The sequence below is a fragment of the Schistocerca cancellata genome, chromosome 2, assembly GCF_023864275.1.
Source record: "Schistocerca cancellata isolate TAMUIC-IGC-003103 chromosome 2, iqSchCanc2.1, whole genome shotgun sequence".
Lineage (NCBI taxonomy): Eukaryota > Metazoa > Arthropoda > Insecta > Orthoptera > Acrididae > Schistocerca > Schistocerca cancellata.
The window spans coordinates 579,770,705-579,914,883 of NC_064627.1; the positions used below are offsets into that span (position 1 = coordinate 579,770,705).

Genomic DNA, 144,179 nt, shown 5'->3' on the forward strand with positions numbered 1-144,179 from the left:
AGTATCTCCAGGGTTCTTCCAAGTATACAACCTTCTTTTATGATTCTTGAACCAGGTGTTAGCTATGATTAAGTTATGCTCTATGCAAAATTCTAACAGACGGCTTCCTCTTTCATTTCTTAGCCCCAATCCATATTCACCTACTATGTTTCCTTCTCTCCCTTTTCCTACTGTCGAATTCCAGTCACCCACGACTATTAAATTTTCGTCTCCCTTCACTACCTGAATAATTTCTTTTATCTCATCATACATTTCTTCAATTTCTTCGTCATCTGCAGAGCTAGTTGGCATATAAACTTGTACTACTGTAGTACGCATGGGCTTCGTGTCTATCTTGGCCACAATAATACGTTCACTATGCTGTTTGTAGTAGCTTACCCGCACTCCTATTTTTTTTATTCATTATTAGAGAAGATAACGGGCCGAAAGCAGAGGCAGTTGCTTTCTACGACGAGGATATTGGAAAGTTGATACAACACTACGACAAAACTCGAAACTGGAGCGGTGACTATGTAGAGAAGTAGGTGGAAAGTGTACCTAACTGTTGCAAATAAAACATTTCTGGTTTTCACTGTGGTTTCCATTTCGCGACCGATCGGAACTTACTTTCTAGACAACCCTCGTATCAGTATAAACGCAGTTTCAAGCTTTAATGTTTGAGTCATTGTATTAATCCTTTACCATAATGAACAGATGAAACAAATAGCTGGCAATTGGCAATCGGGAACTTCAATTACTGGCGGGTGTGAGATTTTGTTCTTTTGTTTCAAACAAAAATGATGGTGGCTAGAGAAAAATGCTCACTACAAGGAAAGCAAGGTTTACAAACTAGTGCAACAATTAGCCAGACTGGTATATTGTTCCATCACAATGACTTGAAAATTTAAAAAAAGATACACTGCTACCGTTCACTGAACAAAAGGATGCTTACTGCGCCGGCCAGTGTGGCCGAGCTATTCTAGGCGCTACAGTCTGGAATCGCGCGACCGCTACGGTCGCAGGTTCGAATCATCCTGCCTCGGGCATGGATGTGTGTGATGTCCTTAGGTTAGTTAGGTTGAATTAGTTCGAAGTTCTAGGCGACTGATGGCCTCAGAAGTTAAGTCGCATAGTGCCCAGAGCCATTTGAACCATTTTACTGCGTTGTACTAGCGTCTTGTCACGGTCCGCGTCAGCCCCCGACGGTGGTTCGAGTCTTCCTTCGGGCATGGGTGTGTGTGTCCTCCTTAGTGTAAGTTAGTTTAAGTTACATTAAGTAGTGTGTAAGCTTAGGGACCGATGACCTTAGCAGTTTGGTCCCATAAGACCTTACCACAAGTTTACAAAAAAAATTCCGTTGTACTGATGCCTGGGACTCATGTACCAAAAACAAAACGTTCCTAAATTTTGCATTAGCGGTTGTCCCTACGGAAATCAATGTAGTCATTCATATAATCGTCACACTTGGCCGTAGATGAAGAAAACTGCTTCCGTAGTTGAGGTCGCCGACGCTCGCCTGTCGAGTAGCGCTCCACCCCGAATCAAGCCGGTTCGAATCCTGGTGGTGGGTGAAATTTTATCAACCAGTATTTGGCCGGTATGGGGAAGAGATGTAGTGGTGGTGTAACGTTCCTGATCGACAGTCTTTGCACCAATGTCCTGGATTATATTCCAAACCTCCACGCAGTGTCTCACGAAGTGAGGGCATGTGACACATCCGTCGGGTGGGGACATTAAGCATGGCGGCGCCTTTGGTGTTGCTCGAGAGGAGTAGGTTATCTGCCGGCACCGAGTTCCACTTTCTCTCCTCCCTCCATCAGTACCAACACAAACTCGTCACTACACTGTACAAGCACACATCGCAGTCATCCACACGACACAGAAACGCGCTTGGCAATTCGTAACGGGTCGGAGGAAGGCAACAACAAACTACCTTCACAAGGACGTTGCCTGGAACGTCGGTGTAGTTTCCCACCTTCACAAAGGTCGAAATTTCTTGAATTCTTGAAAAGAGGAAAGGTAAACCTAACAAGGATCAGAATATGCATGGAGACCGAACTCCGTTATCAGTCCGTTGACTGGCTTGGCGGCGAAGTCGCGAATGTAGACGCCACCATTCTTCGAGTTGTGGTGACTTCAGCGGCAACTAACAAATTCGCGGCGCGGTGGTTAACATTGAAGTTCCCAAACCAGCGGCTGAATGCTTACAGGAATGCATGGTTTCCTGTGTTAGGCAACAGTTGTTACACATACGCACTGGTCTATGCAGCGAATAGATCAAGATGTACGCCCTGAACTAAAAGTTACTCTACTACTCGTGGGTGACGACTCGCCGCCACCGCGGTCAGTCTCGCACTGAGTGCACACAAAGGTTTACACCGAGGCGAAGTAAACTAGCAGCTTCTTCCTCTCGATCTCCGAAAACCGGTTCAAATGGTTCAAATGGCTCTGAGCACTATGGGACTTAACATCTGAGGTCATCAGTCCCCTAGAACTTAGAACTACTTAAACCTAACTAACCTAAGGACATCACGCACATCCATGGCCGAAGCAGGATTCGAACCTGCGACCGTAGCGGTCGTGCGGTTCCAGACTGAAGCGCCTAGGACCGCTGGGCCACATCGGCCGGCTCCGAAAACCGGAAGACTGCTGAAGTCTACACATTACCAATCCTACAACGCCAATGGCGCTCACTCCTCCAGCTACACAGTGGACCAAGGAGGGACATTTGTAGCTACCTCCCGTTGGCACTACTGTGAATGAGGAAAAGAACTCGTAATGAAGTAGTCACGTTTAAAGTGGCAAATTTTGTTTCTAATTAAGCTCCAACTTGCGGATACTGGTTAATTAATCAACGAACAGCAGCGCGGACAGCAACTTTGGGTTCAGCGACTCCGTACCTGGGGAAGTTACCGACAGTTCTCCTCGCTCAGTCTAACAATATTAAACAGGTGTAATTTGGTTGTAGACTTTAGTTGCATGTAAACTAATTACCCGCCTCTGTAGCGGAGGTCGCTAATGTACGCACTCGACTCGGAAGCAAGCTGGTTCGACTCGTGGTGGTTGATGAAACTTTCACTGCCAGTATTTGGCCAGTAATGGGAGCAGAGGTGGTGGCGTAAAGTTCCTGACCACCTGTCTCTGCGCCAATGTCCTGTATTCAGTTCCAGATCTCTCCGCAGTGTTCAAATGGCTCCAAGCACTATGGGGCTGAACATCTGAGGTCATCAGACCCCTAGACTTAGAACTACTTAAACCTAAGTAACCTTAAAACATCACACACATCCATGCCCGAGGCAGGATTCGAAGCTGCGACAGTAGCAGCCGCGTGGTTTCGGACTGAAGCGCCTAGAACCACTCTACCACAGCGGCCGGTTTCTCTGCAGTGTCTCATGAAGCGAATGCATGTGGCTGTTGATGGATATCCATCGGATACGGACGTTAAGCTCGGCGGCCCTCTCGGTGTAATTCGAGGGAACTGCCGATACCAAATTTCACATTCTCCCTTCTCTCATCATCATCGTCATACACGCAACAATTCACTCTTCAACACTCCTCAAATACGTATACGACACAACTCTCACATAACCACAAAGGAAGGGCCCAATGTGCGCGCAGGAAGGACACCCTTTCCTCTAGGCAGCTGAACCGACACCGTTGGATATCCCAGCTAACAAGGCATAAGACATTTACTTCCTAATTTAAATTAGATCCCTAAATTCCTTAATTTTTCTCAGCTAGCGGGTACTATTATTAGTAGATTTAATTCTAATATTTTTGAAGGAAGCTCTCCATACTTGAAGTGCTACAAAATGACTGATGATAGCGATTCTTTACTGAAATATGTATGGGATGATGATGAAGTCTGGTTTGTCGGGCGCTCAACTGTGAGGTTATCAGAGGCCGTACAAAGTCCCAATTTTTACAAGTCCATTTTTTTTCACAATCCAATCTAGCCACTGTCACGAATAATGATGACGATGATGAAATGATGAAGGCAATGCAAACACCCAGTCCCTGGGCAGATAAAATACCCAACCCGACCGGAAATCGAACCCGGGACCCCGTGATCCAGAGGCAGCAACGCTAGCCACTAGACAACGAGCTGCGGACGAAATACGAGGGGCGTCTGAAAAGTCCGTTCAAAGTCCGAGAGATGGCACCACCGGCGCGTATCGAGGTCATGTTCGGTTAGTAGCATCTTTGGAAAGAACGCACACCAAGTGTCAGTTCGTGTGAATCAAGGAGGTCGAGTGATTTTCGAAAAATGGACAAAAAAGAATTTCGTGTAGTGATTAAACAACACTTTATGAAAGGAAAAAACGCCTCAGGAGACTACAGAGAAGCTTGATAAATATTGCGATGGCTCTGCACCTTCGATAAGAACAGTTTATAAGTGGTTTCAAAATTTTTGGAGTGGCCATATGGGCACAAGTGATGCTGCACGTTCTAGACGCCCTGTGGAGATTACGTTCTGGACACCCTGTGGTGGTTACGACTCCAGAAATCATTGATAAAATCCATGATATGGTGATGGATGACAGAAGAGTTAAGGTGCATGAGATGGCTAGTGCTGTGGGCATCTCGATTGAATGAGTTCAAAATGGCTCTGAGCACTATGGGACTTAACATCTAAGATCATCAGTCCCCTATAGATTAGAACTACTTAAACCTAGCTAACCTAAGGACATCACAAACATCCATTCCCGAGGCAGGAAGCGAACCTGCGACCGTAGCAGTCGCGCGGTTCTGGACTGAAGAGCCTAGAACCGCTTGGTCACCGCGGCCGGCGAATGAAAGGGTACATAATATTTTGCATAAACGTTTGGACATAAGAAAGCTATCCGCAAGATGGGTTCCGCGAATGCACGCGCTTGACCAAAAACGGAATCATGTGAAGTGTTGCGAGGGTGGTTTGCAGCTGTTCTGGAAGAATCGACAGGACTTTAAGAGTCGTTTCGTCACTGTGGATGAAACATGGATACATTACTATACTCCTGAGACCAAAGAACAATCTAAACAATGGGTTACCAAGGGAGAATCTGCACCAAAAAAGGCGATGACCATTCATTCGGGGGGGAAAGATTATGGCGACTGGCTTTTGCGATTCGCAAGGGATAATCCTCATCGACTACCTGGAAAAGGGTAAAACTATTACTGGTGCATAATATTCGTCGTTATTGGACCGTTTGAAAACCGAGCTGCAAGAAAAACGCCGGCGATTGGACCGCAAAAAAGTCCTTTTCCATCACGACAATGTATCAGCTCACACCTGAGCAGCTGCGGTCGCAAAATTTATGGAAATAGGATTCCATCTCGTTTCACACCCTCCCTATTCTCCAGACTTGCTCCCTCGGACTACTGTTTGTTCCCCAATTTGAATAAATGGCTTGCGGGACAAAGATTTTATTCAAACGAGGAGGTGATTGCAGCAACTAATAGCTATTTTGCAGACTTGGACAATTCCTATTATTCGGAAGGGTTCAACAAATTAGAACAGCTTTGGACGAAGCTTATAAGTCTAAAAGGAGACTACGTCGAAAAATAAAAAAAGTTTATCCCAAACACGTAAGTAATTTTTATTTTTGCACGGACTTTTCAAACGCCCCTCGTATGTATGGGTATAAAAGGAACAGGATTGTGTTTGCTCAAGGCATAATCCGTCTCCAAGAGATGTTTAATTTACGTCAGATATAGAAGGTGTAGATAACGTTAATCCGTTGGAGAAACAGCGTTTTGAAGTACATCCCGGAACAAAGGAAAGATTACCTTAGCTGTGGCTGTGAAAACGAGGGGAGTGCGGCGTGCTGCCGCGTATCAGGTATGTCCAATACTTTCGTTCCTACAGCGACAGCCACCTCCTATTGTCACATTGCAGTCCATACGGAGTCGTAATGGTTGTGCTGTACTCCTGAAACTGTTTCACTTCTTCCGGAACAAAATTCGACTGAACGGTAGTTAATGTTCTTCCGTCCGAACAGACCTTGGAAGGCCCAACGGTACCGACCGGCCGCCGTGTCATCCTGAGCCCACCGGAGTTAATGTTCTTACATAAGTAAAATTAATGTCCTTGCGTAAGCAATAAGAAATGACTGGAACCATCGACTTTCGTGATGGTAGAACTCTCATTTTCCCATAACAGGTTCTAAGTCGCCTAGCGACTCATCAACAGGTGGTATGGTTGTTAGTAGTAGTTCATAGCACTGTGCAGGTCGTTGTGTAGCTATGGCAACAACAGATAAAAGTTCGAATGTTTTTTCTTACAGGCAGCAGTTAAAAGATTAATCCAGCTCATTACTGAGAAGAGTTATCGAAAAGTCAAAAAGCTTGCTTGCCATGTCGGAAAATAGCAATTATGAAAATAATATAAATACAATGGAAGGTGAATTGGTGAGGTCTATCAAGAAATATGATGAGGGATCAGTTACAGAAATCGACCAAATGGCTCGTGACTACATGACTACATACGTAGCGAGCTATTTGCAAGAACTCTTCCAAAACGTAACATTGAAACTCCCTGCGCTTAAAAAAAAAAAAATGCCCCAAACAGTCTCTCCTTTCGGTGTTAAGGGGCCACGTTCATGAAATTGACCGAAAATGTCAATCTTCAGACTCACGGACAACAAGTTCCCAAAGTTTCACTGATGAAATCGCATCCCAAGCCCCTAACAAAAATTAAGTGTGTGACGCGACCTTCCTGCCACACCCACTTTATGAAGGAACACTTCAGCACCTACTGGATCCAAGACCAACACTCACAAGGAAAAACTTACAAATTGTATCCTAGAAGTCGTCAAACACACTTACAGATTTCTAGCGGATCATGAACTCCTAAGAAAAGTGTGCTCATAGCAAAACTCAGAATCCCAATGAGGCCCTGTACTCACTCGAATGAAAACGAGGCCCTAAAACCACATTTCCATCTGCTACAATTGTCAAAATTGCAACTTATGATCCAGTATTTGTATTTAATGATGGGAACGTAGTGAGGATGAAGGTCTTAGAGAGAATGGGCTTTAAGATAGGAAACTTCACGCAAGACATCTTCAGAAAACTAGATTTAAAGCGCCTCTCTGCAGGTAAAAAGTCAGTTGAAGACATGGTTAAGGAAAGAGGGCAGAAAACGAGAAACTAGAAGAGAAGTCTTGAAGGGAAGGAAGACTCTGAGTACAAATCTGGGGCCTCCTGAAGAGGTGACATTTAAGAAAAACGTTAGGTTGAACTTTAAATTGCATTTCAAAGTATGTGCCTCTTTTTCTCAGAATATGTGATGACCACAGATATTAAATTTTGTGCATTTATTTCTGTAAACCCAGTAAATGATGCCTCAATAGTAAATTTTGAAATTCTGGGTGCAAACTGGGATATGGGGCAAAGTCCTTGGAATTTTGCGTGACTTTCATATTATACTTACAGAATCATTGAAGTTTCCCTATTCGGTATATTAAAAAAAAACCTCATGAGAGAACTTGCTATATGGCAAGAGATTCAACAGATAACATTTTGAAACACTTTCTTCAATAGTTTCTGAGGAAAAGGTACGTATATTAGTTTTTGTAATCAAAATTTTTAAATTCCATAAAAATGTTAAATATATATAATCTAAGGAACTTAACAATAAATATGTTAACTAAATGTAAAACATGATACAAAATTTCACTTGTATAGCTTCAAGATTGTGTATTTTGTGCATTTTTAAATAGTGTGTGTTTTTCATGAACATGCCCCCTTAATCCATCTTCCTTTTCCAGGGTAACCAAGGAACTAATTAACCCTCTTGAAAGTAAAATTTCTCATGGGTTTGATAAGATGTCAATCAAACTATTAAAAAAATGTTCTCTTCATACAGCTATTGTACTCAGTTCTGTAAGGCATCATCTTCAGAATGAATTGTTGTCACAGCTACATTATAGAAAGGTGTTAGGTTATTAAGTGGTAATGAATTCGTATATTGTATCAAGAAATAGGAAATTCTGTTCATATGAAACAGCGTCCAGTGGTGCAATGGTTAAGAGAGTGAACTCACCTTCGATAGGAACGTGATTCAGATCACTGTCCATTGTGATTTCCATAAATCTCTCTAAAGATACAGCTCTAGAATGGTTGTTTTAAAAAGCACATTGTCGATTTCGTTCTCCAACCTCGTGCAATCTCAATATTGTTGTATTCTCTTCGTCAGAAGGTTGGTTCGTTGATTCGGTGGAAGGGACCAAACATCGAGGTCATCGGTCCCATCGGATTAGGGAAGGATGGGGAAGGAAATCAGCCGTGCCATTTCAAAGGAACCATCCCGGCATATGCCTGGAGCGATTTAGGGAAATCACGGAAAACCTAAATCAGGATGACCGGACGCGGGTTTGAATCGTCGTCCTCCTAAATGCGAGTCCAGTGTGCTGACCCCTGCCCCACCTACCTCGGTTCAGAAAGAATGAGGTAATTGTCTACAGTTTGTTCTCCATTTCGACATCTTGAATATCAGTGAAAACACAAATATGTCCAGTACTGTTTTAAGTTTTCTGTAGTTAATTTGTTGCTTCCGTATTATTATTACTATCATCATTTCAGAGACTAATTAAAAGGGTGTTTATTATTGCATTTCGCTTCTTCTTATTTACGAAGCGTCCTCAGCGGTGATTTTTTGAGAGCTTATTTTCACAAATGCGTCGCGCTGTTATTTTACCGCACTCTCCAGCGAACACCAGAATGTCCGATTTTAGGAATTTGTATACACACATATCTAACACGCGTATTTGAAAATCACACAGTGAAAGTGAAGTAATTAAGTCAAATCTGTTCCCAAACGCCGAAAATAGAACATTCTGATGTACGTGAAAAACGAGGTACAATTCCTTTGCTACTCATATGTGGTGACAAGACCTCAGAAAATGAATAAAACGTTCTCGGTTTTCAAGCCGCGTCAATTCGAGTAAAATCCTCGAGCTCTGGATGACCATCTCCGCGATGAGTTCACTGACTGCAGAGACTGCTACAGTTTCTCGCTTATATAGGCATGATGACCTCATCAGCAGCCAATCAGTTTGACGCAATGTGGAGCGCGCGCCTAAGTCGACCCGGGCAGCTGGCGGAGCTATTGCCCGTGGCAGCACCGGTGACGTCGGGTGGCGCCAGGGGCAGGCGTCACGTTTGAAACTGCCGCTCCCGCGTCGAGCATCCGTCTTTGCTTTCTTTCGATGTCCAACGCCCGCCCCCATGCCCTGTTGAGTGTGTACCCCTGGTCTCTGTTGAAATTGTTGTTGTTTAAATGAATCTCGGCCGCTTCCTTTATAACGGAGTGCCAATATGTAGATGCATGGGCCAACACTTTTGTATTTTCGATCTGTATTTTATGTCCGTTTTCTATATAAGAGAGAAACCGTAGCAGCCCCGGCCGTCAGTGAACTCCTGACAACGATGGCGGAGATGGTCATCGAAAGTTCGAGGATTTTATTCGAATTGACGCGGCTTGAAAATCGAGAATGTTTTATCCATGTATGCCGTCGCGAAAGACTCCGAGGACACCTCAGAAAATCACCAATCTCTGACACTCAGGATGCTTCCTAAATAAGACGGCGCGAAACTATCATAAAAACAAACAGTCTTTAATTTTAGATGAATAGACGGGCCTCGTCTCCAAGAAGATAACAGCAAACGTAGAGTAATAATAACAACAGCCTGATAAAGCTTGTGTGTGGGGGTTAAGGGCAGCACCGTCGGGTGATTTACTTAAGAAGGAAATAGATGAACGTGATTGTCCCAAAAAATTGAAAAGTAAGCTGAAGATTCATGTTTTAACGTCCAGCAAACGACTATGAGTATAGAGACGAGCACATACTCGGAACTGAGACGTAAGTATGAAAGAAATCGCCCTTGTCCTTTCCAAAGGAACCAGCCTTGTATTCACGTTAATCTATTTATTAAAACCACGGAAAATGTTGACCGGACGGGAATTTTAATGCCGCTTTTATCGAATGTGACTCCAGTGACCACTTTACTCGGTAAATCGAAACTGAAACACAAAGTAAAAACCGGTACAGCCCTCTAGTGTTCTCTTTAGAAATGAATTCAAAGCGTTTCCGGGCTACTTTGTAGGCAACATGCAGTTTCTATGGCCTCTGTAAACGTACCTCAAGGATGTTCCAGATGTCCTGAGGAGACATACGAGGGGGTACCCAAATTAAACCAAGCTTATTTTTTTAAACTTATTTATTCACATTTTAAGCACAAATCTTCAGTTCCCTTCAAAGTGTTCTCCACTTCCACCAATACACTTATCTAATCTTTTATTCCATGTTTCAAAACATTGTTGAAATTCAACTTTTGTGATGCTTGACAGTGCCTACGTCTTTTTTTCTTCACCTCAGCACTATTAATAAAACACTTTCCTTTCATGTCTTTCTTTCCGTCCAGAACAAAAAGTCAAACGGGGAAAGGTCGGGTGAGTATGAGGGGTGAGGAGCTTGGGTAATACCATTTTTGGTCAAGAACTGTCGTACAGACAGGGCTGTGACTAGGGGCATTGTCATGATGAAAAAACCAGTCACCCGACCGTCACAAATCAGCTTGACTCCGCTGCACATTGTTGGCAATCTTTTCAAAACTTCAAAGTTGAAAGCCTGGTTTACGGTCTGACCTCTCATATCGAAAAAACATATCAGCATTGTTTTGACGTTTGAATTCACCTGACGAACTTCCTTGGGGCGAGGCGAATTTGAATAATTCCATTGGCTTGATTGTTTCTTTGATTCAGTTCGTAAGTATAGATCCAAGTTTCGTCACCAGTTTTGAAAAAAAGTTTGGATCATTTCGAGACTTTTTTCAAAGCACAGCAAGCCTCCACATGACCTTGTTTTTGTTCACTAGTCAGCAGTCGTGGCACGAATTTGGCAGCCACTCTCTTCACTCCCAAATCTTCTGTCACAATTCACTGCACTGAACTCCAAGTCACTCCCTACAGCTCCGCAATTTCTTCAGTGGCCCGTCGTTGATCTTCGTTGATGATTGCGCGAATGTTTTTAGCTTTTTCATGTATTCGGACCGTGGAAGGACGACCAGAACGCTGTATGTCGTCGATAGACATTTCACCAGTTTTGAAATGGAAAACTACTCAGGCACTTGAATTTTCCCCATAACATCGTCCTTGTACTCTGTTTTCAACATTTCAAGAGTTTCTGTTCCACTTTTTCCGAGCAAATCAGTCACTGCAAAAAAGACAATCATACAGAACAGTGCCAAAACAAGACGTGACCGTCTTCAGCCACGGCATTCGGCTGACTGACTTTGGAACATTCGCTGTATGCGCTCCTAACGGGAAAACGCAGTACTACAGAAACTCTAACTAAAAGCTAAACTCCACCCGAACAGACCGTGAGGGCCTCACGATACCGACCGGTCGTGTCATCCTCAGCCCAGAGGCGCCGCTAGATGCGAAGATGGACGAGCATGTGGTCAGCACACCGCTCTCTCGGCAGTATGTCAGCTTACGAGACCGGAACCGCTGCTTCTCTATCAAGTAGCTCATCTGTTTACCTCAGAACAGCTAAGTGCACCCCGCTTGCTAACAGTACTCCGTAGAGCGAACGATCACTCATCCAAGTGCTAGCCCAGCCCGACAGCGCCTAACTTCGGTTACCTGACGGGAACCGGTGTTACCATTGCACTACAGAAGCTCTGCCCATCTGAACGTCACCTCGGTTTCTTTTGTGCACCCTTTCGTACGCCCAGTGAGTGCAGCCAATTAGTTAAAACACATTTTCTCTATTAATTTTACTTATACAGGGTGTTACAAAAAGGTACGGCCAAACTTTCAGGAAACATTCCTCACACACAAATAAAGAAAAGATGTTATGTGGACATGTGTCCGGAAACGCTTAATTTTCGTGTTAGAGCTCATTTTAGTTTCGTCAGTATGTACTGTACTTCCTCGATTCACCGCCAGTTGGCCCAATTGAAGGAAGGTTCAAATGGTTCAAATGGCTCTGAGCACTATGGGACTTAACATCTGTGGTCATCAGTCCCCTAGTACTTAGAACTACTTAAACCTAACTAACCTAACGACATCACACACATCCATGCCCGAGGCAGGATTGGAACCTGCGACCGTAGCAGTCGCGCAGTTCCGGACTGAGCGCCTAGAACCGCGAGACCACCGCGGCCGGCTTGTGTGATTGGATTGAGGAGTTCCTAGATAACAGGACGCAGCATGTTATTCTCAATGGAGAGAAGTCTTCCGAAGTAAGAGTAATTTCAGGTGTGCCGCAGGGGAGTGTCATAGGACCGTTGCTATTCACAATATACATAAATGACCTGGTGGATGACATCGGAAGTTCACCGAGGCTTTTTGCAGATGATGCTGTGGTGTATCGAGAGGTTGTAACAATGGAAAATTGTACTGAAATGCAGGAGGATCTGCAGCGAATTGACGCATGGTGCAGGGAATGGCAACTGAATCTCAATGTAGACAAGTGTAATGTGCTGCGAATACACAGAAAGATAGATCCTTTATCATTTAACTACAAAATAGCAGGTCAGCAACTGGAAGCAGTTAATACCATAAATTATCTGGGAGTACGCATTAGGAGTGATTTAAAATGGAATGATCATATAATGTTGATTGTCGGTAAAGCAGATGCCAGACTGAGATTCATTGGAAGAATCCTAAGGAAATGCAATCCGAAAACATAGGAAGTAGGTTACACTACGCTTGTTCGCCCACTGCTTGAATACTGCTCAGCAGTGTGGGATCCGTACCAGATAGGGTTGATACAAGACATAGAGAAGATCCAACGGAGAGCAGCGCGCTTCGTTACAGGGTCATTTAGTAATCGCGAAAGCGTTACGGAGATGACAGATAAACTCCAGTGGAAGACTCTGCAGGAGAGACGCTCAGTAGCTCGGTACGGGCTTTTGTCAAAGTTTCGAGAACATACCTTCACCGAAGAGTCAAGCAGTATATTGCTCCCTCCTACGTATATCTCGCGAAGAGACCATGAGGATAAAATCAGAGAGATTAGAGCCCACACCGAGGCATACCGACAATCCTTCTTTCCACGAACAATACGAGACTGGAATAGAAGGGAGAACCGATAGAGGTACTGAAGGTACCCTCCGCCACACACCGTCAGGTGGCTTGCGGAGTATGGATGTAGATGTAGATGTAGATGTAGAAGGAAGGTAATGTTGACTTCGGTGCTTGTGTTGACATGCGACCTATTGCTCTACAGTACTAGCATCAAGCACACCACTACGTAGCATCAACACGTTAGTGTTCATCACGAACGTGGTTTTGCAGTCAGTGCAATGTTTACAAATGCGGAGTTAGCAGATGCCCATTTGATGTGTGGATTTGCACGGGGCAATAGCCGTGGGGCGGTACGTTTGTATCGAGACAGATTTCCAGAACGAAGGTGTCGCGACAGGAAGACGTTCGAAGCAATTGATCGGCGTCTTAGGGAGCACGGAACATTCCAGCCTATGACTCGCGACTGGGGAAGACCTAGAACGACGACACCTGCAATGGACGAGGCAATTCTTCCTGCAGTTGACGATAACCCTAACGTCAGCGTCAGAGAAGTTGCTGCTGTTCAAGGTAAGGTTGACCACGTCACTGTATGGAGAGTGCTGCGGGAGAACCAGTTGTTTCCGTACCATGTACAGCGTGTGCAGGCACTATCAGCAGCTGATTGGCCCCCACAGGTACACTTCTGCGAATGGTTCATCCAACAATGTGTCAATCCTCATTTCAGTGCAAATGTTCTCTTTACGGATGAGCCTTCATTCCAACGTGATCAAATTGTAAATTTTCACAATCAGCATGTGTGGGCTGACGAGAATCCGCACGCAATTGTGCAATCACGTCATCAACACAGATTTTCTGTGAACGTTTGGGCAGCCATTGTTGGTTATGTCTTGATTGGGCCCCATGTTCTTCCACCTACGCTCAATGGAGCACGTTATCATGATTTCATACGGGATACTCTACCTGTGCTGTTAGAACATGTGCCTTTACAAGTACGACACAACATGTTGTTCAAGCACGATGGAGCTCCTGCTCATTTCAGTCCAAGTGTTCGTACGCTTCTCAACAACAGATTCGGTGACCGATGGTTTGTAGAGGCGGACCAAGTCCATGGCCTCCACGCTCTCCTGACCTCAACCCTCTTGACTTCCATTTATGGGGGCATTTGAAAGCTCCTGTCTACGCAACCCCGGTACCAAATGTAGAGACTCTTTGTTGTGGCGTTGCAAGACAGCCACGCCACTCGGAAGTAGCCGAAATGCACGCGTTAACTCACGCCGGCTTGCGTGAGGTCTGAAACAGGATACGTTATGAATGCTATAAAGATAAGTACGTAGCTTCTTTAATACTTAACTTTAATTCATCCTTGTGGTACATCGCTCTTGATAATACAAGTGAGACTCTCAGATGTGGTTAATGGCGCCTTGCTAGGTCGTAGCCATGGACTTAGCTGAAGGCTATTCTAACTATCTCTCGGCAAATGAGAGAAAGGCTTCGTCAGTGTAGTCGCTAGCGAAGTCGTCGTACAACTGGGGCGAGTGCTAGTACGTCTCTCTCGACCTGCCGTGTGGTGGCGCTCGGTCTGCAATTACTGACAGTGGCGACACGCGGGTCCGACATGTACTAATGGACCGCGGCCGATTTAAAGCTACCACCTAGCAAGTGTGGTGTCTGGCGGTGACACCACACTGTTCGTGCTCGTATTGTGGACGGCTGTGATACAATACGCCATTCTCCAGGGCTGCATCAGCGCATCAGGGATTCCATGCGACGGAGGGTGGATGCATGTATCCTCGCTAATGGAGAACATTTTGAACATTTCCTGTAGCAAAGTGTTTGAAGTCACGCTGGTACGTTCTGTTGCTTTGTGTTTCCATTCCATGATTAATGTGATTTGAAGAGAAGTAATAAAATGAGCTCTAACATGGAAAGTAAGCGTTTCCGGACGCATGTCCACATAACATATTTTCTTTCTTTGTATGTGAGGAATGTTTCCTGAAAGTTTGGCCGTACCTTTTTGTAACACCCTGTATTTTACGTTTGATTCTCCCAGAAGAACAGAAATTGTTAAAGGAGTAGTGTGTTTTTAATGGGCCATTTTACGTAATCAAATAATGATGAAAATAGTGTGCGACAGCTAGGGAACACAATAGTAGACAAACTTTGCAGGTAGCAGTGGGTTACTGTGGAAGCAGCTTTGAGAGTTGAGCATTGCTGCTAGGAGGTCACAGAGAATGAATCAGCCTTTGCACAACTGCACGACCTATTGAACTAGCAATCTCACGCATAGACCTACAATCTGAAAGATATCCCACGTGGTGCCCCGAATTAGTGAGGGAGATAATCAGCAAGGGAGTGGGAAGGGGAAGGGATAAGCTGCAGCAGGCTGGCGACAGTGGCGCCACTCTACCGGCGGCCTTATAAAGCACAGGCCGATCGTAGCTGCCGGCAGTCAGCTGACTACTTTGTATTGTTTGGCGCATGCGCAGCTCGCTGAGCGTTACACTTCTGGTAAGGATTTCGCAGCGCCGGCAGAAGGACATTCACGTATTACAAACTTTTCACGCGTTCCACACTGATTATGTCCCGTCTAGTTGGTTTGTTAAGGAGAATGTCACTGTATTCGGTTTATGAATGTGAGGAACTACTCTGAACTTAACAGCGATTTCCTCTAGTTTCTGTGGCAGCATTCAGTTCCATCCACGGACAGTATGGTTTCTTCCCAACAATGTACATTCACCACTTTCATAATCTGGTTACTTATTTTTATCCTCCACTGGGAGAGGGGGGACTCTCAAATTTATTTAAGTGGGTGTCTTTCGGATTTTACACTGAAATTAGTAGTCAGGTTACGTATTTTCCCTTCTGTATGAGAAATATTTTATCTGAGAAAAAAGCTTATATAAACGCTTAAATGTATTTTAGAGAAGCAAAGCACAAAGTTTATCAATCATATGAGGCGAATAATAAATAATTATTCCATTTTCTGCCACTTTTCATATTTTATGTCCATCACACCATGTTTTTTGTATACCTTTTCGTTGCACTGTACACACATTGTTCTGTTCTATTGTTTTTATGCTTACACATGTGTAATAAATTCCAGGTTTTTTTAAGTTCCTCCGTCTGCGATTCTTCGCACCTTTACCTCGTCAAGAAGCCATGAATTTCCTCGGGGTCATGTTTCACGTAACACTCGTCGTTTCAAGCGTTCTTCCATTCAAACAAGAGCGAGGCGTTTCAGAAAATCCGTGTCATTATCAGAGTTGTTAAGTTGCAAAATGCTGACTGTTTAATGTTACTTTTATGGTTTTCTGTTTCGACAATTTCATTTTCCGTCTCGGTATCAGAAGAATCTGATTCATTTTTTTTTTTTTCTAAATATCGCCTTATTTCTTACTCAATGTCTTCAGGACACAAACTTGTCCAGCAAGTTATGCTTCGCCATAGCACACAAATTATTCGATCTTGATTAAAATAGCCGGAAAAATTAAACTATAGTTATGTCTAAATAAACAGAGCACCCATTGTAGTGCTACAGACAGAACTAGTGAAGTGCACCAGAACAGATTCGAATCCACGTGCTGAATTGATAATTGTTGCCTGGTACTCCTGCCAACTCGAGTGCTGTATAGACCAGAGGTTATCAAATGTTTTGCACCTACCGACCCTTAAATGTAATGGAAAGTCATCACGATTCATTGCTGTTTATGTAGATGCTTTTATTAGCTTTGCATATAGGCAAGTGTGCCTTTCCTGTCCAGTAATTTATTTGATTGTTAAGTCCACTTCCTATTAATTGATTATGTTGGCAGTACAAACCCATACCAGATACATTTAAGACGGCTGTTCCAAAGTAAAGGAAGAACGTTAATTTTCCTATTGATGTATCCAGTTTCATACGATTTCATTCAAAGTAGATGTCTAAATGTTATGGTGTTATAGCAAATATCTGAGCATTTCAAAATATACGTTTGTTTCATAGGAAAAAAAGAAAAGTTTAATGAAATGGAGTATCATGCTCGAAATGGCTACTCTTCTTTCAAAATAGTCTACTTGTATATCGCAAAACCTGTCCAGATAATGTTGCCAGGGATCAACTGTTGTTACGTTCAAATGTTCCTTTAAAAAAAAAAATAGTTTTTATGAGCGCAGAAAGGAGAATTGTAATTCTGAATTACATTAATTTCGCCGCCTTCACTACCTCCTGCAAAAGATCTTGCCACAGCCTCTATAGTTTGAGACCTAAGAACTTTCCGCAATTACTATAGGATAGGGTCTCACGCTTCCCAAGTACACAATACGTCACCAGTACAAAGTCGAAAAGATTACACGACGCACTGAATTCCTTACCCCAAAGGTTTAGATTAAAGCAACGCTAGCGACAGTGAGGCCGTACGGCAGCAAAACTTAATGTCTAATACACAATGAACGGACGTACAGATTGCGTTACAGCTGAAATAACAGCCGTAACGACACCAAACATCTGCATGAACTGTTGACAAGAATTTACGTTCACATTCACAAGGGAAGATCCCCAATTAGAACGGTTAAAACCTCATACAATCCATGCTGAAGTCCTCATACGCTTCTGTTCTGCTCCTCGTTAAGGACCTTTATCTACAAAACTCTACGTTTGTGTTCAGTCGACGCTTGACGGCTAACGAATCCAACGACTACAAGTCGCGTAAAGAACGTAACACACAATTAGGATCAATATATCAGCAAGTGCCATAAACGAATTATTTTTCATGACAGTTGCGTTACCTTCAGTCAATAAACTGTCCACGTTGTTGGGTTGGATTACTGTGGAGTCTTTGGTATCAGATACGGACGTACAAGATCCATCTTGTGTAAAATACCAATACCCATCCACCATACGATATTACATAAATTACGTGCTACACAATCAGAATCGCTAATGAAAGAAGTTCGTGGACCGGTTAGGTAATAATGAAAGTTGTTGCTAATGTCTTTTGTCAGACCTGCGCTCTCGTAAAATTGGAAACAATGAGATAATATTTTCGTCCGTATCAAACCCAGTATCAACATCATGGTCTCCCATCGTGAGTTCTGTGAACGAATTATTGCTGGAGTTCCAGGTCAGTGCATTTCATAGCATTGCACCACATCAGATTTCTTTAAGAATCATTCATGCTAAGGTTTCCCTGTGATCCTCAACTTTTTCCTTGCAGATGATTTTCATAAGCTTGTGCAACGTATCCACACCACTGACATTAAGAACTGGTCGATACGAAGTCACAGGACGTTTATCACATAGGGCAGAGGCATTGCACTCATCACTGTTGATAGGACCGCGCCAGTTATAACCTGTTAGAAGGCGGAATTAACATTATCATGCCTACTGAACAAAGAGTTATATTTTAGCTTTCTTTAGTTACAAATTAAGTCTTACAAAGAAAAACCACTAATAATAACGCTATTTATGAAAAACATATTTATTCTCAGCCAGCTGTTGTCGTTTAAACTGACATTTAGCTTATGCTCCACGTGCGAAGTTGGCTGCTTTTCGCTAAGGCGAAAGCTCCTTGTCTGTTTTTAGAAGAGTTTACTTGGATTTTTACACAGCCACAGTCCCATAATACCAATTTTCGCCAACATAAAACATGCTCTGTTAGCAGTGTTTCTTTTGATTAAATGGAGTGTTGTAGTTCTTAAAGATCTTCACATACAAGCTATATGTGAAAACAACCATAATAATCGGTGATAAATTTTAACTATTTACTTTTTCAAACACTTTTTCCTCTCTACATCCTCTACTACTCCAAATTAGCTGTTACTGTGAGCTTCAGCGTTCTAACTCATTTTGGCGTTCGCAAACATAAATGGTTCAAATGGCTCCGAGCACTATGGGACTTACCTTCTGTGGTCATCAGTCCCCTAGAACTTAGAACTACTTAAACATAACCAATCTAAGGACATCACACACATCCATGCCCGAGGCGGGACTCGAACCTGCGACCGTAGCAGTCGCGCGGTTCCGTACTGAGCGCCTAGAACCGCTCAGCCACCGCGCAAACATAAATAAATAAAAAAATTTGAGGCTAGCAATGGTTAAAAAAATTACATTCATGAGAGATAATCTTAACAAAAGTGATACAGATAATTGTAAACTCTGTATCGCTTCGTTACTTTCAAGGATGTGTAATCAAACGTCGAGCGTGTTCGACATATAAGCGTATAATACGAAGACAGAGCAATGGCCGGAAGCGTGTCGTCCACTCGGACGTCTAAGCCACAAGAAATGAAGACATACGTCAAAAAATCTGCACACCAGTGAAGTAAAACATCTGAGAATCGAAAGTTATGCAATAATAAGTTAAACTCTGTGTCCCGCCTCTCAACTTCTAAGACCCCTCCCTGAACAAACATCGTATCCTTGTTGCTGTGGTCTTCAGCCGGAAAACTGCTTTGATACAGTTCTACACGCTGCTCTATCCTGTACAAACCTCTTCATCTTCGGATAACAACTGTAACCCACATCCTTTTGAACCTACTTGTTGTATTCACCTCTTGATCTTCCTCTACGATTTTTACCCCCAACTTTTCTCCAATACTAAACTGGTGACCCCTTCAGAACGTGTCTAGTTTAGCCAAGTGAAGTTACGCCACAATTTTCTTTTCTCTACCCACTGCTCCTCATTGGTTACATGACATACCCATCTAATACTCAGCATTTTATCCAGCACCACGTTTCAAAAGCTTCTATTCTCTTCTTGCCTGAACTGCTTATTGTCCACGTTTCACTGCCATACACTCTAATCAAATACCTTCAGGAAATACTTCCTAACACTTACATCTATATTCGATGTTAATAAACTTCTCTCCTTCAGAAAGAAGCCTGCACTTTATATCCTCTCTGCTTCAGCCATCATCTGTTATTTTACGGTCCAAATAGTAAAACTCATGTACTACTGTCAGCACCTCGTTTCCTAGTCTGGCCGCGCGGGGTAGCTCCTCGGTATGAGGCGCCTTGCCGCAGTTCGTGTGGCTTCCCCCCGTCGGAGGTTCGAGTCCTGTCTCGGGCATGGGTGTGTTGTCCTTAGCATAAGTTAGTTTAAATTAGATTAAGTAGTGTGTAAGCCTAGGAACCGATGACCTCAGCGGTTTGGTCCCATAGGAACTTACCACAAATTTTCAATTTTCGTAATTCCCTCAGCGTCGCCTGATGTAATTCGACTACATTGCATTACCCTTGTTTTTTTATGTTAATCTTGTATCCTCCATTCAAGACACTGTCCGTTCAACTGCTCTTCCAAGTTCTCTGCTGTCTCTGACATTGCCATCGGCAAACCTCAAAGTTTTTGTATATTCTCCCTGAACTTCAATTCCTACTCCAACTTTTTTCTTTTGTTTCCTTTACTGCTTACTCAGTTTATAGATTGAATAACACCAGCGATAGGCTACAACCCTGTCTCACTCCCTTCTCGGCCACTGTTTCCCTTTCACTCACCTCAACTCTTTTAACGGCCATGTGGTTTCTGTCCAAGTTGTATATAATCAATGCTCCCTGCATTTCAGAATTACAGAACGTGTATTCCAGTCAACATTGACAAGAGCTTTCTCCAAATCTACAAATGCTATAAACATAGGTTTGCCTTTCCTTATCTTATCTTCTACGATAAGTTATAGCGTCAATATAGCCTTGCCAATTCCCACATTTCTCTGGAATCCTAACTGATATCCATCGAGGTCGGCTTCTACAGGTGTTTCAGTTCTTCTGTAAAGAATTCGTGCTAGTATTTTGTCACCATGACGTATTAAACTAATAATTTGTTAGTTTTCACACTTGTCAGCAACTGAATTCTTTGGAACTGGAATTATTACATTCTTCTTGAAGTCGGAGGGTATTTCGTCTCTCTCATACACCTTGCATACCAGGTGGAAGAGTTTTGTCACGGCTGGCTCTCCCAAGGCTATCAGTAGCTCTGACGGAATGTCGTCTACTGCTCGGCCCTTGTTTCGACTTAGGTCTTTCGGTGCTCTGTCAGATTCTTTTCGCAGTATCATATCTCCCACCTCATCTTCATCTACGCCTCTTTCATTTATATAATATTGCCTTCAGGTTCATCCCTCTTGTATAGATCCTCTATATACTCCGTCCACATTCTACCTTTCCCTTCTTCGCTTAAGACTAATTTCCCATATAAGCTCTTGATATTCATTCAAGTGCTTCTCTTTTCGACAATGGCCTCAATTATATGCTGGATGTATTTCAATCTCTGTCTTCCTCTACAGTTTTTGCCCTCTACTGCTTCCTCTTGTACCATGAAAGTCAGTCCCTGATGTCTTAACAGATATCCTATCATCCTGTCCCTTCTCCTTGTCACTTTTTTCCACATATTCCTTTCCTCTTCGATTCTGCACAAAACCTCCTCATTCCTTATCTTAGCAGTCCACCTAATTTTCAGCATTCGTCTGTAGCACCACATCTCAAATGCTTCGATTCTCTTCTGTTCCAGTTTTCCCGCAGTCCATGTTTCACTACCATACAATGCTGTGCTCCAAATGTATATTCTCAGAAATTTCTAATCATATTAAGGCCTATGTTTGATACTAGTAGACTTCTCTTGACTAGGAAATCCCTTTTTGCCAGTGCTGCTCTGCTTTTTATGTCCTCCTTGTTCCGTCCGTCATTGGTTATTTTGCTGCCTATATAGCATGATTCCTTGACTTCATCTACTCCGTGACCATCAATTCTCTCTGTTCTCATTTCTGCTGCTTCTCACTACTTTCGTCTTTCTTCGATTTACTCTCAGTCCACATTCTGTACTGATTACTTACACTCAGGATAGCAATGTCATCAGCGAATTGTATCATTGAATTTTAATTCGACTCCTGATCCTTCCTTTTATTTCCATCATTACTTCTTCAATGTACAGGTTGAACAGTAGGGGCTAAAGACTACATCCTTGTCTTACACCCTTTTTAATCTGAGCATTTCGTTCTTGGTCTTCCACTCTTGGTTCTCGTACATATTGCGTATTACCCGTCTCTCCCTATAGCTTACCCCTATTTTTCTCAGAATTTCGAACATCTTGCACCATTTTACATTGTCGAACGCTTTTTCTATGTCGACAAATCCTATGAACGTATCTTCATTTTTTTTAGTCGTGCTTCCAATATCAGCCGCAACGTCAGAATTGCCTCTCTGGTGCCTTTATCTTTCCTAAAGCCAAACTGATCATCTAACACATCCTCAATTTTCTTTTCCGTTCGTCTGCATATTATTCTTGTCAGTAACTAGGATGCATGAGCTGGTAGGCTGATTATGCGATAATTCACGCACTTCTCAGCTTTTGCAGTCCTCGGAATTGTGAGGAAAATTTGTTCCAGAAAGTCAGACGATGTATCAGCAGACTCATATATTCTACACACTAACGTGAATAGTCGTTTTGTTGCCACTTCTCCTAATGATCGTAGAAATGCTGATAGAATGTTATCGATCCCTTCTGCCTTATTTGATCTGAAGTCCTCCAAAGCTCTTTTAAACTCTGATTCTAATACTGGATCCGCTTCTTCTTCTATCTCATCAGACAAATCTTCCCCCTCATGGAGCCCTTCAATGTACTCCCACATATCCGATCTCTCCTCTGCATTTAGCAATGTAATTCCTGCTGCACTCTTTTTGTCACCACCCTTGCTTTTAATTTCACTGAAGGCTCTTTTGGCTTTTCTGTATGATAAGTCAGTCCTTCCGACGATCATTTCTTTTTCGATATTTTCGCATTTTTCATGCAGCCATTTAATCTTCGCTTCCATTTACTTCCTATTTATTTCATTCCTCAGCGAGTCCTGTATTTTTCTGAACATTTTTGTACTTCCTTCTTTCACCGATGAGCTGAAGTATTTCTTCTATTACCTATGGTTTCATTGCAGTTACCTTCTTTGTACCTATGTTTTCCTTTCCAGCTTCTGTGATTGTCCTTTTTAGAGATGTCCATTCCTCTTCAACTGTAATGCCTGCAGGACTATTCTTTATTGCTGTATCTACAGCTTTAGAGAACTTCAAGTGTATCGCGTCATTCCTTAGTACTTCTGTATCCCACTTCTTTGCACATATATTCTTCCTGACTAATCTTTTAAAGTTCAGCCTACTCTTCATCACTTCTACATTATGATCCGAGTTTGTATCTGCTCCTGGGTACGCCTTACAATCCAGAATCTGACTTCGGAATCTCTGTCTGACCCTGATGTAACCTAACTGTAATCTTCCCGTATCACCCGGCATTTTCCAAGTATACCTCCACCTCTTGTGATTCTTGAACAAAGTATTCGCTATTATTAGCTGACATTTACTACAGAACTCTATTATTCTTTCTCCTCTCTCTCATTCCTTTGTCCCAAGTCCATATTCTCCTGTACCCTTTACTTCTGCTCCTTCCCCTACAACTGCATTCCCCCATGACTATTAGATTTTCATTTCACTTTACGTATTGTATTATCTTTTCAATATCCTCATATGCTATCTCTATCTCTTCATCTTCAGCTTTCGACGTCGACATGTATACCTGAACTATCGTTGTCGGTGTTGGTTTGCTGAAGATTCTGATAAGAATGGCCCTATCACTGAACTGTTCACAGTAACACACTCTCTGCCCTACCTTCCCATTCATAACGATTTCTACTCCCATTACACCATTCTCTGCTGTTGTTCATATTACCGTGTACTCATCTGACCAGAAATCCTTGTCATCTTTCCATTTCCCTTCAGTGACCACTACTATATCTAGATCAAGCCTTTGCATTTCCTTTTTTACATTTTCCAGCTTCCCTACCACATTGAAGCTTCTGACATTCCACGGTGCGATTCGTAGAAGGTTATCCTTTCGTTGATTATTCAATCTTTTTCTCATGGTCATCTCTCCCTTAGTATTCCCGACCGGGTTGGGGAATTTCTCTGCCCGGCGACTGAGTGTTTGTGTTGTCCTCATCATTTCATCATCGTCATTTGTCAAAGTGGCTGAAATTGGACTGTGTAAAGATTAGGACTTTGTATGGGCGCTGATGACCGTGTAGTTGAGCGCCCCACAAACCAACCATCATCATTATCATCATCATTCTACTTGGCAGTCCCCTCCCGGAGATCCGAATAGGGGACTATTCCGGAACCTTTTGCCAATGGAGAGATCATCATGACACTTTATCAATTGCAGGTCACATGCCCTGTGGATACACGTTACGTGTCTTTAATGCAGAGGTTTCCATTGCCTTCTGCATCCTCTTGCCGATGGTCGTTGCTGATTTTTCTGCCTTTAGGGCAGTTTCACACACCAAGGGCAAGAGAGTGCCTTAAATCTCTGTCCGCTCCTCCGCCATGTTTGATAAGGCCGTTGGCAGAACGAGGGTGACTTCTTACGCCGGATGTCTTCGGCGGCCAATGCTGATTATTAATCAAAGTTGAAGCAGTGTCGGGTTTCGAACCGGAACCGAGGATGTTTTGATTATGAAATCACAGCTACTAACCATAGCCCACGAGCACAACCTGCAACTTAGTACTTGTTTGGATTCTTTTTTCTTACAATCAATTTGGATCTACAATAATCACATTCATAGAATTTCAAAGATAACCCGTGAAGTGTGTACCATATAACTTCATATAACTTCACGGACTTGTACGCATTGTTGCTAAGGTTTTAGTTTCGCCACTAGTTATTTTTTTTTATGTGAATATACTTCAGAACGTAAATTAAAATTCTTGATATTAAACCACATAAAAGGTGAGTTAGTAAACAAAATTCTTATTTATTCCATATATATTCTTTTTTATTTACTTCCTTTTTACTAATTCATATTGTATGTAGCTCGATGTAAAGGACTTTAATTTTATGTTGAAGTCTACCACCCACTTAGAATATTTATGAAGTAGTGGCAGAATAACGTCCTTAAGAAGAGGAAATTGCTGCAGCAATTGTCCACATTTTCACCGCTCGGTTCTGAACCGATTCAGTATGCACAGGTATCGTCGGGGTAGATGTAAACCTGAAAACCTGCTGGTCGCTTCTAGGAAGTTTCAAATATTTGGTGATGCTTTAGGAAGTTTTCTGCTGACGTTGATTGTTCCAGTCATCTTCCATGTTGAAATGACGGTTTTGCTGATTAACTGCTGTGCGCCACAGTGGTTTTCTAGACCTCTGTCGCTGGGTTCTGAAAACAACATTCTGAATGATTTGGTAATCCTGGGGTGTTTTTCTTTTTTTTTTTTTTTGTTCTTGTTCATTAGTGCAGAAGCGACTCTATTCTTCTTACGTATGGTGGTGAAAGACCTACGCCGGCCGGTGTGACCGAGCGGTTCTAGGCGCTTCAGTCTGGAACCGCGCGACCGCTACGGTCGGAGGTTCGAAACCTGCCTCGGGCATGGATGTGTGTGATGTCCTTAGGTTAGTTAGATTTAAGTGGTTCTAAGTTCTAGGGGACTTTTTTTTTTTTTTTTTTTTTTTTTTTTTTGCGACTTAGTCAGAGCGTGTTTGAGGGTCATATAGACCCTGTGATGCGCATTGCTTTATTGAACTGTTGAACTGTGAGCCAATTATATATTTTAGTGTGAGCACTGCTTATCCCGGTGGACCAGCAGCATTCTGCGATTGAGTATGGAAGAGCTAAAAAAATGGCTCTTAGCACTATGCGACTTAACTGCTGAGGTCATCAGTCGCCTAGAACTTAGAACTAATTAAACCTAACTAACCTAAGGACATCACACACATCCATGCCCGAGGCAGGATTCGAACCTGCGACCTTAGCGGTCGCTCGTCTCCTGACTGTAGCGCCTAGAACCGCACGGCCACTCCGGCCGGTATGGAAGAGCTAAGCCTGATGATTTGAGCACTGTTGCAGTGGCACCCTAGGAGGTTCCTTTTTAACTTCTGGAGTATATTTTAGCTGCTACATTCCGGAAATCGATTTTTTAGGTCAATAACCTGTCCAGGGCCACACGGAATGTTGCAGTATTGGGGAATCTGACATCAAAGTGTGATGTTAGGTTTGTAGTTCGTTTGTTTATTCCGTGGATCGAAAGTTGATACAACAGTCTTTTGAGGACTGGGTAAGAGAGAATTACGTCTGAAGTATTCATCCAACATCTTCAGGTGTTAGTGTTGCTTCAGTTTCTATAAAACATTGATCCTGAGCGATGATGCAGTATCACCAGCGTAAATAAATTTCCTGATCTTTGTTTCTGGAAGATAGTATGTACAAAAATTAAAGAGGAGTAAGGCCAAATCAGTACCATTTGGGATACCGTCACCTGTTTTGTGAAGTGTCTAGGGTTTTCAGGGAGTACCTGGAAGTATTTGTTGTTCAGCAACTTTCCAGTTAGAGAGGACAGATCCCGACAATAATGAATTTGAGAGAAAGTTTGCCACACCAGACGGTATAAGAGGCTGCAATTAGGTCCACTGTGTATATCTTCTGCTTCTCACAGCCGCTTTGGATATAAGCTGCAGTTGTTAGCACTTGATCCTCACATCCTCTTCCGCTTTAGCGCAGCGTTTGTTGATGACCAAGCTGATTCTTTCAAAAAACTTCCGGGAATTCAGCAATGTTTGGCAATAGCAGATTTACTTGGGTGCTGTAATCGTGTGTGCCGTTTATGCTCAGTACATCGGTCCTCCACGGTCCTGATAGTTTGACCAATATATGCCATGCCACAGCTGCAAGGAATACGATATACAACCGCATTGCACAGTCCAAGATTGCTTGGATACTAGTCACCCCATGTTATATAATAACGCCGAATATTGGCACGTCCAGCTATTGGGACAGTGTTACTAGGGAAGCAGTTGAGATTAAATTAGCGAGCAACCTCGTTAACAGGGATTTAAACTCTGTTTGGAATCCGGCTCTCTCCCTTTTCAAAAAACAGAGGGACAGAGTCAATGCTGCGAATTCATAGTCTCACTATCGATAACTCTGACTCTGGTCATCTTTGGTGGCACTAGTGTTCAGTGTGTGTGTTATCTTTCCTGCTTCAGTCCGAGAACCGAGGTTTTAAATTTGCATGTACGCCGCCTGTCCGTTCCAGTTTGCCTTGAAAATGGCGGGGTGTTCTCCCGCTGATATATCGGCGGTCGTTGAAAGTGTTACCTGGTTGAATTCCCGGAAGTTATTTGAAAGTTGTATACGCCAGGAGAAACTCAGGTCTCAAGCTGATTCTGTTATTACTGAGTCTCTCCAAGGACTTGAACGAGCACATTCTCCAGGTGTCGAAAACCATCACGAATAAAATACATACAGACTGGGAGTTTGCCGAGGTCAGTGTTCGTTTCGGACAGATCGACTAACATCAGATGATTAATCTTCTATCAGGATAACGAGGAGATGTTTCGAATTTTACACTGAACATAATAAGCACTGTTCACAACTCTATTCTCCCGCTCTCCGCCCCTCCCTCCCCAACAACCGAATTCGACGGATTAAAACATCTACCAACGTACGGTGACTTGCAGCTAGCATCTGGCACAGCGATTCATTGGCCTCGACCATGGTAGTGCTGTAGTGATACCAAACGTAGTCCAAATATATCCTCAACAGCTGTGTGTTGCTGGCGGATGTAAACACGAGAGCTTGTGATCCCATACAATCACTGATAACAGACACCATCCTGTCACTGAATAATATTTTGCAACATTTTATGTCACCGACCCAGAAATGGTTACTCGTTGCCTCCCCATCCCAGCGCGCCTTCCCATAATATCGCTCCCTGCCGATATGGCTCACTGGCGTGATGCAACGCAGCAGCGAGCTTGCGTGGCCGGCGGCTGGACAGAGCGCGTGCAGAGACGACAGCGGCCTTCGTGCCGATGCAGGCTGATCAGCGACCAGCTGCGTATCTATCGTACACAGCGCTCCACGAGAGGCCCTCTCCATCACGGACAACTTGCAACACTCTCAACGAACATCGCGATAGATACCGTTCGGCTGCACCACGTTTATGACTCTTAATATTAGCAGATAACAAGTTCCGCTCTTTCAAACTCTGAAGGTGGCAGGGGTCAAATACAGGGACCGAAAGGCTATTTACAATTTGTACAGAAACCAGATGGCAGTTATAAGAGTCAAGGGACATGAAAAGGAACCAGTGGTTGCGAAGTGAGTGAGACAGGGTTGTAGCTTTTCCCCGATGTTATTCAATCTTTATATTGAGCAAGCAGTGAAGGAAACAAAAGAAAAATTCGGAGTAGGTATTAAAATCCATGGAGAAGTAATAAAAACTTTGAGGTTTGCCAATGACATTGTAATTCTGTCAGAGACAGCAAAGGACTTGGAAGAGCAGTTGAACGGAATGGACAGTGTCTTGAAAGAAGGATATAAGATGAACATCAACAAAAGCAAAACGAGAATAATGGGATGTAGTCGAATTAAGTCGGGTGATGCTGAGGGAATTAGATTAGGAAATGAGACACTTAAAGTAGTAAAGGAGTTTTTCTATTTGGGGAGCAAAATAACTGATGATGGTCGAAGTAGAGAGGATATAAAATGTAGACTGGCAACGGCAAGGAAAGCGTTTCTGAAGAAGAGAAATTTGTTAACATCGAATATAGATTTAAGTGTCAGGAAGTCATTTCTGAAAGTATTTGTATGGAGTGTAGCCATGTATGGAAGTGAAACATGGACGATAAATAGTTTGGACAAGATGAGAATAGAAGCTTTCGAAATGTGGTGCTACAGAAGAATGCTGAAGATTAGATGGATAGATCACACAACTAATGAGGAGGTATTGAATAGGATTGGGGAGAAGAGAAGTTTGTGGCACAACTTGACTAGAAGAAGGGATCGGTTCGTAGGACATGTTCTGAGGCATCAAGGGATTACCAATTTAGTATTGGAGGGCAAAGTGGAGGGTAAAAATCGTAGAGGGAGAGCAAGAGATGAATACACTAAGCAGATTCAGAAGGATGTAGGTTGTAGTAGGTACTGGGAGATGAAGAAACTTGCACAGGATAGAGTAGCATGGAGAGCTGCATCAAATCGGTCTCAGGACTGAAGACCACAACAACAACAAGTTCCTACGTTACATCATGTTTAACGTACGTCAGTGGCTTGGAATATTCGGCGATTTTCTTAGTCATTCATTGTGTCTGATCACTGCTGTTTTCAGTATTGAGAAGAAGTAATAAATTATTCACAAGCACTTGAAACAGTATGAAACATTAAGAATAATAATTTGAAAATGCAACATATTGAAGTAGTTTCTGATTAGGTCTTGCATCTTCTTCTTTCTCAGCGCTTGTCCCTCCAGGTCTTTAATCATCGACTTTCAACGACAACCAGTGTTCGAATCCATTTACTTGGTCCGCATCCCTCTCCCTCATAAACGATAGTTGTCACTCCGTTCCGTCTTCATATTTCATCAATTTTTTAAGTCAGTGAGGCGGATATCCACGGAATCATTTTGGTTTCCCTAACTGCAGACGTTTACTTCTTTTATTGCGGCCCAATGTCCTGCACCGAACAATGTTACTGGGCTGATTGCAGAGCAATATATTTTCGACATGAGACGTCCGTGATCTTGTTACCACAAAGTGCGCCAGTCACCGTCCACCGTTTAAGCTCTATATTTGCAATGCTGTGTGTCATCTGGAGAGCGGGTGAGCCGTCGGTAGCTGTTTTTGAGCCAAAGTACGACCTGTCGGCAGCGTTTTTTGAGAAAATGTACTTCAAAGTATCTCTGGTAGACCTATACCTTCTCGAATGGCTGATTTAAATCACAGAAGTGGCACGGGAAACGGGCGACAGACTTAGAGCTTAATTCTATCCAAATAGCAATCCATACATATTATAAAAATGTGTTTTGAAAAAAAAAAAAACAGTGTACGTCATTTCAAAGCTGTACGTAACTACTTCTCGCTGTCTACGCCCACAATATCATGAAAGAAAAGAAATTTATCTCTTACTAAATTTCGGCTGTTCATGTAGTGAAACTGCCACATGAAGTATAACGCTTTAATTTATTATTTCTATTTCTTTACTACTAACTCAATTCGCAACATATTTTGCTGCCAGTATCCACAAATATCACTCAACGTACCTACAAAAATATGTCATTGTAAGACACATAGTTCAGGAAATATGACGTCAAATACTGAGATGCATGAAAACTGCCGCATCATGCACGACGTTTCAATTATTATTTCTTTATCAACAACCCTATCTGCAACAAATTTCGCAGAAGTATCCACATACGTCGCTGTATATACCTAAAAAAATAAAAATTGTAGACCACATAGTCCAGGGTATATGACGTCATAAACACTGAGATGAATGAAAAACTGCTGCCTCATGCAATTCGTATTAATTTCTTACTTCTCTACTACAAACTGTACTCATAATGCATTTAGCAGACAGTAGACAAATATACCACTGCATGTAGGTGCAAAATTATGTCAAAAAAAGATACGCAGTTCAGGATATACGACGCTATTAACATGGAGTTGCGTGAAAATGGAATTGCAGAGTGAAATTCGCCAGAGATCCAGGTGAAATGTGTGTACAAATGTGTGAAATATTTAAAACACACAGGGTGTTAAAAAGAGTGTCGAATACTTTGAGACGTGGTAGTACTCATCGAGAGAAGAAAAATAAGTTCAAGAAACATGAGTCCGGAAATGCATATTTTCTGAGATAAGCCCAATAAATACAGGTCCGGAAATGCATACTTTCTGCGATAAACACGTGTTTACAGGAGGTGTTCAACGTGGCTTCCATTCATGACAATGCACCCATCTGCCCTGCCACGTAAGGAATGACGCACCCTTTGAAGTATACGCGGTTTTTGTTGTACCTGCTGGCACGCACTGAAGACGCGACACTGTAGTGCCCGCACATCGTTGATTGGCGTGGCGTAGACCAATTCCTTCAACTGTTCCCATAACTAAAAGTCTAGTGGATTGAGGTATGCGGGACGAGTAGGCCAAACCCAGCGGCCTGAAGTGTCTGCGTCAGATGTTCGCGCACATTTTGACGAAAGTGTGCTAGCGCGCCTCATGCATGAACCACATTTGTTTTCGTTGCTGCCGGCCGTTGTGGCCGAGCGGTTCTAGGCTCTTCAGTCTGGAACCGCGCTGCTGCTATGGTCGCAGGTTCGAATCCTGCCTCGGGCACGGATGCGTGTGAAGTCCTTAGGTTAGTTAGGTTTAAGTAGTTTCTAAGTCTAGGGGACTGATGACCTCAGATGTTAAGTCCCATAGTGCTTAGAGCCATTTGATTTGTGTTCGTTGCTGCAATGGAACATCCTCCAACAAGATGGGTAATCATTAATGAGAAAGTCCAGATAATGCACCCCAGTTAACCTACGTGGTGGCAAGTATGGCCTATTAATCCATCGCCAAGTACGCCATCACATACATTGATTGAGAATCGGTGTTGATGCCCTCTTTCCGGAACTGCTTGGGGATCTGCATTTGCCCATACACGCTGGCTATGGAAGTTCACAACACCGTCTCTTGTGAACCCTGCCTCATCGGTAAACGAAATCTTGGATGTGAAAATGTTCAAATGTTCAAATTTGTGTGAAATCTTATGGGACTTAACTGCTAAGGTCATCAGCCCCTAAGCTTACTCACCATTTAACCTAAATTATCCTAAGGACAAACACACACACCCATGCCCGAGGGAGGACTCGAACCTCCGCCGGGACCAGCCGCACAGTCCATGACTGAAGCGCCCTAGACCGCTCGGCTAATCTCGCGCGGCTCTTGGATGTGAATAGTGGATCTGCGGCACACTTGTGGAACACCGTTGACAGAACCGCCGTCCGCATGATGGTCCTGTGGCCTCAGGGCCTGAATGAGCTGTAGATGATATGGGTACAGCAACTGTTCATGAAGTACCCCCCCTCCCTCTACGTAATAAAATAGAATGAGACACGCCTTCTGCTGCTGCTAGTTCTCGCACGCTGGTCCCAGGGGTTTCTTCCACTGAACGTGGCACACGCTCTTCCATGTCAGGCGTGTGGACTGTGCGGGGCCTTCCACTGCCAGTCTTCCGAGGTGCGGGGGTACCCGTGTCCCTCAGACGCTGGGAACGTCTGCTGAACAGCTTATCAGAGGGCACTCTACGCTGTGGATATTTCTCAGAGTACAGGGCACAGGCTCGCAAGTTACGTCCATTTGCCAAATCATAGCAGAATATCGTGTTCGATATTTCACTTGTCGATAGTGGGCTTCCATTGCTAAAAATTGGCGAAAGAGAGGAAGTGTAAATGTACTGCACCATTTGTACGTACAAACAGCGCAATAACAGTAAACACATGACTAAATTCGCTTTTGAAAGAGGGTAAAACAGCATGCGACGTATACATGTTTGACAGTAATGTACAATAACACAGCCGGCCGGTGTGGCCAAGCGGTTAAAGGCGCTACAGTCTGGAACCGCGTGACCGCTACGGTCGCAGGTTCGAATCCTGCCTCGGGCATGGATGTGTGTGATGTCCTTAGGTTAGTTAGATTTAAGTAGTACTAAGTTCTAGGGGACTGATGACCTTAGAAGTTAAGTCCCATAGTGCTCAGAACCATTTACAATAATACACAAACATGGCGAAAACAACGAAGCCTACAACACGTCTCGAACTACACAACTGAATGAAGACCACCTAATGGTAGGTAGAGTACTGTGAGTAAGACATCATAATACCTTGCCGACACATTTGAACGAGTGCCAATGAAACGACTGAGCTAATATCCGCAACCTAGCGTCGCGCACCCCTTCCTGTATAAGTTTTTATCTCGGAAATTATGCGTTTCCGGACACATGCTTATCGGACTTATTTTTCTTGTTTCGATGAGTACTACCATCTCTCAAAGTGTTCGACACTCTATTTGAACACCATGTATATGAAATATATTTGACATGTGCATACGTGGCCGAATCGACGGGTAGAAAGCCTCTGAAAGTATTTCAGTGAAATTTCTTTCTAAATTGGACACGAGTTTGTAATCACTGTAATAACATCAGCCGGTAAAGTTTCATTTTGTTTCCTTCTCCTCCTCTGCGTGCCTCAGTTTTTTGTCAGGCAGTGTGCTTCGAATTCTTATGTGTTCATTTTCGTAAGCTGACCCTCGTGTGACGGACTAACTTTGAATAATTTTCCCGATACTGTTGTTTGAAATTTGGAAGATCATAGACTGTTCACAACTGCAATGTGAGATAACTGAGAGAGACCACTCAAAATGTATCCAGAGCGAGTAAAGATATCGAAATGTGCTTTTGAGTTACCGGTAATCCCAAGTAATACTGATCCACTCTAGGTCCCTGGGATGTCATGAGAGAGGATAAGAGTGGTGGCTTGATCGAGGTGGTTTCCTGATTTGTTGGCTATATAATGTTTGTCTGAAAAGCGTCTGGCTCCATTTAGATCTCGTCTTGCGTCATTCCGTTGTGGAAGGATCGGATTCGCGCGGAGCTGAGGTCGAGCTCTTAAAATGACAGCGAGTGCTCACAATATGGAAGGAGGGCTATGTTTTGAGATAGTCTGCTCTGAGAGAATCTTTGTCCGACAGGGCCTCATACTTTTCTTTAAGTTGCCCTAACCTGTATTGCTCCAATCCTCAAAATGGTTTTCGTAACGTACCGTACACAAATATCAGAGAAAAAATTTATTTTAAGTGAACTAGCACTTGTAACGACAGAAAGCCATACTGATACAAAGGTGATGGCTATCTGTCTGAAATTCGATACCTACATACTAGGGTATCTAGTGGTAGGCCTATCATTAATAACTCTCGCGAACGTGTTCCTGGTAAACCTGTTCTTTTACATGTCCCCAGGACCAAAAGTCACATGGATTCAGAACAGGTGACCTTGTAGGTCATGCATCTACAAAAACTCTGGAGATAACACGTTCGTGGAAGGCGACATTAAGCAGAACATTCAACTGGGCAAGCAACATGCGGTGTTCCCCTATCTTGCATGAAAACAGTGGTTTCTACACACTTGCGCTTTTCCTAAGCGGGAATCACATGCTGTACAAGGAGATTTCGATAACGTACAGACGTCACGGTGCACATAATAGGCCTTTGGGATTTATTTCCTTCGAAGAAGAAATGACGAGAATTGTAGGGTGAAATGTGCCTCTTCGCTCCATAGAATATTGCCCAGTCACAAAAAAATCAGCATGGGTTTCGAAAAAGACGGTCATGTGAAACCCAGCTCGCGCTATTCGTCCACGAGACTCAGAGGGCCATAGACACGGGTTCACAGGTAGATGCCGTGTTTCTTGACTTCCGCAAGGCGTTCGATACAGTTCCCCACAGTCGTTTATTGAACAAAGTAAGAGCATATGGACTATCAGACCAATTGTGTGATTGGATTGAGGAGTTCCTAGATAACAGGACGCAGCATGTTATTCTCAATGGAGAGAAGTCTTCCGAAGTAAGAGTAATTTCAGGTGTGCCGCAGGGGAGTGTCATAGGACCGTTGCTATTCACAATATACATAAATGACCTGGTGGATGACATCGGAAGTTCACTGAGGCTTTTTGCAGATGATGCTGTGGTGTATCGAGAGGTTGTAACAATGGAAAATTGTACTGAAATGCAGGAGGATCTGCAGCGAATTGACGCATGGTGCAGGGAATGGCAACTGAATCTCAATGTAGACAAGTGTAATGTGCTGCGAATACACAGAAAGATAGATCCTTTATCATTTAGCTACAAAATAGCAGGTCAGCAACTGGAAGCAGTTAATACCATAAATTATCTGGGAGTACGCATTAGGAGTGATTTAAAATGGAATGATCATATAATGTTGATTGTCGGTAAAGCAGATGCCAGACTGAGATTCATTGGAAGAATCCTAAGGAAATGCAATCCGAAAACAAAGGAAGTAGGTTACACTACGCTTGTTCGCCCACTGCTTGAATACTGCTCAGCAGTGTGGGATCCGTACCAGATAGGGTTGATACAAGACATAGAGAAGATCCAACGGAGAGCAGCGCGCTTCGTTACAGGATCATTTAGTAATCGCCAAAGCGTTACGGAGATGATAGATAAACTCCAGTGGAAGACTCTGCAGGAGAGACGCTCAGTAGCTCGGTACGGGCTTTTGTCAAAGTTTCGAGAACATACCTTCACCGAAGAGTCAAGCAGTATATTGCTCCCTCCTACGTATATCTCGCGAAGAGACCATGAGGATAAAATCAGAGAGATTGGAGCCCACACAGAGGCATACCGACAATCCTTCTTTCCACGAACAATACGAGACTGGAATAGAAGGGAGAACCGATAGAGGTACGCAAGGTACCCTCCGCCACACACCGTCAGGTGGCTTGCGGAGTATGGATGTAGAGTAGATGTAGATGTAGATGTCATCAGCTTTTATCCGCCTCTGAAACCTAGGAGCAAATTTAGAACGTTGTTGCCGATCATGAGGTTTCAATTGCTGCAATGTCTGGATCTTTTGCGAGTACCAGAGTGAATTAGAGCGTGCTGTTGTCCATGGGACGGAAGATTCTCGTGGCACTGCACGAACACTAGCGCGACCAGCGTTACGTGCTGCATGGTCAGTTACAGTAACAGCGACCTCGTCAACAACTGCCTCTGGTATAGGACGCCTTCTTCTTACAGGTCCCGCACCAGGCTCACCCGTGTTTTCGAATTCGTCTCGAATTAAGCCATTTTAATGACATCGGATCACTCCTCAGAGCTTTCAGTTGGCGATACTCTCTCAGCGTAGCACTGTAATTGCTGCCGTTTACATACAACGGTTTCACCAGCAGTGCACAATATCTATGCTCGACAGCCGCATCGTTCACTTATTTTGTGGCTTGTCAAATGACAATATGCATGTCATACCGCCATACAACCAGTGTTCAGATTTGCACATGGTGGTCAAAATTGAAACAAATTTATTTTCAGCGTAAATCGATTTCGCATCAACGCGTTAGAATATCTACCACGTTCGCTGCAGTGCGATCATTACAGCCCACACTGGACCAGCGAGAGTAGCTGTACTCTAAATATAATCACCCGGTATTAACTCGACGTCTCTAAAAAATCTGTGTCCTATCCCCGTTTCCTTTCGAACTTTGAAGCTCATTTTATCCGGTAAAGTATCATACTCTTTGCAGCAGTTCCAAACATACGTGTTTACGATCAAAGACAAAAAGAAGGAAAAACGACTGTGCTCGATTTCCAGAGAGTCTGAAAATACCAAACCTGCTTTAATTTCAGTTGGGCTTTTGCTGAACTGAAACAAAGGTAATCTCCGGTTAGATGTGACTAATAAGCCAATGTACACTGAAGAGCCAAAGAAACTGGTACATCTGCATAATATCGTGTAGGGTCCCCGAGAGCACAAAGAAGTGCTGCAATACGACGTGGCAAGAACTCGAGTAATGTCTGACGTACTGCTGGATGGAATTGACACCATGAATCCTGCACGACTGTCCATAAATCCGTAAGGGTGCGGGGAGGTGGAGATCTCTTTCTGAACAGCACGTTGCAAGGCATCCCAGATATGCTCAACAATGTTCCTGTCTGGGGAGTTTGGTGGCTATCGGATGTGTTTAAACTCAGAAGAGTGTTTATGGAGCCACTCTGTGGCAATTCTGAACGTGTGGGGTGTTGCATTGTCGTGCTCGAATTTCCCAAGTCCGTCGGAATGCACAATGGACATGAATGGACGCAGGTGATCAGACAGGATACTTAAGTAGTGTCACCTGTCAGAATCGTCTCTAGATGTATCAGGGGTTCATCACACCAACTGCACACGCTCCACAACATTACAGAGCCTTCACCAGCTTGAACAGTCCCCTGCTGACATGGGGGTTCGTGACTTCATACGGTTGCCTCCATACCCGTAAAAGTCCATCCGCCCGATACAATTTGAAACGAGACTCGTCTGCCCAGTCAACATTTTTCCAGTCATCAACAGTTGAATGTCGGTGGTGACGGGGCCAGGCGAAGCGTAAAGCTTTGTGCCATGCTGTCAACAAGGGTACACGAGTGGGCCTTCGGCTCCGAAAGCCCATATGGATGATGTTTTGTTGAATGGTTCGCACACTGACGCTTGTTGATGGCCCATCACTGGAACCTGCAGCAATTTGCGGGAGGGTTGCTCTTCTGACACGCTGAACGATTCTCTTCAGTGGTCGTTGGTCCCGTTCTTGCAGGATCTTTTTCCGGCCGCAGCGATGTCTGAGATTTGATGTTTTACTGGATTCATGATATTCACGGTACATGGTGAAATGGTCGTACGGGAAAATCCCCACTTCATCGCTACCTCGGAGATGCTGCGTCCCATCGCTCTTGCGCCGACTATAACATCTCGGTCAAACTCACTGAAATTGTGATAATCTGCCATTTTAGCAGCAGTAACCGATCTAACAAAAGCACCAGACACTTGTTGTCTTATATAGGCGTTTCCGACAGCAGCGCTGTGTTATGTCTGTTTACATATCTCTGTATTTGAATACGCGTGCCTCTACCAGTTTCTTTGGCACTTCAGTGCAATATTAGCGGCGGAGAGCAGGCTGACCTGTGCTGAACACACATTAATAGCACGAAGCACGCTCGAGTGTATTGTAAACACCGGGGTGGCTGATTGTTTCTACTGCGAGCTGGTGGCGGTAGCTGTTCTCACGGTCGTGGGCTGTAGCCAGCTTCAAGCAGCAGTTTCTCACTATGCTCGTGTTTCGTCTTCTGTGCACAATGGTCTACTTCTGCACACTTGGGATCCGTACATCCGCACACTGTAGACAGGACACACTGAAACTGTACAAAATTATCAGAGCTGCTGAAAACATCAGCGGCTAACTAATGCAGGAGAAGGCGGACATGTTAGCTTCAACAGTAGCTAGTTTTAATCAAACTTGACGAGGAACCGGTCTACAGAGTTCATCATTGTCATGTACGTTTTCGGGTTAGAAATTCTTATCTTTTCCGAAATCAAGCAGTTTAAAGCTGATCACACAGTGTCCTTCGAGGTCATCCTATCCTTTTACCGTTTGGTCTGTAGACATAGGTTTTTCTAGACATCCGGCTTTGATCCATACATACGAGTAGTAGATTGACATGCCATTCGTTTCTACATTGTTGTATCTTTTCTAACATTATTGGAACCTACAGTTCCTGTGTATTCTTATTGTTTCTCTTATAATCTAAATTGTATCCTGTCTAAGATCTCAGAAGTCTCATTTCTGCAGCTTCAGTTCTGTGTTACTGTTTGAACGTTAAAGCATTAAACGTACAGTCATGGAATTATAGAATTTAAGTATTGCCTATTACCTGGTTTTGTTCAGTAGTGTTTACTTAATCGTACGTAAAAACTTTTGTAGTTTCATTTCAGTATCATTATTGTGATCATAAGAGATATTACAACCCAGGCACTTGAAAATATGAACTTCTTCCAATACGTTTTTCTCTATTATGATTTTAGCTATAAGATGTTATTTTCCACAAAAGGTCTCAACTTGAGTTTCCTTTGTGAATATCGTTAAATTGCATTGCTTTGCTATTGTATGTAAGGACCGTACAGCTCAATGTATGTTGTCTTCCCTGTTTGCTAGTATGGCCACCTGCAAAAAGGAGACAGTTAAATACTGTACATCTTGGTGGGCAGGGATCTTCCATTTCGTTTTGCCATTTGTTGACCAAACATTCAGTTTCCGGACGAACGAGATCCATACTCACGTTTCTCAGAGTAATGAACCGTGTTACTCCATGAGTAAGTTTTGCGGATGATAGACCTGCCATGACAGTTTTGCATAGAAAATATGCACACAATAACATCCTCATATGAAACTATACGGTTCCAGAAACCTTTTCAGGTCTCGAACATCTATGATTTACATATGCAGACTGCTGTGATTTACATATGCAGACTGAAGCGACAAATGAAAATATGTACCAAGGATGCGATTAGAACTCGGATCTTCTGCTTACTAGGCAGAAGCGCTTATCACTACGCCACCCTCGCACATTGGCTTCGCACACCTGCGACTGCTCCATTGTTGCCTGTCATAGCTAGTATTTGTCTCTACCGCTCGTCGCAACCGTATAATGGCTTCCTTGACAACGCTTCGTAACTTTTATTTTAACTGATACTCAGCCACATGTGAAACCTGAGATTATCAATGCTCTCTTTCACTCTGATTGCTTAATATTATTTTTTTGTCTGTAAATCTTACATGCAAAATACATTTCAACTGATAAGCCAGATACGGGTGCTTCCCTTTGTTGTTGTTGTTGTTTTTGTGGGAGGGCCATTCCCCTTCACCTGAGTTCCCACGATAAGCTTTGACTGAGCGGTGTTCAAACGGACAGTTTGATTCATGCCTGTACGTGGGATCGAGACAGAGGCTTCCGAGGCCACTCAATCGAGTGTCACCTTCTCTGGTTTCTCCTTGTTAAAGGAAGTGTGGGGGAGGCGGGCGAGGAGTACCACCACACATTCTCCTCACTGTGGAAACTACATTGTCAGTCGCTTTTCGCGTTTATTTCGAACATGTGCTTAGAAACACCTACCACAGTGGGAAACTCACTCACCCATAATCCAGCATAGCAGTCCCTGAAGACACCCAATTTAGAAGGGTTATAGAAAGACCAGACACAGGCCTCTTACCCAGATAACAACTCTGGTGTCCACAGTAGACAAACGGATCAGTTCCCCTGGGTGCACAAAGGAATGATTTGTTACAAAGTCATTTCAGAGGAAGCAAATGTCGTACCATCTTCAATAAGATCACGCCTAGTAAACCACTGTGGTGTTGAAATCAACCTTCAGGTTGAGGACAGCTTTAGCTTATGCTGGCAATAGAGGGACCACCAGCAGTGAAACGTAACTTGTATTCCCTTTTGGTTACGTTTGATTTTGCAGATAAGCCACGGTAGTTATTGTGATTGATGTCACACGGTGTTTGGCTGTTTGCAGTGTAAACTACCGGAGCGGAGATGTCTTGTAAGGGCAGCAGCTGCCGGTGCCGCGTGAAAGTGGTGGACGGCGGGTTCGCGACTCAGCTGTCGCAGCACGTGGACGAGCCAGTGGACGGAAACCCTCTGTGGAGCGCGCGCTTTCTTGCCACGCACCCTGAAGCCATCGTGCAGACGCACCTCGACTTCCTGCGTGGTGAGTTTGCTACTGTCTCGCCCACTGTATTCATTTTAAAAGAGTCGCACCCTTATCTGTACATCTTTAGTGGCGTTAACAGCGTTGTAGAAGTCTTATGAAGAGCATATATATATATATATATATATATATATATATATATATATATATATATATATATATATATAGCACAGGTTCCTTAGATCAAAACAAGACAAAAATGTCCAGGAAACATCGGCTCTGAAATATTCAATGGGAGAGATACATTTCACACTAGCAAAGATCACCAAGGGTACATAGCTCTTATGTATGCTTTTTAGAGTTTATGTTCACTGGATAATTCTTCCTTGTTTTGTTCCATACTACCTCCTCCCAAAGTATGGAAAGCAAAGAGCTTACAGAAGAAGAAATATGTTTCACAGTATCGAATAAGCCCTTAACGTATGCATTCTAGAATCCATGTTTACTAGATACTTTTGGCACATCTTTGAATTTGCAACACCACAGCTATTCTGCAGGGCACATATTTGACAAGTTTTTGTAGGTTTCTGGAGATCATTTCTTTCTGATCATGCAAGGAATACCATATGTCTACTCGCTAGTCACACAAATGCCATAAAATACTGACTGACACCATAAAATACTGACTGTGTCCCATAAGGTTCAGGATCAGTCGAGTTTGGTAGCCAAGATATCAAAATAAGTTAATTATCATGTTCCTCAAACCAAGAAAATGCGATTCTGGCCATATGAGATGGACCGCTACGATGCTGAAAGATGTTACCCCGTTGGAGACGACATCAAGCATGAAATAATCCAAGTGATCTGCAGTTGTCATGGTGTTTTCCATTGCTACTACAGGTCTCATGGAAGCCTGGATGAATGTCCCCATAGCATAATAATGCAAAAACCGGCCAGCGTTCGTGGCGCAGTGCATGATCGGAGGTCTGATGTAACAAAAATCATGATTCATAAAACCAGATGACTCATTTCCATAGATTCACAGTCAAGTCGCGATGACACAATGTTCTGACTTGCCTTTCGATTTTTCACGTTTCTTGGATACTTTTGTCTAAAGTATGAACGCTAAAATTAATATGCATTATTGTCAGTAGCGGAGTAACATTCATTTTACACCACTTTGTTAGTGGAGATTGCATACATTCAGGGGCCAACTTGATTGATTTATGACAACCCCCTTCACCTATCGTTCTGCTAAGTGATAGATGACCCCTGAGGATTTATTTATGATCCCCTCAGGATAAAACATCCTACTGAGAAAGCCCCCACCACCCCAAATCCTCTCCCCAACCCAAAAATTGGCAGGAAGAGCACTCAGTCTGTGCTGGAGAGCAATGATCTCAATATACGTAATTGTAGCTAATGTCAGTTACATAGCAAAGGATATACTTTTTATTTACAAAGTTCAATTCACGGGTGGGGGGGGGGGGGGGGTGTGGATCCCTCTTGCTCATCATTCCCTGATGTTTCAGAAGATGCAGGTCTTGTAAAATACTTTGAAAAGTAGTAATTAAATGGATCACTTTTTTTCTGATTGTGCAAGGAATACTGCCAAGAAACATTCACCACACGTAATTACACTGTCATAGGTCACACTAAACATATCTGGGGAAAAAACTCCCAATCACATCACTAACTGCTCTATCAAAAACACCACACCAAGTGTGCCATCAGTCATGACCTGGTGGGGAACCACACTAATCCTCCACAAACAAAGCATCAGGTAGTGGCATCCCTTTGAAATCTGATACCAGACTAACCTCCTGCCTGTCTCCCTCCGTCTCTCTCCGTCCCTCTCTGTCTCAAGTTTTTAGTTCCTGTTTTTGTGAACCAGTGTAAGCAAACACATACAGACCAAGATGTTCCCACCTCTCATCCTCCCTTCCATCCTCCTCCACTACCCTCATCACTACCTCGGTACATCCCTTTGTTCTCACGCTTCCACTGCTATGGAACACAGATCTTCGAGAAGATGTAGGGAGTGTCTGTCATGTGCCACACTATCTCCTACTTTGTCCTAAACAATGTGGTGGATACCAGGTAAACCCCCAGCTATGGATGTCTAGGAAATGTTCTCTCACTCGGTCAGATTGATTGACTAATTAATTAAATCAATACCCTTTGTGTGCAGCCAGTTTTTCTCTTGGATACTACTGGTGGATAGTAGGACTGCTATATTTGGTGGGATTTGATCCTGCAACTGCACAGTTTCCAAACCACACTCTTCCCCCTTCCGTATTTTTTTTCTGTTGCTCCCTATTGGTGGATACTGGGACAGTTAGGTCATCTGGGAGGAAGTTCATTATGTTATAGTTTTAGCTCAATTGCATCCTATGATCTTATACAAACTGTGGAGGGGTTGGATTGGTGTGTGTGCTCACAAAACTACTATCGGAAACATTAAATTTATCAGTCGGAAATTTTAGATTGCGATTGGGTTTTCAAGGCACTACATAATTCCTAAGTTGGCCCTCTCAGCTACACCAGGACAAAGAAGGAAGAGGAAGGGCCTACTGTGTGATAGGACAGTAACAACAACACATACCACTGCAAGACAGAGTTCTCTGCGATGTACTGAGAAACATGAAACATGACACACTTAACCACGATTCAATCCATTGCAGTAGTTGTCATGGTTAGATGTAGGAGTTTGCTGAAACACTCAGACATCCCACTCGCTCATACCTCGATGTCCACACACAGCGTCTCAGGCCAGAGAGTCGTGCAGCCCTAGTTGCTGCCAAGTACATGCGTCTCAATGGTCTTGCCCTGGCAGCTGCTGGACTCAGCCCACTGAAGAGGACTGCCTGGCGATAGAGGGCGTCCGGGAACGTTTGGAGTGGTAGCAATCAGATGTTATCAATACCTCCAGCGTCATCGCTTTTCAGTGATCGATATTGAATCTTCTCAAATATCCATGTAAAAATCGGAGAATAAGCGCAACATACGCGTTCACAGAGGCTGCCCAACACATACTGACTATTAGTTCGCTATTCACCCTCCTAAACTGTGACACAGTTGTACCCCACCTGACCACTTTGTGGGGCTTGCACCTTGAGCCAGATATGTCAGTCCATTCTGGTCACCATCTATTTCTGCCACGTGCACCGCACGCCAAACGGTGTCGTTGCAGGAAACCAGCCACAGATTTATCAATGTAATTCTAATTAAATATTACGATTGGAGCCACAATCTGGTGACATTCGCCAATGAGCAAAGTGTCGGAAATACCTCCTCCTGACGGCTGTGCCTCTGGGACGAATGTCATTTTGAAATATCAATTTCTATATCCTCCGTATGACTGCACAAAATTTTCCACAAAAAATCTTTCATGCTCCTCATGGCTATTGATGCATGAAAATCTCAGTTTTCCATGTCAAATCTATACCTCCTGTAAGACCCTACATAGTCATTTTCTGTGCACATGTTGGAACACTGACCACAGTAGCTTTAAAGCCCAAACATTATTGAACGAAAATCCGCGTTAGATGGAAATGGTTCCTTTGTTTTTCTTGCGAGTGGTACTTTCATATCTTACGAATAGAGAGGTAATCATCTCATAAGCACGGCTACGAAAAACGTGATCGCAACGACCATGTTATTGTGATTCTGCATAAAAAGCGGTCTTGGTTTGACAGGCAAACACAAGTATCTTAAAATACTAAACGCTCTTTATAAATTGCTTCTGAGTGAAGTGGTCTTCCACACAAATACCGCAACATTGAATATAGACAGTGATCACAAGGTGTGTATTAACAGACCGAAAGTGTGGGTGCACATCGTCAATGGTGCAAGCTCATAATAAAATCACCCTTCTTATCGAATTTGGAAAGTGATTCGGCTAAGGAACGTTGTATTAAGCCGATCTTTGCAACTCCCTCATGCCACTACCAGATATTTCCCAGGCTAACAAATAGTATTTGTAACACATTCTATCTCGATACCATGTAGACAGAGAGAGTCTTCGTTATATCTACGGTGTTATAGGTGAGGGAGGATGATCGTTAACTGAGAATGATCACTCACAGTAGATGATGTGCTGTGTGAGGAATCACTTAAAAAATGCAACGCTAGATTGGAGTCGTGAGAAATGTACAAAATCCTTGACTGATACACTGGCTTTTCAGATCTATAACGTTACACTTTCTGGTAGAAATTCTGTCTGTGATTTGGAATCAAGTCTTCCATTCAACCCCACACTTGCATTGGATCCTATGGACATATCTTTAAATAATTACAGCTACTGGTGAATCATATTCGGGGATCTCTCATATCTCGAAACAAGTCACTTTTTTCGAACCTATCTGCGAAGGATCCCAAACAGGAAAACTCCAGCACTGTTTTAAACAGTCTCTCTGCATTTCCTAACTATTTCTCAGTCTCTGCCCCGCCCTCCCTACAGATTTGTCCATGTGATCATTCCAGTTTAAGTCAGAACTGAGCGCAAGGTCAAGAGCACTATATCTACCTCCTTCTGCTTCCCGTGGGGAGACAGAGTGAGCTGAGTTAATGCGACAGGACCGTGGTTTGACCACTCGGTGGAAATGGGAACATGTCATAGCTCCGCCAATGTGGTACAGTGTGTGAGGCCAGCGCCAAATGAAACTTTCTCTTGCAACATGAAGTAGTAGAAAACAGTACAAGCAGTTATGGTGTTTCTTATAGGGAAACTTATGAAGACTTCGCATCATACAGCAACTGGAAGAAGGACGAGTATTTTTCTACTGCATTGCGGTGCATTTCCAAATTACAGACAGGTGCCACAGTCCAAAAGAGATCTGCATCTCTCAGGGTGCACTCATGTATGTCACCCAAACATTCTCACCTTACTCATTGTTTTGAACCATGAGACAGAGAAAAACTATGAACTATAAATCTTCACTATTGCTACCAAATATAGAACTTGATAAGATATTGCGGCATCCCACTCTTCCGATACATCGAAAAGAAATACCTTCTGGGTGCTGACATCGAGCATATATCGCGATCGAATTAAATATACTGGTATTGTCCATTGCAGGAGGTGGCCAATGATTGCACAGACCAGTGTAAAGTCCTGTCACTCACCCATACTGTAGGAGGACCATATCCCAAAGACTTGCAATTGCAAGAGAGGGTCTCTGTGTTGTTCTTTCATTAGCAGTTTGATACATTGTTTTTCTATTTTCCAAGCAGTGTAGGACTACAGCTTTGTACAATGCCATACATTTTGGTTTTCCACCACGACTTCGAGGTCTGGGTGAGGTGCTAAACCGACATTAACTCATTTGGATCCATTGACTCTCGCAGAAAGCTGGACATGGTGTTAACTATGTTGTTCTCACAACACACATGATAGTTGAAATACAAGACAGTGTTTCTTATTCACAAAAATGTGGAGGACATCGCAACATATCGGAACTGGAATAGTTTGCGACATTGTGGAACGTTTATAAACAGCTGTTTGAAGGTGGTGGCATTTACATTTAATCTCATCTTTCACAGTGATGGGGCAACAGACATCTAGCTCTTCCATTTCAAAGAAACCAAGAGCACTGATTCCTCACACTGCAGCTCTGTATGTGATCACTGTTTTGGTGCTGGCTACCTCCAGAAGACGTTGCTTCCACCAAGACTCTCTCATTCTCAAACAAGTGATGTCAGTCAATCATGACATGGTAAGCCAACGATGTACCAGTGAACAGATGGGATGGAGAAGACACTGTCGATATGGGACAATTAACTGTAATAAGCACCACAGTTAACAGTGTGATCAATTTTAGCAATTTTAGCAGTTTTTCCATAATTTCAGTGCCGACCAGTTTCACAGCAGAATGCTTCCCAGTTTCTGCCTCGTCACTAAACCAACCGTCCACTACTTTGCGTATACCATACACTAGATTGCGAATGTAGAGAGATGACTCTGCAGTACGTCCATTCATGGTTAATTCTCGGACACATACACCAAAGAATACCAGACAGCACCCAATATCGATGCAGCTAGGTTGTTCAGCTAGGTTTTTCTAGCATTTCGATCATAGTGTAGGAAATTAGGAAATATGATTACGATTGCCCATCTTTTCCTATGTAGATGGGAGACACAGAGTATTCTCTCATTCATAGGATTAAGTTGGAGATTAAAATATCTCCCTGCATTGTCTTTGACCAACCCTCCCTGCAACACTGCCGCCAATTTAATTTGCAACTTTCCAGAAGTAGGAGGGTACTATACCCTCTACATTACATGTCTCATGAAGGAACAGAGCGAGTTGAGTCGGTAATTGCTATTCACCAAAGACTGTTCTGAACAAACCTTACTGACAGCACATATCCAAGTGTACAACATCTCTGCAGGTGCATGTATGTTGAGGTGGTTAACAACCCATAATGGTGTATAGTAGATATGAGAGCACTGTGGCGATATAACGGGTGGCTAAGAAGAAATGTGTGATTTATTCATGATGGAGCTCCAGATGTATGGAGTTTGAAGCGTTTTACGTAAATCACCTGAGCTATCAATTCTAAAGTATTGTCCTAGTGACTGGGTTCAGTGCCAAGAAGGTATTGGCAAGAGCGAAATGATCATAGAACATAAACACAAGCGTTCATAAGGCTACACAGTGAAATGTAGTAAATTATTATGAATTACCATCTTGCATTGAAAGTGTAGCTTGCTGTGGTGCCAGGAGGAGAGCAGATTTTGGTTCTCATGCTTGCACATCTGATGCTGGCTACTGGTCTGAGTCAGCCATGTACTTGACTAATGCTGTTTGCAGCACGTTACACATATTTTCTATGAATATGAAGAAATACGATTAAATATTAATTGATCTTTTTTCATACTTAGTATACCAAATTGTATTGATAACACAGTCACACTGTTAAAATTTCAAATCAATAACTTCAATACTTTTGGAGATATAAATTATTACCTAAAACACGCAATAACTGTGTTACAGATATAGGCATTGATATTTCAACTTGAGATTCGTCCAAGAGCCACAGTCATCAGGAGGAGGTATTTCTGACACTTCGCACATTGTCGAATGTCACCATCTTGGGGCTGCAATCGTAATATTTAATTGTAATTACATTCGGTGTGAGGTGCATGTGACAGGGGTAGCCAGTGACTGAATGAGTTGACATTTCTGGCTTAAGGTGCAAGCTGTCACAAAGACCCACAAACTGGTCAGGTAGGGAACAACTGTGTCGCAATCTAGGAGGGTGAATAGCGAACTAATAGTATATATTGGGAGCCTTTGTGACCATGTGTATTGTGAGTATTCTTCAATTTTTACATGGCTATTTGAGAAGATTCAGTATCCATCACTGACAAGTGATGGCGCTGGAGGTAATGATAACATTCAATTACTACCACTCCAAACATACCCGGACGCTGTCTATGGCCAAGTGGTCCTCTCCAGTGGACCGAGGCCAGCTGAAAGGGACAAAGCTGGAGAGAGAGATGCAGGAGGTAAGTCTCGTATCAAATTTCAAAGAGATGCCACTACCTGATGCTTTGTTTGTGGAGGATTAGTGCAATCCCACAGCTGCAGCAGTCCATGGCCCATGGCTTACACAGTGTGGTGCAATTGAAGCAGCAGTCAGTGATGTGATTGGAAATTTTTTCCCCCCAGATATGTTTAGTGTGCTCTATGACAGTGTAATTACGTATGGCGAGTGTTTCTTGGCAATATTTCTTGAACGATCGGAAAAAAGCGATCTATTTAATTACTTCTTTTTGAAGTACACTCCTGGAAATTGAAATAAGAACACCGTGAATTCATTGTCCCAGGAAGGGGAAACTTTATTGACACATTCCTGGGGTCAGATACATCACATGATCACACTGACAGAACCACAGGCACATAGACACAGGCAACAGAGCATGCACAATGTCGGCACTAGTACAGTGTATATCCACCTTTCGCAGCAATGCAGGCTGCTATTCTCCCATGGAGACGATCGTAGAGATGCTGGATGTAGTCCTGTGGAACGGCTTGCCATGCCATTTCCACCTGGCGCCTCAGTTGGACCAGCGTTCGTGCTGGACGTGCAGACCGCGTGAGACGACGCTTCATCCAGTCCCAAACATGCTCAATGGGGGACAGATCCGGAGATCTTGCTGGCCAGGGTAGTTGACTTACACCTTCTAGAGCACGTTGGGTGGCACGGGATACTTGCGGACGTGCATTGTCCTGTTGGAACAGCAAGTTCCCTTGCCGGTCTAGGAATGGTAGAACGATGGGTTCGATGACGGTTTGGATGTACCGTGCACTATTCAGTGTCCCCTCGACGATCACCAGTGGTGTACGGCCGGTGTAGGAGATCGCCCCCCACACCATGATGCCGGGTGTTGGCCCTGTGTGCCTCGGTCGTATGCAGTCCTGATTGTGGCGCTCACCTGCACGGCGCCAAACACGCATACGACCATCATTGGCACCAAGGCAGAAGCGACTCTCATCGCTGAAGACGACACGTCTCCATTCGTCCCTCCATTCACGCCTGTCGCGACACCACTGGAGGCGGGCTGCACGATGTTGGGGCGTGAGCGGAAGACGGCCTAACGGTGTGCGGGACCGTAGCCCAGCTTCATGGAGACGGTTGCGAATGGTCCTCGCCGATACCCCAGGAGCAACAGTGTCCCTAATTTGCTGGGAAGTGGCGGTGCGGTCCCCTACGGCACTGCGTAGGATCCTACGGTCTTGGCGTGCATCCGTGCGTCGCTGCGGTCCGGTCCCAAGTCGACGGGCACGTGCACCTTCCGCCGACCACTGGCGACAACATCGATGTACTGTGGAGACCTCACGCCCCACGTGTTGAGCAATTCGGCGGTACGTCCACCCGGCCTCCCGCATGCCCACTATACGCCCTCGCTCAATGTCCGTCAACTGCACATACGGTTCACGTCCACGCTGTCGCGGCATGCTACCAGTGTTAAAGACTGCGATGGAGCTCCGTATGCCACGGCAAACTGGCTGACACTGACGGCGGCGGTGCACAAATGCTGCGCAGCTAGCGCCATTCGACGGCCAACACCGCGGTTCCTGGTGTGTCCGCTGTGCCGTGCGTGTGATCATTGCTTGTACAGCCCTCTCGCAGTGTCCGGAGCAAGTATGGTGGGTCTGACACACCGGTGTCAATGTGTTCTTTTTTCCATTTCCAGGAGTGTATTTTATAAGACCTGGATCTTCTGAAACAGCACAGAATGATGAGCAAGAGAGATCCAACCCCTGTGAATTGAACTTCGTAAATAAACAGTATATCCTTTGCTATGTAATTAACATTGACTTCAATGTCATATCCCGAGATCTTGCCTCTCCAGCACAGAGTCCTCAACCTGCCAATTTCCAGGTTGGGGAGAGGAGGGGGACTTGTCGGGGGATTTGAGGCGAAGCCTGAGAGTTTCCCAGAGGGAACAGTGTTAATTAATTGATCAATTTAAATAGGTAGTCAGTTAATTTGATATCGAAAGTACGCTTGTATAGGCGATTTGGGGGGGTGGGGGTGGGGGAGAGGCTTGGTGGTTTCGAGAGGGATGCAGGAGGTGGAGGGGGAGGATGGATTATCCCAGGGGATCATAAATAAACCCTCAGGGATCACAGACCACTTAGTAGAACAATAGCTTAAGGGCTGATGGAAGGGGTAATAAGTCAATCAAGTTTGTCGCTGAATGTATGCGACTTGCACTTACAAAGTGGCTTATAACGAAAGTTACCCCACTACTGACAATAAAGCATATTAATTTTAGTGTTCTTATTTTACTCAAAAGTTTCCAAGAAATGTGCCGAAATTGAATGGCAAGGCGGAGCACGGTGTCATCGGGAGTGAACCGTGACGTAATGAACTGTTGTAAACGGGTTTCTTCATGGGCAGCTCCAAGCCAGATGCCTTGTAGCGACATTTGCGACATCAGTGGTATCAAGAGGGAGCCGATTGGAGGGCAGTTTGGTGGTCTTCGTGTCCCCTGATGAAAACTGGTTCTGCCTCGATGCCAGTGATGGCCATGCATTGGTTAGGAGGCCAGCTGTGGGCCTGCAGCCAACTTGTCTTCTTGCTAGACACAGTGGACCTACACTTGGTGCTATGATCTGCGTTATAGTTTCGTATAACAACAGAAGCACTCTCATAGTTATTCCACACACCCTGACTCCAAAACTGTATGTCTGTATGGTGATTCGACCTGTTGTGCTGCCATTCATGAACAGCATCCCAGAAGGTGTTTCCAAACAGGAATCGCTCGCCCACATACCCCTGTTGCTATTCAAGATGCTCTACAGAGTGTCTACATGTTACCTTGAACTGCTCGATCGAGCACGTATGGGACATCATTGGACGACAACTCCAGCGTCCTCCACAAACAGCATTAACCGTCCCCATATTGACTGACGAAGTGCAACAGGCATTGAACCCCATCTCACAAACTGAGATCCAGCCTTTACAACACAATGCATGCACGTTTGTATCCTTACATTCAACTTTCTGGTGATTACACCGTTTATTAATGTACCAGCGTTTCAGTTTGCAATAGCTTATGTCACGCTTACATTAACCTATGAACTCTCGATGTTAATCACATAAATGTGTTGCCTAGGCAAATCTTTCCTCAAATTTTCATTACTCTACGTTAATTATTTTTTGGTGTTGTGATTTTTTTTCTGTCAGGGACAGAGCTGGAGAGAGAGATGCTGGAGGTAAGTCTCGTATCAAATTTCAAAGAGATGCCACTACCTGATGCTTTGTTTGTGGAGGATTAGTGCAATCCCACAGCTGCAGCAGTCCATGACCGATGGCATACACAGTGTGTGTATCACTTTTGCAGTTTGATTTCATCCGCATCATTATCAATGGACTCATAAGTTTCTTTTCTGGTCATTATTTCTTGTTGTATTCTACAATTATCGACGGTCTGCTGTAAAACGGAAATAGCTGTGTTTTTGTTTTATTTCCAAAATTTAAATATAGCTCATCTGTGGAATACCAGTCATCTCACTAAAATGTTATAAACTCTTTTCTCTGTTGTTTCCTCTGCTGTTTAAACAAATGACAGATCATTTACACAGAGCATCAGCAGTAGCAGTTCGTGGTTACGTCTAGTCCCTCGAAGATTATACAGCCTATAGACTCCATAAACTCTTTAAGAACAAAACTGTGTTGTCTCTTTTATAATGTGTAATCACTTTAATAGTTGTAATAACATACTGACAGAGCTAAAAGTTACTGTATACCCAACCGCACAAATAGGGTTGTGTCACTGAGACATGTTTTGGTCGTTCCTCAAGTTCTGAGCTGAACTGCACGCTGGTTACAAGGCACTGGAAAATAACTTCAATTAGATACGCCTTCGTAGTCTAGGTTTCTAACATTTGCTTTGCTAGACTGGAATAATATACGACGTAGTACATTTTGACGGCATACACACTAGATTGCCATTACCTTTTCCCTGAACAGTGAAATTGAATCATACTCGATAAATAATTCCAGCAGATCGCAGTAGTTTTTTAAAAAAAAGCAGTATCTTTTATGGGTTCTGAGCACCTATCAAGTAATATATCTTCTTTTGAGTAGCGACTGGCTCGAAAAAACTTGACGTTTGTGTCTCAATTTCCTGTAAGCTTGCTGGAAAGTCATAAACAGAGTTGTTCTTGTACTTAATGTGTTTCAACTTGCCAAGTGCACTTCACTGATTGCCTTTAGGTTCTAGTGTTGAGTTTTTGTTGTTAATAGAGTGTTATGAAAGAAAAAGCGAAGACCAGCGACGTAGCCGATCCATCTTGGATAGCAGCGAGGAAACCGCTGATTTTCCATGTTATTTCATTTCATTTCATTACATCACGAGAAACTAAGGTCTCAGTCAGCATCCAGTTTTGTGACTAAGAACTGTACGCCATCACTTCCCTATTGATGTCCGAATACTGATTATGAATACTTCTTTCACCATGAAGATTTGAACTGGCTATCTCCATAACTATCCAAGAGCCTTTCAAAGGTTCTCGCCTACATCATATTAAACAGACATTTGATACAGTGTGAGAGGATAAAACAGAATTACTTGCGCACTGTTCAGATACATTTATAAAAATGAAGATGCACCAGCTTTTTGTCTGTGGGGCATGCTTTGTATGAGGCTTTGCTACTGTTGGTTTACAAAGCACGTATCACAATTTTACGAGTTCTTCGATTTCTTGTGTATAGCTAATCTTATAGCCACCAACCGGCAAACTGCCCGTGATGGTCTCACATCAAAAGACTGCATATGATCGGTCGGCATGAGCTCTACACAGTTCCCTCGTCGTTCAAGGCGGACAGAGGAACTGCCAGCACGTTCCTCTTCTCTACTACGTTGCATGTGCGCTAGCGCTGCCGGTAGTGAGATGCATCAAAACAAAAAGTAAGATGACAGAGATACTAAAGTATCCCCATGACGACATAGACTAGAACAGGTCAGGCATAACTTCTGAAAGTCTGCATCAAGACTGAGAAGCTGTGTTTTGTTCCAGACCAGTTGTCTCATGGCGTGATAAAGTCACCCAAAGGTTATGGAAATTGGCAGGCTGCCCCCGGCTGAAAACTTGTCAACGTAAGAAGATCACTGTGGGTTAATAAAAAGATGCTGTACTGAAATCTCGTGGACATGTCGTCTATGAAACAGCTAGAATGAAGAACATTCCCTGGTGGGAATGTAGAAGAAAGCGCAGCCGGTATAGTTCCAAACTGGGTTGGATAGTTCATCGAACACGTGTTTGAGATAGATATTTAGTCTTAATTGTACCTTTTATTTGGAAACTGAAGCAGTATCGTCTTTTTATGTAACGAAAGGCAGTCGTCGGAAACTGTGTCCTCTTGAAAACCATTTAATTTCTTTTCGACTAATAAGTAAAAATTAAAAATTTGTGTAGCTATTTTAAAGGATTTCTTTTGCATTAACGAATCACTGTCGTTTAGTTCTGAACCATTTTATTTTCCAAGTCACACTTCGTTATTCGGAGTTTCGTACACAATTTACTTAGAGTATTTTTGAACAAAACAGTGATCATTATATCATATGTGTATTGTATGCATCAGTTCTCTGATGAGAAGTCTTAAATGAAGGATACCTTTCCTGATCATATACATCAGTTATCACGTCTGTCGCTTGTTCACTGTCGGCGAGGAATCCAAAAGTCAGAAAAGTAAATCCGGTGGAGTTTGGAAAGTTATGCCGGGCTTAACACTGCCCACCAAAGGATGAAAACATACATTTTCTTGTAGTGTATCTTTTTTTCTTGTCAAATGAAAATAAGTCCACCGTGATTACAATTTTTCGTGATGCAGCCTGATTACATAATTTTTCACGACGTCGACCATAACTGTAATTATTACGTTTAGTGCTGAAGCTGCAGCAGAGAATCATTTCCGCTATAATCTGTGAGCAACTTTTTTATCTCCCGATAAAAAAGTGAAAAAATAAAATAAAATGTGTGTGAAATCCTAAGGGACCAAACTACTGAGGTCATCAGCCCCTAGACTTACACACTACCTAAACTAACTTATGCTAACACACACACCCATGCCCGAGGGAGGACTTGAACCTCCGGCGGGAGGGACCGAGCAGTGACATGATGCCTCTAACCGCGCGGCCACTCCGCGCGGCGATAAAGTCAAGGGTAGTGATAATCGAAAGCGTAGAATTCACTGACGAAATGAAAAGTGTTACACCACGAAGTATCATTCCGATATTTATGAAAATTTGTGGAGATCTTTATCGCATAACGGGTATTAAAAGCTTAAACTTCCGTTGGATTCGAAACTGATATTCAGCGTCAACATCAGTAAGTCGCGAATTCTCTCTCGTACTCGTTGTGACAAGGAAGCGAACAGGCTCTGAACGTCGAGGAATTTCTTGCCACGGCTGAAACACAGCCACGCTGAGTCAGTTCATGGAGATCGCTGGCTCGAGGCCAGTATGGAAGTCTACGTCTTCCCATCGCGTCCCAGACGATACTCTATTGACGACGAACCAGGAAACTGGGCAAATCGGTCAAGTATCCATGTATTCTTCAAGGCATTTGTGATGTGAACTGAAGTATGAGTCTTGCATTCCTCCTGGAATATATCATTCGGTACCCTTTTAATGAAGAAGATGGCAACAGAATTTAACATTGTTGCTACGTAGTGGTATTTCACCAACAGTTACAATATCAGGCTACGCCATACCCAGTAGCTCCTAGCTCCCTACACTATGATTCCAGAAGCTGAGCACATATGGATCTTGAAAATCGCTGTTTAGTTTGACCTTTCAGATAGCCGCCTATAGACACGTTGGCGTCTATCTCACGTTGATGATGCGACTCAACACTGAATGAACACAGCGTGCCCCAGTTAACTCTGGAACAACACCGCGTAGGTATCTGTTGTCCGCGGTGTGGTGTCGGCGTCAAATCGGGATCTCCTCCCAGCTTTCAGTAATCTGTTCCCATCTGTTACTCTGTCTGTACCCTCTACCCGGATTTCAGCTCTCCTCATGTCTATTCACCAGAGCCATTAGAATAGTCCTAAAGTCTTCTCCTGGCCTAGTCCTTCTGGGACCACCAGTGCCTATTCTTCTTGCCAAATTGTTGTCCTAAGTCCATTTCGTCACCAATTGTTCTCCAGACGCACTACAGCCAACTGCATGTGCAACGATGCTCCTAGACTGATGTGACAAAAGTCAGGGGATATATTCTAATGTCGTCTTGCTCGGCGTAGTGCAGTAATTCGGCACTGCGTGGACTCAAGAGTCGCTGGACGTCCTCTTCAGAAATATTGAGCCATGCTGCCTCTACAGCCGTCCGTAATTGCGGAAGTATTGCCTGTGCAGGATTTTGTGCATGAACTGACCTCTCGTTATGTCCCATAAATGTTCGATGCGACTCACGTCGGGTGATCTGGGTGGCCAAATCATTCTATCGAATTATCCACAATGTTGTTCAAACCAATCGCAAACGATTGCGGCCCAGTAGCACGGTGCATTGTCATCCATAAACATTCCAGTCCATGACTGGATGCAAGTCGTCTATTCCAGTCAATGATCAGTTCAATTGGACCAGAGAATCCATTCAATTTCATGTAAACACAGCCCAAACTAATACAGAGTCGCCACCATATTGCACAGTGCCTTATTGACAACCTGGGTCCATGGCTTCGTAGGGTCAGCGCCACACTCGAACCCTACCATCAGCTCTTACCAACGAAAAGGACTCATTAGACCAGGCAAAGGCACTCGCGTCGATCGTCTGCTGCCATAGCCCATTAGAGCCACATCTCGCCGCACTGTCCAAACGAATACGTCCCACATTGATTTCTGCAGTTATTTCACGCAGTGTTGCTTGTCTGTTAGCATTAACAACTCCACGCAAATGCCTGTGATTTGGTGTTCTCGGCACACTCTTGACACAGATCTCGTAATACTGAATTCCCTAACGATTTCCGAAATGGAATGTCCCACGTGCCTAACTCCAGCTACCATTCCGCGTTCAGAGTCCGTTAATTCCCGTCGTGCGACCATAATCAGACGAAAACCTTTTCTCATGAATCACCTGAGTGCGCTGCCCTTTCATACCTCGTGCACGTGCTACTACCGCCATCCGTATATGTGCGTATCGCTATCCCATGACTTTTGTCGTTTCAGTGAAAGTCTCTCATGACATGCACGTTCTCTATGCATGTTGTGTTCGAACTCTTCACCTGAAAATTAACGGTGTATGTCCACAATAACCATTACGTACTCACAGCATTCTTAATCTGTAGGAATGGCTTTTCTCTGTACTGAAAATAACCTCGCCTAAAGGTGAAATTTTAATCGACAACTCTAAGAGGCATGAGAATACTGGATTATCAGTCTGGTAGCGTTCGGTCCCGGTGTTCATGATGTAACTCTTTCCATTCTCGTCAGTACGTATAACTTGTTGGTTGGAAACTGAAGTCTCGAGACAAGCTTGCACAAATAAAATTTTGCACCCCTCATTTACGCAGAAATTAATGTAACTGGTGCGGTATAAATGGAGATGTAGAAATTTAAGAGTCCTCTTTTCTATGAAATCCTTTACTGTAACAAAATACAAAACTAGCGGACAGCAATTGTAAATCAGAGCACAAAACTGGGAAGATAAGGTGTCATCTCCGTTAGTCGGCCGTTACCCGGTATCCCTACAGTTCTGGTAAGCTATCAGCCGCCCATGAACGTCGAAGTCAAAGGTCCCGGGCACGACATCTCTGTTCACGGCCAAGCTTTATGAAATGGGAACACCAGTGTGGCAGTGGGGGAAGGAGGGGCGAACAGAATCGTGGGCCTGTCTTCAAAGCAGATTATGCACCAGAAAACACACGCGACGCCAAGATATATGTGCACAAGAGCGAAAGTGACTGTTGCTATGCACGAGTAACTACAGATAGCGAGGGTTCTCATGAGAGGGAAAGTTACATATACGTTTGTCACAGAAAGTTACTGTTGCTATGCAAGGATAACCACAGACAGTGAGGATTCTCTGACCATCAGTTCATACTGACATCCCCATATGCTTCCTTGTTCAAGATTCCGCATTGCAGCAACCAAGCAACCAAGTAATCCACAGCTGTTTTTGTAATACCTTGCGATCGGACATTCCGCCGCTCTTGCAGTAACTGCGCTACAAGCGATTGCTGCGAGCAAGGCATTTGTAGTGAAATAGTCATAAAAACAACGCTGAACATAACCCTGCTTATTTGTGTTCGCTCCCTGCAGTATGGTGAGTTTAATTGTTTGATACCTTCTTTTGTAAATCCTCAAACTAATCCAAATAACTGAGGGTAGATGGACTCTGAACTTTGATGCCCAACACGTGTACTACAGTACCCTTCGCTCTGTAGACAGATACACGTTAACCCGAGAAAATATAAGTCTCACGGACAAGCTTTTTGTCAGAAAGCAAATTAAAGCAGACAATGTAATCTGTACTGTTGCGACGCGCCTCCACAGCAAGCAATGTCCTCCAATAGAATCATTCCATTGGTCGCGCCGTCTGTGTATGTCTATCTTCAGAATGACCTCCGGGTGAGACTAGCTGAATATTTGATATTGTATTGTATATATGTTGGCCAGCTGGCGGTGGTGTTAGAACAATGACCTTGCCTTCCCTGTGAGAGGCGGAAGCCGTGCAGTGTTTCTCCACACCGTTTAGAGCTCAACAAAAAGAAACGAACTTGTTAACTGCTAAAATTGTTGGCAATTGGCAGTAGGCTCCATCACTTACTTGCAAGCATGGGGGTTTGGTTTCAGAATGTGGCCGTGCCTGGGATAAGTGCACAGTAGAAAGGAAGGGAACACAAGGGTAGACGGTTCAGCAAACTGGAAAAATAAGTAGTCAGACATATGGGAAACATCGCGCTTGTATACATTCAATGAAAACCGAGACTGAATCAGAAAGCGAAAGACTGACAAAAGTGCCGGTCACTGTTTAAAACGGGTACTGTTTCACAAGGATTCATTGAAGTAATTTAATAGTAAATGTTAATCAAAACAGAAAAATAGGCTCTGTCTATTGCTAACAAGGTAGTTAGCAAAACATAGTCTATCCCTGACATAAAAGTTCTCAGGGATGGTGTGTTGACAAGTGGTTGGAGGGAGTTCTTTTCCTGGCCCCGAGGGAGATGGCGCAGTGGATAGAACACTGGATTCGCATTCGGAAGACGACGGTTCAAATCCCAATCCAGCCATCAACATTTACGTTCCCTGTGATTCCCTGAACCGCTCCGGGGTAATTCCGGGATCTTCCTCTGAAAAGGGCATGGCAGATTTCCTGCCGTAATCCGAGCTTCTGCTCCGTCTATGGTGACCTCGCTGTCTAAAGGACGCTAAACCCTAATCTTCCTTCCTTCCTTCCTGACGTACCTTGCTTGACTGTGAAGTCTGGAGTGTAGCATGTCGCGTTGTAGCATCTCCGTCGGTACTGAATTCCTAATGAAATCCCGACGACGTTGGTAAAATGAATGTTCCGTAAACCATGGCTTAATGTGCAGAGGGGTGGTAATTTTCTCTGCTAGCCAACATTTGATAAACATGCACATCAGTATGCACTGGAAAAAAGCGAAATAGACGCCCTGGGCTAACGGCTCTTCTTCCAACGGTCCCTCTCCTTTGTTCTAAACGGAAGGACTCGTGACCACAAAGATTTAATACGAACGAAGTTCAGACACTGAGTGAGGACCATATGCACTCACAGTTTTGTTATTTCGTTTCCACTCTGGATGAACCTTTGGATGCCTCATCAAAGTAGCCGCGTTGATACGAGCAATGATAGCCTCTCAATGACCACCATCTTCTGTATTTTAACTAACGAATCTTTGGGTACAGTGACTCCCGTACCTGGAGATGTTAGTTCTCCTCACTGAAACGAAAGAAGTTAAACATGACAAATTCGGTTCTAAAGTTTCATCATCATCTTGCTTTCAAGTATTAGGCTGTTGCCTGTTCCGAATTCACAAAACAAAATCATTCCCATCGTTTTCGAGGTCTTTCAATATCTCTTTTCACTCTCGGCCTGTAAATGAGGATTACGAAATTCTGTGACCTGGCATTCTTATGCGGTGTTGTCTCCCATCTTCACGATACTTTTGAATTTCTTCATTCATGTTGAAAATATGTAATCCTGTTCTAATATCGTCATTTCTAACTTCTCTCTTATTGTGCAGCTCTCCGTCTTCCTTAGGAACCTAGCACCTGATGGCTGATTTTTTTTTTTTTCTTTTTTTTTTTTTTTTTTTTTTTTTTTTGTAATCTAGCTTATGCTGGGAACAAGACTAATTGTGCCCCGCAACTTAGGATAGGGGAGGTGAGGTGAAGCCAACTTCCGTAAGAGAGACAACGCCGACAGAAAATCAGGCAGGTCGCGATACCTAGAGGTGTTACCACCATCAAGCGACTCATCTTGCGCAGCGCACGTAACGCAGCAAGGCGATTGTAAAATTACTGGCGCCGACCGCTGTGGCCGAGCGGCTATAGGCGCTTGAGTCCGGAACCGCGCTGCTGCTACGGTCGCAGATTCGAATCCTGCCTCGGGCATGGATGTGTATGGTGTCCTTAGGTTGGTTAGGTTTAAGTAGTTCTAAGTCCAGGGGACTGATGACCTCAGATGTTAAGTCCCATAGTACTTAGAGCCATTTGAACCATTTTGAAAAATTACTGGCAAAGTCACAAACAGCGTCCTAAAGTTTCATTGGATCTAACTGAATCAGCATAGCAAAATTTAAATTCCGCACTGTCCAGTCACATTAAAAGCCGGAATAAACATCTTTTCCAACGCGGACCGCTGCCAGACGTTCAGGAAGAGAGTCAGTGAGGTTCTGGGAGGTACCAAAAGGAATGTGGAGTCGTTAGGACTCCAGTGGCGCGGCCACCTGCGCTAGGATTCTAGGTTGAGGATCCATGACACGAACAGCCCGATTCACGTGGTATCGTAGACTCTCGACTGGATTTAAATCCGGAGAGTTGGTGCGCAATGGAGCACGGTAAACTCATCCTGGTGCTCTCCGAACCACGCACGACCATTGTTCCTTCAGAATGACAAGATCACCCAAACAATGCCACAAAAACATTTCCCAGACTATAATCCTTCCGACGATTGGTGCAGAGTATTTGCTTTTAGACTTTTCACGCCGTTAGTGCCAGTCAGTGGACGTCTAGTTGCTGTACTGGTGTGCAATTTCCAGCCTTCGCGACGATGAACAGCAATCAGCAGGGCTGAGCGAAGAAGGAGCCTGCTATGGATGCCCATACGCAGCAACGTTCACTGAACGGTCTTTAGAGACACACTATGTTGGTAGTCCCTCGGTTCATCTGGGTGGTCAGTTGCTCAACAGTTTCGCCCATACACATCGCCCCACGCGTCTTCTACCAGGGTTGCCTCGGCGCCGGTTTTGGATAGCGCCAGTTTGCTATGCACGGTATACTTTAACCAAGGCGGCATGAGAACGGTCTATAAACTTATCCGTTTCGGAAATGCTTACATCCTTGGCCCAAAAGTAAATTATCATGCTCTTTCGGAAGCCGTTCTCGCACTACGACAACGACCTCATAGTTTTTCGCCCCCCCCCCCCCCCCGACACACTTCACATAGGCGGTGATCACATTCATGTGACTGGACCATACATGAGTACCTTCCTTTAACGTTTATTAATGAAATAATGCTATTACTTAAGGTGGCACCCTCGATAAATGAAATGATAATTACATCAAGACCCTAAGTTTTCGATAGGCGTTGATATACATCAACGGGAACAGTTGAAAATGTGTGTGCCGACCGGGACTCGAATCCGGGAACTCCTGCTTACATGGCAGACGCTCTATCCATCTGAGCCACCGAGGACACAGAGGATCGTACGACTGCGGGGATTTATACCTTGCACGCTCCACGTGAGACCCACATTCCCAACTTAATGTACACACACTAGTGCCCCTGCCTACTATAGACTACTCATTACTCGCTAACATGTCCGAAAGAACATATACTATCTTCATATAGTTAAGGCTAACCGGCGATTGACCGACTTCTTCTGTGCGGATGCACACGCATTGCCCGAACTCTTACGGGACTTGGTAAAAATGTCTTCCACGAGTAATGAGTATAGTGGGCAGGGGGCACCACGAATGTAGTGTGTGGACATTAAGTCGGGAATGTGGGTCTCACGGGCAGCGTGCAAGGCATAAGTGCCTGCAGTCGCACTATCCTCTGTGCCCTCGGTGGCTCTGATGAATAGAGCGTCTGCCATGTAAGCAAGAGATGCCGGGTTCGAGTCCCGGTCGGGGTACATATTTTCAACTGTCCCCGCTGATGTTTATCTACGCCTGTCCACAGCTTAGGGTCTTTATTTAATTATCATTTCATTCTAGAGAGCTGCACGGTCACCGATGGTATCTGTTCTTTCGGGCATGTCTGAAAGAACAGACACCATATTCATATTCAATATTTGAGGTGCTAATTCTTTCCAGATTTTCAGCTTCAGTGATCACTGTACAACGCTACACGCTTGTATGTTTGAATCCAACACTGCTTGACAGTTGCTATGGAGCCCACATCTGTGCTGTGTTACATTGAATCCTCATAAAGCACTAATGAGAGCCACTGATAAGTTGTCTCAACAGTACACGGAACAGCGCTGCCGTATCTCACATATCAGGGGAAGTTAATGTAGTCAAGCTACAGGGTGCTACCCAAGCAGACTTGTTGAAAGCGGAAGCAGTCAGTTCTAAGAAACTTCGTAACCTATTAAAATTGTGTGCTGAACCGGGAGTCGATTCCGAATCCTTTCCTTACGCGGATAATACACTCCTGGAAATTGAAATAAGAACACCGTGAATTCATTGTCCCAGGAAGGGGAAACTTTATTGACACATTCCTGGGGTCAGATACATCACATGATCGCACTGACAGAACCACAGGCACATAGACACAGGCAACAGAGCATGCACAATGTCGGCACTAGTACAGTGTATATCCACCTTTCGCAGCAATGCAGGCTGCTATTCTCCCATGGAGACGATCGTAGAGATGCTGGATGTAGTCCTCTGGAACGGCTTGCCATGCCATTTCCACCTGGCGCCTCAGTTGGACCAGCGTTCGTGCTGGACGTGCAGACCGCGTGAGACGACGCTTCATCCAGTCCCAAACATGCTCAATGGGGGACAGATCCGGAGATCTTGCTGGCCAGGGTAGTTGACTTACACCTTCTAGAGCACGTTGGGTGGCACGGGATACATGCGGACGTGCATTGTCCTGTTTGAACAGCAAGTTCCCTTGCCGGTCTAGGAATGGTAGAACGATGGGTTCGATGACGGTTTGGATGTACCGTGCACTATTCAGTGTCCCCTCGACGATCACCAGTGGTGTACGGCCAGTGTAGGAGATCGCTCCCCACACCATGATGCCGGGTGTTGGCCCTGTGTGCCTCGGTCGTATGCAGTCCTGATTGTGGCGCTCACCTGCACGGCGCCAAACACGCATACGACCATCATTGGCACCAAGGCAGAAGCGACTCTCATCGCTGAAGACGACACGTCTCCATTCGTCCCTCCATTCACGCCTGTCGCGACACCACTGGAGGTGGGCTGCACGATGTTGGGGCGTGAGCGGAAGACGGCCTAACGGTGTGCGGGACCGTAGCCCAGCTTCATGGAGACGGTTGCGAATGGTCCTCGCCGATACCCCAGGAGCAACAGTGTCCCTAATTTGCTGGGAAGTGGCGGTGCGGTCCCCTACGGCACTGCGTAGGATCCTACGGTCTTGGCGTGCATCCGTGCGTCGCTGCGGTCCGGTCCCAGGTCGACGGGCACGTGCACCTTCCGCCGACCACTGGCGACAACATCGATGTACTGTGGAGACCTCACGCTCCACGTGTTGAGCAATTCGGCGGTACGTCCACCCGGCCTCCCGCATGCCCACTATACGCCCTCGCTCAAAGTCCGTCAACTGCACATACGGTTCACGTCCACGCTGTCGCGGCATGCTACCAGTGTTAAAGACTGCGATGGAGCTCCGTATGCCACGGCAAACTGGCTGACACTGATGGCGGCGGTGCACAAATGCTGCGCAGCTAGCGCCATTCGACGGCCAACACCGCGGTTCCTGGTGTGTCCGCTGTGCCGTGCGTGTGATTATTGCTTGTACAGCCCTCTCGCAGTGTCCGGAGCAAGTATGGTGGGTCTGACACACCGGTGTCAATGTGTTCTTTTTTCCATTTCCAGGAGTGTATAAGTACTGGCTTATCTAGGTAAGCCTTGGGGCCCGCCACACAAATGCAGTCCTCCAGTAACCCTCTTCCACTCTGCAAACTCAACAGTAGCTCTCCTGTACACCTCGATAATCTTGCAACCCGGAGACAAAAGATGTCGAGGGAAACGGCTTAACCACAGCTTACAACTCGTTTCTTACATTAGTTCGCTAAGTAGGGGAGTGGCATCGACGAATTGTATTAGAAGAGCTACAAAGCTTACTCAGTGAGTAAGAATATTACCCACGAAAAACGAGGATCTGGATTCAGATCCTGTCCAGCGCACATGTACGATCTTCCGGTTCCACACCAGTGTATTCTCGACGACAGTCAGCTGTAGTGCACCTATGCTGCGTCTGACGAGTTCGAGGTAAGCTCAGAGCCATCGTAGTCATGATCGGTGTCAGCGTCTGGCCACCTTCTTGAGTGCGATAGGGATGACAAAACATGTTCCTTCACGAGTGAAGAAAGCTGCTGTTAATGAGACGAACGGCACTGCGGGTGAATCGATTAGATCGTAAAAGGTATGCGGCTGGCAGAGATCAACTGACTAGAAAGAAAGGTTTATACGTCCGAAAATCTAATACGAATTGCAACAGACGGATATGCAGTGGACTGTGGAAAACGTCATAGCATATTTTAGCACAAGTTTTGGTCACAGCCGAAGAGTGCTGTAGCGACACAGAGAACATGCTGAACTTATTCATGATGTGTGTCCTTACTGTGTTTTCGTGAATGAGAAATTGTAGTCCCACTAACAACACATTTTCCTGAAGCACTGGACAGTGTCGACATGCAACGGATGTAGTGCCCTGCACACTGAATTATGCGCAGCTGATACGACCAGGTGCGACACGAATTGTGCACAAGAGCTTCGAATTCATCTGGATCTAAAAATCACATCTAGTAAGGATACCTAAGGAATTTCCAAAGAGCCTATTGCAAAGTGTTCCAAAAAATAAACATCTGGGTATAAAAACTCCATTACAGGATCAGATCATTTGTTAACACATTTTAGGCGAATATATGAAGTACAGATATGATCAGTACTTAGCACTTTTTAAGTAGTATAGTTACTAGACAGTGTACAGTCGGATAACGTTACTTGAAACCGCCTAAGCCGACATATTTTTCTCGTGTCCGCCTAGAACCGGTTGAAGTAGCCATGTGCTAGGGGCGCCATGGGACCGACCTAACCGCAGAAGATTACAAGGTGCTGTTACTACGACTCAGAATGGATGTCAACCAAGAGCTACAGCCACATTTCAGTCACTTACAACTCTGCATTGGTTGCGTTTTCTTTTACACGGCGCTTCGTACTTGTTTAAAGAAGTTCATCGGTACAGATCTACGGGACTATTTGCTTTTCCGCTGATCGCACCTCGACATCACATGATCCTCTGTATCATGGTGTCTACGAAAACCAGGAGGCAGGAGATGTCGGCGTCCAGATTGATGCCATATTTTGAAGTCGTCGCCTATTGACAAATAGATTGTAAGGAATACCAGACTAGCTTTGTATTTGGACTGAACAGCTCCTAGCAAATAACACACAGCTTGTCATTCTTACGTGAAAGATATCTTTAAACGCAAAAGTAACTTCGGGAGTACGGTGGAAATTTGAGTAAATGCAGTAAGACCTGCACAGGAGCGGCGCTTGGAGCAAGAATTCAAAAATGGTTCAAATGGCTCTGAGCACTATGGGACTCAACAGCTTAGGTCATAAGTCCCCTAGAACTTAGAACTACTTAAACCTAACTAACCTAAGGACATTACACACACCCATGCCCGAGGCAGGATTCGAACCTGCGACCGTAGCAGTCCCGCGGTTCCGGACTGCAGCGCCAGAACCGCTAGACCACCGCGGCCGGCCCGGAGCAAGAATTGGCAGATGACCCTCTATATACACAAATGTAACGACTGAGCACAAATAGGTGGAAGATCCGTTGTTTTATGATTTCACATTTGTTGAACAGTCACTAAAAGCAGTGATATTTCTTGAGTACCTGGAGGTGATTTAAAGTAGAACGATCATATAGCACTAATCGATGGAAAGGCAGATGCCAAGCTGAGATCTGGAGAGATTCCTCAGGAAGTGTAGTCCATCCATGGAGGAGGTGGCATACAAAAACTTCGTTCGACCGAGACTTGAGCATTCCCTATTAGTATGGGACCCTTACCAAGCAGAACTCATAGAGAAAACAGACAAGATCGCGTTTCGTCAGAGGTTCGCTTAATAAGTGCGAAAGTGTCATTGCGATGTTCATCCAACTCCAGTGACAAATACTCTAAGAAAGACATTGTGCATCATAGTATGGCTTACTGTTAAAATCCGGAGAGTGTATGTTCCTAGAAGAGTCATAGTACCATATATTGCTCCACCTTAAGTACTTCTAGTGAAAAGACCATGAAGATAAAAAGAACGAGGATTACCATCATTTATGACTGTATCAAGATAGAGGAGGGGGGGTGTGGTCGGGGGGGTTGGGGGGGGGGGGTTGGAGAGCGAAGTGACACTGGTACAGAAACCACAGACCATAAAGTAACTTTCGGAGTGTAGTTATAGACGTTATGTCTGTGTCGAAATAAATCTCTGCCTGAAACAAACAAACATTAGGCGAAGAAGCAATTGTAGTTAAAGTCGCTAATATCCATTGAGGACATGGAAGAGCAACTGTGATTTAAATCAGCGATTTCTTAGGTACAATATTTAACCAGCCGCTTTTTTAAAATTATTGTATGATTTATTTTCTGTAGAATTAATTAATTTTGAAGCCACTGCACGCTCATCATCAGGTGGAGGTGTTTAGCAACATTATTTTGTGGGTCATGTGCAGCTCGACTCTGATGTCGCATTGCTAGTGGAAATAACGGAAATTTAGTTACTGGTAACGAAAAAATTATGAAACGAAAAGATTGCTATGTCTTGGATACTTACAGTGTGCACTGCCTCGTGGTACCCATAGCACAGCCGTTCTGATAACGTACATTTTGCAGGTTACACTCACATACTTTGTGTGTATATAACCAGCAAAATGTACGTTATCAGAACGGCTGTGCTACGGGTACCACGAGGCAGTGCACACTGTAAGTATCCAAGACATAGCAATCTTTTCGTTTCATAATCTTTTTGTTACCTGTAACTAAATTTCCTTTATTTCTACCAGCACCACGACCATAGCATCGAGCTGCACATGTGTCAGATAATATTCCAGTAGCATCTCGATCTGATGATGAGCCCACAGTGGCTTGAAATTAAATAATGCTACAGAAAATAAATCATACACAAATTTTTAAAAAGCCACTGGTTGTATATTATACCCAAATAAATCGCCAATTACAATCAATTTAATTTGATTCACGATCTCCAGTAGAGCTGTCCCTCTGTCCCAACTCCATCAGGACTTTCCACTGCACACATTCTGCTTTCTGCTAGTTTCGGGGATCACTGAGAGACGTTACTACTTAATCTACCGCGTAACTAGGGAAGATTGAGCCAACTTAGAATTAAATTCCTTACACAATTCTTAACTGTAATCTTAATTCGGGTAGTCTTAATACGTACCTCGCACGCAGTCAGAGGATCCACAATACTCTTCGAAACATAAGACCATGAACTTGTCTGCAACATCCGCTTGTTGAAACCAATACAAAAATGGTAGAACATTGGAACGTATCATCTGTTTAACATCTGCAGCTGAACTCTGAGTACATACAAGGTCTGCATGGCGACCGCTACAGGTTCACTGCAGAAATACCGCACTTTTGTTTAAGAAATTGTAAACTGCAACTCTCGAAATATCAAAGACGGCAAAAGCATGAATATGGTACGCACTCGAAATCCGCGACTCAAAAAACAATCTGGAGGATGGCGTGGGCGGCAGAGGGAGTGGGGAGGAGGGAGGGCAGAGTTCGGAGCTCTAGTGCTGAAAGAGGCAACGTTTAAGGAGGAGAGGTTAACAACGAGTAATGCGACTTCACATGAAAGATTAAAATTGTCTATCGAATCTGAACTCGAAACTTATCCTTCCCTAGCATCTAGTACTGTACCAGGTGAACCATCGGAGTAAATCACATTGCCCAGCACATAGCCACAACGTAAATGCATCTCTCCTTCATTTCCCGACTCATGCAACCTATTCTGAAAAGGCAAATATCTGGGTTCTGTTCCAGAGTCCAATTATAGTTAATATGTTAAATGTTTCAAAATGACATTTTTAAGTTTGTTTTATCTCGGTTGCTTTAGCGGCAACTGCGCAAATTGGGGTTTAGTATTCTTACTGCTCTCTCATCCACAGTGAAAATTTTGTTTTATGTTGCTGTTGCAAAGTAACAGAGTTAACACAAACTTGTTATGCAATTATAAACTGCTGTTGTGATCGATAGTGCGAATGTTTTGTAAGCTAGTTTCAAGTCTTTTGGTTATTTTATACAAAGTGTTATGAGTCTCAAAAAATTTAGTTAGTAAAAATATTAGTATTAAATAAGTCCACTTGTTTTGTAGCTTTTGTCGCTCCAAGTGAAGGAATCGACTTCGTTAGGCCACTTCAGATTTCACATTCTTCTTCTTTCTCTTCTCCAGTAACTCTGCGTTTCATTCTCAGAGCCTTTTGACTATGTTCAGCTGTGTGAAGGATTGAGGAACATCCCTCCAGTGACGCTGATACACAGAGGTGATAAAGAAGCCGAAATAAGAATCACGCAGCCTAACATCTTACAATAGTTTATTTGGAATATCAGCACTGTTAAATCTAAGAAAATTAAACCTTAAGAAAGCAACTGATATAAAATTATTAAAATATCCCCTGAATTGTTTCGTTGCAGCTGGTGCGAATATCATAATCACAAACACATACCAGGCAAGTGTCGACGGGTTCATGAAGTATCTGGGTCTCAGCGAGAATGAGAGCATCGAACTCATCGAGATGGCGGTGAAGTTAGCCAAGAAAGCGGTGGATACCTTCATGAGCGAGCAAAACGGTCTGGCTGGTAAGGACAACAATGCTGTTATTATGATGCTTTTGTGCTTGTATTGTTACAGGTTTCTGTTTATTAATTAGATTGAGAATGGTAACTAATGGTAAAACACTGTTACTGATATCAGTTGATGAAAAACTACTGGTATCTTTAGAACGATCTGTATTAGAAGTACACGGCTATATTACCTGAAGACTCTTAATGTATTGTCTACTTGGAAAAGAGAAATATCACTATGAGTGGAAAGCGAAAATTTTATCTGGTACTGAGTCGGCGTTGCATAAATGGAATTTTGTTTTTATTGTACTGACATGTGTTACAAAGTATCGTAAATCAAGTGTGACTTTCATCTGCAGAAACTGTTGTTTACAAAGATTTTTAAAGAGGTCATTTTATGTTGTTGTTGTCTTCAGTCCTGAGACTGGTTTGATGCAGCTCTCCATGCTACTCTATCCTATGCAAGCTTCTTCATTTTATATTATTTGTTCAAATTAGCAAATGTGGAATCATTTGTCTTTGATTGTAACCTAGATCACGTGTTTATAAAATTGTATGACCGGTTTTGTTTATGTTGGCAATCATCCTCAAAACGTAAAATACAATTGCAGACTATAAGATGATTGCTATCACAATCGAAATCTCTCATATCATTTTATAAATTCGCGACCGAGAACATAAAGGTTATATTGAAAATTAAAATCACTTTTCCACATTCTCGACCGTGTCGAACGTTATAAAATTTGTTTGTGAGCTTTTGCAAACAAAAATTAATTAAAAGTTGGCGAAGATTTGTAAGGAGTCAATTAAAACGTGGATGAAATCAAACGTAACAGTACTTTCCTGATCGACGTGAAGATCGTTTCAATACTAAAAACACAATATGGAACAATGAGAAAGTCCATAATGCGCTATTGGACGACCGATGATCAAAATAACATGAACTAACTGGCGACGTAGACAAGCCAGAAGAAATACAATAACTTTTACGTGAATAATTAACTGACAGAAAACTTTATGAAAGAACCAAGATGGGTTCCATATTTGTGTAATGCTATCCGAAAGCAAATGCGGAAACGTATTTGTCATCAATGTTTGGTGCATTAAAAGAATTAACTAAATATGTGTGCTTGTTTGTTAGCACGTGGATGAGACGCGGTCGTACCACTATTAAGGACAACGTTCTTACTGATTAGCTTGCAAAAGATAGTAGGATAACGAGCACTTCCTACGAAAGTTTTCTACTTGAAATTGATGAAATAAGATCTTGATGAAAAAATGCTTAAATTACGTAAGGAAACCAACAAGAAAAGCAATAATCTTTGAGAAATACAATAAGCCTCCCTCCTCAGTAAGATACAATGATACCGGGAAAACCGAACGACTTGAAGTATTAACTGTTGAAACAACCATCCTGTTTACATGATGTGGCACCACGTGGTTGTAACCTATTTCCATATCTACAGAAATTTGTGCAATAAGACATGCTCCGTATTTGAGCAACAATCCTCCTAAAATATCTTCACGAGTTTGAGTAACAGATATATTTCAATGAAAGTCGTGAAGATGTTTTTAGGTTGCTTATAATGATTAATGTTATCATCATCAGTCATCCCCATTACGGTCTGAGGAAGGCAATGGCAAACCACCTCCGCTAGGACCTTGCCTAGTCGGCGGTGCGGGTCTCCTGCATCGTCCCCTACCCTCCTCGGAGTATGGGACTTCAACATCATCATCATCATCATCATTATCAGCGTAGATAATAAAAGAGACTGACGGAGCTGTACTCACATTTTCTGCTGCCGTTTTTCTCTTGTATAACTGTAGTCAAGAAATTTATGTCCATTCCCCAGCGCGATATTCTATTTCATAGTCTCATATAAATTTCCGTGTACATTCTGCCATCAGGCGGTTCAGTATTTCCGTTGGGATTGTATCTGTTCCTATCTGTTTTCCATCCTTTACTGCATTTAAAGCAGTCGTTATTACTCTTATTCACATCATCTAAAGTTTCAAGTTCTAGCATTCTACGTTCGTGTTATGTATAGTACAGTTTTTGCAAGTAGTTTTCGCTTCTTTTTCGAATTTCCTCACAACTTTTGTACATTTCCATTTCATATTTCCTAAGAATTTCTGTAGTAAGATTTCACATCTGTAACTATCCGATCTTGTATTTCTTACTCTTTTGAACAGAATATCCTACGTTCCCATACTTTCAAGTTCCTCAACCTTCTTACATTCTCCTTTAAAGGATCTTTTATAGGCTTACTGATCTTGTCTTTGCATTTCATTCTTTAGCCTTCTACGCATTAACCTTGTTTATTGATTATTATTTTTGCCTTTTTCATTTCTCTGCCGTTTTGTTTCAGTGGTCATTCCTACCATTGACCATGGGGCTTTTCTTCCCCCGGAATTTTTATTTTAGTGCTTCGCCTGACTGGTGGATGGTTTCACTGTGCTCTGTGTTTTCATGAAACAAGGGACCGATGACCTTTACAGTTTGGTCCCTTTAATCTTTAAACCAACCAACCAACCAACCAGACAAAGGCTGCTATTCTGTATTTCTTAGGGCGTCCAGTCTTAATGCAAAAGGTGTCACTAAAATAAATACATTGCCCAATTATCTATATATCGGAAACTGGCATCGTAGCATTTGCTGTGTGAAAATACAGGTGATTATTAACGAAAATACAACAGTAACGTATCGCTGATAAATAATCTATCTATTCTAAATATTTTATGTTCAAGAAATCAGGTGGAAAACCAGTCCCAAGCAAAGAAGGGGAAGCTGTAATGAGGAAGGAGTATGTAGAAGGTCCATACAAGGGAGATGAACTTGAAGTCAATGTTACAGAAGTGGAGGAGGACGTAGATGAAGGTGATATGAGGGAATTTGATAGAGCGGTGAAAGGCCTAAGTCGAAAAAAGGCCCCGGGACAAAACTTCGTTCCGTCAGAACTACTGCTAGCCTTGGAAGAGTCCACCATAAGAAAAATCCTCCATCCGGTGTGCAAGATGACAGGCGAAACATCCTCAGCCTTCAAGAAGAATATAATAATTCCAATTGCAAAGAAAGCAGATGCTGATGGATGTGAGCCGGCCGGTGTGGCTGAGCGGTTCTAGGCGCTTCAGTCTGGAACCGCGCTACCGCTACGGTCGCAGGTTCGAATCCTGCCTCGGGCATGGATGTGTGTGATGTCCTTAGGTTGGTTAGGTTTAAGTAGTTCTAAGTTCTAGGGGACTGGTGACCTCAGATGTTAAGTTCCATAGCGCTCAGAGCCATTTGAACCATTTTTTTGATGGGTGTGAATATACCGAAGTATCAATTTAATAAGTCATGGTTGCAAAATACAGACACGAATTCTTACCGGAAGAATGGAAAAACTGGTAAAAGCCAACCTCGGGGAAGAACAGTTTGGATTCCGGAGAAATTCAGGAACACACGAAACAGTACTGACCCTACGACTTATCTTAGAAGATAGGTTAAGAAAAGGAAACCTAAGTTTATAGTGCTTGTAGACTTAGAGAAAGCTTTTGACAATCTTGACTGGAATATTTTCTTTCAAATTGTGAAGATATCATGGGTAAAATACAGGGAGCGAAAGGCTATTTACAACTGTACAGAAACCAGACGGCTGTTATATAAGGGTCGAGGGACATGAAAGGGAAGCGGTGGTTGGGAAGGGAATGAGACAGGGTTGTAGGCTGTCCCCAATGTCATTCAATCTGTAGAATGAGCAAGCAGTAAAGGAAATCAAAGAAAAATTTTGAGTAAGAATTAAAGCTCAGGTAGAATACATAAAAACTTTGAGGTTTGCCAATGATTTTGTAATACTGTCAGAGACAGCAAAGGAATTGGAAGAGCAGTTTAACGGAATGGACAATCTCGTGAAAGGAGGATATGAGATGAACTTCAACAAAAGCACAACAAGGCTAACGGAATGTAGTCGAATAAAATTAGGTGATACTGAGGGAATAAGATTAGGAAACGAGACACTTAAAGTAGTAGATGAGGTTTGTTATTTGGACAACAAAGTAATTGATGATGGCCAAAGTAGAGAGGATATAAAATGTAGACTGTCAATGTCAAGAAAAGCATTTCTGAAGAAGAGAAGTTTGTTAAGATGTAATATAGATTTAAGCGCTACGTAGCCTTCTTTGAGGGTATTTGTATGGAGTGTGGCTATCTATAGAAGAGAAAAATGGACGATAAACGGTTTAGACAAGAAGAGAACATAAGCTTTTGAAATGCAGTGCTGCAGAGGAATGCTGAATATTAGATGGGTAGATCACGTAACTAATGAGGAGGTTCGGAAAGGGATTGGGGGGAAAAGAAATTTGTGGTGCAACCTAAGTAGAAGAAGAGATCGGATTGTAAGACATATTCTGAGGCATCAAGGACTCACCAAGTTAATATTGGACGGTAGTGTAGGGGACAAAATTCGTAGAGGGAGTCCCAGAGATGTATACAGATTCTGAAGACGAAGAGGTTTGCATAAAACAAAGCAGTATGAAGAGCTGCGTGAAACCGGTGTTCGAGATGAAGATGACAACAATAACTTTCTAAATATTACGTTAGGGTCAAGTTCGTCTTCTGATTTTAAGTAAACGGCATTGTAATTTTATAGACGATGACATGTCGGCAGACCCCTATTGTGGTCAATTGGGTGACGAAACGTCCAGGAACACCGGGGTTGTCCCGATTTTGCATCATAGCATACAATGTCCCGAAAAATTGCTTCGGGATGCTTCCAAATCCCGGAACTCTGTTTTTAAATATATTTTACGAAATTCTATAAGTTTTTAGAGATTTCGCTCAATTAAACGGAATATGACACGATAAATTAACACATTTTAGCTTATTCTCTGACATACATAGTCCCACAGTAATCACGGCATCAATTTTGATCTACTGAAACAATAACTTATTTTGAACAGTAATGTGAGTGGAGAGTAGTTGTATTGTTGTAGCAGTTCCAGTTCCTAGGTACAGGTGGGAGCGAGGAGGTGGAGGGCTCCGTTGGAGCTCGGTTGATTGTCTTCTGGTTTTCTACGAAAATGGTTTGGTCAACCTAGATGAGTCATACTTCGAGTGATGATACTCTTCAGTGAGGACGAATATTGTTTGCGGCGAACTGCTACTAGGAAAGGCAATTCGGAAAAATTTGTTCCTGTTGGAAAGAACCCGGTCCGAATTTTTTCTTTTTTCTTGGAAGGGTTGTTTAGTGTGTTCGTGTGTGTTGTGTTGGGACAGAGCGCCCGCTGATCGCGGGTTCGGTGGGCCCTTACGGCGCGTCGCTGCACGACTACTCGGAATACAGCGGCGACTACGCGGACCGCGTGACGCGCCGGCAGCTGGCCGAGTGGCACCGCCCCCGCATCGCGGCGCTGCTGCGCGCAGGCGCGGACCTGCTCGCCGTCGAGACCATCCCTGCGCAGGCCGAAGCGGAGGCCGTCGCGGATTTGCTGCGGGACTTCCCCGCCGCGCGCGCCTGGATCGCCTTCTCCTGCAAGGTATCTTACAATGCGCACGCCTACTATACGTGCGAATGATACCTTTTTCTATCGACCTTAGCGTGTACATTTGATAGGTTCGACAGCGCAGTAAAAGCATATGTGTTCTCAGAATGAGATTTTCACTCTGCAGCGGAGTGTGCGTTGGTATGAAACTTCCTGGCAGATTAAAACCGGCCAGGCCGAGACTCGAACTCGGGACCTTTGCCTTTCGTGGGCAAGTGCTCTGGTGGTAGAGCACGCCCACGAAAGGCAAAGGTCCCGAGTTCGAGTCTCGGCCTGGCACACAGTTTTAATCTGCCAGGAAGTTTCGTATGTGTTCTGTCAGGGAACTGGCGTCAGAGAGCATAACATACTAGGCGCCTTTTCCAAAATCATTTCACTGGCTAACATCGTGCTGCGATTCCTTCTTTAAACTGCTGCACGAGCCTGAAAATGACATCGAAATAAGAGATCATGGGAATGGTAACAGAAATTACTCAACAAAGGAAAGACCACTCGAGACTCGACTTGACGAAATACGAGTCTGATTCTACAAGGAGTATGAATATGTTCTTCTAGCAGCAGTGTACTGTAGAACATTGGAAGAACGAAAAGTGCCCAGTAGAGTTGAAAAACTACCGTACGCCACCGTAGACTGTTGTAAGAAAGCGTAGACTACGGCAGTTTTTCTAGTAGCTTTGGTCGGTTAAGGTCGTGCCCATGTTACCTGTAAGTTACGTGTGTTGCATAAATTTCGTGCGTTCCCTCATAACGATCGCTTTCTTTGCGTGTCTTACTAAATTGCCATAATGACCAGGACCGATGAACTCTCTAGAAACCGAGTGTGGATATGTAGAGGGCCAGGGAACCAACGTAACATTTTTGTTCTACATAGTTATTCTCCTGTCTGCAAGAATGGGCTGTCATTCCCCAAGAAACCTTCCAGCACCTGATTGAATGTATGCCTGCGAGAGTGGAAGCTGTCATCAAGGCTAAGGATGGGCCAACACCATACTGAATTCCAGCATTACCGATTGAGGGCTCCACGAACTTGTAAGTCATTTTCAGCCAGGTGTCCGGATACCTTTGATCACATAGTGTACGTTCGACCAAGTATTGAAACGATGTTTTACATATTTTTGTTTCGTGGGTTTTTAGCCTATTTGTTAAGGAAATTGTGTTTTTAGCGCTATGAGACAAAACTGTATAGGTTTTATTTTTATTTTTTTTTTACTGCAACATCCCTCTGTTTCAATGATTTTCGAATACTACCTGAATTAAACATTGACAATTTCAAATGTACCTGGGGGATGTTTGCAGGATGAGATTTTCAGTATGCAGCGGAGTGTGCGCTGATATGAAACTTCCTGGCAGATTAAAACTGCGTGCTGAACCGAGACTCTGCCAGGAAGTTTCATATCAGCGCACACTCCGCTGGAGGGTGTAAATCTCATTCTGCAAACATCCCGCGGGATGTGGGTGAGCCATGTCTGCGCAATATCCTTTCCTCCAGGAGTGCTAGTTCTGCAAGGTTCGCAGAAGAGCTTCTGTGAAGTTTGGAAGGTAGGAGACGAAGTATTGGCAGAATTTAAGCTGTGAGGACGGGTCGTGAGTCGGGCTTGGGTAGCTCAGGTGGTAGAGCACTTGCCCGCGAAAGGCAAAGGTCCCGAGTTCGAGTCTCGGTCCGGCACACAGTTTTAATCTGCCAGGAAGTTTCATATCAGCACACACTCCCCTGCAGGGTGAAAGTCTCATTCCGGATTCCTGATGTTCACGGTACACTGGTGAAATGATCGTACGAGAAAATCTCCACTTCATCGCTACCTCAGAGACGCTGTGTACCATCGCTCGTGCGCCGACTGTTACACCACATTCAGACTCACTTAAATCTTGATAATCTGCCATTGTAGCAGCAGCAACCGGTCTAAAAACTGCGCCAGGCACTTTTTGTGTACAGGCTTTACCGACCGCAGTGCCGTATTCTGTCTGTTTACGTATCTCTGTATTTCAAAAAATGGCTGTGAGCAGTATGGGACTTAACATCTATGGTCATCAGTCCCCTAGAACTTAGAACTACTTAAACCTAACTAACCTAAGGACAGCACACAACACCCAGCCATCACGAGGCAGAGAAAATCCTTGACCACGCCGGGAATCGAACCCGGGAACCCGGACGTGGGAAGCGAGAACGCTACCGCACGAACACGAGATGCGGGCAGTATCTCTGTATTTGAATATGCTTGCCCATACCAGTTTCTTTGGCGCTTCATTGTATGATACTGAATTCGGAACTACCACATCTATCTACAATAACTGTAATGAGAGCACAATCTTTCTTTTATATTTCAATCACGCAGTATCATTTAATTTGGACCTTTTAATGTATTTCAGTACAATCTCCCCGACTTAAGTGATAGAGCGCCATCAATAAGCGAATACTCCACGATTCGGGAATGACACACTCAACAAAAATATTAAACGCCACGTCCTCTTTGACTTTGACAGTTAACAGTCAAAGTAGCGCTCTGCCTCTTCAGGCGTTGGCAAGACGCTACCCTCTACAGTTTCCTATTTGAAAACAGGCTATCCGCCACTTTCCATTCTGAAAGTCTCAGTTTATTTACACACCATTCATTAATGGTCCCACTTTGCTACGCTGCACACTAAACATCGGGCTTTGGGTACGGTCTATTTAACCGTTTGTTGGAAAATTCAAACTAACGAGCCAAGTGATGTCCGCCGTACATTTTATTCCCCAAAATTCCACCAAAACACACTCGAGTCGTTGCCTCGGACTTCAAACGACATAATCCGCCACTGGCAGACAAACAAACAAGCCAATTACCTCTGGGCGGTCAGTAAGTCACTAACAATACACCGAGGATAAAAAAATCATATAGCTCCGATATCACCACAAATTCAGTGATTATTATCGCATCAACACTTTGTTCCAGCTGTGCCTTCACAGCCTAAATTTACCGCAGTTCACTATAATCGACCCAACACTAAAAATCTAAGAAAAGATCACCCCTGGCAGTTTTTCGCCAATTCTGTGGCTTAACTACTACTATGAAAATTCATAATAGCTTAGACATTCGAAGATAGGCCTTGGGAAGGGAAAACTCTCGCAGCTATGAGAATTCACGGTAGTCTCCGCTCAAAAATCTTTCTGATGGCACTCTTAAGCCCATTCCACAGAAAATCTGGTTACGCCAGGCAATTACTCCACTCTCGCCCAAGCCTTGCTAAGCCCGATCGCCTTGCGACGAACCAACTCGCACGATGTCTGTATATAGACAGACTAAGACCTACATCTGGATTGTCGGGGGCCTGTACGTGAGCTGTCAATCTCTCTCGTGCAAATCACTTGGGAATTATTAAAAACGAACAAACATGTTACGCCTCCTCTACTTCTGACAGTGCATTATCGGCAGCAACCTTCGTATACTGAAGCGGCGGCCGGCTGCTTCGTAGCGCTGTTGCATCATGCTGACTTCTGCGATGGCCAGTGGTCGGTTCGCATTTACAACATGCCTCAGACTTCTGTCATCTTGAAGTGTACCGTGCATCTAGAACACAGTTTTTTCACATCATCTAAGATACCATACACATCAAACTACACATTTTCATTTGGTTTTAATACTGTACATATATGTGTTAGGATGCCGAGCAATAGGAAATGCGAATATACATCTTGCATTTGTCACAACACATTCCCTGTGTAATAAAGCTGGTTTCTGAAATACTATTTTTGGAAAAGAAGCTGTACACAATGTGCTGTCGGAGTATTTTCAACGTACCTGGTTAGAATACCTAAACGTTCATTACTGTTCTAATTATTTATTTTAATTATATTTGCTTTATGCTTTAAATTGTTATTTTATGTTTTACAATCAAGTTTCTTTTGTTTTTTCGTTTACGTTTCACATGTGTATTTTTTAACTGAAAATAATAAGTAACTCATTATTATGACAGAAAATAATTACAGTAATGGTAAACTATAAGCAAATGCTTAAAACGTATTTTTACACCATCCACATTAAAATGAACGAAATTTCTTCACGTAATATACACGACAGAAAAGACAAAACAAAACAGAATTCAGCAGGATTTAAAACTATCATGAGTGACCCACTAATTATCATGATTTGTATCATGCATATTTCACTACATTAGTAAGCCTTGACGAAGAGGATTAATTATATGCTAGTGATTGCATCTTGATTGTTTTGTTTCTCAAGTGCAAATTGAAGTCACAATCTTTCAACAGAACTAGATCTGAAAATCTTCTTACAAAAATTCTTTCCAACATCGGAAGCCACATAAGTTCCACAGCTATACCTGTGCAATCGAGCCGTTTGTGATCATCAAATGGGTACGACGCTCGAAACGGTTTTTTGGCACTGACCACCCGCCTATCCATAGTGGTGAGTTTGGACAGAGAATTCGAGAATCTCTTCTTGAAGCCCCAAATGTCATTGTGACAGCATCTAAATCTGGTAAATCCAATTAGGTCAAAAAATATTTGAAAGATGTTTTTCTTCCCTTCAGAAGTCTGCCTCAATAGCTGATTGGTCAGCGCGACGTTATATCATGCAAATGGGTCCGGTTTCGATTCCCGACTGGGTCGGAGATTTTCTCCGCTCAGGAACTGAGTGTTGTGTTGTCTTCATCATCATCTCATTCCCATCGACACGCAAGTCGTCGAAGTGACGTCAACTAAAAAGACTTGCACCAGGCGACCGGTCTACCCGACGGAGGCCCTAGCCACACGACATTTCATTTCACCCATTCTCTCTAAACCTAAAATGCCAAATTACCTTTCGGGGTGTGTTGTATCCCTTAAAAGTGAAATTCGGCACATACAAAAAAGCGTATTGCACGATTCTGCTCCCTCTACATACCCAGCTAGTTTCAAGATCGTTTTTGATACTTGACAACGTTTCCTTGTGAGAAATGGAGGTCACAGTGAGAACGAATCATAACAGTTACGTTGTAGATGTCAAATGGATGTGGTGACTCGTACATGAGGGACCAGAGCGCAGTGGCGAACACAGCATTGCGACCAATACCCTGGTTGTTGTTGCAGTAGCTGTCATATAAACAACTAGCTCTCTATCACTTTTGTAATTTGCGCCAGCTATAATAATGATGTCTTTCACAATATGTTCAGCACTTTCAGTTTATTTAGAACTAAAGGCGTAAGGATGTACTGTATAACTCCAACTCTGAAGAGTAAAGGGCAAAAAGAAAAACGTGAGAACTGATGCTATAATTTGAAACTGTCGAAAAATATAAAATAAAACGTCTTCAATTATGTTCATATGCTTTGTATAAAAGAAAACAAATCACTTGTGCAACAAAAGTTATAACATCGAGCTAGATGCAACGAGCGAGATACTTTCTTTTAAAATAGGAAATGAGAAAAAAAAAAACTTCACCCGAACAGGCCTTGGAAGGCCCAACGGTGCCGACCGACCATCGTGTTACCCTCAGCCGATAGGCGTCAGTGGATGCGGATATGGAGGGGTATATGGTCAGCACACCGCTCTCCCGACCGTTGTCCGTACTTCTCAATCAGGTAGCTCCTCAATTGGCTTCTCAAGGGCTGAGTGCGCCCCGCTTTCCAACATCACTCGGCAGCCCGGACGGTCACCCAACCAAGTGCAAGCAAGTCCGACAGCTCTTAACTTCGGTGATCTGACAGGAACCGGGGTTACCTCTGTGATAAGGCCACTGGCATAAAATAGGAAATGAGCGGTTCAGAATTTCATATGAACCTTCAGTTCCCTGGAAATACATTGTACCGGGACCCTAAACCGTACTGATCTCCTGAATGCAGAAAGATACCTTGCTTGGATATTCAACTTGTCAGTTTTCTAAGCAGAAAACCAAAGATCTTAAACTGACATATTTGTGAAATTTGAAAACAAAATTTATAATTTGGCCCGTTTCGGCCTTAACTTATTCTCAGAAGCCCAAAATACGTCAAATATAAATTTTTAACAACAAGAAATCTGTTGCTTTTAAGAGACCCATTACAACAGTGTTCAAGAAATCCTCACAGTTCACACTTCGGTCGCAGGCTTCCTACACTATTTTAAGAGGACCTGGACGACATGGTGTGTTGTTTTATTATTATTATATAAAAGCTTCAGTAAATACTGAAATGAAACTTTAACCAAATAATTAGAGTACTATGACCTCTACGTGACAAAAAGTTAAAAACTATGGGATTAATAATGGAATGAAAATTGATTTTTATCTTACTGCTGAATTACGTGTAATTTTTATTTTAGGTGCTCTGTTCTTCCATCCTCTTCAGAATAAAAGCTCAAAACACATTTTATTCTTTTAATTATAAATTTTTTGTTTTTTAAAATATGTATTTTAGAAGTCAGTTTTTTCTCCTAATAATGTAAGAAAATATGGAACACTACAGCTTAAAAAAAGTAATATATTATTGAATACTCTGGTTCTGTTTCTGTTTTTGTAGCTTTATTATTGGTTGAGATAATGATATCTAAGTATGCAAAGACGATGATTACAGTAAACTGAAATTTAAGATTTGCATGTCATTTTGTTCTCAGTGATAACACGTCAAAATACTCCAGCTCGATTGCGAGTGTACTTTTAATCTTCTTTAGTTCTGTTTTTTTTCTTTGTTAATGTGGCCTCCTTTGTCATGCTTCCAGCAAGTTTTTCAGTTTCACCAACACACTGCCTATCCACTCCTAGAAGGCCATTTTTCATGTTGTCCCCAGTTTTGACGCTTAATCTGTTCATGATTTTTAATCTGCTTGCTACTTCATAATTAACACATATTATGGCCTCCACCGCAGGAATGTGAAAGGCTGACATGCCAAAAAATCCAATTTTTGGGAATTATTCTCAAGTACAACTGTTGAAACTTTCATTTGGATTCTGTATTTTGCTATGTAAACATTTTTTCAGGAGGTCAGAACCATGAAAATCTCTATATATTGTGTTTAGTTCTGTCATAACAGTTTCTGGCGTGGGGTTACATGTGTATGTTTTTGTTCGTTTGCTTCACGTCTATTATACTTGTACTATGACCTAACGTCACTTCACTGTGGCATAACAAATTCTTCTTTTTTAATACGATTTGCAACAACACTCTCGTGTTAATCATCGTAAAATTTACGACTGCAATTTAACTTCTTTGTTTTTGACATTTTGCGACATGAAAGCGATGAAATACGCCTCAAAAAGTCACAAAACCAAATTTACAACCAACTGCGCGCGAAAAGTGTAAGTAAACTGAAGTAAATTACTTATATCGACAGGCAGATTGACCGCAATACATCCCTGCTTGTAGTACCGTCGATATGTTCTTCAAGGATAATACATAAACGAGTTGCTATGGAAACGTCGTCGCCAAAATTAAAAAATGGTTCAAATGGCTCTGAGCACTATGGGACTCAACTGCTGAGGTCATCAGTCCCCTAGAACTTAGAACTATTTAAACCTAACTAACCTAAGGACATCACACACAACCATGCCCGAGGCAGGATTCGAACCTGCGACCGTAGCGGTCGCGCGGTTCCGGACTGAAGCGCCTAGAACCGCTTGGCCACATCGGCCGGCCCAAAAATTAAATGAAAAGGCATAATAGCTAACGTCTTGTGTCTGATAGTAGTGTAACAGTTCGCGATTTAGAAAAAAAAAGCACCTTGCTCTGCTTTCAAAAGGCATTTAAACACGAAATGACTAGGAAGTATACGTAAAGCACAAATTTTTAGAATCAAGAAGAATTGCAAAGTTTTATTAAATAAAGAACAAAGCCCAAATTTCACTTTTTTGAGCCCTCATGACGTGCAGATTCCCTTAAGGGGAGACTCCATCCAAAATGTTTTCTTCTATTTTGCCGATTTCAAACCAATTTTAAAATCATGTCTCTCACGTATAGACGTAGAAAAATGGAAGTTTCAAAATCCGGAACTTCATTGACTTCTCAGTTTTGAACTTTTAATATTATTTTTAATGGTGTTATTGAAAACCAACTTGTGGTACTCTTCAGTTTCACATTCAAGACTTTTTAGGTTCAACAGTTCGCTATTTTAAAAAAAAAAAATCTTGCCTCTACTTTAAAAAGGCATTTAAACACGAAATGACGAGGAAGTATACGTAAAGGACGTATTTTTAGAATCTAGAAGAATTTCAGAGCATTCGTTTTTATGGGAAGTGTTATTAATTTACTTTCAGTAATTTTTTTTTAAACTTCGAACTTAAATTTTCTTTAATAATCAAATGGTTCAAATGGCTCTGAGCACTATGGGGCTTAACATCTGAGGTCATCAATCCCCCAGAACTTAGAACTACTTAAACCGAAGTAACCTAAGGACGTTACACACATCCATGCCCGAGGCAGGATTCGAACCTGCGACCGTAGCAGTCGCGCGGTTCCGGACTGAAGCGCCTAGAACCGCTCGGCCACTCTTTAATAATCGGTACATAAATGTGATAGTAGAATAGATAAATTACAGAATGAAATTTTCACTCTGCAGTCGAGTGTGCGCTGATATGAAGCTTCCTAGCAGATTAAAACTGTGTGCCGGACAGAGATTCGAACTCGGGAGTTCGAGTCTCGGTCTGGTACACAGTTTTAATTTGCCACCAAGTCTGAGATAAATTAAATTTTCGCTAATATTAATGCACAGAAGTAAGCATACAGTGCTTCCTATAAAATTGCCTAATATTTAGGATACAAAAAGTTGACAATGCACTTAGTAAAACAAACTCAAGGGGAAATGGACTTTAAAATTTTATTAAATGTTAATGCTAGTGCAAGACACATACCCATTTAAGTTGACCAGCATTATACTTTTCCCTTATTACTCCTGTAAAGCTTCTTCTTTTTGTACTTTCAGGACGAGGTTGCCTTTTTCTTGAATTTTTCTTTCTGCAGGCAGAATCTTGTGGTCTGCTTCATTCGTCCCTAGATAAGCAGATCTTCTTCTGAGAGAATAATGGTAAAGGAGTGCTGAGACTCCTGCTCTCTTCAGTCTTGAAACATCCCGTACTGAACTGAGAAACAGCTTCTACATGACCTAAATGCATTTCCCTCTTAGACTCGGAAACGTCACTGGGTTACTTAGTCCAAATGACACCATGCAAATTTTCTTTTGCATTATGTGTCTTGCCACCTGTGTATCGTTCCAGCGGAGCATCAGATGCAAGTCTTTGACAGACAGGTACTACATTGACCACAATATTCCCACTAACAGGAGTGTGAAAATTATCTTTGTAACTTCTTGGTACTTCACCTAGTACTTGGAATTCGATTGTAGCGATAACGATTTTGCTATGAAAGAGTAAACACTCCAAAGATGTGAAATACACATTAAAAAATTTCTGGAAAATGTTAAAGATTTCAAACGTTCTGTCCTGCGACAGGACGGGGAGCGCATCTCGCACGGGGAGCGCTTCTGCGAGGCGGCGCGCAGCTGCTGGGAGCGCAACCCGCGCCAGCTGCTGGCTGTGGGCGTCAACTGCCTCAAGCCGCGCTTCGTCGCGCCGCTGGTCGCCTCCCTCAACGAGGGCCGCGACGCCTGCCCCATCCCCGTCGTCGCCTACCCCAACAGCGGCGAGAACTTCGACACGCAGCTGGGGGCGTGAGTCTCACCTCTTGCACTGTGAAAACTTCTACCGTAGTTAAGGACAATCAGGTTAAAAATATATTGTAAACTGTGGAGACAAAATTCATGGGATGCATCCTAATATCATGTCGGGCCTCGTTTTGCCCAGCTAGTGCAGCAACTGGACGTGGCACGGGCTCTACGAGTCGTTGGGAGTCCCCTGCAGAAACATTGAGCCCTGCTGCTTCTACAGCCACCCATAATTGCGAAAGTGTTGCCCGTGCAGGACTTTGTGCACGAGCTGACCTCTCCATTATGTCCCATAAATGTTCGGTGGAATTCATGTCGGACAATCTGGGTGGCCAAACCATTCGCTCGAATTGTCCAGACCAGTCGCAAATAATTGTGTACCAGTGATAGTTCTGTCATTGTTTGGGAACATGAGGTCTATGAAAGGCTGCAGATGGACTACAAGTAGCCGAATACAACCATTCGCCAGTCAATGATAGGTTCACTTGGACCAGAGGATCCGGTCTACTGCATGTAAACACAGACCACACCATTATGAAGCCACCACAAGCATGCAGAGTGCCCTGTTGACAACTTGCGTCCATGGCTTCGTGGGGTCTGCACCACACTCGAACCCTATAATCAGCTCATATCAACTCAAACCGGGACTCATTTGGCCAGGCCATGGTTTTCCAGTCGTCTAGTGTCTAACTGATATGGTTTCGAGCCCAGGAGAGGCGCTCCAGGCGATGTCAATAGTCCGCTGCCACAGCCCATCAACACCAAATTTAGCCACACATCATAACGGATACGATCGTCGTACGTCCCACGTTGTATTCTACGGTTATTTCAAGCAGTGTTGCTTGTCTGTTAGCACTGACAACTTTAAGTAGATGTCGCTGCGCTCGGCCGTTAAATGAAGGCCATCAGACTTGCATTGTCCGCAGTGAGAGGTAATGCTTGAAATGTGTTATTCCCGGCACATTCTTGACACTGTGAATCTCAGAATATTGAACTCCTTAAGTATTTCCTAAATGTACTGTCCCAAGCGTCTAGCTCAAAGTAACCATTCCGCATTAAAGTCAGTTAATTCTCGTTGTGCGGCCATAACCACGTTGGAAACCTTTTCACATGAATCACACGAGTACAAATGAAAGCTCCGCCAATGCAATGTCCCTCTGTACCTTGTGTACGCGATACTACCACCATCTGTGTATGTGCATATCGGTATCCCATGACTTTTGTCACCTCAACGAACATCTACACGTGTACCCTACAAGATACTTTACAGTGCATGATGGAGAGTACCTTCGGTACATTATTTCCCGTTTGTCCTATTCGGTTTGTTAGTGATCGATGGGAGGAGTGACTGTCGCTAAGTTTCAGTATGAGCTTCGATTTTGTAGTCGACATTATTTCGAGACATGTGTTCAAAAGGATGAAATATGTTGACAACCTCTTCCTGAGAACTACACTCTCGGAATTTCAGCAGTAAACCTTTCCAAAATTCACAGCGTCACTTTTCCAGCGTCTGTCACTGGTATTTATTGAGAATTGCCTTAATGCTCTCGCGCTTACTAAAGGATCCCACGACCAAACGTGCAGCTCTTCGTTGTACCTTCTATCTCTTCTCTCGTTAAAATTATAACAGTAGGAAGGATAGGAAATAATGAAATTTTACAAGTTGTGCGTGTAGAGTATATAATGTGTCCTTGATGTGGAGTGTACCGGGTGCGATCTTTAATAGGAAGAGCTGTCATCTCTACCACCAACAATGATTATAACGTGGCTGGGAATCGCGTCATTCCACGCTACTTCAGCTCTGTGTTACAGTTCATCAGGCGTAAGGGCCGCCTGGTATTGCCGCGCCAGTTCCTCGGCAACACATGACCAAATCTTTGCAGTGGGCAACAGCTTTGAATAACATGCTGGTCAGGACAACATTCGAACTCCTTCTGTATACATGTAGATGATAACAGTACGGGCAACACATGGTCGTGCGTTATCTTGTTGAAAGATAGCACCACAGCTGCGTCAAAGATACAACTGAGCCACCTTCTTAAGGGCAGTGAGTACGCCCTGTACCTACGGTGTTAAAACTGTAATATTGATGACCCATTACGTCAGAAACTTTTATAAATAGAGACCTGAAATTTTTAGTAGGTATTGTATAACTCCTTTTCTGATTATTGAATCATATACAAACCATAGAGACAAATAATTAATTACAATTTTTTTTAAATTATGTTCAGTAGTTCTTTAAAAACTCCACTTTTTCCCTTTGTAAGCAAAGAACTGTTAGAGGTAGATGTATTTGGGTGATTCAGTAGCTAAAGCGTGTTGAGTGATTACTAAATGTAAAATTAGATTTAGATATCTCTAATAGTTCCTGAGATAATGAGCTAAATATTTAAAAAACCAAGTTCAAAATTTCAGATGATATCAACTCACATATGGGGGAATGCCAATTAACACAAGCAGCCGGGGACATAATCAGTACTGTTTGTATCCTGTCATCGATCGTCCTACAAGTCTAGACGCTTTCTAGTTTTCCTGCCTCTTGCTTCTTCAGTCGTTTCTTCTGCTGTTGGCTGGGCGTTCATGATTCTAAATCGATCTATGTGCTGGAAGGCTTGAAGAGTGTTGACTCCTGGAGCGCTATCAACTTGTTCTAGTACCATTATTCTTCCCTTGCTACCATAATTAAACGTTATCACAGTATCAAAACAGTTAGATATAGAGGTTTAATTGCTACAAAGACATTTTTTGGCCTTCAGCTCCAAATCACATTATTTAAACATTCATTCAGGTTTTGTGTCCGGGCAGGCCGCTGTGGCCGAGCGGTTCTACGCACTTCAGTCCGGAACCACGCGGCTGCTACGGTCGCAGGTTCGAATCCTGCCTCGGGCATGGATGTGTGTGATGTCCTTAGGTTAGTTAGGTTTAAGTAGTTCTAAGTCTAGGGGACTGATGAACTCAGACGTTAAGTTCTATAGTGCTTAGAGCCATTTTGAACCATTTTGTGTCCGACCATGGAGACATTCGGAAAGGAGGTTTAATAGCTGGTGTAACAGCTTCCATCACAGCAGATTGTATGCAGCTTTTGTGCACAAATTGTTGTTTTGTACCTGAACTTTAAAGTACTTGCACCGTGAATCAGCGCACAGTGGACAAAAACCGTGCAAAGTGGTACCATCATTGGATGATTTCTGGAAGAAGGGTAACCCACAAAGCTCTTTTCATTTCTTGTGAGTCATATGGGTCGTATCTTATTGCCTTTCCATAATAATGGTGGGGTATTTTTATTTATAAGTTTTCCTTTATCATTTAGAGTTTATCTTTACAGTTCAACTTTTACAAAGCGCTAGATATAAGTGGGATATTGCCACTTTTGCTTACACAATGTATCCAACTTCTTAACGAACACGAAATCAGGAATAAATAGCTGAGCACCACAGCCTTCTAAGTTAGACTGACTACTTCCAGCGATATAGTCAAGTAAGTCAATGGAAAATGATTATATTTTATTACATTTGCACATTAATGTTGACATGACAAAAAGTACCCTTCCAATCGGTATTATTTGACAAATAATATATTATATTGTCCATGAGATATCTAATATTTTTAAGAAATAATATCTAGAAAATGCCACTTTTAAACCAGTTTCACCGTACTTACTGCAACGTTTGCTGGCCAAATTACTGGCGATGCGAGCCAGAGATGATCGTGTTCTGTACCCCATCGCACACACTACCAACACGCCAGCTGCTGGGCCTTTATGACAATGACGAATACAATTTAGCGTCGATTCTCCTCAGACACACCACACACGGATACGTCTGTTACGATGCTGTACGCAGAATCGGGACACATTTGAAAAGACGACGTGATGCCACTCCTGTGTCCGGTGTTGCCGGCGAGCACACCATCGCCGTGTGACTAAGTGACGTCAGGAGGTGCGGGGGGCCAGCGTAAAGAATCAAAACTTGCTACAACCCGTCGTTATCCGAAGGCCGCCTCCGAGTCTTACTGTGTACCACTGCTATAGTTAATGTTGTAGTTTATTCTGATTTCTGCCGTCTGCTGACGTCACTCAGTGTCACGGCAGACAAGAGCTGTCATGACCAGCTCAAGCCGCCTTTCTGCCCAAGCGTTACCTCGGTCCTCCGTTGGAACGTTCCAGACACCGCTTCCAGAACTACGTGCCAGTCTCGGCAGATTTTTACTGCTGGTCACGCTGGCAAACAGAGTTGTCGAAAGCTCGACGATTTTTATTCGAAATGACGCGGCTTATAAGCCGAGAAGACTTCATCCTTGCACGCCATCGTGAAACTCTCCGAGTTCAGAAAATAAGTATTGTCAGTGTTCTGTTGAGTATGTATGACGTCACACGTCATAATATCTTTACGCCGTGGGTCCAGGTATCAGTAGGATCAATCCGCCACTGGTAGGAAGTAACAGGGGGTGAGGTTTGTTTTAAATGTATTTATTTTGCCTTAGCTGCCCAGCTACTAGGCAACTACAGTGCTATCCTATTTTCTGTTGTTGTTGTGGTCTTCAGTCCTGAGATTGGTTTGATGCAGCTCTCTATGTTACTCTATCCTGTGCAAACTTCTTCATCTCCCAGTACTTGCTGCAACCTACATCCTTCTGAATCTGTTTAGTGTATTCATCTTTTGGTCTCCCTCTACGATTTTTACTCTCCACACTGCCCTCCAATACTAAATTGGTGATCCCTTGATGCCTCAGAACATTTCCTACCAACCGATCCCTTCTTTTAGCCAAGTTGTGCCACAGATTTCTCTTCTCCCCAATTCTGTTCAATACCTCCTCATTAGTTAAGTGATCTACCAATCTAATCATCAGCATTCTTCTGTAGCACCACATTTCGAAAGCTACTATTCTCTTCTTGTCCAAACTGTTTATCGCCCATGTTTCACTTCCATACATGGCTACACTCCATACAAATACTTTCAGAAACGACTTCCTGACACTTCAGTCTATACTCGATGTTAACAAATTTCTCTTCTTCAGAAACGCTTTCCTTGCCATTGCCAGTCTACATTTTATATCCTCTCTACTTCGACCACCATCAGTTATTTTGCTCCCCAAATAGCAAAACTCCTTTACTACGTTAAGTGTCTCATTTCCTAATCTAATTCCCTCAGCATCACCCGACTTAATTCGACTACATTCCATTATCCTCATTTGGCTTTTGTTGATGTTCATCTTATAACCTCCTTTCAAGACACTGTCCATTCCGTTCAAATGCTCTTCCAAGTCCTTTGCTGTCTCTGACAGAATTACAATGTCATCGGGGAACATCAAAGTTTTTATTTCTTCTCCATGGATTTTAATACCTACTCCGAATTTTTCTTCTGTTTCCTTTACTGCTTGCTCAATACACAGACTGAATAACATCGGGGAGAGGCTACAACCCTGTCTCACTCCCTTCCCAACCACTGCTTCCTTTTCATGCCCCTAGACTCTTATAACTGCCATCTGGTTCCTGTACAAATTGTAAATAGCCTTTCGCTCCCTTTATTTTACCCCTGCCGCCTTTAGAATTTGAAAGAGATTATTCCAGTCAACATTGTCAAAAGCTTTTTCTAGGTCTACACATGCTAGAAACGTAGGTTTGCCTTTCCTTAATCTTTCTTCAAAGATAAGTCGTAAAGTCAGTAGTGCCTCACGTGTTCCAACATTTCTACGGAATCCCAACCGATCTTCTCCGAGGTCGGCTTCTACAAGTTTTTCCATTCGTCTGTAAAGAATTCGCGTTAGTATTTTGCAGCTGTGACTTATTAAACTGACAGTTCGGTAATTTTCACATCTGTCAACACCTGCTTTCTTTGGTATTGGAATTATTATATTCTTCTTGAAGTCTGACGGTATTTCGCCTGTCTCATATATCTTGCTCGCCAGATGGTAGAGTTTTGTCAGGACTGGCTCTCCCAAGACCGTCAGTAGTTCTAATTGAATGTTGTCTACTCCCGGGGCCTTGTTTAGACTTAGGTCTTCCAGTGCTCTGTCAGACTCTTTACGCAGTATCGTATCTCCCATTTCATCTTCATCTACATCCTCTTCCATTTCCGTAATATTGTCCTCAAGTACATCGCCCTTGTATAGACCCTCTATATATTCCTTCCACCTTTCTGCTTTCCCTTCTTTGCTTAGAACTGGGTTTCCATCTGAGCTCTTGATATTCATACAAGTGGCTCTCTTTTCTCCAAAAGTCTCTTTAATTTTCCTGTAGGCAGTATCTATCTTACCCCTAGTGAGGTAAGCCTCTACATCCTTACATTTGTCCTCTAGCCATCCCTGCTTAGCCATTTTGCACATCCTGTAGATTTCTTTTTTGAAACGTTTGAATTCCTTTTTGCCTGCTTCATTTACTGCATTTTTGTATTTTCTCCTTTCATCAATTACATTCAGTATCTCTTCTGTTACCCAAGGATTTCTACTAGCCCTCGTCTTTTTACCTACTTGATCCTCTGCTGCCTTCACTACTTCATCCCTCAAATCTACCCATTCTTCTTCTACTGTATTTCTTTCCCTCATTCCTGTCAATTGTTCCCTTATGCTCTCCCTGCAACTCTATACAACCTCTGGTTTAGTCAGTTTATCCAGGTCCCATCTCCTTAAATTCCCACCTTTTTGCAGTTTCTTCAGTTTTAATCTACAATTCATAACCAGTAGAGTGTGGTCAGAGTCAACATCTGCCCCTGGAAATGTCTTACAATTTAAAACCTGGTTCCTAAATCTCTGGCTTACCATTACATAATCTATCTGATACCTTCTAGTATCTCCAGGATTCTTCCATGTATACAACCTTCTTTCATGATTCTTGAACCAAGTGTTAGCTATGATTAAGTCATGCTATGGTTAAGTTACGCTCTGCGCAGAATTCTACCAGACGGCTTCCTCTTCCATTTCTTACTCCCAACCCATATTCACCTTCTATGTTTCCTTCTCTCCCTTTCCCTACTCTCGAATTCCAGTCACCCAAGATTATTAAATTTTCGTCTTCCTTCACTACCTGAATAATTTCTTCTATCTCATCATACATTTCATCAATCTCTTCGTCATCTGCAGAGTTAGTTGACATATAAACTTGTACTACTGTAGTAGGCATGGGCTTCGTGTCTATCTTGGCCACAATAATGCGTTCACTATGCTGTTTGTAGTAGCTTACCCGCACTCCCATTCTTTTATTCATTATTAAACCTACTCCTGCATTACCCCTATTTGATTTTGTATTTATAACCCTGTATTCAACTGACCAGAAGTCTTGTTCCTCCTGCCACCGAACTTCACTAATTCTCACTATATCTAACTTTAACCTATCCATTTACCTTTTTAAATTTTCTAACTTACCTGCCCTATTAAGGGATCTGACATTCCACGCTCCGATCCGTAGAACGCCAGTTTTCTTTCTCCTGATAACGACGTCCTCTTGAGTAGTCCCCGCCCGGAGATCCGAATAGGGGACTATCTTACCTCCGGAATATTTTACCCAAGAGGACGCCATCAGCATTAAACCATACAGTAAAGCTGCATGCCCTCGGGAAAAATTACGGCTGTAGTTTCCCCTTGCTTTCAGCCGTTTGCAGTACCAGCATAGCAGTGCCGTTTTGGTTAGTGTTACAAGGCCAGTTCAGTCATCCATCCAGACTGTTCCCCCTGCAACTACTGAAAAGGCTGCTGCCCCTCTTCAGGAAGCACACGTTTGTCTGGCCTCTCAACAGATACTCCTCTGTTGTGGTTGCACCTACGGTACGGCCATCTGTATCGCTGAGGCACGCAAGCCTCCCCACCAACAGCAAGGTCCATGGTTCATCCTATTTAGAATTTCATACTCTTTTACCAAATTTTCGATACTTCTCCCCATTTCTTTTTTATGTATTAGCCCTCTTAATAACAGAAACATATAAACTTTCTTATTCTAAAGCTGATTGCATTAATAATTAAAAATCATATTTGACTCGATACGTTGTATGGGGTGGTGATTGGAAATAAAAGTAATCGGGTAAGAGAGTAACATTTCACACAAATCAAATTATACACTGCTGGGAAAAATACGCAGCACCCCAAAGAACAAGGTCATTTTATTGACAAAAGAGGTGACAGGTATTTCGTCATTATAGGAGTATATGATAACAAAGTCAATCGAAATGAAACACATGTCGGTGTAAAGGGTGCTGAAGTAGTCACATCAGTACACACCCCTCTGGCGGCAACGTAGACGTGCATTCCTGCATGCAAACCATCATAAAGGTCACGAACTGTATCCTGCGACAAACGGTCCCACTTTGGAAATCGTTCTTGCAGACTCTGCAGAATGAGTGATCTCTTATTTTATCATGTGCCGCACATGCTCAGTTGGCGAGATATTTGTTAATAGCACCGGCTAGGGCAGTGTCGTACAGCGCAAGGAGGGCGTTGCGTCGTAGCAGCCACAAGTGGACGTGCATCGTCCTGCTGAAGCAGCACGTCAACTTCCTGTCGGATAAACGGCAGCCCGTGCAATGTAGCTAGCTAGCACTGGATAACTTACATTGCAGAAACACCAAATATAACTGCGAGTCATAACTGAGGGCTCCCAAGACCAGGAAGCCTGCCTGGGACTTCGTGACTGGATGGTGTTCGGGCGGCCCCCGCTGCTAGCACAGCGAGTCGTTCCTGACGTGTGCCTGTACTTCGCAGACGTCCAGAACGTGGTATATAGGTGTAGGGAAGCTCCGTATACCACTGTAGAAAGCAGCGACACACCACCGATACACTGTGCCCAACAAGTGAAGTAACCTTTAGATACGTCCATCCACGTTCCCACAGACCCACAATGCGACCACGCACAGATGACGGAGGCTGGTCAGCAGCAATTACGTACTCATCGGTGGGGCATGGTTGTACCCTAGAATGAATGTTGCGCTGTTCATCTATAAACTCAGCACAGTTACTGCCTGCAGAGTCAAAACAGTTCACAGACAGGCCTCCTGAGTGTCATTTCCTCGCCGATGACCGTGAGAAATTAATCACTGACACTAGAACCTCTCAGTATACACGTAATACCCTGGAGACACTGAATGCAGTACTTGAGGGTGTTAATTTTTTTCCCAACTGTATAAATAACTGCAACCAGTATCAGACACTGGTGTGCACCTGTGGAGTCAATCAAGTATTGCACTTGCCTTGGGTCGGTGTCTTCATATGTTGGAATTGAGGAATGAATATCCATCCCTTGAATGTATCTTGTGATATACTACTAGCCATTGAAATTGATACACCACGAAGATGACGTGCTACAGACGCGAAATTTAACCGACAGGAAGAAGATGCTGTGATATGCAAATGATTAGCTTTTCAGAGCATTCACACAAGGTTGGCGCCGGTGTAGACACCTACAACGTGCTGACATGAGGAAAGTTTCGAAGCGACTTCTCATGCACAAACAGCAGTTGACCGGCGTTGCCTAGTGAAACGTTGTTGTGATGGCTCATGTAAGGAGGAAAAATGCGTACCACACGTTTCCGACTTTGATAAAGGTCGGATTGTAGCCCATCGCACCTGGACCGGATGGTATCCACTCTGAGGTACTAAAACAAATTGCACCGCAGATCATCCCGTTTCTCACAACGTTGTTAAACGATGCATTAAGGCTGGGCCGTGTGCCTGCAGTGTGGAAGACCTCGAAGGCGGTTATCATCAAAAAGGCTCCAGACAAAGACACATCAGACCCCAAGTCATACACACCAATTTGCCTTATCAATACACTCGGTAAAGTACAAGAAAAACTACTCTGCAAAAGACTACAAGCACACCGAACACTACGGGGACTGACACCACACCAATATGGCTTCAGGGAAGGGAAATCTATAGACGACGCAATTAACAGAGCACTCCAAATAGTACACGACACACCCTCCAAATACACACTTGCAATTATGGTAGACATCTCAGGTGCCTTCGACAACCTCTGGTGGCCGGCCTTGTTCAAGAGGCTCAGACACCTGCAGGTACCGGAGTCTCTGTATAATAGTTTCATGGACTACTGCAGAGACAGAACGGTCGTTTGGCAAATGGACAACCAGAAAGTGATTAAACGAATTACAAAAGGCTCTCCACAAGGGTCGATCTGCGGCCCCATCTTCTGGGACATAGTTATAGAGCCGCTCCTACTGTTACTAGAGGAGCACATCTTGACAGATGGAGCTGTCGCTTATGCTGATGATCTACTCGTCGTAGTTTCAGCAAATAACCGTGCCCAGCTAGAAGAAAGAGCCAATGGAACACTTAGGACAATAACCCAATGGTGCACAGATAATAAATTAAAGATAGCAGGAAACAAAACAACTTATACATTGCTAAAGGGTATCCTGCGCAGGAACCCAATAGTCAAAATCGGGGACACAAACATAAAAAGACTAGCAGTCACACGCTATCTAGGAGTATACATTGATGAACGATTGAACTTCCACGAACACATGCGAATATGCACAAACAAAGCAGAAAAGATACTACACAAACTGGCTAGGCTAAATTCGGAACAATTCAGACTACCCCTGTCAGTGACACGAACATACCATTGCGCTCTCTTCGAGTCAGTACTATGCTTTGCTGCCAGTACGTGGGCCTACAGGTTAAATCTCTCAACCAACAGAACCATTGTACGTCGAGACCAAAGAAGTGGTCTACTTCGACTAACAGGGGCATTTAACACAACATCAAATGACGCACTATGTGTCGTCATGGGAATTTTCCCCATAGATATCACCATCAGGTACCGCGCAGCAATGTTCTGGCTTAGGATGGGGAGAATAGACCAGGTTCGGCAGATCACTGGTGTACCGATTGAGACAACACGCCAACTCAGAGCATGGCGAGTGGATACCTGGCAGAGCGAGTGGGCCAACAGCGATAAGGGCCGCCGTGTATACAACTTCTTCCCTGACATCCGGGAAAGACTAAAACTAAAACATATTGATCCCAGCCGCGGTATGGTACATTTCATCACAGGACATGGCCCTTATCCCACGCACCTGTACCGCGTGAGTCTGCAGCAGACTAATAGATGCACATGCGGGGAAGAAGGTTCCCCTGAACATACTGTCTTCTTCTGCGGACAACGCACGAACATAAGACACACAGTACACATAAATCGCCTGAACACACAGAACGAACTACATGCCATAATACGCGAAAGGTGGACTGAACTCAACAAACTAACGGACGAAATCTTGAAGATCCAACAAATAGAATACTTGCGCAACAGACCCTACCGAAGGCAAATCGGTCCAAACAGACGTCACGATGCCCAGGGGGACACAGATATGATTAGCACCACGAGTGATGAAGAAGAAACAGATACAGACCAGGGCACCATCACAGATATTGAAGCGTCCAGCGCGGATGATCCATAGTGTCAACCAAGTTAAATTCAAAGAATAGAGTGGAACAACCGACAAGAGGTGCACAAGTCACACACAATGCTAAAAACAGATTGCACCTTATATACACTCCTGGAAATGGAAAAAAGAACACATTGACACCGGTGTGTCAGACCCACCATACTTGCTCCGGACACTGCGAGAGGGCTGTACAAGCAATGATCACACGCACGGCACAGCGGACACACCAGGAACCGCGGTGTTGGCCGTCGAATGGCGCTAGCTGCGCAGCATTTGTGCACCGCCGCCGTCAGTGTCAGCCAGTTTGCCGTGGCATACGGAGCTCCATCGCAGTCTTTAACACTGGTAGCATGCCGCGACAGCGTGGACGTGAACCGTATGTGCAGTTGCCGGACTTTGAGCGAGGGCGTATAGTGGGCATGCGGGAGGCCGGGCGGACGTACCGCCGAATTGCTCAACACGTGGGGCGTGAGGTCTCCACAGTACATCGATGTTGTCGCCAGTGGTCGGCGGAAGGTGCACGTGCCCGTCGACCTGGGACCGGACCGCAGCGACGCACGGATGCACGCCAAGACCGTAGGATCCTACGCAGTGCCGTAGGGGACCGCACCGCCACTTCCCAGCAAATTAGGGACACTGTTGCTCCTGGGGTATCGGCGAGGACCATTCGCAACCGTCTCCATGAAGCTGGGCTACGGTCCCGCACACCGTTAGGCCGTCTTCCGCTCACGCCCCAACATCGTGCAGCCCGCCTCCAGTGGTGTCGCGACAGGCGTGAATGGAGGGACGAATGGAGACGTGTCGTCTTCAGCGATGAGAGTCGCTTCTGCCTTGGTGCCAATGATGGTCGTATGCGTGTTTGGCGCCATGCAGGTGAGCGCCACAATCAGGACTGCATACGACCGAGGCACACAGGGCCAACACCCGGCATCATGGTGTGGGGAGCGATCTCCTACACTGGCCGTACACCACTGGTGATCGTCGAGGGGACACTGAATAGTGCACGGTACATCCAAACTTCTCTATTCAGTTCTCTTCCTTCCTTCTTTCTAAATATTTAATTTCGTTTTGTTTATTAATATCTTACTTGATTTTGTATTACTTATACGTTTTTCTAATGCTGCACAAAAAAAAAAGATATCAAATGGATCTAAACAGAGCCCGCCTCCACGTGGCGGGACACGGGCAACGGTGTGAGTGGGGACGGGAGCCGGTGTGGTGTTACTTTCAGTCACTGCGGACCCCGGACCCAGTCACAGCGGCTAAGTGGCAATATACGACCCACCATAAGAAATTAGACGGTGGGTCATAAAATATAAGCAGATAGTGAAAAAAAAAAGTGTAGCCCATCGCGATTGCGGTTTATCGTATCGCGACATTGCTGCTCGCGTTGGTCGAGATCCAATGACTGTTAGCAGAATATGGAATCGGTGGGTTCAGGATGGTAATACGGAACGCCGTGATGGATCCCAACGGCCTCGTATCACTAGCAGTTGAGATGACAGACATCTTATCCGCATGTCTGTAACGGATCGAGAAGCCACGTCTCTATCCCTGAGTCAGCAGATGGGGACGTTTGCAAGAAAACAACCGTCTGCACGAACAGTTCGACGACGTTTGGAGCAGCATGGACTATCAGCTTGGAGACCATGGCTGCGGTTACCCTTGACGCTGCATCACAGACAGGAGCGCCTGCGATGGTGTACTCAACGACGAGCCTGGGCGCACGAATGGCAAAACGTCATTTTTTCGGATGAATCCAGGTTCTGTTTACAGCATCATGATGGTCGCATCCGTGTTTGGCGACATCGCGGTGAACGCACATTGGAAGCGTGTATTCGTCGTCGCCATAATGGCGTATCACCAGGCGTGATGGTATGGGGTGCTATTGGTTACACGTCTCGGTCACCTCTTGTTCGCATTGACGGCACTTTGAACAGAGGACGTTACATTTCAAATGTGTTACGACCCGTGGCCCTACCCTTCATTCGATCGCTGCGAAACCCTACATTTCAGCAGAATAATGCACGACCGCATGTTGCAGGTCCTGTACGGCCCTTTCTGGATACAGAAAATGTTCGACTGCTGCCCTGGCCAGCACATTCTCCAGATCTCTCACCAACTGAAAACGTCTGGTCAATGGCGGCCGAGCAACTGGCTCGTCACAATACGCCTGTCACTACTCTTGATGAACTGTGGTATCGTGTTGAAGCTGCATGGGCAGCTGTACCTGTACACACCAACCAAGCTCTGTTTGACTTTATGCGCAGGCGTATCAAGGCCGTAATTACAGCCAGAGGTGGTTGTAGTCGGTACTGATTTCTCAGGACGTATGCACCTAAATTGCGTGAAAATGTAATCACATGTGAGTTCTAGTATAATATATTTGTCCAATGAACACACGTTTATCACCTGCATTTCTTCTTGGTGTAGCAATTTTAATGGCCAGTAGGGTATATATATATATATATACATATAGAGAGAGAGAGAGAGAGACAGAGAGAGAGAGAGGGGGGGGGGGTTCTCTGAATCGGTGTCATTCATCTAATCTTCAAACGTGTGTGAATTCTTAAGGGACCAAACTTCTGAGATCATCGGTCCCTAGACTTGCACTCTATTTAAACTAACTTACGCCAAACTAACTTAAACTAACTTACATGCCCGAGAGAGGACTCGGACATCCAGCGTGAGCGGCCGCGCAATTTGTGATAGGGCGCGTCTAACCGCGCGGCTGTCATTCATCAAAAGGTCTTTGTGTTGAAAGTGCTAACGAAGGCTGTGCTTGTAGGTGGGTGGACGTCGACAACTGCAAGCCGGTGGAGACGTACGTGCGCGACTGGCTGTCCCTGGGCGTGCGCTACGTGGGCGGCTGCTGCCGCACCACCGACCAGGACGTGAGCCGCATCCGCGCCGAGGTGAAGAAGTGGCAGGCGGGGCGCGCCGCCACCGGCACCGCCGCCAACGGCCACGCCTGAGGCGGCCGTCCGCTGCCTCGTCTAACGTCTACTGTCTTTCGTTTACATACCGTGCTGGAAAACGTGTTCTGTATTTCTCAAAATTAAAACTTTACTCTAAAAAGCAGCTAATGATCCTTTTTTATTTATCTCTTTTATTCACAATTATTTTGATCGTATACGGTGAACTTTAGACAACTCACCATTTACGCTCTTATGAACAATCGTCAGAACTAAAATAAAAATGGGAAAAAATATCGGTAAAATGCTTTGTGAAATGATTTGCCTAAAACTAAGAAATAAAATACCCTGCCGGAAAAAAGTACACCCTTTTAGAGGTTTCCAATTCATTCAAGATTTGTGACTCTTCAGGCTTTCCCGGCGGATATGTTGTAAATAGTCTTCACGGGTGTGCTACCGGATGACGCTGTGCAGATCCCACAATATTTCCTCGGAGCAACCGTCCGACATCATCAGGTGGTTGAACCTCGCTGGTGGCTAGGTACGACTGAAAAGATCCGCATGTCGACGCCACTGTATATAGAGCACGCGCGTGAAGATTGCGCAGGCGCGGGAACCACGCAGATAGATGGCGCCAGACTCAAACGCCCTCTGCCGGGAGACGCAGAGCGGCCGTTCTGCGCGTGCGCTGACGCTGTGTTTACTAACATGCTGCCGAAGTTATGACGGGTCTATTATTGAAAGCTCTTTGCTTTCTCCTCGTGATTTATCAGGAGCCAGTGCAGGGTTCCAGGCTGTACTCAATTGAAACCCCGCATCCCTGTTGATAAGGTTATCAGCTGTACGGATATGTTTTGCTTCCTTAATGACGCAATCTCAGAAAGAGGGTGCTAGGGATAAAACTACCGTCTTTTCATAAATCATGTGATGTCCTGTGTTCAGACAGTGTTCTGCAATTGCCGACTTCTCCGGTTGGCGTAGGCGTGTATGACGCTGATGTTGATCGCAACGTTCTTGTACTGTGCGACATGTCTGAGATATATATGCCGCCCCACACTGACAAGGAATCTTGTACACACCACGTTTCCTCAGACCGAGATCATCCTTAACCGAACCTAACAGGTTCCTCAGATTTGCAGATGGTCGGAAAACACACTTGATGTGATATCTTTCGAGGACTCTTCCGATTCTTGACGACATGGCACCAAAGTACGGCAAGGTGGTGGGTGTCTTCGTATCTTCCATAGGTTGAATTCGCTTGGGCCTGAATGCACTACGTATCTGTCTCTCAAAATAACCGTTTTGACGGAAGACTGTCTTCAAATGTTGCATCTCACTCGGCAGGCTTTCAGAGTCAGATACCACACGCGCTCTATGAACTAGCGTACGTAATGCACTACCGCACTGTGCTGGATGATGGCAGCTTCTGGCCTGCAAATATAGATCTGTATGCGTTGGCTTGCGGTATACGCTGTGTCCCAAGGTTCCATCTGCTCTCCTTCGTACCAAAACATCAAGAAAAGGTAAAGTGCCATCTTTTTCCACTTCCATAGTGAAGTTAATGTTCGGATGGAGCGAATTTAAATGTTGAAGAAACGTAGGTAGAGTATCCAGTCCGTGTGGCCACACAACAAACGCATCGTCAACATACCGCAAAAAAACAAGATGGTTTGAGAGTGGCTGACTGTAGTGCTTTATCTTCAAAGTCCTCCATAAAATAATTGGCCACCACAGGAGAAAGAGGGCTCCCATGGCGACACCGTCCACTTGTTCAAAATATTGGTCTTGAAATAAGAAGTATGTTGAAGTAAGCACATGTTTAAATAGTGCCACTATGTCCTCCTCAAACTTGTTACTAATGAGCTCTAAAGAGTCCTGCAAGGGCACCTTTGTAAATAAAGACACAACATCGAAACTTACTAAGAGATCCGATGATTGCAGTCTAAGAGTTTTCAAGCGACCTATGAAATCCTCAGAGTTGCGAATATGATGGTCGCACTTGCCTACGAGAGGTCCCAATAATGACGTCAGGTATTTGGCAACAAAATAAGTAGGTGCTCCAATGTTGCTCACGATAGGGCGCAGAGGCACCTCATTAGTCTAGGAGGAACTGCAGCTTGTTGACGTAAACCGTTAGCGACTTGCGCTGGGATCGAGCGCTTCCTGATGAGTTCCAAATGTGTCTTGGACGAATGCATTCTACGAGACAGTGCTCACCAGGTTTACGTCGTACGGGCGTAAGAGCATCACTCGCGTGCAGGCAGAAACTGATTTCATCGCTAAGACCACAGCACGCCATTCAAAGTGATCCTCTGATTGCACCAGTCGAGCCGTGCTTGTCGATATGCGGCGTGAGTGGAAGGCAGGCTAGAGGTGTGCATGCCCGTTGTCTACACGCCTGGGCTCACAAGCCCTCTTATCTATGCTGTGGTAGCTGTACGATCTGCCACTGCTCACCTTACAGTACGACGATCCTGGCCGGAGTCTACGCTGCGTGGAAGTTCAGAACCTCGTCTACGAGAGTGATAACGTCGACGTGACCACTGATACCACCATAATTGCACAGATACTGCAGCTCGTCTAACTTTTGGGGAAATTCTCAAAAAGGACCATCCCGCCACTCGGAAGGCCATAATTTGACGCCTTTCAAACTCGCTCAGTTGGCTGTAGGGAGCACGAGTGCGTCTCCACGGCATGGTTGCCTGCTTGCTCCACACGTTTGCACCACACTGACCCATTTGGCTGTGAGCATTCCCTATTAAAGGACAGACAAAAACGGTTCTCTGGTAGCTATGTCACTACGCTATGTGTTGGCGGACGACGTTGAAACGATTATCAATACAGCTATCATCTCCCAGGTGGCATATGCCATCATCGGGTCCAAATCGAAGTCGTCTTTCCAGGTGTACTTTTTTTTCCGGCAGTGTAGATCAGAGAAACATTTGACTACCTCATTCGCACTGCATTACTTCGATCATCATTAAAAGTGGCGTTAAATGTTTCTCTAATTTATTTCATTTCTTGCTTTTAGATATATCATTTCACAATACATTTGAGCGACTTATTAAAATTTGTTTATTTTTATCTTCAGGTTTTTCTTCCACGAAGCATCATCTTATTGACATCTTATTTGTCTTCCTAGTGTCTTACGTTATTTAAATCTCCAAAATTGAATACTTCATTCCAAAAGATCACATAAATGAATTTTTTAAACGAAAAATAGCTAGGCCTTGAAGGGATGAACTTTTTGACACTTCATTTACATAGCTAGCAGTAACTCTTCATGAAAGTATTTTAATTTTACCGCAGATCACTAATTAAATTGTTATTAATTACCTTTATCACTTCTAAATAATTAAATATTTTTTGCAAAACTAGACCTCATGCTGCTCAGTTTCATATCCCATCTATCCGCTACCCACACTTTGTTTGGCTATGAAAATGTGGACAGTAATCTACTGAGTAATTTTCGCTCATATCATTACTTAAAGTCTTCTTAATTACCGTGATTACTTAATTAATGACACAGTGTAAAATGCAGACACTTTTTACGATCACTTCCGCTACCTCGACTTTTGTTTCAGTGGGTTTGTTTAGCATTCGTCACTTTGATGCTGCAATTCCAAAAGCATATTCAACAATTTTTTGGTTCATGAAAGGGCTTTGTTGAATTTTTCTTTGGACTGGTCCAGGCTTTCACTGGCACGAGGTTTCATCAGTGTCTGAGCAGAGGGTACACTTCATCTTCTATAACGACAAATGGTGCTTTCATATCACTACCTAGAAGGACGTTATCCTCAGGAATGTGGAGCCCGCCTTGTGCAACTTTATTGTAAAGGACAGACGTCCTGAAAGTGTCACCATCGTTTTGTTTCTTATGCAATGTTAAGAAAAAATAAAAATTCTTCAATAGAAGTGCATAGAAAAACTGAAGAAGCGTCCTAAGTACGCTTCAGACAATGCTGCTCACACAGGTCTAGTACATTGGCGGTGTCTTGATTCTATGTTGTTTCTAAGAAATAATTTTGAAACTGAGTGGATGCATTGAGCATACTTGGTGGGTTTTTAATGCACAACTTTGCTCACAAATCGATTAAATTAATTATATTGTATTATACAAATTAGCTAAAATAATTATATTAATTACATTTTAAAGATTTTCAGTGTGGAAATTATTTTAAATATAAGTAAATATAATATAATTTAATTAATTAACTGATATAATACAATTCAGTATAATTAATGTAAGTAATTTGTAAAATGTTTTGTGCATTAAAAACATGTCAAGTGCACTCACCCGTTTACTACCATATGTAAAAATGCAACCCTTATTTTTAGAGCAGTAAAAATTAAAATCCGTGCAGAATGAAATAAAATTTTAGGTGGAAATAATTTTAAAAAATTAATTTTAAAAAAATAATTTGAGATAAAAATTTAGGAAAAACCCAAATCATTATTTATTGCCATATACATGATAAACAAAATTTAAGTTTAGTTTTTAACAGCTTAACTTTCTGTGCCATTGGAGGAAACATGGTGTGGTTTTTTTATAATGGTACTCTCATTATTTCATTTCATCCCACTGTTTTTTTTTTTTTGCTGGATGTTGCTGTTGGACTATGACTTGGAAGCTAGCAGTCAGCCATCCATCTTCTTCTTCTGACAGAATCTTGTTAGTGCACAATGGAATCCACTGGAAGCTGCATTTGGTGCTCATCTTTGTCTTCTTGACGGGCTGCTGCAGTGGACGACGATAGCAAATAACAGTAGTACTGGCCAGCCAGACCAATCCTACAACTATTCAGGTGTGCCCCGCAGGGCAAGGAAATAACGTTGACAAATCGTGTATATATATTGTTGGTGTCTGAGGAATAAAGTTAATTCAAGAGCAAAAAACGAGACATCTGTTAGTGGTGACCTTCTGACCATACCGGATAGGAATAAAACCTTGTCACTCAATGCCTCTGAGTCCATTCAGCTGCAACACTCACTAGAGGTAGGAGCTACGCAATATCTGCCACCAGCCAATATCCAGAAACCGCACCTGCTGAATAGATCGATTTTCGTCAATTTCTCAGCTATATATTAACCGATTTTAAAAATCAAAGCGCAAACATAAAATAATTGAAAACGGCTACCCAGAAAAAAATATAATGATTAAAATCGGATATCATCTACCAAAGAAAAATTTTCAGTCGTATATCATCTACTAAAGAAAAATTTTCAGTCGTATATCATCTACTAAAGAAAAATTTTCAGTAAGTATTCTACGTTGAGAATCCCATGCCAAATTTTTCTTACCGCCAATGACTATATAAAGAAGTGTATCTTTCGATATCTTATTGTTAAATTTACTCACCAATTTCATTGTTGTCTTGTGACTTGTAAGAATATTTTTTTCTGCATGTTATGTTAATTGTATATATAGGATAATTTGTTATGAAATTATAAGGATTTATATGAATATCTCCTTTCAGTTGAGTAACTCATTTAAAATTTAGAAAAGCTTTCAAATAATTATCTTGTGATTCTAATTTCATACTTCTTGAGGAAATATTTGGTTTCTTCTGTTTTTCAAATAGAAGTATGCAGCTTTATGTGATCATATAGTTATCAATCAGTGAGATGATTATTTTTTCGATTAGTTTGAAACACAGCAACATTGAAATAAGGCATATTAAATTTTATTGAGTAGTGCCAAGTCGAGAGATCTAGCTCTAAATTTACCTTGCCACTTAGTCCTCCTACCTCAACTGTTTGTAGTTCATAGAAAGCTACTGGAATTTTAGAATTTTTCAGTATGTTTTCTTGTTGTACAAGCTCATAACTCAGTTTATATTTAACAACAGGTATACGAATTTCCGTAGATTCTACTACAATTTTACCTTCTTTTGAAAGTGTGTTTTTTATTTCAACTCCAGCATTACTGCAGTCAAGCCACCTAAGAAGAACATCTGCAGCACTGGGACTTCAAGTAAAAGCTACAGTAAGTACAGTAAGATCCCCTTCTCATAAATTTTTTTACTGTTCCTAAGGGAACCACCAAGCATATTCATTGGATAAAGCACTTCATTTTTCTTTCTTTTTACCATTATTAAGTATTTGACCTTCCGTACTTATTTTATCATTAAGAGATGAAGTCAAATACAGTAGAACTGATGATGGCATAAAAGGATGCTCCATTCTAGACATAACATTATTTCCTTTCTTTATGGTTTTACCAAATCAGTTAGATTTGACACATAATTATCAATTAATTTTTTATTAGATTTGCCATCGTAAGTTCGATAATCTCTACCACAGCTCCAATAATACTGATGTTCAAGTGCATCTGGGCATGATTCGGATGCAGCCTTCCATCTTCTATGTCTATGTTACTCTCTGTATCATTGTTAGGCATGTTTATATAGTTTTTTCATTTCTCATTCACAGGGAATTAGTAGAATTGATAGCTATCTATTTTGTTCATTATTTAGTGAAGATAAAAAATTATTAAGCCATTTCTAACATAACTGTTACAGTAGCACGATTGAAGTCAATCAAATTATCATGTTCATTGGTTATAGATATTTCTAATTCCTGTATAATATCAAAAATTGGAACATATACTAGATAATGTGGTTCATGAATTATTGGGCCACCATATTCAACATTAGGCTCGAATGAAGCAATAAAATTAATTTCTCAATGAAAATGATTAGTATGGTCCATAAATGTTCATCAGCTAGATTAACATTTATATTGATTAATTCAAATAGAATAAATTTAGGAACATCATTTGCAACTACTTTTTTATCAGCTTCAATAATTTGGTTACTAAATCCTAGCACACTTCGAATACTATATTTCATATCTGTATATATTATTTAACATCACATTCCATAATAATTTTATTTAAAAATTCATCTGCTTTAATGTGAATATTTGACTATTTTGAATGAATAAAATTTTCCAAGCATTTCAAACTATATTGGCCAATTGAAATTTCTGTAGTTCAACATCACAATATAGTCTATTATTTTTAGTATAATATTTGTAATTGTAAGTGTTGTATAAAAACAACCAACTAGTGCAACATCGTTAAAACTTTCTCACATGGGTACAGTCAATCTTTTTTGAGAACAGATAGCCTACCACTGAATTGAGATTGGTGACTCATTAAAATCAATAAAATTTTATTCAATTAAATGAAAATGGATTGGGAACCAAAAATAAGAATTCCAGAGAAGAAATCAAAACATAAACATGGTAAGCTTTTACCTAATTATATTTGATGTACTGTCAAAGTTCCAAGTGGTTGTGGAAAAACAACATTAATGACAGACAATTATATTCTAGCTCCAGAATGGTCAAGTTGGTATAAGGAAAATGAGTTATATGTTTATTCGAAAAGTTTAGATCAACCAAAACATCAAGAATTTATAAAAATGTGTAAAAAAGTAAAAGATAGGAATAATGAGAAGATTACTATGTTTATTGAAAACGATTAAGAAATTATAACCCTAGATCAATACTAATATAATTCACTTGTAGTACTCGATGATTTCATCCTTGAGAATCAAATGTAGTTAGAGAATATTTTACTAGAAGAAGACATATTTAAAAATGTCAAATCAACTAGCAAGGGATAATCTAAATACTTTTAGACAAGACAATATAAATATAAATCACATTTATTATGAGTGTGTTGTCAGTGATTTAAAATTTAATGATTTTAAAGAAATGTGTAGTAAATGTTAGAATGAACAATTTGGATATTTGACAATAGAGATGACTAGAAAACCTAATGAAGGGTAATACAGACATAATATAAAATATTACCTCATTAAATAGATTCATGAAAAGATGATATCACATATGTGATGATGGTATTTTGCTTGAACATATAAACGAATTTACAAAAGCTCCTTACTATATAATAAAATATCAAAAATTTGAAACATTGTACTAATTGTTAATGAGCTAGTGAAGTATCCAAATGTGGACCACGTACATATGATACATGTGGTTCCTATCATATTTTTTTGATAAGTGTAAAAGCAGAATGAATTATCTTATTAAGTCTCATAAATCCATATATAAAAATAAATCTCATTACCTTTTTTATCATTAGTAAATTTTTTTCAAAATATGACCCATATGTCGTTAAAACAGCTAAAGGAAATACACTCCTGTAAATTGAAATAAGAACACCGTGAATTCACTGTCCCAGGAAGGGGAAACTTTATTGACACATTCCTGGGGTCAGATACATCACATGATCACACTGACAGAACCACAGGCACATAGACACAGGCAACAGAGCATGCACAAAGTCGGCACTAGTACAGTGTATATCCACCTTTCGCAGCAATGCAGGCTGCTATTCTCCCATGGAGACGATCGTAGAGATGCTGGATGTAGTCCTGTGGAAAGGCTTGCCATGCCATTTCCACCTGGCGCCTCAGTTGGACCAGCGTTCGTGCTGGACGTGCAGACCGCGTGAGACGATGCTTCATCCAGTCCCAAACATGCTCAATGGGGGACAGATCCGGAGATCTTGCTGGCCAGAGTAGTTGACTTACACCTTCTAGAGCACGTTGGGTGGCACGGGATACATGCGGACGTGCATTGTCCTGTTGGAACAGCAAGTACCCCTTGCCGGTCTAGGAATGGTAGAACGATGGGTTCGATGACGGTTTGGATGTACCGTGCACTATTCAGTGTCCCCTCGACGATCACCAGTGGTGTACGGCCAGTGTAGGAGATCGCTCCCCACACCATGATGCCGGGTGTTGGCCCTGTGTGCTTCGGTCGTATGCAGTCCTGATTGTGGCGCTCACCTGCACGGCGCCAAACACGCATACGACCATCATTGGCACCAAGGCAGAAGCGGCTCTCATCGCTGAAGACGACACGTCTCCATTTGTCCCTCCATTCACGCCTGTCGCGACACCACTGGAGGCGGGCTGCACGATGTTGGGGCGTGAGCGGAAGATGGCCTAACGGTGTGCGGGACCGTAGCCCAGGTTCATGGAGACGGTTGCGAATGGTCCTGTCCGCCGCTCGTGGTCTCGCGGTAGCGTTCTCGCTTCCTGAGCACGGGGTCCCGGGTTCGATTCCCGGCGGGGTCAGGGATTTTCACCTGCCTCGAGATGACAGGGTGTTTGTGTTGTCCTCATCATTTCATCATCATCCAGGAAAGTGGCGAAATTGGACTGAGCGAAGGTTGGGAAATTGTACGGGCGCTGATAACCAAGCAGTTGAGCGCCCCACAAACCAAACATCATCATCATCATCATCATCATCACGAATGGTCCTCGCTGATACCCCAGGAGCAACAGTGTCCCTAATTTGCTGGGAAGTGGCGGTGCGGTCCCCTACGGCACTGCGTAGGATCCTACGGTCTTGGCGTGCATCTGTGCGTCGCTGCGGTCCGGTCCCAGGTCGACGGGCACGTGCACCTTCCGCCGACCACTGGCGACAACATCGATGTACTGTGGAGACCTCACGCCCCACGTGTTGAGCAATTCGGCGGTACGTCCACCCGACCTCCCGCATGCCCACTATACGCCCTCGCTCAAAGTCCGTCAACTGCACATACAGTTCACGTCCACGCTGTCGCAGCATGTTACCAGTGTTAAAGACTGCGATGGAACTCCGTATGCCACGGCAAACTGGCTGACACTGACGGCGGCGGTGCACAAATGCTGCGCAGCTAGCGCCATTCGACGGCCAACACCGCGGTTCCTGGTGTGTCCGCTGTGCCGTGCGTGTGATCATTGCTTGTACAGCCCTCTCGCAGTGTCCGGAGCAAGTATGGTGGGTCTGACACACCGGTGTCAATGTGTTCTTTTTTCCATTTCCAGGAGTGTAGAAAAATATTAAGAATTAAAAGAAAACTTCATGTTTTAGAAAAAAACAACCAAGCACAGAATATGAAAAATATAAAAAAGATGATTAACCTATTACTGATGCATTTAAAAAAGGTAAAGAAGGTGATAATGTACTGAAAGCTATTAAATAAAACAGATGTAGAAAAACAGATGGTTCCATACCATCACGGTGATTTACCAGGATACGTAAGTCCAAAGAATGAATGGTAGCATGATCATCCTGAACAGAATAACTACATTAAGACAATCAGATATACAAGATGCATTGAAGAAGTATGAAGAAGAGATTAAAGATAGGAAAAAGATAGCTCAAGCTAAAATTGAAGGTACAAAAATAAATATAAGTGAAACAATGTCAAATTATATTAATTACAGTGAAGATAAAGTTTTTGGATTGAAGCCTGTTGGTATGTTTAAATATATTGGTAATTTACCAGTAAAATCTGGCAGAGATAAATTAACTATTGTGTGAAAAGAATATAAAGGTACATATGGATTGATGAAACTGTTAACTAAAAAAAAAACTTCACTATGCATGGTGTGGGTGAAAAATTTGATGATGATTTATCATATTATGCAGATATATTATTCTATTCAGGATTATTATATTCCAATAATAATCCAAATAAATTAAGGTCACGTAAAGGTAAAAAATGTAATAGTTTGATAAAAGAAATTACTGAATATTATTTTCTAAAAGGAAGACAAACACTTCCGAGTTCAGATTTTTCAGATGCAAAAAAGGTGAAGGCATAATAAAAAATTAAGAAAAACTAATTGAATATATTTGGATGATTGATATAAGAGATTCAATAGATAGATTAGCAGTTACTCATGGAGAAGAATTAGCTGGAAATAAAAATTATCATAATGCAGACGCGGGAATGAAACAAATGTTAACAAATTAATTTAGTGATTATTATCAAAAATCCAAAAGGAATTCCATATTTGATCAGATTTTTCAATAACTTGCCACATACATTTTGGAAAATCATGGGGAAGGATTAGCAAACTGGCATTTAAATAATTTAACGATGCTACAGATGCAAGTACCAGCTACATGTACTGCAGATCTTTTACTAAAGTAGAAGAAAGATTAGCACATGGCAGTAAAGGCACAAATCCACTATATAAAACTTGCAAAAATATGATATTGCATATAGATATAACAAAGATTTAGAGAAAAGTCATGAAGCAGATAAACAACTTCAGTTACCTGCGAAAGAGAGAGTGCAGGTTTCTGATGCATAAATTGGATAAAAATTAACTGCTACAGCAGTTAGAGGAATAATGTATGGAAAGAAAAAATTAGGAATGGGTGATTTGATGATAATGTTTGGAGACCATAAAAATATTAATCCTTACACAGTTTCTTTCTACATAAATAAATAACTTCAGCATTTGTTATACTTTGCCACCTAGTGGCAAAACTAAACAAAAATCAATTAAAATTACAGTCAATAACGACCAATTAAATAGTACTGATAATTTTTAACTGATGCACAGAAAATATAACGAGTTAAAGAAACTGGTGATAACTTACTCATAAGATGAGGTTGTCACACCCACTCTTACCCACTTTTCACCCCTTTTTCTGACGTCTCTGAGATGGAGGACAAAACCGCGACACCCAACGTTGAAATCACATATTTCCCTTATAGGTGGCCGGGCAACATATTTTAGACACATCTTTGCTCAGTATCGAGAAGAAAAAGCCTTATGGGGTGGCATGAAGGTCATTAATGAAACCACCACTTCTTTTGGGACGTCGTTTGCCACACATTTCGCTGTCGAAAACGATAGTTAATATTGCGATGAGTAACAGGACAACATTCTTGACAGTTTTTGACTCTGCTGATACTTCCCAGGCTACTCAAAGATTCTCTAAGAACATCGTTGGCCAGAAACCTCGTTGAATGTGATTGGAGTGCAGTGTGACAGCAGTTTTTATTCTGATGTACAGAGTAGGAACCGCACAAAACCATTTAATTAAATTTGAACATGATGCGAAGCAGCAAAGACTACTTATGCTTTTCAGATTTCCTGTTTTGCGTTGTTCTGCGATGTGATCACAGAGGAGTGCGACATTGACATGTGCGTGAATACATCGGTAGAGAGTGGCTCGGAGAGCCCCCCCAGTTCACCAACATCCTTGTTGGCTCCTACCCACTTTCACTGAGAATTTTTTTCAAAAAATGTGCCTTTACAGAGAAAATCTACAAATTAGTACTAGGCGCCTGCAGGCAGGCAACTGGCATCGGAGGGATGTCCAGTGGTTGCAGTTTTTTAATAACCAATCAGAATTACAAATAATGTTTAAATTTTGAATAAAAATCGTCCACAATGGTGATCAAATACTTCCAGGATAAGCAGTCACCCTCATCAGCCAACGGCCTTGTTAAAGAGAGCGGAGGAGCGGAATGAGATTCAGAGCCTCCTCCAGCCCCTGGTGCAGGAAACTGCTCCTAAAGGCGGAAGAATCAACATGTATCAACAGCATGAGTTATGAAGAAGGCAATGAAAACCACTACATTAAAGACACACACACTGTATTGTGTATCTACAGGACATGTGGCCTGTATTTGAAAAGTTCCATGATAAACTTTCGACTGGCAAAACATTTCTGACTACTCCCCATTCGGATCTGTGGAAGGGTACTGCCAAAGGGTAGGTGACCATAAGAAAAAGACTGAATAACTCAACGAAGTGATAACGTTCTACGATTCGTGGCGTGGAATGTCAGAAGTTTGAACATGGTAGGAAAACTAGAAAATCTGAAAAGGAAAATGCAAAGGCCCAATATAGATATAGTGGGTGTCAGTGAAATGTAATGGAAAGAAGAAAAGGATTTCTGGTCAGATGAGTATAGGGTAATATCAACAGCAGCAGAAAAAGGTACAGCAGGAGTAGGATTCGTTATGAATTGGAAGGTAGGTAGAGAGAGAGTTACTGTAGAAAGTACAGTGATGGGATTGTTCTCAACAAAATCGACAACAAGCCAAACGCCAACAACAGTTATACATGTCGACATCGGAAGCCGAAGATGAAGAGATAGAGAAAGTATATGAGGACACTGAATGGGTCATAATAACACCATTATGTAATTACCATTCAAACACAAGCCGTTTATGGGCTTTATAAGGCCACCATAGCAACAGTTTCGGCAGTCGTCTGCTCCTAACAAAGACGATGGAGGTAATCGTGAATAAAGTGAGGTATTACGCTGAACTGACACAGCAAGAAGTCCAAAAAAGTTTTATACAACCTGGTTCGTTGTTCATCAATTCCATACATTACTTCTTTGAGGACATTAGTGGATTTTCCGTGTACATCGTGCCTATCAAAAGGCTTATAAGATTTTAAAATCTTTATTAATTCATTTTTTGTACTTTTCTCAAGTTCATTGAAGTGCACAATTTGTCATTACTTACAGCAGCTGTAGGGTCTATATTAAGGTCTAGAATGGTACCTATAGTGTTTTCCACAGTTTCGATAATTTAATTGTTAAATTCATCTGGACTATGCAAACTTACAAAAGAGCTAGGAGTCTTCCTATGTTCAATGATCTAGTCCCAGGGTGTTTTTGCATGGATTGTGAGCTTCTCCAATGAACCTATCATTACGTTTCCTCTTGTCTTCTTCTACATCAGTAGTGCATAAGACTGTTTTGCAAAGAAGTTATTTAATAATATGAAAGTCTGATGGGGTTCATTCATTTCTCACTACTAGTTGTCCCACGCACTACACACACATTATTGCATAATGTAACATTACACACACAAAAAGCTGATACCAGGACCATAATAATAATGATGATGACTGATTTCCATTTTGTATACCACAACTTCTGAACTGAGTCAGATCCCTCTATAATTAGTGAGATGTTGAGCTAAGAAAAATGATAAGGTATTGATATCATATATTGTATAGCTTTAGGAGTAAGGCTTTTCCTAGAAAAGAAAAAAAAAGAGAAAAGAAAACTTGTCTATTCAGACTTCCGATTATTTGCAGGACATTTAGATATTAAGGTCACATCGTGTGAGTGTCTCTGATGAAATAAATTCATGATAATGACAAATTCATAGGAATGTTGCATTTCTCCAATGATGTTGAGGAATGGAGACCATTCTACAACAATTTGGAAGGATTAAGATTACTTGGAAGTTTCCTTTCGAAAGCCCTTATAAGCAGAATCAAACACAGAACAACATAATGAATGAAGGAAGAAGTAAAATAAGGAAAGAGGAGGAAATTCCTATATAGGGAAGTTGGAGCCATCTCTGAATGAGTCGTCTCTGCCGCCATTTCAGAGTGTGAGATTCATCACAGAACACCCTGAGAACCTTTGGAAAGAAAGTTGTAGTCGTCTGTCTTCACTTTCAACCACACAACTGTACACGTTTTTCATGTCTATCATCTTTATATAACAATTGACTCCATCTCTGTGACTGAATTTGTGACAGTCTGACTGTAAGATCACTAGGTCATTCTGTCTGTCTTCCAACATGATATTTCGTCTTTCACTGCTTCTAAGAATGCTGAAGATTAGATGGGTAGATCACATAACTAATGATGAAGTATTGAATAGAATTGGGGAGAAGAGGAGTTTGTGGCACAACTTGACAAGAAGAAGGGGCCGGTTGGTAGGACATGTTCTGAGGCATCAAGGGATCACAAATTTAGCATTGAAGGGCAGTGTGGAGGGTAAAAATCGTAGAGGGAGACCAAGAGATGAATACACTAAGCAGATTCAGAAGGATGTAGTTTGCAGTAAGTACTGGGAGATGAAGAAGCTTGCACAGGATAGGGTAGCATGGAGAGCTGCATCAAACCAGTCTCAGGACTGAAGACCACAACAACAACATCTTTCCCAGTAGACTAGGGCTATTCATGTGCAAACTCACAACTGAGTGATGTTGCCCGACATCATCAAGTTGCTGTAGAGAAAAGCTGGCTTCAAACCTAGAGACATTCTTGCTCTGTTAAATGTGTTTGTGTACAGGGTGACAATTACTGGACTATATGAAATAAAATCATCATAACTTCTGAATGGTTTGCGTTAGGACGATAAAACTGTACGGTTGGGCGTGGGGCGTGATGGGAATTAGTATTCGCATTGTTTTTTGGTTTAGTGACTAAGCCCACTTTCATTTGGATAGCTCCGTCAGTAAGCAAAATTAACACATCTGGGAGACTGAGAATCCGCATTTCGCGCTCGAGAAATCTCTTCACCCTCAACAGATGACTGTATGGCGTGGGCAATGTCCAGTCACGGAATAATGTGTGCGATATTCCTTGATGGTATAGTGACTACCGAACGGTACATAAAGATTTTGGAAAATGATTTCATCCCCATGATCCAAAGTGACCTTGATTCGGCAACATGTGTTTCATGCAAGATGTAACTCTTTATCATCGAAGCAGGAGAGTGTTTGATGTCCTGGAGGAGCAATTTTTGGGCCACATTCTTGCTCAGGAGTACCCAGAGGCCACCAATATTGGCCTCGATTGGCTGCCACATTCTCTGGATATGAACACATTCGGCTCCGTTTTCGTGGGCTATACCAAAGACAAGGCATACACCAATAACCCCAAAAACATTGCTGAACTGAAAACCGCCGTTCAGGAGATCATAGACAGCATCGATGTTCTGACACTCCAGTGGGTCATGCAGAATTTCTATATTCGTCTGCGCCACATGATCGCCAATGATGACAGGCATATCGAATATGTCATAACCTAAATCCGAATATCTGTAGTGACATTCAGATGTTGAGTAAAGTGTGTAGAAGCCGTAGTTTGTAACGAATTTATGGTTTTTTCATATAGTTCAATAATCGTCACACTGTATCAAGTACAAATTAGCTACAGTTCAGATGTACCACTTTCTACTTTCTTTTATTAGTAAAATTCCCATCAAAATTAACAAATAGCATAAAAGCATCTGTAAATAAGAACACAACATTGTTCATTGGACACTAATTGAAACAGAAAAATCTACTTTACAATCTTTCTTTAATTTATTGTACTTAGGAGGTAACTCTTCTCAGACATAAGTCAGCACAAAGCATACAAACGAGAAGGTTGCTGAATAAGTATTTTTGATACTACATATCTAAGTGATCTAATAAATTAAAAAGTTATATTGAAAAATATTTGACAGATACAAAACAAAAAAGGGCTTTTACATTGACACACATAAAGCAAAGGAAATTATTACACTCAAGATTAAACATTAAGACAATTACTAATAAAATAGAGTGTTGTACAGTGTTATAAACATCGTGTTGTCGGATGGTAGAAAATAGCTTAATAAAGTCCATTTAGTACCAAAAGATAAAGTAATGTTACTAAAAGGAACTGTATCAGAGATGATAAACACCTTTGAAAGGAGTTGGTTAGTTAATTAGGTCCCTATAATAGTGGCAATGACCATTAATATTCTATTTTTCTTTGAACTATTGCACGTAATTTCTTGCTTTGACACCTGCTCCATGAACTCCAGATTATAATTGACACATATTTGTGCAGTTATCATGCTGACATAACATCATTGGTGTGGCAAGTACTGTAAATTTTTATTTCTTCAAGTTATGGACAATCAAAATTCATTTACAGAATATTGTTTCCTGAGATAGTGGAACAACAGTCTTCATTCTCAGTGCACTAATATCTACCTTGTATAGAAAAGAAAAGAACTGTACACAAATGCTACCAGAGTATTCTAAATTTTTGGACATCAAACAGAAAAGAATATTTAACCAACCATTACAAGCATTAACTATATAAACAACAAAATAATATATGACATATGTTCTGAAATAATTTAATTTACTAGGTTTAAAGATTCATAACAGAAACTGAATAAATTCTTTCAGATAACACTATAACATTTCATACATAGGAACTTCATAAAAACCAAACATAAGAATAGTTAAAACAGTCTCCTGCTGTTTTAGAGCAATGTATTGAAAGATTTATTGAGAAGGTAACTAAAGGAAACTCTATTTACAAAGAATTAACTCAATTGTTATAATTTATGTAAAACACAAAAGATATGAAAAAAGTATATGCATAATTTGTATAAACCTCAGAAATAAAATTATTAAAATAGACATCTCACCTTGCGTTAAACAGCTTTATACAGATATCCATACACTTTAATAACAAAAAACTCACTACTGGCGAGTACTACAATGTAAGTTTAACAATTTAAGAGCACTCCATTGGAAGTAAATGTTTTTGTTCATAAACTTTACTATGTGACTTATGATATTTGACTGCATCACTTTTCTCACACTATTTATGCTACTATTTTCAACTTTTGTCTCTTCTACGCAGCTCACTGAGAACATTTATACTAATATGTTGCTTATAGCAAGTGCATCTACAGAAAAACGTTATGGACATTGATATCGTGGTTCTATGTGAATATAAAAAACTTTGATGCCATCAAAATTAAACGAAAAATTACAACCAAATGAATAAAAAGCTTGGAGGTGTTCAGATATTAATATCTCCTTCAAAAGATGTGTACTCCTGTAAATGCAAAATTAGTATGGTTATGTTACAGTCAGTACACTGACATAGTTATTTTTTAAATGGATCACTGTTCTCAAGAAGCTGAATATGAAGTGATTAGAAAAGAAACGTAACTGGTGTATAAGTGAAAAACATTCTAGACCCAATTACTGTTTAATTGTTAAACATTCTTAACTAGCTAACTTCTTTTATTTGGTTTCCCTTATCTAATGGCTGGTTTAAAAATGTCTAGAGACATTCCCTTTTGATAGTAGACATGGCCCAATTTCCTTTTGACAGCATACATGGCCCAAGGCTTTAAATGCTAAGTGTTGTCTTCTTCTTCGTTCATATTCACCCTGGAAAATAAACCACTCAGCAACATTACAGAATTCAGATAGTACATAAAGGTGAGTAGTATTAAAACAGGCCAAGACTGGTGAAGTTTAGTAAGATTTATTTGCATGCTCGAAGGATATTGTGTTATCTGAAAAAATAATAAAGCTATGCAAGTAGTACAACACTATTCTTTTACTTTGTGGTATTGTTTCATTGGTGAAACATAATATAAATTAAACTGTGTGTAAGAGTCTTTTAAAATGATTAACACACACACCAATATGAGTTGCAGGACTTAACGGATAACAAAATCTGTCTGACCTTCTTTTCTATTTGTAGATATATCTGCACTTAAACCACTGCAACAAAAGCGGAACATGCTACAGAAAATTTGTTAAGAACCTACTAAAAGACAATAATATTCTTTTTTTCACAATAAACACAGCCTACAAACAATGATTTTTGTTTGTCTGTGGATATTGTCTTTGTAAGGAAAATGTTGGTTACTGTAATTTGTCTGAAAAGTTCACCAAAAGTAATGAAAATTTTACAAGTTAATAATTATGTAGCAGATAAAAACTGATGTAATTCCCAATTTCGCACTTTTGGTATCTTACTATATGTGTCGGTGTCTTTGTCACATCTACTGCTGACAAACAGTTTTTTTGCTGTGACTGCCTAAAACTGTTGACGTCTCGGGATTTTGTTTCTACAGACAGTTTTGACATGTCCTTCAAACAAACCATCTGCAAATGAAGTACAGCCATGTTTAAATCCAACTACCCATTTCTTAACTGATGAAACTAAAGAAGCGGACTTGTTATCTTTCCCAACATTTGGTACATTTCTATTGGTGATATTCATCATTGTGGTTCACAGACACCACCGATAAGAAGACTCTTCATGATTGTAAAACAACTCAGGGTATATGTCGACAAAAGGTAAGCACTAAATAAAATGATGGAAATTTAATCTGTGCACTCTATTAATAATAAATTATCACTATACTGATTAATGATATTCATGTTTATGCCACCTAATTTTAATCAAGTAAATTAGAAATATAACTGTTACATTGAAATAAAACTTCCACTTCTGAAACAAAAAGAAAGTACAATAAAGAAGGTATTTCAGTTTATTCTTCTAAATGGAAAACAGCCAATGGACGACTTTAATAAAAACAAACAATACCACTCTATAAATCAAGCTGACAATTAATTGCACAACATATACAAACCAAAAAAAGCTGTGTTTATATTAGTGCCATCACTGTTAGATTAAGACTTTTTACCTTTTCCCCAAATTAGTTCAAAGTAAATACATTCAAGTTAGTAGATACTGAAGTAGAAGTACAAAAGTAACTTACAGGATATGCAACATATATCGAAGAACAAAAGAAGAATCATGTCTTTTCCTCTTTTCATTTATAACAATTAGACTTGAGAGTTAGCTATGGAAGCAGCTGCAATAGAATCACTATGCAAGGAGGGAAACAAACCCCTCTCAGAAACCTTGGAAATAGTCCATTTGCTTCAGTGATGATAATGGTAAGTAGTATAGATCCTTACCTGTTTACATCCACATCTACATCTATGTGAATATTCTGCAAATCAGATTTAAGTGCCTGGCAGAGGGTTCATCGAACCATCTTCACAATAATTCTCTACTATTCCAATCTTGAACAAAGAGCGGAAAAAACGAACTTCTATGTGAGCTCTGATTTCCATTATTTCATTTATGATAACAGTTTCTCCCTATGTAGGTCGGTGTCAAAGTTGGTGATAGAAATTACGTGAGACGTCTCCGCCGCAGCGAAAAACGCCTTTGTTTTAATGATGTCCACTCCAAACCCTGCAGCATATGAGTGAAATTCTCTCACCTATTTCTCCACGAGATACAATACGTGTTGCTCTTCTTTGATGTTTCTCGATGTACTCCGTTAATCATATCTGGTAAAGGTCATACACACCGCGCAGCAGTACTCCAAAAGAGCACGGACAAGCGAAATAGCGAACTGTAGGCAATCTCTTTAGTGGATTTGTTGCATATTCTAAGAGCTCTTCCAATAAAACGCAGTTTTTAGTTCAGCTTCCCCACAACATTTTCTATGCGTTCTTCACAATTTAGTTTGTTTGCAGTTGTAGTTCCTAGGTGTTTAGTTGAATCTATGGCCTTTAGATGTGACTGATTTATCGTGTAACCGAAGTTTAATCGATTCCTTTTACCACTCATGTGGAAGACTTCACACTTTTCATTATTTAGGGTCACTTGCCAATTTACGCACCACACCTTATGTTTTCTGACTCATTTTGCAATTTGTTTCGATCTTCCGATAACTTTACTAGACGATAAACGACAGCATCATCTGCAAACTATCTAAGATGGCCGCTCACATTGTCTCCTAAACACTACAATGTGGAACGCCAGAAATCACTTCTTCTTTACTCGATGATTTTCCGTCAGTTACTACGAACTGTGACCTCTCTATATGAAATCACGAATCCAAACACATAAGTAAGACGATATTCCCTAAGCACGCAATTTGACTATAAGCCGCTTGAGAGGAACAGTGTCAAAAGCTTTCTGGAAATCTAGATACGGAATCAATTTGAAAGCCCTTGTCAATAGCAATCATAAAGAGCTCTTTGTTTTTCACAAGAACGATGTTTTCTAAATCCGCGTTGACTGTGTGTCAGTAGACCGCTCCCATCGAGGTAATTCATAATGTTCAAACACAATATGAGTTCCAAAATCCTGCTGCATATCGACGTTAATGATATGGGCCTGTAATTTAGTGGATTACGCCTACTGACTTTCTTAAATATTGGTGTAACCTGCGTAACTTTTCAGTCTTTGGGTACGGATTTTTCGTCGAGTGAGTGGTTGTATATGATTGTTAAGTATGGAGCTACTGCATCAGCATACTCTGAATGAAACCTAACTGGTATATAGTCTGGACCGAAAGACTTACTTTTATTAAGTGACTTAAGTTGCTTCACTACTACGAGGATATCTACTTCTAAGTTATGTTGGCAACTGTTTCATGATTAGAATTCTGGAATATTTACTTCGTCTTCTTTGATAAAGGAATTTCGGAGGGCGGTGTTTAGTAACTCTGCTTTAGCAATATTGTCATCGATAGTATTTCCATTGCTATCGCGCACAGAAGGCATTTGTTGTGCCTTGCCGTTAGCAAACTTTACATACGACCAGAATCTCTTTGGATTTTCTGTCAGGTTTCGAAACAAAGTTTCGTTGTGGAAACTTTTATAAGCATCTTGCATTCACTTACACGCTAAATTTCGAGCTTCCGTAAGGAATCACCAGACTTTGAGATTTTTCGTTCGTTTAAATTTGGTATGCTGTTTCGTTGTTTCTGCAACAGTGTTCTGATCCGTTTTGTGTACCAGTCCGTCGTTTGTCAATTTATTTGATATAAATCTTTTAACTGCTGTGGATACTATTTCTTTGAAATTTATTCCAGAGTTATATGATTTGCCAAATTTGTATTACCCTATGCACTGCTACTCATTACAATTGCAACACCAGGTGGGTTAGTAAATAACCAAAGTTATTTATTCTACATGTACAGTATAGTACACAGAGATGCCACCTCTGACAGTAAAACAGTTCAGGGCATTGACTCGAACTGAGCTTGGGAGAAAAAATTATGGGTACGTCATTTCATGCTGGTTCAACTCTATATCTGAGTTCATCAGTCGCAGCAGCTGGGAAGTAGTGGTGTGCCAGTATCTCGGCAGCCCTTGACCTTACGCTTTCAGTGGGTCAGAGTTCTGGAGTATGTGCTGGGCAGAGCAATAACAGTCACACAGGCTCTGTACTGAAGTATATCTCGACAGCATTCTTCCATTACGTAATCAGGAGATAACACAAGGGAGCCTCCAGGAAAGAACATCGCCTCTGGACTTAATACATGAAAACTAAAATGCATGCTGCCTAAACTACTGGTTATATGAGCCAGAGATAAATGTGTTGTGCAACCAATGGAACTCTGCAATGTTGCGCCAGGTGATGGGCCCACATGACGATGATGATTGCAGTCTGGTAATGTTCATTCTCTTCAGAGGTTCCACACAATATTTCATCCATTACGATTCTGCATACAGAAAAGAGAAAGTGATATCACTCTTGTGTCCAACGTCGTTCTTGAGCTGCCACGTCAAGGTGGGTGACAATAATGGTAGCTGTGCTGTCAGTCAGTGCTGGTCAAGACATCTACATCCTACATCTGCATCTATACTGTGCAAACCACCGTGAAGTGCATGGTGGAGGGTACGTCCCATTGAACAATTATTAGGGTTTCTTTCCGTTCCATTCACATGTGGAGCGAAGGAAAAATGATTGTTTGAAGGCCGCTGTGCGAACTGTAATTATTTTAATCTTATCCTCACAATCCCAATGTGAGCGATATGTTGTGGGCTGTAGTGCATTCCTAGAGCATTCATTTAAAGCTGGTTTTTGAAACTTTATTAGCAGACTTTCTCGAAACAGTTTATATCTGCCTTCAAACTTATGTCAGTTCAGTTTCTTCAGTATGTCTGTGACACTTTACAAGGACCGAACAAGCCTGAGACCACTCATGCTGCCCTTCTCTGTGACGGAGCCTATGTGACCATTCCATTTCGTACCCCTACAAAGCGTTGCACCAGGTATTTGTATGAGTTGGCCAATTCCAACAATGACTCATTGGTATTAGAGTCATAGGATACTATGTTTCTTCGCTTTCTGAAGCGCACAAATTTACATTTTTGAACATTTAAAGCGAGTTGCCATTCTTTGTACCACTTTCAAATCTTACCGAGATCTACTGAATATTTATGCAGCTTCTTTTGGATAGTATTTCATTACAGATGACTGCATCATCTGCAAAAATCCTGTGGTTACTATTAATATTGTTTGCAAGTTCTTTAATGTACAACACGAACAGCAAGGATGCTAACACACTTCAAGGATGCCAACACACTCCTAGATTTGATGATGATTCTCCATCCAAGATAATATGCTTCGTCCTCCCTATCAAAAATTCATCAGTTCAGCCACAAATTTCACTTGATACCCCGTATGATGGTACTTTTGACAATAAACGTAGGTGTGGTACTGATTCAAATTCTTTTCGGAAATCAAGAAATACTGCATCTAGCTGGCTGCCATGATCTGAAGCTTTCAGTATGTCATATGATCAATTTTAAGGGTTTCAGCTGCTTCACAACATCACTGCTACTAATACTTATTTCATTCATCTTTTCAGTGGTAGGAGAATTAAACTGGAGCAGTTCGCCTGAGTTTTCCTTTTCAAAGGAACATTTGAAAACGGAATTAAAAATTTCAGCTTTTGCTTTGCTAGCCTCAGTTTCACTTCCTGTCTCATTCGCTAGGAACTGGTGTCTTTACAAACGACCAGAATTTATTTGTGTTTTGTGAAAGATAATTTGGCAATATTCCGCTGCGGTAGTCACTGAAGGCTTCATGCACTACTCTCCTGATAGCCAAACGCGCTTCATTCAGAAACTATCTGTAGTCCTATGCTTTGTCCTACACCAAATATATAGTAATATCAGTTTCTTTTCAGTGACTGTATACCATAGAGTGTCTCTCCCATTACGCACTGTTCTACTGGGTACATATCTGTTCAGTTCATGGTTAATTATTCTTTTAAATGTAAGCCTTAGTTTCTCTACATGCTCCTACCATGCGTTGAAAGCTTCATGTTCCTCAATGACATATGACACTACTGATTTTTTTATCTAGTTTGCTGAGCATACATATCTTTTTTCGTGTTTTAGTTGTCCTTTGTACTTTGGCAATTATTGTTCCCACAATAACTTCATGACCATTAATACCAGTTTCAGTGTGGATATTCTCAAACAGATCAGGTCTAGTTGTTGCCATTTAATCCATTATATTTCCGTCATGAGTGGGTTTCCGAACTATCGGTTCTGGATAGTTTTCAGAGAAGTCATTTAGTATTGTTTCATAGGATGTCGTGTCACGGCCACCATTAACAAACCTGTAACCCTCTCAATTGATTGTTGTATAATTAAATGCTCCATCTATCATTACAGTATGGTTAGGGAACTTATGTAGAAAAGAACTAAGGTTTTCTCTAAAGTTTTCGGTTACATCAAGAGATGAGTCTGGTGGGCGACAGAAAGATCCAGTTATCATTTTATGCCTACCGCTGGCACTGAGTCATTGTCACACTGCCTGTGTGGATATTCATTTTGCTGCAGACAAGTTCATTTCCTGAATCAAAGCACATGACGTCGCTATATAGTCCAGTATGGTATATCTGTCCTGTTAGGCACTAACAGAATGGGGCTGCTGGTATTCTGCTTGGCATTTAAGGCACTCTTGAACCCATCCATTCCATTTTCACATGGCAGTCGTGGGATCCAGACCAACACGAAATATCGCAAAAAAAAAAACACCCTGCCGCTATCAAGATTGCGACATGTGCCGATAAGACTTTCTTCCTTCTTACAGGACTTATAACAGAATCTTCTCACAAACAATCAACATTCAAATGCGTTTTCTTGAAACAGAAACCCGCAGTGTAATTTTTCCTTATATAAAGAACGCACACACTAAGACAAAAAAAGCACTGTACCACGAAAGAACTACACGAATTGGACGGAAATCGAGAGATGTCATGTATATGGAGAGAGAAATAAATGATTACAATTTTTAAAAAATTGGGTGACTTATTCAGGCCGGCCGGAGTTGCCGAGCGGTTCTAGGCGCTACAATCTGGAACTGCACGACCGCTACGGTCGCAGATTCGAATCCTGCCTTGGGCATGGGTGTGTGTGATGTCCTTAGGTTAGTTAGGTTTAACTAGTTCTACGTTATAGGGGACTGATGACCTCAGAAGTTGAGTCACATAGTGCTCAGAGCCATTTGAACCATTTTTTGACTTATTCAAAGAAAGAGCTTCTCAAATTGAGCTAGTTAGTCACGCACATGTGGCCCTTATGCGAGCAGTTATTCGGATTGGCACTGATTGATAGAATTGTTGGATGCCTCCTGAGAGATATCGAGCCAAATTCTATCCAACTGGCGCGTTACATCGTCAAACTCCCGAGATGGTTATGGGGTCCTGCCGCTAATGCTGCGAACGTTCTCACCTGGGGAGAGGTTCGGCGACCTATTTGGCCAAAGCAGGGTTTGGCCAACACGAAGACAAGCAGTAGAAACTCTCGCTGTGTGTGAACGGGCATTAACTTGCTGAAATATTAGCCCAGGATGGCATGCTATGAAGGGAAACAAAACGGCCGTAGGGAATGTTGCCGACCCTTACAAGGGTGCCGCGGATAACAACCAAGGACGACCTGCTATGAAATGAAATGGTACCCAAGATTATCATTTCTGGTTGTCGGGCCGTATGGCGAGCGACAGTCATGCCTGTATCTCACCACTGTCTGGGGCGTCTCACTGGAGTTGAATTGTGTTCAGTGATGAGTACCGCTTCGAACTGAGCGCAGATGAGCAGCGAAGACGTGTCTGGAGACGCCAAAGACAGCGGTGGGATACGAACCTGACTGTCACCCGCCATACGGCCCGACAGTCAGCAATGATAGTCTGGTATGCCATTTCTTGACACAGTGGGACTCCTTTTGTTGTCATCCGCAGCGCTCTTACAGCACAGCGGTACGTCGACGACATTCTACAGCCCTTTTTGTTGCCCTCCATGGCATGGCATCCTGGACTTATACTTCAGCAAGATAAGGCCTGACCGCACACGGCAAGAATTTCTACTGGTTGTCTTCCTGCTGGCTAAGCAGGAAGCACCTGAGAACGTGCAACCTCATTATTATGAGCAGGGTACTCCAACCACCTCGTGATTTTGACGATTTACCCCACCAGTTAGACATAATTTGGCACGATATCCCTCAGAAGGATATGCAACAACTCTTTCAAACAATGCCAATCCGAATAACTGATTGCATAAGAGCCAGAGGCGGAGATTAGATTAGATTACATTAGATTAGTTTTTCGTTCCACAGATCCGTGCTGACGGGATCCTCGTGGATGTAGAACATGTCAAAGTTTATTTTTTTCTTTAGCCGAAATAACACTACTAATAGTATGAGTATATACAATACATCATTTTTAAGCTGAAATAACAATACTAATAGTATGAGTATATACAATACATCATTTTTAAGCTGAAATAACAATACTGATAGTATGAGTATACACAATACATCATTTGTTTCTATTAAAAAATTCGTCAATGGAGTAGAAGGAGTTGTCCACTAGTAAGTCTTTCAGGCTCCTTTTAAACTGATCTTCATTTGTAACTAAATTTTTTTATGTTTGCTGGCAAATTATTGAAGATGTGCGTTCCTGAGTAGTGGACCCCTTTTTGAACTAAAGTAAGAGCTTTTAAGTCCTTGCGCAGATCATTTTTGTTCCTGGTGTCGTATGTATGAACTGAGTTGTTTGTTGGAAAAAGAGATATATTATTTAGGACAAATTTCATTAAGGAGTAAATATACTGACAGGCAGTAGTTAGTATACCTAGTTCTTTGAAGAGGTTTCTACAGGACGTCCGTGAATTTACTCCACAAATAATACGTATTACACGCTTTTGGACTCTGAAAACTTTTTTTTGACTTGAAGAGTTACCCCAAAATATTATACCATATGACATTATGGAATGAAAGTAGGCAAAGTATGCAAGCTTTTTCATTTTTATGTCGCCTATGTCTGCTAACACTCGAATTGCAAATACAGATTTGTTAAGGCGTTTCTGCAGTTCTGTGGTGTGCTCCTCCCAACTGAATTTATTATCAACATGTAATCCCAGGAATTTAAGACTGTCAACCTCTTCTATCGGCTCTTCTTCATACTTTATGCATATGCTGGGTGGAAACTTCGTACAGGTTATGAATTGCATATAGTGAGTCTTTTCGAAGTTTAATGTCAGTGAGTTGGCTTTAAACCATTTATTAATATCCATGAAAATATCATTAGCAGATCTTTCTAGAACTACACTCGACATACTATTTATTGCAATACTTGTATCATCTGCAAACAAAACGAACCCTGCTTCTGGCAGTGTAACTGATGAGAGATCATAAATGTACACAAGAAAAAGCAATGGCCCTAAGATGGATCCTTGTGGGACACCACATGTAATTTCTTCCCATTCTGATGATGACTGATGACTTAATTCACTAGTCCCTTGCACTGGTACCCTTTGTTTCCTGTTAGTGAGGTATGACTTGAACCATTTTGCAGCACTGCCAGTGACACCATAGAATTCCAATTTATTTAAAAGGATGTTGTGGTTCACACAATCAAAAGCCTTTCACAAATCACAGAAAATACCTGCTGCTTGTAATTTTTTATTTAATGAATCAAGTACATTTTCACTGTAGGTGTAAATAGTCTTCTCGGTACCAGAACCCTTCAGAAATCCAAACTGTGTTCTTGACAATATGTTATTTGTGGTCCGATGGTTGAGAAGCTGCCTGTACATTACTTTTTCTAAAATTTTTGAGAATTCTGGCAAAAGTGAAATTGGTCTGTAGTTTGATGGTATCTGTTTATCCCCTTTCTTGAATAGAGGCTTAACATCTGCATATTTTAGCCAGTCAGGAAATGTCCCAGTTATAATTGACTGGTCACACAAGTAACTTAGAATTGTACTAAACTCACAAGAACACGCCTTAATTAACTTTGTTGATATTTCATCATAGCCACTAGAATGCTTTGTTTTTAAAGATTTTATTAAGGAAGTTATTTTTGTTGGTTAAGTGAGTGACATATTCATGTACCTGGAGCTATTTGTAAAGGCTAGTTTCAGATATTCAAGGGCATTATTTACTGATCCTGACAATCCCATTCTATCAGTAACAGATATAAAGTACTTTTTAAATAGAGTTGCCACACTATGCCCATAACTGATGTGTCATCTACCCTTAATGCTATTTGCTCCTGTTCCTTTCTGGTTCTACCAGTCTCCTTCTTCACTATATCCCATATTGTTTTTATTTTGTTCTCTGACATTGCTATCTTCTTCTCGTAGTGCATTTGTTTAGATGTCTGAATTACTTTTTTTAATATTTTACAGTATTCCTTGTATTTAGCTAAATCATCAGCATTGGAACTATTCTTGGTTGACAGATACATTGTCCTTTTTGTCTTACAGGAAATCTTTATTCCTTGTGTAATCCATGGTTTTATTATAGACTTCTGTTTAATTTGAGTAACTTTTAGAGGGAAACAGTTTTCAAACATGGTACTGACATTGTTCATGAATGTGTTATATTTTTCATTCATGTCATGAGCACTATAAACATCTTTCCAGTTCATATCTTTGAGCACTTTTCTAAAACACTCAATTTTTGCTTGATTGACTACTCTCCGTACTCAGATTTAGCATTCTTGATAATCTGCTTCGAATTTATATCTAAAACAAGAAACTGCATGTCATGATCTGATAGTCCATTTATTACAGGTTTTATGATATGATTTTGTTCCTTTGATTTGTCTGTAAAAATGTTATCAATGGCTGTCCTTGAGGATTTAGTGATCCTAGTTGGAAAGTTTACAGTGTGAGTTAGATTGAAAGACAACATTACTAACTGCAGTAAATGTTTACTGGAAGATTGCATTAGAAAATCTGTATCAAAGTCACCAGCAATCAAAATTTCTTTGTTTCTTCCTGTTAAATAACCCAAAAGAGCTTCTAGATGATTTATGAATAGATTATAATTTTCTGCAGAAGCTTGGTAAATAGTTACTATTATATAGGATCTTTTATGGAACTCTACTTCTGTTGCACATGCTTCTAGATGCTGCTCTAAACAGAATTTATTAATGTCAATGTTCTTGAATTTATGGCAGTTTTTAATAAATGTGGCAACTCCTCCTCCATCCACATCTACTCTGCAGAAGTAGGAAGCTAGCTTAAATCCTGAATTGTCTAACATATCTATACCAACATGTTACTGACTTGCTCAGTTTGTGAAGCTCATTCTCTTTAATAAACTGTCGAATTTTTCTTAAACTATAACCATTTGTTTATCTGTATATGTACATCTCACCTAACTATTTCCGTCCCATTTGGATAATTTTTTTGTGGTGCGTCGTTTGCCAATTTGATATTTCGCATACGTCGTTTTTCATGGCGTTTTAGTCTGAAAGACCCGCAATTTATTTCGAACTGTAAGATGTAAACGATAGAAAGGGGCAGGGTAAAATTACCCATCCTCACCCAATAGTACTCGATATTCCCATCTGACATATGGATCACCATCAGCCGTGCTACAAGCTCTCATTGCACGAGACACTGCGGAGAGGTATGGGATTTAACTAAAGATAATGGCGCACAGTCTGATCATCAGGAACCATACACTGAATCATCTCCTCCACTTTCCGAACAAATTACAACCGTGAGAAGTTCCATCGTCACCAGGTCTATAACTAGCTGCACTGAGCACCACTGAGCTAATACGACTTAATGATCTCGAACTTTGCCTCCAATCTGGTAGATGTTGAAAATTATACGGCAGACGTTTTCCTTTTTCCGACATTGGATGAATTGCCATTGACTATTATTTCTCTGCCAGTCACACTTCTTATTTTGATTAAACATCTAGGCTAGCTGCCATCATCGGATCTGTCAGAGAACAAAACGTGAAAATATGAGAATTACAATTCTTTGCACATGCTATAAAACTATTTTTCGTAAGAAGAGAAAAATATCCGTAGGATGCACATTATTTCAGTGAATTACAAAATGAGAAGTGCACGCAATAAATAGGGTACAATGATGTCGGTTACAGACACAATTATGACCTCACACAAGACTTCATGAACGCGTATCGGAGATTTACAAGAATATGTTGTTCTTGGTACGATTTATTATAATTATTGTTATTATTACACGTCACGCAAAGAATTATCGACGGTTAATGCTGTCATATAAGAGTGTCTCTCAGGAGTTCGTTGTTATCGTCAATAATTTACAAATTAAACATTTAAAACGCTCGTGTTATAAATTCTCGTAAGCCGTTTCAAGGAAATGGCACATTGGAAATTTATCACCAAAGTGTCATCATTAACATTAAATGTCCTTATCACAAATATTTCGCCATTTTTTTTCCGAAAATTGTGGCGATTTACGAGTGTATAGTTAGGCAGGAACCTAGAAATACAGCTTTAATTGCTGCGACTGAAACGAGTAGGAATAAAATTCATATTCTTCCTTCTCTCAAATATTCGGCTCTTTGTTTTCGAATATGTGCGTGATTAGGTAGGAACCTAAGAGGACAGCTTAAATTACTGCGACTGAAACAAAACAATGACATTCACATTCTTCCTCGTCACAAAGTCGACAGCAGTTCGTACGGTTGTCGACATTGCGCGTGACGTCAAAATGACGTCATATTTGCAGAAAGTTTTGTGTAATGAACGTTACCCCTTGGCCGAACAATGAATAATGTCAAGGAGACGTCACGAAGTCACGGAACTTCCATACATTAGCAGAGATGACGTCGATATCTACGACAATGACAATGGACGAAATCGTCGAGAGGTCGAGAGTGACAAATTTCACGCGGCAAGCACTCTGTAAAGCATTTATTCAATAAATTCGCCACGAAAAACTACCTTGTTAATTGCATTACTCCCCAAACGTTTTTTCCAACGTCGCCCAGTTGGTATGTTATAGAGGCGATAACGTCGGACGCTCCGTGACACCGGTCTCAGACCATAATTTGGTCTACAGGAGGGTTGTTATGCCAGACAACTAGCAATATGCAGAAAGATCTGCAAACTATCGACGACTGGTCCAGGCACTGGCAGTTGACTCAACGCAAATAATTGTAACGCATTGCGTATAAGTAGGCGAAGAGATCCATTACTATCCGATTACACTACTGGCGATGGATAAATGGAAACAGTAGCAACTGTAAAATACCTAGGAGTAATCAACTGGACGCAGTCTAAAGTGAAACGACCACTTGAAACAAGTTGTGGGTAAAGTAGACTTCAGGCTGAGACTAATTGGAAGAATACCAAGTAAGTGTAATACATTTGCGACAGAAGTTGTAATATTATTAGATTTCAGATACTTTGTATATGAGTTATTTGTCATAAAAGAAAAGGACAGCCTACGAGCTGTAGTTCGTAAAGATGCTAAACATCACAGCGCGAGAGTAAAGAGACGAAATATTTTTTTTAATGTGCACCTATACCAAGAGGCGCGTTTAAATACTCTAAATAAACACTATGACTCTCTGGACGCAGATATTTAAAATCATTGCCGCAGCGCTTGATAGCAAGAAACTGCGAAACAGAAGAAAGAACAATCTATCTTTTGTTAAGAAATATTCTAGAGACTTCATTATCCCTTGTGCTTTTGGTCCCCGACATGTTAAGACGTACTATATAGCACTGCTACAAGTTGTATTTTTATTTTGTGTAAAAACTATGTGAAACGACGAACAAACGGTTCGGTAATCCGGGTGAATATATAATGTATTTACGCACACGCAACACACGCAAGAACGTTTAATTTTTAGGAAGGAACGGACTGACAAATCAGCGATTATTGGACTGCGGCATGTACAAAAGAAATATCAGATGTAAGTGATGTATTCATTGTGTATTTGTCAATTCTAGAAGTTTAAAGCCAATTTGTTCAAAATATATTAATATTTTACGATGCAGTAATTTCTTCTTATTCATTCCTTTTACTAACCAAAAATGATGTTCAAATGTGTATGAGCTTTGTTACAGTTTCGCTCTTTATAGCGGTGTCTCTATTGTATTTGGGAGACCACTAACGTGTTCAACTTCCGATCTGTTAATCTTTTTCTTAAGAAATTCCACTAATTTGCTTTCATTTCCATTTTCATATTCAAATAGGTCCCTTAGGTATTTTCTTCGAAGATTCCGGTTCCATGAAGGCAAACCGGGTCAAAAGATCAATTGAGAAAACCCCTGCGGGTAATCAGTCCGTACGTCTCCTGAACACAATCGAGAACCGACGCATCGCTGATCAATTAATAATCTCTCTCTCTTTCTAAGTCTTACTGAAAAACGGCCACACAGGATAGCCGTAAGTACGCAATCTAGTGTTAGGTTGCATTTTGTCAGTAAATATTACCAACCAACAATCACAGCATCACTATTATTGTTTACTACTAGTTCTTATACAGAATATGCAAATCCTAACGCCAGAAAGTAACTTGCAAAACACGCAGTCTAGCGATTCTTGAGTACTGTTCATGTGTCTGGAACCCTTACCATTCTGGATTAAAAGGAGAATTGAAGACCTCGGTTATAAACGATAAGAGGGGACAGTCGATGAGAAATATAGAGTTCTAGGATGTAAAACTTGCTACCAGCATGTTATTTGCTTTTATTCACATTAATTGATAGTTCCGTGACAAACTAAGAGATGTCGGTTCAATCTCTAATTTAAGATTGTCGCTAATGGGAACTTCGTCAGCATGTGTGCATGTAAACAGTGGTAAGTGCAAAAAACATGGCTGCCAGTAGTTAAAATGCGTGCGGTGTTCATGACAGGAAAATACTTTTCAGGGACTATTTGTATAAATCTGAGGATGACGTTGGTAACTACGACTCAAGTAAAGATCCAGAATATGTTTCTGAACACAAATGCGCTGGAAAACTTCTTAGTAATCAGGAATTTATTTTTATTTAAGCAAGTAAACAATGTTGTGTCCTTTACCATAGCTTACAAGAATTTACGCGACAAGAAAATTGTAGAAATGTTAAAGGCTACCGGTATCATTAACATTGTTTCTGTGCTGTAACAAGGTGCTTGCTAAAATTGAATTTTGCGGTTGTTTTACTCTATTATCGCAAATGCTGTTAATGTAAACTTAATATGAAAAGCTGAAACAATGTGGTGGACCTTCTAAATGTGTACTTTTGTGAGGTGTTGCAGTAACGTTTCGTCAGTTCGCCCAGCAAGTAAACAGTGGTAAGTCAATGTCAAATCATGTTAAGCGCACTCAACTTGCAAGTAAACAATGTTTGGTACAACGGACGACAATTAAGAATAAAAAATTTTATAGAATTTGCCATTTTAAAGATATGCCGTTATTTAGATATATTTGAAAACAATGACTTGTCTGAATAAGAAATCACATTACAAGCACTTGAAATATCTTATCTATGAGGTTCGTTGAAAATTTACTGCGCAATTTCTCAAAACAATCAGTTTTCCCTTACCATTGTTTAGAGGCGAGGTCTTCAATTAATATAACGAAGAACGCTGCGTAACGTCAACGGGACCGTTTGATATGCTTGAGGTCGCTACAGAGATGCTGAAACTCCAAGACAAATTCAGTAAATTATTGCTTCCTCGCACATACGTTCCGCGAAAATAACCACTAATAAAGAATTAGAGAAATGAGAGCTCCCACAGAGGGTTACCGACAGTTGTTCTGCCCACGCACCCATCGCGAAGGGGAAAGTGATATTGGTTCGAGAGGTGCTCTCCGTCACATACCGCAACGTGGCTTGCCGAGTATATATTACGTAGATGTAGCAACAAAAGGACCCTGTTTCCATTAAAGCATTATTTCAGAGACGTTAGATGCCTCCAGGTACCTTACCTATCAGACTGTTCCAATCCGAGCCTGCAATAAACTGGTACTTCTTCCTGGCAGCTCTGATAGCTTCACAGACGGTTAAAGTGACTTCAGGCTATTATAAGGCCGTAGTCACGAATGCTGAATTTATTTGGCAGTTTTACTAGCGGAAGTGCGTCCGCTTTGGCTGAATGGAAAAAAATTACAAGGAGAAACCTCCTCGGCATGGTGCACAAATTGCATCGATATCTACGAGATTTAGTATTTGTTACACTGCTAAATGTTGCACAATAACGTAAGTTAGGCGCCAACATTTTCTGCAGAGTTGTTGCAATTAAAGCCGGTTCGAGAACATTGTTGCACACAAGCGACTTACCATTTGGCACCCCCGCCCCTCCCCACCACCCTTTCGTTCGTACATTTCAGCCGTGTTAGATTTCACTTTTAATTGTGATACAAACTGTACACAAATCTTGCATTCTGGTCCCTCTCAGCTTGGCGCTCCAAGCGGCGTTTTCTGACTGTGGTGCGTCCTGTACGGGAGTCTTAACAGTCGTGGCATCTCTGGAGCTCCTCTCAGCTTCGCGGCCCAAGCGACAGCTTGTGTCATTTGCGCCTTAATCTGGCCTTAATTGTAATTAAAGTAATATTTCGTGCGTGTTTTGTTCAAGTGAATAAATTGGAATATCATGCCGCCAATATATTCTTTGTTTTGGACCGTTTCTCGTCAATGGCAATTCATCCAACGTCGGAGAGGGTTTAAAAGGAAAACGTCTGCCGTATCATTTTCAACAGTTACCATATTGGCGACAACGTTCAAATGTGACCGTACTTCTTGTATCATTCACAAGAATAACGTCCAAGACATACAAACACATTCGTTTTATTTATTCATCTACATACAATGCTACATCGTGTACATGTCGAAAAATACGCGGTTTGCTACAATAAGGAATGCACAGTGCAATGAAAATTATTGACATGCATTTCAGTATAGGCCTGTACAGTAAAAGTAAACAAGGTTCAAATGGTTCAAATGGCTCTGAGCACTATGCGACTTAACGTCTGAGGTCATCAGTCGCCTAGAACTTAGAACTAATTAAACCTAAGGACGTCACACACATCCACGCCCGAGGCAGGATTCGAACCTGCGACCATAGCGGTCGCTCGGTTCCAGACTAGCGCCTAGAGCCGCACGGCCACTCCGGCCGGCAAACACTTAAGGGACAATGTACAAAAACCATACGGTTTGATTTAATAGCAATTAAAAAAAACTCCAAATGAATCTAAAATACATGGGGGATAAAGTAATAGGGACAGACAAAAAAAATCGTTATTACATAACTTGATGTGAATTATGATGCTATAGTCTTTTACAACGATATTCAACAACTATTTACTGCAAGTAATGCAAGTTATCACTCACATCGCAGAAGCAGTTTAGCACGAGATATTTGAAAACTGTGTCCTTAAATACCCTTGTGTTCTTGATTGATTTTATGGAATCGGGGGGCTTGTTATGGAGTCTAATACACGAGGTGTTTTCATGTTCTTACGTGATGCTTTATAAACTCTTATTACATGGAAGTTATTACATGTTCTTCGAGTGGGCATCGGAATTAATCCTCAACTTATCCTCAGTTTTGTGATAGTTATACTTTTTTTTATTATGCAGACAAGGCAAAAAAGTACGTTTATTTGTAGAAATACTCGTAGTTGTTTGCAGCATATGTGAGCGCGTATCCTCCAAGTTTAGTACATCTAGAATCCAGACGATCCTGAGTGTGGATTATACTTTACATCAACTATACAGAACAAATTGTTTTCAACACATTGTTCAACTGTAACTGCGCCATCTATATTGAAAAATTAGAATGCCAATAATGTAAAGCATCCATTGTAACATGGTCTGATGTGACATTCTGCAAACAGTTTGATACACAATACATAAATGAAATAATTCGGGGGCGGATCCAGCGGCGTAAAAGAAAAAAAAAACTGTCTCTAATGTCAGATGTAATAAACTGTTCGCTTGTTATAAATGAAAGAGGAGTCTTTCAAATCATTATTCCAGAAAGTCGTAAAGAAAGTCTAAGGTGTGCCTGTTTAGATATAAACACCATAGACTGTCACAGACTTAGAAACATCCCTTAGTGCATCACTTGGTTTTACTTGTATCGATGAAGTACATTCCATTAAGTATGTCTACTGCATATGCCAATCATCTTACGTGGCCCCACAGATGATAAAAAGTATTGAGTCACCTGAAAGTGTAAATTGTTGCACTGCTCCTCGCCGACGTGTCCACCGTCATCCCAGGTGTTATCCGATGTACCGCCAACAGTTTGGCTGAAAGACACTGGAGTTCTACACTGACGTGACAAAAGGCACGGAATACCTCGTAGTACCACGTAGGACCTCCATTTGCCTATCGTAGTGCAGTAATTCCAGCAAGTCTTAGGAAGTCCCCAACAGAAACATTTAGCCATGGTGCCTCTATAGCTGTCCATAGTTACAAAACTGTTGCCAGTGCAGGTTTTAGTGCACAAACCGACCTCTTGATTAAGTGTCATAAATGTTCGATAGGATTCATATCCGACAATTTGTGAGCCAAATATTTCGCTCAAACTGTTCAGAATGTTGTTCAAACCAACCACGAACAAATGTGCTGCGATGGCATGGTGCATAGTCATCCATAGAAATTCCATCGTCGTTTGGGAACATGGAGTCTGCGAATAGCTATAAAAGTAGTGCGGTGAGGGCAACACAAGCCCACTTTTGACATTAAATTATTATACAAATTAATTAAATTGATAAATTAACTACCTCCAACATCCACACACCCACACCCCACCACCAGCCCAAGATGCTATCATGTGTTCCTCTCAGCCGGCACATGAGTCCCCACCCCCTACTATACTCCCCCTACCCCCCTATCCTATTGGTAGGTATTTCGACTTTTGGCAGAAATTTCGAATTTTGGTGGGAATTTCAAAAATTATGGGAATTTCTTTGTCCCAGAGCTGTACTGGCGTCTCCCACTAACTACACCTGGGAACTGGCAGGAAATTGAAAATGGCAATGCCCCCTCTGGGACATGAACCTTAGTCCTTCTGGACGGAGACAGCATGTGCACCCTCAACACATGGAAACTGCCCAGATTGCAGGAGAAGAAAGTTATCTTAGCGTACTTTATTTATTTTTGTAATGAAACTGAAGTAAACATCGGTACTAATTATGTAATTAATCATAAAGATTTGGCCTAATTATACTACTAAATGCATAGCGCTACACAAGGGAGTGCCTAAAATCGAAATAAAACTCAAAAATTCATGATGGCATACAACTGGTGTTAACCTGCTGGGAAAAATTTCACAATACAACTCGAAACTAGTGGCAGACATATTCAAACTCTACCCTTCACCTACAAACTGGTCTGAAAAAGGCTTGAGTTGGAGGTACTATCTTTATTTTCATTTTATTTATTTATTTATTGTTTTTTGGAATTTAGATTCAACTGAAGAGATGCTGATGTTAGACAGAGAGGAGTTTAATAAGTGTATTACCTGTAAGCATACAGCTGAGGGCTGTATCTATTGCTGTTTGACGTTCACTGGCTGCACCCAATCCAGCATCAACCCTCCGCCAACACAATAGGATGTAAAGCCAACTAAACAATACGAGATAAATGAGGGCCCACCCACCCCATAGGCCACCCCCTGTTCAGGGCACAGCTGTCTAGGGTGACCCCACATGCAAGCGTACATACACATACACACACACACACACACACACACACACACACACGCGCGCGCGCGCGCATTCGACCGCCACCACACCACCACCACAAGTGCCCATCGTTCTGAATGTGAAAATACTGCACCGTAACAATTTCATTCAACGTCAACACATCTCTTATAACCGAAAACCTATTAAAAAGCAAAACAGAATTGCGACAATAATATATACCCTCTTTCCACAAAAACAGGCGCACTCCATTTTCTTTCAGTTTTATAAGCAAAATCGGTATAGGTTTTACTGCAGCATACAATTCGTATCTCATTATTTTGCGACACCGAACGAAGTGAGAACACTACAGCACTGCCGCCGATTAGAGATCATCAAAAAGCAGAGGCCTACACATGTCTACCCCGTGTAAAATTGGGAAAAACACTTCCACTATTTAGCTGCGAAAACTACCAATTACCACAGAATGTCCTCGTTATTTAGAAACAATCATTAGAGTAAAAAGCAATTTCTTTCAGCTTGATGGACAAATTACATCACCGGAGAGCGTCTCTTGCGTTTAAATTAGTGTCTGTAAATAAATTTTCATGCATGTGTATATTAGAGACATTTAAGACGTGTAAAATAACATTACAGAACGCAGCCTTGCATCCCATTTGGACACAAAATCAGAAAAAAAGAATCATTTAACTTTTGAGAGCAACAACCTATAAGTCAAGAGGATGTTGCTGTTTTGTACACTATGGCAGGTTCCGTTTTACAGGTGTGGTATTATACCACACTGGCGTTTACAAAACACATTGTGAGAGCCTGTCTTGTAATAGAACCTCCTATAAGATTTTCCTGTGTCTCTCTCTCTTCCAAACCAACGAAGTCAGATACCGTCTACATGTTTACATTTGACATTTTTGATCCATAACTGTCCTCTACCGACCTGTCTGTAAGGTTTCTATCATACAGAAGACAATCAATCGCAATAGCAGCAGATTCTTGTGTTCTAGATTTGAAAGCAATTAGATCATCACAGCCTATTTCATGCTATCTACTCACATGTTAAGAAAAAACACTTTCATTTCTACATTCCACAATGAGCTATAATTCAAATGGTGTCTAGTTTATAATTAGCGATTATGAAGTATGAAATAACACAGGACTTATGGTAACACCTATCTTTAAAAACATAATCGTGACGATAATAAAAAAAACAGTCATGGTCCCACAAGAACAGAAACAGCTGATTTCTATTAGTTTTGTGAGCAAAATCGGTGTAGTTTTGAGAGAACTACCTGCATCCAGACTTTAAACAGTTATACCACCCCTTGTAATAGAATCTCCTGTGAGATTTTACTGTGTCTCCCTCTTCCGATGTATCGAAAAATAAATACTGTCTGCATGGTGACATAGAGAAAATTTCACATACACGTATCACTCCATTGGAGCAGGTGACCAGTGGTCGAAGTAGCTTGCACAGGCGTGAATAAACTTTTGTCGTCCATATTGGAGAAAGGCTAAACTAATAGGCTATCAATCACAAGAGAGGGTTGCTGTATTGCTTCTTCATAAGCAGTTTCATACATTGTTTTTTTCTGGTGTAACACATCCAAGCAGTGTATTACTGCAGCTTTGTACATCGCTATACACTTTGCTTTTCTAGCATGACTTCGAGGTCTGTGTCAGGTGCTAAACCATGGATTCATCATGTAGTATACCTGGAACGATGTCTAGAGGATTATCTGCAATGTTTTACATCTGGGATGTTGTTTGAAGGTGGCTCCACCAGCGAGAAGACTGGGTGGCATTTATGACAGCCATGCAGAAGACACATATGGACATAGACATACAAAAAATAGGGCAAATGCATTACATCTGTAGAATATTTGGTTGTAAGTGATTGGGAGCATTCGAGTAAAGTGTTACGCTGTCTGACCAATGTGTTGTTCTGTGTCATACATTAGAATAATACTCACGAAGGACTGTCTCAATCCTTCCAATGGACATCTATCATGTAAAATAGCAGAACTGGGATGATCATGTGCTGCTGTTGTGGATCTTTAGGAGTATAAAAGGGGGACAATGGGCGCAGCACGATGCCTTGGTTGCCTTGGCTTCTGACCAAAGCGATTAGGGTAGGAAACTTACAGGGTGGTTGTGTGTCTGATGTTGGACAAATATATCCTGCATCACAGTGTTAAGAGCGTTACATTCCACATGACTAATACTTTAGCATTTTAAGGTGCAGAACCGTGTAATCAGTGTGTGTTTATACTCTTCGATCATTTCTCTCATGCCAAAGCGATTAGGGTAGGAAACTTACAGGGTGGTTGTGTGTCTGATGTTGGACAAATATATCCTGCATCACAGTGTTAAGAGCGTTACATTCCACATGACTAATGCTTTAGCATTTTAAGGTGCAGAACCGTGTAACCAGTGTGTGTTTATACTCTACGATCATTTCTCTCATGCCAGTACCTTCCTGGTACTGACTCCAGACAATGGAATAATGTTTCAGAATTCGTAACATGGTTATTTTATGTGAAATGTTCCAAACTTCATCCATCTGGAGCTCCATAATGTGTAAACCATACATTTCTTCTTAACTGTCTGTTATATCACTGCAACACTCTCATCACTACTGTACATCGAGAAGAGGTACTACCCTTCTCGTCATGTGCACATCTGGAGAGCTCTTGTGCATCTGGATGGGTGCTGTGGGTAAGACTAGTGAGGAACAGTATTCACTAAACATCAGTTAGAGACACAGCTTTCCCTATTCCTTCACGACATGTGGAATGTAGTGGGTATAGAACCCTCATACTTCTTGTCAACTGCAGATTTAATTGGAGATTGTGCTGCAGGGAGGATTGGTCAAGGGCAATTTGGAAGGGATCTGTCAATCTCCAACTTTATCCTACTAATGAGAGAATACTCTGTGACGCCCATCCACTCAGGTAAAGATGGCCAGTCACAATCGTAAATTCTGCACTGTGATCGATGTACTGGAAAAATGTAAATAATCTAATTGCATCGGGATAGGACGCTGTATGGTATACTTTGGTGTATATGGCCAAAAGGATGTACCGCACAGTTATCTACCATCATTCACTGTCCAGTATATGGTACCTGTAAAGTACTGGTGGAGTGATTTAGCGATGATATAGAAAATGGGAAGCATTCTGCTGTGTCATTGGTTCGTGTTGAAATTAGGGAACAACTGGTATACTTTGACCTATATGATGAATGGACGTACTGCACAGTCATCTATCTGCACTTGCAATCTACTATATGGTACTTCCAAAATAGTGGAGGTGAGATTTAGCAATGATCCAGAAACTGGGTAGCATTCGGTTGTGTCACTGGTTGGCATTGAAATTATGGAACAACTGGTATACTTCAGTGTATATTGCATAGTCATCTATCTGCATTTGCAATATAGTGTAAAACACTTGAAAAGTAGTGGAGAGGTGATTTAGCAATGATACAGAAATTGAAAAGTAATTTGCCGTGTCATTGACTGGCGATGAAACCACGAAACAACTGGTAAAATTGCTTAAGTTGATCGCCCTATCACCTGCAGTGCATATTACAGTACATCATGTCTTTTCCATCCCATCTCTCCACCGTTATGCTGTTTATTACCACATAATGATTGACCGACACCATTTGGTTGAGACACAGAGAGTCTTGGCGAAACACTGGATATCAGCTACTTGTTGATGTGGAGCATAGCATCAAATGCAGAGGTCATCACCTCCAGACAGTTCTCTGGAAGCTTTTCTCAATGTTACAGACTCATCCTGCTTCCAAATGCTGGGGTGCCCTCAACATATTTATTTTATTTTTTTCATCAATAAGATAACAGTACCTCTTTTATTTCAGCTGTCTCATGCATGTTGTGAACAACACCCTCCGGCGATCATCAACAACGGAACAATAATCATGTACATGACGGCAAAGTGAGGGAACAATGGTCTTCGAAATGAAAAACTGAGACACCCGCAACCCGTTTGCTGTGGTAGATGAGATTAACTGTATAGGTTACCACCCTTTGAAAAGCTGTTGGAAACACACTACAATGCTACCGACTCTTCCAATTTCCACATGTTGCAATGTCTTCCACATTTTTCTCAATGAGAAACATCATCTCTGCGTTGTATTTGTATTAACCTGTGTGTTGTGGGAGCTGCTTAGTTTACACCATTGATGTTCAGTTTTCTGCAAGAGGCAATGAATCGAAACATGTTAATGTCAGTTAAGCACCTGACGCAGATCTCGAAGTCATTGTAGAAAACCAAAGTGTATGGTGCTGTACAAAGCTGTTCTCGTACACTGCTTTGATGTGTAACAGCTGAGAAAACGTATTAAACTGCTATTGAAGGATTAATACAACAACCCTGTCTTGTGACTGATATGATAGTCCGTTGGATATGGACATCGTCCAGTACTGTCGATAAAACTATATGCAGGTCTGTGCAAGCGACTTCGACCACTGGTTACCTGCTCCAGTGGAGTGATATATGCACCTGTATGTGTAATATTCCTCATGTCAACATGCAGACATTTGTTTTTCGATGTATTAGAAGAGAGAGACACGGTGAAATCTTATACGAGATTCCATTGCAAGGGGCGGTATAACTGTTTAAAGTTTGGATGCAGATATTTCTCTCAAAACTACACCGATTTTGCTCATAAAACCAATGGAAATCAGCTGCATCTCTTCTCATGGGATCATGACAGTTTTCATTATTATCGTCACGATTGCGTGTTTAAAAATAGGTGTTACCACAAGTCCTGTGTTATTTCATACTTCATAACCACTAATTATACACACCACTTGAAATACAGCTCGTTGTGGTATCTAGAAATGAAAATGTTCTTTCTCGAAATGTAAATAGATTGTGTGAAACAGGCTGTGATGATCAAATTGCTTTCAAATCTAGAACCCAAGAATCTGCTACTATTGCGATTGATTGTCTTCTGCATGCTAGAAACTTTACAGACGGGTCGGTAAAGGGCAGTTATGGATCAAAAATGTCAAATGTAAGCATGTAGACAGTATTTGATTTCGATGTTTTGGAAGAGAGATAGAGACACAGCAAAATCTTATAGGAAGTTCTATTACAAGACAGGCTCTCACGATTTGTTTTGTAAACACCAGTGTGATATAGTATCACACCAGTAAAACGGGATCTACCATAATGTACAAAACAGCAACATCCTCTTGACTTATAGCTTGTTGCTGTCAAATGTTAAACGATTGTGTTTTTTCTGACATGTGACCAAATGGTGTGAAAGTTTGCATTCTGTAATGTTATTTCACATGTCTAAAAGGTTTGTAATATACACATGCAAAAATGTTTATTTACAGACACTGATTTGAACGCAAGAGGCGCTCCCAGGTCGTTTAATTTGTCCATTAAACTGGAAGAAATTGCTTAGGCCGGTATTACACTATCAAATTTCTTTGTCAAAGATTTGATCAAAGATGTGATCATAATAGTGATGGGGAGCTCGTGAATGAGTCGTTCAAATGAACGCTTCACTCCAGTGAAGTGTGAACTAACCACTCAATTTCAATGAACTGGTACTTCAAACTCTTCACAGGTAGCACAGTCCACATTTTTTTTCTAGTTCACTCACTCTCTTCCCCTCTCTCTCTCTCCCACTACATCGGCGTTACGTCACTCATTCTCTCTTCACTTTAGTCCTCCCTCTACTGCCTGTCGACGAATCGCACGGTGTTTGTGGGGAAATATTGGTTTCGGATGGGTTGGTGACGTGAGGGGCGAGGGGAAGGCAGCCTGAGCTGCTTCCTGCAGTGCTGACAATATTACACTTGACTATTTGTGCAGTTATACTTCGCGTCTACGGGTAGCCTACCGTTAGCAACGCATGCAGACAAATGAATATTAAAGATACAAACGAAGAGGCTGGCTGTGTGAGCACGCACAGCCAACATGAAAATAAAATGCTTACTTTGTGAGTGTGGAACTGAAGCATGCGTGGAACCCACGCTTGAAAGATAATCGTTCATGTAGGAATGTTTATCTCGTACACATTACTGAAATAATTACACTAAATGTCAATTTGAGGACTGTCCTAATTAAATTTAAAAAATATATTTATAAATAAACACCAAAGGATTTGGCGAATGTTCAGAGATTTCCGTTTAAAAACATGATTTGTTCCACTTTTTTCCTGTCAGGCGATTTCTTCTGTCAGTTATAAGGTGTCCTGCCTTCGAGAACACTCTTTCACACAGCGTGGAGGTTGCAACAATACACAGTCGTATTTTTGCAAGTTCGAAGAGCGAGGGGTATACTGACAGCCGTTCAGACCACCACTGAAGAGGATTGCCTTGTCTCTGTAGCAGGGACTCTTGAAATATTTGTCCACTGCCACTAATGCAGCAGCTCTCGGGTGTGGATTACTCTGCAGCCTGGAAAACACTTCATCAAATTCGAGCCAGAGACTAGAAGTAGATTCAGTGGTTGGAACTGAGATTGTTGCAGTAGCAGTGGATGTGTTCGTCACAAATTTCTCACAGTGCATGATCTGGTTTGATTTCACCTTCTCAGCAGAATTTTTATCAGAAAACCATGTAATTTGAGCCGAGGATCCAATGAAGTTGCTTCTGCGAAAATGGAATTTTCCTCTAAATTTCAAAATCGTTGTTTTAGGTCTTGAGCTACCTTTTCGACCATCCGTTACATGTCTACATGAATTTCAGTGTTATTAACAAACCTGCAACACCATTTTTTCAACGAGCGACTAAGGAGTGTAACTTTAGAAGCAGTGACAACATTTTCTCTTGACATTTCCTCGGTGCAGTCTTTGAAAACTTTCAATAGGTCACAGGCTTGTGTTACACTTGCAATGTCTCTGCAGTCAGATTTGGAAGATCCGAACATTTCAGAGTGATAACTGTCATTAGGGAATTCTTAACCTTGATTATTACCCTCCGCCACACACCGTCAGGTGGCTTGCGGAGTATGGATGTAGATGTAGATGTAGATTCTTCGCAGCATATCATAGGTTGAATTCCATCTGGTAATAGTGTCCTGCTTTAGTGTCAGAACTGGCTCTTTTAACTCTTCCTTCATCTTTTTCAGTTTCGTGCAGGCCTGCGAACTTCTTTTAAAAAAATTCAACAATTGTTTTTACTTTATTCAGAATAGGTTGAATGTGCGGAAGCCCATTCTGAACAATTAAATTGAGTGTGTGTGCAAAGCAGGGGATGTGTTTCCAGGCTGTGAGTCTTATAGCTGCCACAATATTAGCAGCTTCGTCGCTAACAACACACACGACTTTTTCTTGACTGCCCCATTCCCTTGTGACATGTCGCAGTTCTTCAGAGAGTTTTTCTGACGTTGCCTTTCGTCGTATTTAAAAGCACTCTAGGAGGGAAGACGTCAGCTCCAGGTCTTTAAAGTAGTGTGCTGCCACCGACAAATAACTCTCATTCGTGGTTGAGGTCCACCCATCTACTGTCAGCACAACCGCTTCTGCAGAATTAATTTTGACTCTCACAATTTCTTTCATCATGGCGTACTGTTGTTGTAGTAGTGTATTGGTAATGGTCTTCCGAGCTGCCATTCTGTAAGCACCATTCAGTTTGCCTACAGAATTTTGAAATGTTTGCTTTCCACTATATTGAAGGGCAAATAATCCTTTACAACAGTCTCCAGAAGTGAGAAATCTATTTCCTGATTTCTTTTGTCCGAAAGATATTTCGGAAAATACATAGGTAATGTTCTGTGATATTGATGTCTGCTGTCTGATAATGAAGTGATACTGTTATTTTCTGGCACCGACTTCTGTTCGCTTCTGGCAGTTGCTGATGTTGGTTCCGGATTGTCCGGGTAATTTGTCCAAGAAATATCGAAAGATGCAGGAGCAGGGGGCGCTATGCGCCTGATTGACAATGACACTGTTGGATGCAGCACTCGAACATGACGCACTAGATTAAATGTATTTCCTCCTTTATATGAAATACACTTAGAACAACAGTTGCACTTTGCTTTCCCATCACCTAAATCGGCGAAGAAACCCCAAATTTCACTACTTTTACAAAAATAAAACCTACAGGGAAACTTCTGAATAATTACTTAACATAGGTATATAGAGTTTGTGACAGTGGTAAACAATGCTCGTTCTATTTTGGATTAAATTTTAAAAGGATCATAAAATTGGACTGCATTTTGTTGGTAGCCCTAGTTTTCAGTCCATGAATACAACAAATAAGGTTTCACTTGTCAGATAAAGACTTTTTTGGTCGCTTCATTAGGAAATGTCGAGCAAGATTAAAAAACCTTATTTATATGTGACAGGCTTCTCTGTTTATCTTTCCTTTGTCCCATTCGACCATGTTCTGTTTTAAGTTAACTCATTGTCAGACGCTGTAAGAGCGTAAAACGATGCCTGCACGTTACTGCATAGTTTGGCCATCTGTTGGTAAAATTATGAAGTATTACGAAACTTTATTGTACGAGCGAGGCGAAGCGAGCGTAGCCGCGGCTGAGCGGCGAAATGGGCAACTTCGCCAGGCTTCGGTACTTCATGAATGAACTACACTCCTGGAAATTGAAATAAGAACACCGTGAATTCATTGTCCCAGGAAGGGGAAACTTTATTGACACATTCCTGGGGTCAGATACATCACATGATCACACTGACAGAACCACAGGCACATAGACACAGGCAACAGAGCATGCACAATGTCGGCACTAGTACAGTGTATATCCACCTTTCGCAGCAATGCAGGCTGCTATTCTCCCATGGAGACGATCGTAGAGATGCTGGATGTAGTCCTGTGGAACGGCTTGCCATGCCATTTCCACCTGGCGCCTCAGTTGGACCAGCGTTCGTGCTGGACGTGCAGACCGCGTGAGACGACGCTTCATCCAGTCCCAAACATGCTCAATGGGGGACAGATCCGGAGATCTTGCTGGCCAGGGTAGTTGACTTACACCTTCTAGAGCACGTTGGGTGGCACGGGATACATGCGGACGTGCATTGTCCTGTTGGAACAGCAAGTTCCCTTGCCGGTCTAGGAATGGTAGAACGATGGGTTCGATGACGGTTTGGATGTACCGTGCACTATTCAGTGCCCCTCGACGATCACCAGTGGTGTACGGCCAGTGTAGGAGATCGCTCCCCACACCATGATGCCGGGTGTTGGCCCTGTGTGCCTCGGTCGTATGCAGTCCTGATTGTGGCGCTCACCTGCACGGCGCCAAACACGCATACGACCATCATTGGCACCAAGGCAGAAGCGACTCTCATCGCTGAAGACGACACGTCTCCATTCGTCCCTCCATTCACGCCTGTCGCGACACCACTGGAGGCGGGCTGCACGATGTTGGGGCGTGAGCGGAAGACGGCCTAACGGTGTGCGGGACCGTAGCCGAGCTTCATGGAGACGGTTGCGAATGGTCCTCGCCGATACCCCAGGAGCAACAGTGTCCCTAATTTGCTGGGAAGTGGCGGTGCGGTCCCCTACGGCACTGCGTAGGATCCTACGGTCTTGGCGTGCATCCGTGCGTCGCTGCGGTCCGGTCCCAGGTCGACGGGCACGTGCACCTTCCGCCGACCACTGGCGACAACATCGATGTACTGTGGAGACCTCACGCCCCACGTGTTGAGCAATTCGGCGGTACGTCCACCCGGCCTCCCGCATGCCCACTACACGCCCTCGCTCAAAGTCCGTCAACTGCACATACGGTTCACGTCCACGCTGTCGCGGCATGCTACCAGTGTTAAAGACCGCGATGGAGCTCCGTATGCCACGGCAAACTGGCTGACACTGACGGCGGCGGTGCACAAATGCTGCGCAGCTAGCGCCATTCGACGGCCAACACCGCGGTTCCTGGTGTGTCCGCT

General features: G+C 42.2%; 1 protein-coding gene across 1 annotated transcript; it reads left to right on the forward strand.

Annotated features, from left to right (window-relative positions):
• The first annotated feature begins 15,384 nt into the window (after window positions 1–15,384).
• Window positions 15,385–97,385, forward strand: LOC126162187 (homocysteine S-methyltransferase YbgG-like). Its single transcript, XM_049918514.1, has 6 exons — window positions 15,385–15,505; window positions 39,881–40,075; window positions 67,640–67,804; window positions 73,044–73,303; window positions 82,703–82,920; window positions 97,093–97,385. The coding sequence occupies exons 2-6, from the start codon at window positions 39,901–39,903 to the stop codon at window positions 97,277–97,279; spliced, it is 1,005 nt and encodes a 334-aa protein (XP_049774471.1). The 5' UTR covers window positions 15,385–15,505; window positions 39,881–39,900; the 3' UTR covers window positions 97,280–97,385.
• The last annotated feature ends 46,794 nt before the right edge of the window (window positions 97,386–144,179 follow it).

What these genes read in the sequence shown, in the direction of transcription:
- LOC126162187 (XM_049918514.1), top strand. Translation starts at nt 39,901, where the DNA reads ATGTCTTGTAAGGGCAGCAGCTGCCGGTGCCGCGTGAAAGTGGTGGAC. An exon ending in GCACCTCGACTTCCTGCGTG is followed by an intron (nt 40,076 to 67,639) that starts GTGAGTTTGCTA and finishes GTTTCGTTGCAG; the next exon opens with CTGGTGCGAATATCATAATC. An exon ending in CGAGCAAAACGGTCTGGCTG is followed by an intron (nt 67,805 to 73,043) that starts GTAAGGACAACA and finishes GTGTTGGGACAG; the next exon opens with AGCGCCCGCTGATCGCGGGT.